The following is a 112,367-nucleotide window of genomic DNA, read 5'->3' on the forward strand; positions in this document are numbered from 1 at the left end:
CTTTGTTAGCGGCTAACAAGCTAAGCTAACTAGCATGCTAAGCTAATTGGCGCACTCAAACAACTATCAAGCTAAGCGGGCCTAATAATCTCCAAATTTGGCTGAGACGAGTGGAGTTTACCCTGACACGGAAGATGAATAAAGTGTAGTTAGTAGCGATGTGAGGAGATGTGCCGAGGCTTAGAAGCGTGTGTGGAGAAAAGGAGGACTTTGCCGCAAAGCGCATGTCTTCCAAGCATGCGTCCGTAGGGGCGGGGCCAAAGAGTCATAGTTGTGATGTTTTGGGCTAGGGAGTATAAGAACTACACTACCCAGCATGCAACAGTAGTGACGAGCATGCGCGGTAGCCCCGTGAAGTGGTGTCGTATGTCGTCATGCGGACAGCTAGAATGTGGTTATGAGCACGCTGTGTGAGTCAACGTTGAACACGCCTCGTCTGCATTTATTACAATTAGACAGACAATACAATAAATGCATTAAAAACAGTACTAGTTAATTATTCTCATACATACATGATTTAAAGTAAAATACGGTTTATATATTTGAAATATCATTTTTGATTGATTGATTGATTGATACTTGTATTAGTAGATTGCACAGTACAGTACATATTCCGTACAATTGACCACTAAATGGTAACACCCCAATAAGTTTTCAACTTGTTTAAGTCGGGGTCCATGTTAATCAATTCATGGTACAAATATATACTATCAGCATAATACAGTCATCACACAGGTTAATCATCATAGTATATACAATTAATTATTTACATTATTTACAATCTGGGGGTGGGATGAGTAGCTTTGGTTGATATCAGTACTTCAGTCATCAACAATTGCATCAACAGAGAAATGTGGACATTGAAACAGTGTAGGTCTTATTTAGTAGGATATGTACATCCAGCAGAGAACATAGTGAGTTCAGATAGCATAAGAACAAGTATGTACATTAGAACAGTGGTCCCCAACCACCGGGCCGCGGAATAATTTTTTATAAAAAAAAAATAATAATAATAATGTTTTTTTGTATTTTTTTTTTAAATCAACATAAAAACACAATATACACTTACAACTAGTGCACCAACCACAAAAAACTCCCTTTTTCATGACAAAAACGTCCCTTTTTCATGACAAAGAAGAAAAAAAAAAAAAAGAAAAAAAAAAGGTTTGTCCCGGTGGGATTTCTCCATCAGTTGCTTGTCACTCCTGACAACTCTTTCCGCAAGTCCATTCGACTTGGGAAACTCTGGGCTACTGGTGGTGTGGATGAAGTCCCGCTCCTCAGCATATTTCCTGAATTGCTCACACTTGTACTGTCTTACATTATCAGATAGCAGTGTGTGTGGTGTACCGTGCAATGAAAAATGTTATTTTCATTTTGGAAATTACAACTGTCGCTGTGATGTTTTGTAGGTCAATTTCAAACCATCCAGAATAGGAATCAACTATCACCTGGTAGTGTTGTCCACGCCATTCAAAAATGTTTGTAGCAACTGTGGACCACGGAAGGTCTGGAACTGGATGGAGATGAAGTGGTTCTTTCTGCTGATGTGGTTTTGTGCTGTTGCACACTGTGCAAAAAAGTAGTTCTTTAGTGATGTCTCGTGACATTGATGGCCAAAAGATGATACCTCTTGCTCTGCGTTTGGTTGCTTCAATGCCTGGGTGACCTTTGTGTACAATCTTAATGTACTCTTTTGTAGTGACGTTGGAATGACTGCTTTCTGCCCTTTCATGACAATTCCATCTTCCACAGTGAGTTCGTCTCTGTAGGGGAAGAAAACTTCAATGGCAGGCTGCAGCTGAGTCTTTCTGGCAAGCCATCCACGCTGGATAACTACACTGAGTCTGCATTACTTCAACCTCCTCCATGTGCTTCTTGAGCTCTTCCAGGCGGGCTGTAGAAATGTAGCTCACAGACATGACGTCGAAAGAACTACTATCAGATGGGCTCTCACTGTCTGTTGCATTAGGGGCTCTTGAAAGAGTGTCAGCCAAGTACATGTGCTTTCCTTTTTTGTAGATTAGGCTTATGTCATAGCTTTGCAAGCGTAGCAGCATCCGCTGAAGACGGGCCGGGGCATTGTGAATTGGTTTCTTCAAGATAGTCCCCAACGGTTGGTGGTCAGTTTCTACTGTGGTGGCCTTGCCATACACATAGTCTCTGAACTTGGTGCATGCAAACACAACAGCTAGAAGCTCCTTCTCAATTTGAGCGTACCGAGTTTCTGTTTCTGTAAGGGTGCGGGATGCAAAGGCTACTGGCCTTCCATTTTGCATGAGGCAGCTCCTAGTCCAAAGCATGACGCCTCACAGGTCAGCCTGACTGGCTCTTTGACATCTTAGTAGGCCAATACTGGTGGAAAGGAGAGACATGCTTTCAGGCGGTCGAAAGCATCTTGGTGTTGCTGGAACCAGCACCATGCGGTCTCTTTGTGAGTCAGCTTCCTCAGTGGCATTGCGATGTCACTGAGGTTTGGAATGTGCTTGCCAAAATAGTTAACCATTCCCAGGAAACGGTGAAGTGAAGTGACATCTGTGGGAAATGGCATGTCTGTGATAGCAGCAGTTTTGGAGGGGTCAACGTTCACACTTTTACTTTTGAAGATATGACAAACGTAGCATACTTGGTCAAGTCGAAATTTGCATTTCTGCGGGTTGAGTTTGAGGTTTATTTCCTTCACACGTTCTAGCACCTTTTTTAGGTTGGCGTCATGCTCCGCCACATCACGGCCTCCGATTTTGATGTCATCGACAATGACTGAGCATGGATATCCAGCAAAGAGCTGATCCATTGTGCGCTGGAATACTTGCTGAGTTAATGCAAAGGAATCTGTAACGTCCAAAAGGAGTACTGAATGTTGTCTTCATTGAGGACTTCTTGTCCAGGCGGATCTGCCAGAATGAATTTTTTGCATCTAGCACTGAAAACATTTGTGCTGCTACCTCCTCCACACTTCTCATGGGGTGGTGGGGCCGTTTTAGTGCTTCATTTAAAGGCCTACTGAAAGCCACTACTACCCACCATGCAGTCTGATAGTTTATATATCAATGAGGAAATATTAACATTGCAACACATGCCAAAATGGCCTTTTTAGTTTAATAAATTGCAATTTTAAATTTCCCGGGAGTTTCGTCTTCGAAACGTGTAATGATGACGTGTACGCAAGACGTCACAGGTTTTTAGGAAGTATGAGCGCTGCACACACACACAGCTAAAAGTCGTCTGCTTTAACAGCATAATTATACAGTTTTTTTGAAAATCTGCGTTGCTGAATTTTTTGCAATTTGTTCAATTAATATTGGAGAAGTCACAGTAGAAAGATGGAGTTGGGAAGCTTTAGCCTTTGGCCACACAAACACACAGTAATTCCTTGTTTAAAATTCCTGGAGGTGAAACTTTCCTATGGATCAGAGTGCGGTCAAGAGAACATGGATCCTGACCACACGTCAACCAGCAGGTTTCGGTGAGAAAATTGTGGTTAAAAAGTCAGTTCTTACCGGAGAAAAGCTGAGCTTGTGCCATCCATAGCTGCCGTCGACTCCCCTGAGACACTGCGCATCAAGACAGTCATGGAGACACCCTTCCGACTATCAGGTACTATTTAACTCACTAAAACACTAGCAACACAATAGAAAGATAAGGGATTTCCCAGAATTATCCTAGTAAATGTGTCTAAAAACATCGGAATCCGTCCCAATGCAATCACGTTTTTTTTTTTTTTTTACTTGTTTTTTTCTAGTCCGTCGCTATCAATATCATCAAACACAAATCTTTCATCCTCGCTCAAATTAATGGGGAAATTGTCGTTTTCTCGGTCCGAATAGCACTTTTTGTTGGAGGCTCCCATTAAAAACAATGTGAATATGTGAGGAGCCATCAAACATGTGACGTCATCGTCTGCGACTTCTGGCTTTTCTCTTAGCGCCGAAAGTTCCGAAATTTATCGTGGATGTTCTCTACTAAATCCTTTCAGCAAAAATATGGAAATATCGCGAAATGATCAAGTATGACATATTGATTGGACCTGCTATCCCCGTTTAAATAAGAAAATCTAATTTCACTAGGTCTTTAAATATTTGGGGTTGATGCACAATCTGATTTCTGATTTGACTTTTGTGTGCCCAGCGACCATGGATGACACCCAAGCTGTTGGTTCGGTGACTGAAGTAATAACGTCTATGCTTTCCATGGATTTAAGTTCAGCTTTCACACAGTCTTGCATCGCTACTGGGATGCGGTGGGCCGGCCTAACAACTGGCGGCACATTGGGGTCCACTGTCATTGTGTAAACAACTGGTAGTTCTCCGAGCTCTTCACTGAAAATATCTTGGTATTGTGTGAGGATCCGTGCGCTGAACTCTCCAGTGTTCTCTGTGGTGACATGGTGCACATCGGGACTCAACTCGACTAGCCCCGTACGCAGGCATGCACGGAAGCCCAACAGTGATGTCACATTCTATCCACTGTGAAAAATGGCAGTAAGTGGCGCTGTCCCTTTAAAAAGCATGTCAGCGTAGCTTCACCTTGTGTTTCCATTTTGGCTCCTTCGTAAGCCACCAAATTTGTGCTTCTGTGTTGTTTGGCGAGTTTCACGCCGCTGTTTACTCTATTGAAAGTCTTCAGTGACATTACATTGCATTTAGCACCTGTATCCACTTTCATTTTGGTTGGCATGTCGTTTATGCACACTGTGACAAATCCTTCATCTTGGTCTCTTTGTTGTGGATTTACAGAGTCAATGCAATTTTCTGTTTCCAAGCCATCCACGTAGAATGTGTCATTTTCACTTTGGCTGTGTTGATCCACTGTCACATCATGCACAGACTGTCCATAGCACTTGTTTGTGGTAAACTTGGACTGACTCTGTGGCTTTGACTTGCAGCATTTTTTGTAGACATTGTGTTTCTTGCAGCTGTTTTCATGTTGTAATTCTCGAACACACCACCAGGGTGTGCACATCGAGGAGTCAGTTACTACCACCCTCTCATGCAGTGCGTATGTACAATTACTGTCCTGCTGAAGTCTTAATTAAAGCCAACTTATTCATGCAGCTCGGCACAGTTCTTCCAACGGGTAACCACAAACAACAACAAAACAGTCATTTCACCAAATGATCTACATTTTCCATTTTAAATTTTCAAAACAAAGACATACAACTTATTTTCGTAAAAATATTCAAATATTTAACAATGTATTGAAACAACAGTAGCATAAGGAAAGAAAAAAAGAAACAAAATAAATATTACACTTATGATATTATTTTTGTTTTTGATGATCATTTGTTTTCATAATGTATTTTAGAATGTGGGAGGTTTTCATGTCCTCTTTAAATTTCAATTGGCATTACATGTATTATATCTATACATCTATATCTGGAAGCACGGTGGAAGAGGGGTTAGTGCGTCTGCCTCACAATACGAAAGTCCTGAGTAGTCAGGGTTCAATCCCGGGCTCGGGATTTTTCTGTGTGGAGTTTGCATGTCCTCCCCGTGAATGTGTGGGTTCCCTCCAGGTACTCCGGCTTCCTCCCACTTCAGAAGACATGCACCTGGGGATAGGCCCCTCCCACCTCCAAAGACATGCACCTGGCGACAGGTTGATTGGCAACACTAAATTGGCCCTAGTGTGTGTGTGAGTGTGAGTGTGAATGTTGTCTGTCTATCTGTGTTGGTCCTGCGATAAGGTGGGGACTTGTCCAGGGTGTACGCCGCCTTCCGCCCAATTGTAGCTGAGATAGGCACCAGCATCCCCCCTCCCAGCCCCACCCCCCGCAACCCCAAAAGGGAATAAGCGGTAGAAAATGGAAAGAGAGATAGATCTATCTATCTATCTATCGATCGATCGATAGATGGATATAATATATATAATGCCACCCTCGGGCAGACGGTATAGGGTGCTAAAAGCTAGTACAAATTCACTAAAAATCAGCTTTTACCCAAGAGCCATAGTAGCACAATATGTCCTTCATGTCCTCATGTGTCATGTTTTTAATTTCTTTCAATTTTTTCGGACTGTAATAAGCAATAATGTTATATGCATGTGTGTATATATATTCATATGCATGCATGTATGCATCTGTGTGGATATATATACATATATAGATACATCTCTTATTTCTATCTACCTTTTTTTTGTACTATTTATATTACCATATTGTACATGCACCTTAGGGGATCTGCTCCAATTTCGTTGTTCTTTGAACCTGTTCACTGCAATAATGACAATAAAACTCTATTCTATTCTATTCTATTCAAAGGAAATTTGAAAAGAACATGAAAACCTCCCACATTCTAAATCCATCCATCCATTTTCTACCGCTTATTCCCTTTCGGGGTCGCGGGGGGCGCTGGCGCCTATCTCAGCTACAATCGGGCGGAAGGCAGGGTACACCCTGGACAAGTCGCCACCTCATCGCAGGGCCAACACAGATAGACAGACAACATTCACACTCACATTCACACACTAGGGCCAATTTAGTGTTGCCAATCAACCTATCCCCAGGTGCATGTCTTTGGAAGTGGGAGGAAGCCGGAGTACCCGGAGGGAACCCATGCATTCACGGGGAGAACATGCAAACTCCACACAGAAAGATCCCGAGCCTGGATTTGAACCCAGGACTACATTCTAAATTACATTATAAAAATGATTAACATCAAAAACGAAAATAATATCATTAATGTAATATTAATTTTGTTTCTTTTTTGTCATTCCTTATGCTACTTTTGTTTGAATATATTTTTAAATATTGACATTTTTTTACGGAAATAAGTTTTATGTCTTTACTATGAAAATTTGAAATGGACAATTTTACTTTTATTTTCATAATAAGTAAATAGTATATAATAAAATATTTTTACCGGTGGCGGAAAGCTGGTTTTACTTATTTCTCTCGCGAGATTTGGAAAATAGCTGCTTACTTATTTCTCTCGCGAGATCTGACAACACTGCGCGCGAACCAAACACGGCGAGGATAAAGCAAGATGGCGTCTGACGGTGAAGACATTATTGCAGTCGTCACAGTTCAGTGTTCTTAATCTATGCCTCCATGTACACATATATGTCCTTTATTAGACTCTAGTAAATAGAGTAAACATCGTTAATAACTGTTTGCATCCGGTTATATTAGTCTGAGCGCACTTTGATGCTTCTCGAGCTAGCTTAGCCTGCTAGTTAGCTTAGCTTGTTAGCTGCTAACAAAGAGAGGCGGAAGTGATCAAAACACATCACTAAGTAAAGATCAAGTGTGAGTGTAAAGTGTTGTGATTGTGTGAAAATGTGCCAAAGAACCACAGCAGAGTACGAGGAGGAACTTTATCCAACAAAAGAGGAGAAGGAGCAACAACATGAAAAACATCAAGTTGTGTTACACAGAACAGGTTTGTTTACTTCTTACTCTCACATCTTTACTAACTTTATATTTCATTATTAACACTATTCCTAAATAGATTGTCTGTAGGAAGATTAATTGTTATGTGAGGATGATGCACTAATTGTTTTGTCCATCCATCCATTTTCTACCGCTTATTCCCTTTTGGGGTCGCGGGGGGCGCAGGCGCCTATCTCAGCTACAATCGGGCGGAAGGCGGGGTACACCCTGGACAAGTCGCCATCTCATCGCAGGGCCAACACAGATAGACAAACAACATTAACACTCACATTCACACACTAGGGACCATTTAGTGTTGCCAATCAACCTATCCCCAGGTGCATGTTTTTGGAAGTGGGAGGAAGCCGGAGTACCCGGAGGGAACCCACGCATTCACGGGGAGAACATGCAAACTCCACACAGAAAGATCCCAAGCCTGGATTTGAACCCAGGACTGCAGGAACTTGGTATTGTGAGGCAGACGCACTAACCCCTCTGCCACCGTGAATTGTTTTATGTTCTTCATAAAAACGAGACAGTGTCAGACACACAATATTTATGAGAGTTTGATGTTTGTAACAATGTGTATCAACAAGTTTACACAAAACTCACACAGTCACCAGGGGAATATTCCAGAGAGCTGGTTAAGCGCAAAGTCCTGAGTATGTAAAGCTCGAGAGTTTTACCTCCAAAAATAAGAGAGGTAAGACAAAGTCAGAGTCAGTTACCATTGTGACTGACGCTGTAAACCTAGCCTGCTAGCTGGCAGGTTTGACAAGTTATATATGTGTGTCAAAGCATACTGACCTGTTATTTCCTTCACAACCTCCCTGAGATCGGTAGGTTGTGAGTTCAAACCCCAACCCAGTCATACCAAATACTATAAAAATGGGACCCATTACTTCTCTGCCTTGCACTCAGCATCAAGGGTTGTAATTGGGGTTTAATCACCATAAAAGTTATTCCCGGGCATGGCCACCGCTGCTGCTCACTGCTCCCCTCACTGCTCCCCTCACCTCCCAGGGTGTGATCAAGGGTGATGGGCTAAATGCAGGGAATAATCTCCCCACACCTAGTGTGTGTGACAATCATTGGTACTTTGACTTTTTAACGTGGCTGTGATTGGCAAAAAAACAAAGCCTGATCTAAAGATGACATCTTGATCTCCTTCCATCTCAAACCAATTGACCGTTCATTATTAAGTGAAATGTTTTATAGTCGCTTAAATTTGTCTTTAACCAAGCAACACTGTTTTATTCAGTTACTCGACTAATCGGAAAATTTCCAGTAGAACACTTGATTAATAAAATTTTCAATAGCCACAGCCCTATATTTCATGTACAATTTAATATTCAGCATGTAGGAGTTAAAATGCGTTTTGTTTGTGTCTTGTAGACATCCATCAGCTGATTGGACACCAAGAAGAATGTCTCCCTCATCTGCAGGGGGACAGTTTCACTGTAAAGTATCCACAGCCCTCACATTTTAAAGGGGACAAGGAGGTTCCACAGCCCTCTTATTTCAAAGAGGAAGAGGGGGGAGAGTGTCCTGTAGGGCAGGAGGAGGCTGATGTCAGCAAGTTTCCCCTGACTGTTGTCTCTGTGAAGACTGAAGAGCATGAAGACAAACCACCTGAGTCCTCACAGCTTCATCACAGTCCAAGTAAGCACAACATCCACATATCATCTAATACAATGTTTGTGACACATGTTCATCCGGGGGACACATTTATCACTAAAGATGAAGATATGTTTGCTTTTTAACACCACCATTTAAATATGAATGCTCATCAATCATCAACAGTGTAATTGCTGGGGTGTAACCATGTGACCTAGAGGCCGTCCTCCTTACCTCACGTGGTCAAATGAAGGCAAACATTCAATATGGCTACTGTTTATTTACCTTTAGCAGCACATATGTCGGCATATTTCAAAGGTTTAGTGTGAAGATAAGAGATGTACACCAAGTACCATTTTTTTAGTACTGGTTCCTAATTATGTTGTCCATGAGGACCGTGAAGATTCTGGACTAACGGCACAACTATTTGTAGTTTTAATTCCAGCTGACTGACGTAACTATGATACATTTTCACACTGAGTTCAGCTGCCGCTGCTACACATTACAATCAGCTTTGAATGATGACAAATAAGGAAGCAACCAAAGTTTGATGTGTGTGTTATTGAGAAGAAGATGACATAACTGCATTTCACCTTGCACTGCACACATAGTTGACTTCTTTTAATTTTCCTGAAGGAACTCTCCTGAAGGAATCAATTAAGTACTATCTATCTATATATTTAAGACTTCAAATAAACAGCTGCTGATAAAAGACTTCCCTGCTTTAAAATGTTACAGAACATCATGTTGGAGGTGTTCAAACTCTTGTGCTAATAGAAATGCTATTTAAAATGCCTTTTTTCCAGGTTTTTATTTCCACAAATGACATGTAGTACCGACAAGAGTACTGATAAATACTGGTGTCGATAAGGAATATTTATTAGGGTATCATATCCATGAATCTATAAATTTACATCCCTACTGAAAATACAAGCCAGATATCTTAAAAAAATAAAATCATTTTTTATTTAGATTTAGTTACTACTCCGGTGTCCAGCAATGTCTCAACACCGTTGAGAGATGAATTAATGTAGTTTATTTTTACTAATTAGCTATGTTTTGTTGATGTTAAACATCAGAATCAGACACATTTTTATTAACCCCCGAGGGGAAATTAAAATGTTCAGCAGAATCCCATTCAAGGTCAGACAAACATTCTAGGGAGACAGAACAGGATCGCTGACGGGTCTGCCAACTTGCGGCGCCCCTTGCAAAAAAGGTGAGATACATACAGGTAAAAAAGTGGGGGCAATGAGAGAGAAAAAAAAAATCGGTCCAAGCCTGGGCCCCTGGAGAGGGGGTCCAGACTGAGGCCAAGGGAAGAAAACAACTCATTGCCATAGCACACATTCCTCTTTCATGTGTGTAAGAGGGAAACATCAAAGAGGACAAAGGACATTAAAAGAGCAGAGCTGATGCAACCAGCCACTTCTACATACATACATGAATAAAAAGTAAAAGAAACATATACACTGTGGTGGCTTTTGCGGTGTCCCACGCCATCGTCTGCTGGGGTGAAGGGAGCTTGGCCAGAGACGGGAGCAGACCCAACAAAGCAACCAAGAGAGCCGACTCCACTCTTGGCCGCCAAACCAAGTCTCGGCCAGTGTCCAGTCCGCATGGATGAGTGAGGATATGTCCAAAGAGACCGAGGTGTCCGATACCTGCTCATTCAGCCAAGACACTGTGAAGCTTTTCCGTCCCGGCGCTCAGTGCTAGCTCCGCAGTCCTGTCTCTTCATCTGCATCTCCTCCAGTCTCTCCAAACGGACTCTGGTGTGGCAGAAACCAAGCAGCTGGTCTCCATGGCCAAAAGGCTCTCGGGAGGCAGATCCAGAAGTTCACAAAAAAGCACCGCAGAAGTCACGAAAGTGCCACCCCTTGTCACACAGTCCCAAAAGGTCCGGACCAAAAGGCAAAAAAAATAAAAATAATAATACACATATATATATATATATATATATGTATATATATATATAAACATGAAAAGAAGAGGGAAACACAAAAGGATGACACAAGAGCACAGAGTTCCTGCCAACAGCAGCCACTACAGGGTCGCCATCTTGGGGGGAAAAAAAAAAATTGCAGCATACCAGCTACAACAACACACAAATCATAAAAGTTTCCTAAAGGAAAATGTTCATATTTAAATAAGTAGAGTAAATAAATCATAAACAGGATTTTACAGTTTAAATGCAAATGTTGATGCTCCTCTTAGACACTGTTCTTTGTTCTCTTTCGGGTGTACAAGCAGCTGTCTTGTTTGTATGTAAGTGTTTTACAGCTGTGTTTATTTTTTTCATGAGTTTTTGTATTGCTTCGCTGATGTACCGTATGGTTTTGACATCTTGAAAGTCAACGCCAAGAAAAAGAAGAGGGCCAAGAAAAAAGTGTCGGCCGACAAGTCCGCCGCCAAGGGCAAGAAGAGCGACGCCCAAGCAGGACGCTCCTCGTCCAGCCCCAAGAAGTCCAGAGCGGGGAGCAAGTCCAAGGCCATCGTCATGGACTCCAGCACAGACGACGAGAAGCATGGCGAGGAAGAGAAGGTGACGGCGAGGGACAAGTGGTCGGAAAAAGAGGAAGAGTCGTTGGAAAAAGAGTTGAAAACTTACCTGCAGGACTAAGTGTGCACTTGGATCTTCAATCCGCCAAACTCTTCCCACATGGGAGGAGTGTGGGAAAGACTAATTGGCATCATGCGCCGTATCCTGGATGCATTGCTCCTTAAGGAGGGAGGCTCTCACCTTTCTCATGAGGTGCTCACCACTCTCATGGCTGAGGTCATGGCAATTATAAACGCAAGACCTCTCATTCCAGTTTCAACTAAACCAGAGATGCCAGCAATACTAACACCTGCAACCTTGCTGACACTGAAGAGAGACGTCATATCTGCACCGCCAGGAGACTTCAACGTGAAAGACATCCACTCGCAACAATGGCGGAAAGTCCAATCTCTCTCTGATAGATTCTGGAAGCGATGGAAACAAGAATACCTGTCAACCATACAAACTAGGAGAAGAGACTCGGCTGAACGCCGCTGTGCTACCTCCAGCACGAGCCCCCCCTTCCACAAGCGGATGCCAGACGCTCTCTCTACGGTCTAAAACTACCTCTAGGGGTGAGTGGGGGTAGGAACTGAAAGAGGTAGACAGGGTGGGAGGAAAAGTCACAGGTGGAGGGGTTTCAGAGGGGACTCTGCCACCACCATTGCCCCAATAATCACACATATAATAAACTTCTCAATCAAACAAGGCCAGTTACCCAAGGATTTCAAGATAGCAAGAGTAACCCCCCTTTATAAAAAAAGGAAGCAAATTAGAACCTGGTAACTACCGACCTGTTTCTATGCTCAGTTCCATTTTGAAAGTAATGGAAAAAATAGTTTATGAACAGGTTGATGGATACCTTGCTACTAATAAACTAATGTACAAATTCCAATCCGGCTTCAGAACTAACCACTCCACTGACACATGCCTTCTCTATCAGAGCGACCACATCAAACATGAGGTGGAGGCGGGCAAATACTGCGGCATGGTCATGCTGGACATTCAGAAGGCCTTTGACACCGTTAACCACGCTATACTGTTGGATAAGCTCAGAGCAATCGGATTCGATGAAACCTCATCAAGCTGGATGCAATCTTACTTGGAGGGGAAGAAACAGGTGGTAGAGGTGCCCCTCCCCTCTCAGTAAGCTGTGGAGTCCCCCAAGGCAGTATACTAGGACCTTTACTGTTCCTAATATACGTAAATGACATGCCATCAGCATGCCACTGTGAATTCTTCCTGTTTGTGGATGACTCGGCCCTGCTGGTATCCGGCAAGGACAAGTCACAGGTGGAACAAATCCTCAGTGCTGAACTACTTAATATTTGCACCTGGCTCTCTGACAACAAGCTATCCATACACTTAGGTAAAACGGAATCTATCCTATATGGGTCCCATATCAACCTTAAAGGGGAACATTATCACCAGACCTATGTAAGCGTCAATATATACCTTGATGTTGCAGAAAAAAGACCATATATTTTTTTAACCGATTTCCGAACTCTAAATGGGTGAATTTTGGCGAATTAAACGCCTCTCTGTTTATCGCTCTCGGAGTGATGACGTCAGAACGTGACGTCACCTAGGTAGAGAACAGCATTTTTCTCCACCACATTACAAACACAAGTCAAATCAGCTCTGTTATTTTCCGTTTTTTCGACTGTTTTCCGGTACCTTGGAGACATCATGCCTCGTCGGTGTGTTGTCGGAGGGTGTAACAACACGATCAGGGAATGATTCTAGTTGATTTATGTAGAATGTGCATCGATTAGCACGGCATGCTAATCGATGCTAACATGCTATTTAGGCTAGCTGTGTATACATATTGCAGCATTACGCCTCATTTGTAGCTATATTTACATCCAGCCCTTCCCTCCACCCACATTTAATGTCAAAAAAACACATCCCAATCGACGGATTTAAGTTGCTCCAGTGTCAAGAAATGCGAAAGTCCCTCGTTTGGTTTTTACCGGCGATGCTACGACAGAGATGGCAAGAATGTGTGGATATCATGCGACACTCAAAGCAGATGCATTCCCAACGATAAAGTCAACAAAATCACAAAGGTGAGTTTTGTTGATGTTGTTGACTTATGTGCTAATCAAACATATGCTAACATGCTATTTAGGCTAGCTGTATGTACATTTGAAACCATATTTACATCCAGCGTTTCCTTCCACCCACATTTAATGCAAAACAAACACTTACCAATCGACGGATTTAAGTTGCTCCAGTGTCACAAGATGCGAAAGTCCTGATCGTTTGGTCCGCACATTTTACCGGCGATGCTAACGCAGACATGGCCGAATAGCGTCAATAGCTATTCGCTCAATAGCTGCAGTTTCTTCTTCAATTTCATTTACGCTATCTGCCTCCATACTCCTACCATCCATTTTAATACATGCATAATCTGTTTAATCGCTAAAGCCGCTGAAATCCGAGGCTGAATCCGGGCTAATGTCGCTATATCTTGCTATGGTAACCGCCATGTTGTTTGTATTGGCATCGCTATCTGACGTCACAGGAAAATGAACAGTGGCTTCGCACATAACGAAAATCAATCACGTTAAAGCTTTTTTTTAGGTATATTCCGGGACGGGTAAAATTCTGAAAAAAACTTCGAAAAATAAAATAAGCCACTGGGAACTGATTTTTAGTGGTTTTAACCCTTTTTAAATTGTGATAATGTTCCCCTTTAAGAAAGTCATTGACTTCACTATAAAAGTGGGTGACATTGTTATCACCAGGAAAGATGAGATCACCTACCTACGTTCCATTCTAGAAGCTAATCTTTCCTGCGATAAAATGGCAACCAAGGTAATCAAAAAGGTCAACCAAAGAACGAGATTCCTCTACAGAATCTCCTCTCTGGTCAACAAAAGCACCTTGAATATTCTAGCGGGAACTCTCATTTAACCTTTTTTCGATTACGCTTGCTCCTCCTGGTACTCCAGCACCTCCAAAACCCTTAAATCTAGACTCCAAACATCCCAGAATAAGCTAGTCCGGTTACTTTTAGACCTCCACGCCAGATCACACCTCAATCCAACACACTTCTCCAAAGTGGGCTGGCTCAGGGTGGAGGACAAAGTAAAACAACTTGCACTGAGCCTAGTCTATAAAATCCGCTACACCTCCCTGAAACCGAAGTACATGTCCAACTACTTCCTGACCGCCATAACCACAACACCAGGGGGAGCTCCACAAACCACGTTAAACCCAGATTCCGATCTAACAAAGGTCTTAACTCATTATCCTTCTATGCCACATCAATGTGGAATGCACTCCCAACAGGTGTAAAAGTAAATGCATCTCTATCCTCCTTCAAAACCGCTCTAAAACAACACCTCCAGGCAACTTCAACCCTTTACTAATACCCTCCTCCATTCACATCCCATCTCCCCGGATTATAAATAACCTAATGTAAATAATCAAATGTACTTCTAATGTATATACTTGTTCTTATGCTATGTGAACTCACTATGTTCTCTGCTGGCTGTACATATCCTACTAAATAAGACCTACACTGTTTCAATGTCCATTTCTCTGTTGATGCAATTGTTGATGACTGAAGTACTGATATCAACCAAAGCTCCTCATCCCACCCCCAGATTGTAAATAATGTAAATAATTCAATGTATATACTATGATGATTAACTTGTGTGATGACTGTATTATGCTGATAGTATATATTTGTACCATGAATTGATTAACGTGGACCCCGACTTAAACAAGTTGAAAAACTTATTGGGGTGTTACCATTTAGTGGTCAATTGTACGGAATATGTACTGAACTGTGCAATCTACTAATAAAAGTATCAATCAATCAAATTCAGAAAATAAAGACTTATACTGTGATTGAAAACAAATGTCTTTAAGGAGTGTAAGATTGTCATTTATGTCCCCTGTGGACGACTGAGGGAGTGCCTGCTCTAAAAACAATTCTTAATCCCCACTATGTTCTGGGGACGTAAGAGGGCTGACGTCACGGGTGCAGTACCCGTGACTACCAGACCAGCCGGGGGAGTCAATAGTAGAAAAACCAAAAGGATTACCAGGCGTGTATGGTGAGTCCTGGACAAGTTGAAAGTGGCTGTGTCCGTGAAGGGTTGATGGTGGAGTTAGCGTGTCTCTGTCGCTAGGCGATGCCCTTCGCCGCGGCTTCCGCCTCTGCCGATGCATGCGAGGGGGTGGGGTGAGACGGGGCGTTGCCGGACCTAGTGGAGTCAAGCGGGACTTGGAGACCTCCAAGCCCCAAGATCATCACATACGGCGCGCCGCGGAATGTCCCAGCCTGCATCGCTTGGGCTAACCTCCACGTTATCCTGTCGAATTCTTCGACCTCCGCTGCGAGAGAAGCTTCATTAGCTCGGACTTTACTGTGACATCTTGCTGGTATCGTGGTGAAAAGTTATTCTCTCGTGGGTGCAGTGGAGGATGGAACACAGCGTGAGGATAAGGATAATGATTTATTATACACTACAAAAACAATTTTTGAACAAAAAACACTTGCACAAGGCACTGAAAACAAAACAAACAGAACTAACGTGGAAGCTAAAAGGAACAAAAAGCGCTAGTATATAAACTACGGACAAGCAAACAATATAGCATGGAAGCTAATCGTATAACAAAAAGTAATTTACTACAATCGGGAAATGTGACGTCATCTGTTGCGTGTAGCAAACTAAACTCCGAGAACAAAAGGCAAACAAACACAGGCATATATGGGGCAGAAATAATCAGAGGCAGCTGCACGTGATCAAAAACAACAAACAGGTGACACTAAATGCGTAACTAGGCAACCGAAACAAACCAGGAAGTACCACCAGAAACTAAAGACGTCAAATACAAAACAGGCTGTGATAACAAAACAGAACAATGACATGGTCCAAGACGTGGACCATGACACCTAAATGGATTCATCTGCTTTGTAACTTTATTAGAACGTCCTGGATTGGTTGTTTGCTGTCTGCCAAGCTGTATAACCTCAACACATATAGTGAGGGCAGAACAACACTCAATAAACGTTTGGGAACTGAGGAAACTAATTGTTGAAGCTTTGAAAGTGGTATTTTTTACCATTATTGCTTGATGTACAGCTTCAGTTGTTCAACAGTCTTGTCGTATTTTACGCTTCATAATGCGCCACACATTTTTGATGGGAGACATGTCTGGACCGCGGGCGGGCCAGGAAAGTACCCGCACTCTTTTACTACGAAGCCACGCTGTTGTAACACATGGCTTGGCATTGTTTTGCTGAAATAAGCAGAGACGTCCATGTTAACGTTGCTTGGTTGACAACATATGTTGCTCCAAAACCTGAATGGACCTTTCAGCATTAATGGTGCCTTCACAGATGTGTAAGTTACCCATGCCTTGGGCACAAATACACCCCCATACCATCACACATGTGTAAGTTACCCATGCTTTGGACACTAATACACCCTCATACCATCACACATGCTGGCTTTTGAACTCTGCGCCTAGAACAATCCGGATGGTTATTTTCCTATTTGTTCCGGAGGACACCATATCCACAGTTTCCAAATATAATGTAAAATGTGGACTCGTCAGACCACCGAACACTTTTCCACTTTGCATCAGTCCAACTTAGATGAGCTCGGGCCCAGCCAAGCCGGCGGCGTTCCTGTGTGTTGATAAATGATTTTCGCTTTGCATAGTAGAGTTTTAACTTGCACATACCGATGTAGCGACCAACTGTAGTTACTTACAGTGGTTTTATGAAGCGTTCCTGAGCCCGTGTGGTGATATCCTTTACACACTGACGTCAGTTTTTGATGCAGTACCACCTGAGGGATCAAAGGTCTGTGATGTCATTGCTTACGTGCAGTGATTTCTCCAGATTCTCTGAACCTTTTGACGATTTTACGGACCGTAGATGGTAAAATCCCTAAATTCCTTTCAATAGCTCGTTGAGAAATGTTGTTCTGAAACTGTTCGACAATTTGTTTACAAATTGGTGACCCTCGCCCCATCCTTGTTTGTGAATTACTTAGCATTTCATGGAAGCTGCTTTTATACCCAATCATGGCACCCACCTGTTCCCAATTAGCCTGCACACCTGTGGGATGTTCCAAATAAGTGTTTGATGAGCAGTCCTCAACTTTATCAGTATCCATTACCACCTTTCCCAACTTCTTTGTTACGTGTTGCTTGCATCAAATTCTAAAGTTAATGATTATTTGCAAAAAAAAAAAAAAAATGTTTATCAGTTTGAACATGAAATATGTTGTCTTTGTAGCATATTCAACTGAATATGGGTTGAAAATAATTTGCAAATCATTGTATTCCGTTTATATTTACATCTAACACAATTTCCCAACTCATATGGAGACAGGGTTTGTAGAATTAGCTTTCATTATCTTAGAGGTGAGAAAACAGTTCAGTATGTCAATATAGCAGCATAAGCTAGTTACTTCTGTGATCAATGCGCCGCTAAAAGTAGGTCCTTAATATTAGCACTTATAATAACAATATCATTAATACTTGGTTAATATTCAGGTCACAAAATGTAAAATGAGTATTGTTGGCAGTTTTTGGATGTTTTTTTGGAGGACTTTGTGGGTCTAATAGAGGAGCTCCCATTGACTCCAATGTTAGCTGATTTTTTGCTCATGATTATTTAATAATTAAAATTCATAAAAGTTTGAAACAAATGTCTCACATAAGGATTGTGAATGATAGGTAACATTTTTTAAAAAGTGCAGTTTCCTTTGAATTTGTCAGATAAGTAAACAGTCCTTCAAATTAAAGATGTAAAACAATTGAGGTTGTTTATAGATATTATCCACTATGAAGTTACAGTCAAACTAAGCACACAAGGGAAAGTACATTCATATACACATGAAGTACACACATGTGTAAGAATCATGTTACCACCAAAATATTGACTCGTTCTCCTAAAGCCAATATCGAGTATCCTTTGGTGAGCTGACCGTATCGTCACACCCTTAGTTGAAAGCACACCATCCCCATGACATGACACTTCCACGAGATGTAGAACAATAGTCCCACATTTTAAACATACACACACATCTGAAGAATATTAAAATTAAATATATTTGGTGGGCCAAACAAAACGACTCGACGAACCAATGTTTGGTATGGGCGATATGACCTCAAATCTATATCCTAACAACAATATGTCACAATATATAATTCGTTATATGATTGAGAATAGAATAATTTCAAAATAGGTACAAAAAAATCCTAATTTGGCAGCTGACATATGCAGTAACATATTGTTCGTTTCTAATAGTATTATTTTGTCAAAACAGTTATTAATAATGTACTTGTTTATTTACTGTTAATATCTGGTTACTTTATTTGAGAAAATAATACTGGAAATGTAATATTTTACTGCATATTTCAGAAACTAAATTAGGAACCTGTGTAGCCAGTTTTAAAATGGTTCTATCAGTAATTCTAAATGAAATACTGTATCGCAAAATCAATTTTAAACCACATCGGTCATCCATAGTAAAAACTCCTGTCGTCCTGGTTTTTGTTTATTTTCCTGTGAATAATGTTGTAAAGAGCAGCGTGTTTGTGCGTCACTGAGATTTCAAGACAGTTCATACGATAACTTGTTTTTCCTAAGTGCATGTAAAAGTACTGAATGCATTGTGTGACTGAGCAGAGATGCTGTGTTTGTCTTGCAGATGTCTGTGAAGAACATCTTCACCCTCAGCAACAAAAGTGGAGCTTCAGGATGCGGACAGAGGAGCCACAGCCCTCCCACATTAAGAAGGAAGAGGAATACCCACTGATACACCATTTTAAAAAGGAAGAGGAGGACCCACTGACATCCCATTTTAAAAAGGAAGTGGTGGATCCACTGACCCCTCACTCTAAGGAGGAAGAGGAGGACCCAGTGACCCCTTACATTAAAGAGGAAGAGGAGGAAGAGGGCATCAGTCAGCCTAAATGGTTGGAGGAGTTCCCAGTGACTGGTGTCCCTGTGAAGAGTGAAGATGATGAGGTGAAAGGTGAAAGTGAGGAGAGGGGAGGGGGGGAGCCTCCAAGCAGCAGCTCAACACAACACATGACAACAGAAGCTGATGGAGACCACTGTGGAGGATCACAAGCAGACAAGCTCTTAGCTCCACTATCAGATAGTGAGGACACAACGTCACACTCTCCTGACACTGATGATGAAGACTCTAAAGATGATAAGACATGTCACACTGACAACACTCACTTCACATCTTCTCACTGTCACAAAACCTTTAAATACCGTCGTAATCTGAAAAGACACATGAGAACACACACTGGAGAAAAACCTTTTTCTTGCTCAGAATGTGGTAAAGGTTTTACACGAAGTCAACATTTGAAAGTACACATGAGAACACACACTGGAGAAAGACCTTTTTTATGTTCAATCTGTGGTAAAGATTTTACTCGAAGGTACTATTTAAAATCACACATGAGTACACACACTGGAGGAAAACATTGTTCCTGCTCAGAATGTGGTAAAAAATATACTCAAAGCCATAATTTGAAAACACACATGAGAACACACACTGGAGAAAAACCTTTTTCATGTTCAATCTGTGGCAAAAATTTTACTCGAAGGCAAAATTTTAAAACACACATGACAATACACACTGGAGAAAAACCTTTTTCATGTTCAATTTGTGTCAAAAATTTTACTCAAAGGCAATCTTTGAAAGTACATATGAGATTACCACTGGAGAAAATAAAATTTCCTGCTCAGAATGTGGTAAAAGTTTTGTAATAAATCAAGGTTTAAAAGTACATATGAGAACACACGCTGGAGAAAAACCTTTTTCATGTTCAATCTGCGGTAAAGATTTTACTCAAAAGAAGCATTTCAAAGCACACATGACACTACACACTGGAGAAAAACCTTTTTCATGTTCAATCTGCGGTAAAGATTTTACTCAAAAGAAGCATTTCAAAGCACACATGACACTACACACTGGAGAAAAACCTTTTTCATGTTCAATCTTTGGTAAAAAATCTATTCGAAGGCAACATTTAAAAACACACATGAGAATACACACTGGAGAAAAACCTTGTTCCTTCTCATAATGTGGTAAAAGTTTTGTCATAGGACAAAGTTTAAAAGTAAAAATGAGAACACACGCTGGTGAAAAACCTTTCATATGTTCAGTATGTTGTAAAAGTTATATAGAAAGACGACAATTAAAATTACACATGATATAGCACTCTGGTGAAAAACCATACTCCTGTTCAAGCTGCGATAAAAGCTTTGGTCACCTAAACACTCTTACAGTACACATGAGAAGACACCCAGGAGAGAAAGTGCTGAGTTGCAGTGTGTGTGGTGAAAGATTGTCTTCTAAGTACCAGTGTAAGAAACACAAGTGTGCTGGTGAGAACAGCAGCAGCAAATGAAACTGCAGGATTTGAAATAAACTGTCCAGACTTTCATTTTGACTTTCTAACAACATCAGCACATATAACATGTGTGACATTGTTGTTTGTCTAACAATCTGGTTAATATGATTCTAACATTTATAGATTAGACACTTCAGATTAGTGTGTTTATTACAGTCAAGTACATGAGTTAATACACACATTTGTGTACTTTAAAATGAACAGAACAATTTGACTGAAAGGGTGAGAATAAACAGTACATAAAATTATGTTACATGCAATAAACATTGTATGTGTAAATATCCATAATTTACCTCTATACTTATTCATAATAGTGTTTTATATGTTTTTTGAAGAATGGTTGATTGGCAACACTAAATGTTCCCTAGTGTGTGAATGTGAGTGTGAATGTTGTCTGTCTATCTGTGTTGGCCCTGTGATGAGGTGGCAACTTGTCCAGGGTGTACCCCGCCTTCCACCCGATTGTAGCTGAGATAGGCGCCAGCGCCCCCCGCGACACCGAAAGGGAATAAGCGGTAGAAAATGGATGGGATGGATGGACGTGTTACATATTTTATTTTCTAATTGTAGATAATTCCATAGATGAACTCCTTTATATGATGTACATATTTGTTTTACATGTGTTCATACCTTTGCTTTTGAGTACACATAAATCCCTCTTAGTTCATATTTACTGCTTCACATCTGAAACATCTTCTGGACCACTTCTGGAAGCATATTATTATTTAATTCATACATCATTTGAACAGTTGTATTTTATACAAGATCTTTTACTTTTATAATGTGTGATTTTTTGAATAATTTGTTGGGTCTCTAGAATCCTTTCTATTAGTTGTCTTTATTACTCTCTTGTGTAATATGATGATTGTTGTGTGATTGTTTTATATGTATGTCCCCAGACTTTTATGCAATAAACAATGTATGTTTCAACTGAAGTTGGGTTCAATAATTGTAGTTAATATTTGTAAGTATGTATTTTATTCTCTTTAGTATTGCACTCCATTGTTTTATTGTTTTCTTTATATGACTTACATGTAGTGTCCAGTTTACTTCATCATCTATATTAACTCAGAAAAATGCGATTACCTTAATTCCTTTAATTTCAATATTATCCATCATAATTTGTGTTTTACATTTTTACAATCTTCAAATATGATGTATTTAGTTTTATTGAAGTTTAGTGACAGTTTATTGATGTGCAGCCATCTTTTTATGGTTAAGTTCTCTATGGATAAAATAAAATGAGAGTTAAATCAAGCGGTAATGAAGATTATTATATACATAATTACACTCAGTAGTGACAATTAAAGACACTTCCATCCTGTTCATTTGAGCAAAGAAAAAGAGTAGACTGTAATATTCTAAACAATAGAAGAATATTAATATCAGCAGTCAATATTCCAACATTGTGAAGCTGAGCTATGGTAAAAAACATATTCAGCATTGAAGGCTTTATGAGAGTGATGTAATGATCAGAATCAGAAATACTTTATTAATCCCCACAGGGAATTTAAATTGTCAGCACTGTTATGACCATGTGAATATTAAATGTAATATTATATGAATACCATAATAAATTGTTACGTTTGGGGGATGTGTAATATTTTTTGTATGAACATCCTGAATGTTTTCATGCTAGAATAGTTTTAATTAGTAGAGAGTGAAACAAATGAGGCAGTAATGATAATAATGTTTTGTTTTAAGCCTGTTTATGAATAATTAAAGATAATTAAAATGCCAAAATGTAGCTTACATCCTCAGTGAGCTGAACTCCAGCAGTAAAGATGAGATAAATAATGTGGAAAGGTCAGAAGTCAAAATGTTTCTTCAGGTGATACATGGAGCCTCTGCTGCCACCCAGCGGCCGTTGGAAAGAATGCATACATTTTGTTTTGACCTCCTTAAAGCTGCTTTTTACTTTCTCTCCTGTTTGTGTCCAAGTCTGTAGTGTGGGCCATAGGACAGAAGGAGGAGGACATTTTGTTAATAGACTGTGGAGGGCAGCAATACACCTAAGATGTTCTACTAGTCTGCTGGAAATAGAAAGGAGGAGAAAGCAAGATGGCGTTTGATGGAGAAAGTCTAAACGTGGGCATTATTGTTCTGTATTTTTAATCAGTGCATACATGTGCACATATATGTCCTTTAATAGAGTAAACATCAAAAATAATTGTTTGTATCTGAATGCACTTTGTATTTAACACCACCATTCTTAAATATGTTGTTTGTAAGAATGTGGGTGTTGTTGAGAAGATGATGCAGGTGTTCTGTCCAATTTAGCTTCCTGTAAAAATGTGTTATTTATTCTAGTTTATTTGTAACAATTAATTGTTTTCCTATATTATAGTCTCCTCACTTTATCCAGACAGTCATTAGGACAAAAGACCCTGGGAGGAATTTGCCCTTTTAAAAAGGGAAACCTATTCACTGTGGCAGGACAATATCTAGATGAATTGATCACATTTGTATAATCGGCTATGAGGCATTTTATTCTCATTGTACAGCACTTATCTTTGGGCTGATACTGATACTGATACTGTGTTGACCAGTTTGATGATTGAATGTCCAGTACTGTAGAAATGTGTTTGGATATGACAATCCCTTTATTCCAAGCTATCAAAATGAAATGAAAAGTAGGTTCTAGAACATTATGTATGCTGACCTTGAATGGCACATTGTCACAGCAGTGAGACCTGACCACACACCACACCACACGCTCCAAAACTGTTTGTCCTCCATGTAATCACCCCCGAGTGTTTCCAGCTGAACACAATTAAAGGAGGCTACCATGATGGCAACCGCACCATAGCAACAGTCCCATCCCTGTCAACACTTCCTGGTTCTCAACAGGAAGTGGGCGGAGCAATCTGCAGAAAGGGAAACTCAGCATGAACTGAAGCCAGCTATCAATCAGAGAAAACAAAATAAAAACAATATAAGCAAATAAGGAAATTTGGCTCCAACAGTCAGTTTTCGTCTTTTGGTGCAGTTGACCTTGTTCTTACATTTCTCCTTCCTCCTAGAGTTCCTGTGTTGCCCTTGTGGGCGGAGTTGTGGGACGTGCACAGCTGCTTCCAATTGACCCTGGTGCTACTTAAGCAGCACCTTGACAGCTGGATGGCACTCGGCGATTCTACTCCACGCCAGTTGATTCCATGCTTTGAGTATTTTGCTACCTTGGCCATTCCCAGTGCCATCCATCTTGGTGTTGTTTTGTAGTGTGCACGTCTTGTAACTCCAAACCAAGTTGACTTTATTTGTGTATAGAAGTAGCTTTTGTTATTTTTTCCAAAATGCACATTTAGTCTTCTCTTTTTCACACCATCGTTTTTTGTTTCCTACTGTTTGGATTGTTTTTGTGAGTAGATTTCCGCAGTAAAAGAAGTGTGAACAGCACTCTGACAGAAGGAGTTCCTCCAAAACGCAACACCCTTTGGCGGACAAGTATGTGATTAAATGCTATACATATAAAATGAAAGAGACAAGTGGTAGAACAAATGGATGGATGTACAGTAAAGCTCTGTGGGATGATGTACATAATTAACTTTTCCCAAACATTCCAAACGTTCCCATGTTTTCTGAAATTGATAATGTTTGAGGAATTCTAAAAAAGGGGGATAAATCATGAACAACTTTAAAAAACACTTGTCATGTGTAGTACTTGACTGAAAAAAGGCAATAATCTAAAATACCTCATCTATAAATCTTAGAAACTATGTGCTGATGTTTTTAGAAGGTCAAAGTTAAAGTCTTGACAGTTTATTTCAAATCCTGCAGTTTCATTTGCTGCTGCTGTTCTCACCAGCACACTTGTGTTTCTTACACTGGTACTTAGAAGACAATCTTTCACCACACACACTGCAACTCAACACTTTCTCTCCTGGGTGTCTTCTCATGTGTCTTTTCAAATGCTGACTTTGTAAAAAACTTTTACAACATACTGAACATGTAAAAGGTTTTTCTCCACTGTGTGTTCTCACGTGTTCTTTCAAATAGTGTCGTTGCGCAAAATATTTACTGCAGATTGAACAGGAAAAAGGTTTTTCTCCAGTGTGTATTCTCATGTGCTTTTTGAAATTTTCCCTTCGAGTAAAATCTTTACCGCAGATTGAACATGAAAAAGGTTTTTCTCCAGTGTGTGTTCTCATGTGCACTTTCAAATGTGGCCTCTGAGTAAAATCTTTACCACAGATAGAACATGAAAAAGGTTTTTTTCCAGTGTGTGTTCTCATGTGTACTTTCAAATGTGGCCTCTGAGTAAAATCTTTACCACAGATAGAACATGAAAAAGGTTTTTCTCCACTGTGTGTTCTCATGTGTACTTTTAAATCTGGCCTCTGAGTAAAATGTTTACCGCAGTTTGAACATGAAAAAGGTTTTTCTCCAGTGTGTGTTCTCATGTGTCTTTTCAATTTACGAGGATATTTAAAAGTTTTGTGACAGTGAGAAGATGTGAAGTGAGTGTTGTCAGTGTGACATGTCTTATCATCTTTAGAGTCTTCATCATCAGTGTCAGGAGAGTGTGACGTTGTGTCCTCACTATCTGATAGTGGAGCTAAGAGCTTGTCTGCTTGTGATCCTCCACAGTGGTCTCCATCAGCTTCTGTTGTCATGTGTTGTGTTGAGCTGCTGCTTGGAGGCTCCCCCCCTCCCCTCTCCTCACTTTCACCTTTCACTTCATCTCCTTCACTCTTCACAGGGACACCAGTCACTGGGAACTCCTCCAACCATTTAGGCTGACTGATGCCCTCTTCCTCCTCTTCCTCTTTAATGTGAGGGCTCAGTGGATCCACCGCTTCCTTTTTAAAATGGGGTGTCAGTGGGTCCCCCTCTTCCTCTTTAAAATGGGTTATTAGTGGCTTCTCCTCTTTCTTTTTAAAATTGGGGGTCAATGAGTCCTCCTCTTCCTCTTTGATGTGAGTGGTCAGTGGGTCATCCTCTTCCGCTTTAAAATGGGGGATCAGTGGGTGTTTCTTTTCCTTTTTAATGTGGGAGGGCTGTGGCTCCATCCTGAAGCTCCACTTCTGTTGCTCAGGGAGAAGATGTTCTTCACAGACGTCTGCAGGCCACAAGAAGACAAACACGTTTTAGAAACATCCATCTGTGCTCAGTCACACAATGCATTCAGTACTTTTACATGCACTTAGGAAAAACAAGTTATCGTATGAACTGTCTTGAAATCTCAGTGACGCACAAACAGGCTGCTCTTTACAACATTATTCACAGGAAAGGAAAAACAAACCAGCACAACAGGACTTTCTACAATGGATTGACGGTTGATGGTTTAAAATTGATTCTGTCATATATTATTTCTTATAGAATTATTAATAGAACCGTTTTAAAACAGGCTACACAGGCTCCTAATTTAGTTGATGAAATATGCAGTAAAATATTTCATCATTTCCAGTATTATTTTCTCAAATAAAGCAACCAGATATTAACAATAAATAAACAAGTACATTAATAATAATTGTTTCGCCAAATTAATACAATTAGAAAAGACACAATATGTTACTGCATATGTCAGCTGCCAAATTAAGAGCTTTTGTAACCCATTTTGAAATTCTTCTATTAGCAATCATATACCAAATGATATATCGTGACATATATTGTTAATAAGATATAGATTTTAAGTCATATGGCCCATACCAAACATTGTTTCGCCGAGTCATTTTGTTTGGCCCACCAAATATATTTATTTTTATATTCTTTAGATGTGTGTGTATGTTTAAAATGTGGTACTACTGTTCTACATCACGTGGAAGTGTACATTTAAACCAATGTGGGTGGCACTGGGAGCAGGTGGGTAAAGTGTCTTGCCCAAGGACACAATGGCTCAGATGGCAGAAGCTGGGATTGAACCTGGAACCCTCAAGTTGCTGGCATGGCCGCTCTACCAACCGAGCTATACTGCCAGGCCACCTTAACAACATCAACACATTACCCACCGCCTAAACTAAAGTCTTAAAAAAAAAAAAACATTTTTTGTTTTTTTGTCCTGTCCGGCTTCTCAGGCAAATCATATAGTCGATGTAGATGCCCATATCGCATGTTCACATTTACTTTACAAAAGAGAAGTGTAGGATACTTCTCTTGTTGCCTTATTTGTATTTGACTTCATTAAACGTATTGATATTATCATTTTGTGCTACACTAAAGTCTTAACAAGCTGGTACGCTTCGTACTGCCTCTGTCTCTGTCACTATGTCTCTGCAGCCCCCAGCATTGTCCCACCCACACAACCATCTGATTGGTTACAGGCAAAGCGGTAAGAGCCAATCAGCAGTGCGTATTCAGAGTGCATGGAATCAGGGCTCACGGCAGAGGCAGGCAGAGAGGAGAGACGGTGCATGTTAGCAGAAAGGTGTTCAGCAGGTGAGCATAATGCAGCGGACGATCCCCATATCATAATAAACACCTCCCAGTCAACTACTTGTAACATCACTATGAGCCCGTTGACGATCTGGAGGTATAGGCGGTAGCTCAGCTCGCTCACAGTCCTCGAGGTGAAGGCTGATTAGCTTTTAGCGTAACGTTAGCTCATTTTGCGATGTGTGCGTGCGTGCGTGCGTGTGTGTGTTACGGACAGTAAAGCCCTGTCTGTCTGAGAGAAAGACAAGCATTATTGACCGATAGTTAACATCTAAGTTATTTCACTTAACCTTTTTCTGTGTTGACGCAGCAAAGAGTCAGTGAGTCCTACTCTTCCTCTTTATTGTGAGTGGAGCTGTGACTCCTCTTTCTCTGTAAGGTAAGGGAGGGCTGTGATTCATTTTTCTACTTAATGTGAGAGCTATCTGGCTCCTCCTTCCCTTTAATGTGGGGTTGCTTTGAATCCTCTTCCTCTTTAATCTTGGGGTACTGCAGAACCTCCATTTCCTTTTTAATATAAGGGGTTGTGACTGATTCTGCTCCATCCTTGAGGTCCACTCTTGCTGCTCAGGGAAATGTTCTTCAATACACAAGTTAGACGAACAAATGCTTAAGAAAAGTCCAGATTTACCCAGTCACATGACACTTTGTCCTGCATATATTCTGATAATGTCTCTGAGGATTTTATCAGTCCCCACGTTGACTTTCAAGATGTCAAAACCATACGGTACATCAGCGAAGCAATACAAAAACTCATGAAAAAAATAAACACAGCAGTAAAACACTTACATACAAACAAGACAGCTGCTTGTACACCCGAAAGAGAACAAAGAACAGTGTCTAAGAGGAGCATCAACATTTGCATTTAAACTGTAAAATCCTGTTTATGATTTATTTACTCTACTTATTTAAATATGAACATTTTCCTTTAGGAAACTTTTACGATTTCTGTGTTGTTGTAGCTTGTATGCTGCAATTCCCCCCCAAGATGGCGACCCTGTAGTGGCTGCTGTTGGCAGGAGCTCTGTGCTCTTGTGTCATCCTTTTGTGTTTCCCTCTTCTTTTCATGTGTTTATATACATATGCATATACATATATATATATATATATATATATACATATATATATATATATATATATTCATGCCTTTTGGTCCGGACCCTTTGGGACTGTGTGACAAGGGGTGGCACTTTCGTGACTTCTGCGGTGCTTTTTTGTGAACTTCTGGATCCGCCTCCCGGGAGCCTTGTGGCCATGGAGACCAGCTGCTGGGTTTCTGCCACACCAGAGTCCGTTTGGAGAGACTGGAGGAGATGCAGATGAAGAGACAGGACTGCGGAGCTAGCACTGAGCGCCGGGACGGAAAAGCTTCACAGTGTCTTGGCTGAATGAGCAGGTATCGGACACCTCGGTCTCCTTGGACGTATCCTCGCTCATCCATGCGGACTGGACACTGGCCGAGACTTGGTCGGCGGCCGAGGGTGGAGTCGGCTCTCTTGGTTGCTTTGTTGGGTCTGCTCCCGTCTCTGGCCATCCTCCCTCCACCCCAGCAGACGATGGCGTGGGACACCGCAAAAGCCACCACAGTGTATATGTTTCTTTTACTTTTTATTCATGTATGTATGTAGAAGTGTCTGGTTGCATCAGCTCTGCTCTTTTAATGTCCTTTGTCTTCTTTGATGTTTCCCTCTTACACATGAAAGAGGGATGTATGCTAGGGCTATAAGTTGTTTTATTCCCTTGGCCTCAGTCTGGACCCCCTCTCCAGGGGCCCAGGCTGAGACCGATTTTTAATTTTTTCTCACATTGCCCCCACTTGTTTACCTGTATGTATCTCACCTTTTTTGCAAGGGGCGCCGCAAGTTGGCAGACCCGTCAGCGATCCTGTTCTGTCTCCCTGGAATGTTTGTCTGACCTTGAATGGGATTGTGCTGAAAATGTTTATTTCCCCTCAGGGATTAATAAAGTATGTCTGATTCTGATGTTTGATATCAACAAAACATAGCTAATTAGTAGAAATGAACTAGATTAAATCATCTCTCAAAGGTGTTGAGACATTGATGGACAGCGGAGAAGTAACTAAATCCAAATAAAAAAATGATTTTATTTTTTATAAGATATTTAGACTTAGACTTCCTTTTTATTGTCATTCAAAGTTGAACTTTACAGTACAAATAAGAACGCAATTTCGTTGCATTATCTCTTGGTAGTGCAGGATAAAAAAAACAATAAGGTGCAGATATACAGTTGTGATCCAAATTATTAAACCGCCACACAATTTTGGTGTTTTAGCAAGTTGGACATTTATTCCGTATTTTGTTTGAAGTCATATCAAATAAAGATGTTTCAAATAGACAAATGCAACTCAAATCGTAACACTGTATTTTACAAAATACCAAAAAAGGACATTTTTCTTAATATCTCATTGACAAAATTATTCAACCCCTTGCAGATCATAACTCTTAAGAACAGAATTTGAATAAGGTCTTTTCAATCAGGTGTTGAACACACCTGTAGATGTGATTAGAACCATAACGAGCAACAATTAAAGTGATTGAAAAAGACTGACGCTCAGCTTCTTGTAGATGGTCAATGGTGTATTTGCAACATGGTGAAGTCCAGGGAGTGGTCAAAGAAGTCAAGAGAGGAGGTCATTTCTCTTCATAAGAAAGGATATGGATATAAGAAAATAGCAAAGACATTACACATTCCAAGAGACACAGTTGGGAGCAGAATTCGCAAGTTTAAAGCTAAAGGCACAGTGGAAACACTACCTGGGCGTGGTAGAAAGAGGATGCTGTGTGCGTACAGTGGTGAAAAACCCCCGGGTAACAACTGAGGAACTACAACAGGACATTGCAGAGGGGGGAACGCAGGTTTCGTCCCAGACAATAAGGCGCGCACTACGAGATGAAGGCCTCCGTGCCAAAACTCCCAGGCGCACCCCACTTCTGACTACCAGGCACAAGAAAAATAGACTCCAGTATGCCAAAAAATCATCTGGACAAACCCCAAATGTTTTAGGAAACTGTTCTATGGAGTGATGAGACAAAACTGGAACTCTTTGGGCCTATGAATCAACGTTATGTCTGGAGGAGAAAAAAATCAAGCTTACAAAGAGAAGAACACCATTCCTACTGTTAAGCATGGTGGGGGGTCAATCATGCTCTGGGACTGTTGCTCTGCCTCAGGTACCTGATAATCTTTTTCGTCGTCCTCACCACTCTCTGGAGAGACTTCCAGTCTGAGCCATTGCAGGCTCCAGTCCAGACAGAGATGCTGTTGGTCAGCAGGCTCTCTATAGTTCCTCTGTAGAATGTGCTGAGAATGGGGGGAGGGAGCTGTGCTCTTTACATCCGACGCAAAAAGTGCATGCGCTGCTGAGCTCTTTTTACAAGACCTCCGGTGTGTAGGGACAAGGTTATATTGTCAGTAATCTGCACCCCCAGGAACTTGGTGCTGCTTACCATCTCCACCGCTGTGCCGTTGATGATGAGTGAAGTGTGGCTGGACTGGTGCTTCCTGAAGTCAACGATGATCTCCTTGGTCTTGTCGACGTTCAGGACCAGGTTGTTGGTTCTGCACCAGTCCACCAGATGTTTCACCACCTCCCTGCGAGATGTTGAAGATGTCTGTGAGAACCCCCGCCAACTGGTCTGCACATCCCTGAAGCACCTGGCCCGGAATGTCATCAGGTCCGGGGGTTCACTTTCCTCAGGGTTTTCAGGACATCCGCTGTGTCCAAGTTGAGCGGCTGCTCATCAGAGCGAGGGGTGTTTTTTCTCGCCGGAGTGATGGATTTTCTCGCCGGAGGGGTGTTAAGTGCCTCAAACCTTTCAAAGTAGTTGTTTAGGTCATTTAGGAAGCTGATACTGTTGTCACAGGGATGGGGGGCAGCTTTATAGTCCGTGATGACCTGTATGCCCTGCCACATTTGTCGAGTGTTCGTGGGGTTCTGGAAGAAGTCCTGCACTTTCTGACTGTGAGCACCTTTGCAACCTTAATGGCACGGTTCAGGTTAGCTCTGGCTGTTTTTACTGCTACCATGTCGCTAGACTTAAACGCCTTGTTCCGAGCCTTCAGCATTGCACGCAGTACCTCACTGTTCATCCATCCAGAGTTTCTCTACGGCCCGTGTGGGGATGTTCTTGATAATAATAATAATAATAATAATAATGGATTCAATTTATATCGCGCTTTTCTATTGTTAGATACTCAAAGCGCTCACAGAGAAGTGGGAAGCCATCATTCATTCACACCTGGTGGTGGTAAGCTACATCTGTAGCTGCCCTGGGGTAGACCAACGGAAGCGTGGCTGCCAATTTGCGCCTATGGCCCCTCCTACCACCACCAATCATTCATTCATCATTCATTCACCAGTGTGAGCGGCACCACGGGCAAGGGTGAAGTGTCCTGCCCAAGGACACAACGGCAGCGATTTGGATGTTAATAGGTGGGAAGCAAACCTGCAACCCCCAGGTTTCTGGCACGGCCGCTCTACCCACTACGCCATGCCGCCCCTAATCTGATCACACTGACATCCTCCATGCACTTCTGAATGTATGCGGACACAGACTTTGCATACTCCTCCACACATGTGTTATGATTATCGGTGACGGCTGCCTTGAACATGTCCCAGTCTGTGGTTCCGAAGCAGTCTTGTAATGCTTCCATTGCTCCCTCTGGCCAGGTCCTCACCTGCTTCACTGTAGCTTGCTTTCTGCTTGTATGCAGGAATTAGCATCACATATAGATGGTCTGAGGAGCCCAGGTGGGGGCGTGGTGCAGCTTTATACGCCTGTTTAATATTACTATAAACCAAGTCCAGCTTGCTTCCATCCCTGGTTGCAAAATTCACATATTGATGGAAATGAGGGAAAACTGTTTTCATGTAAACTTGATTAAAATCCCCTGCAACGATGAAAACTTCCTCTGGATGTGTAGTTTGCAGTTCATTGATGGAGCAGCACAAAGCGTTCAAAGCTTCTTTGTGTGAGCACTGGGGGGAATGTACACTGTTGTGAAGATCATAGCACTGAATTCCCGAGGTAAATAAAATGGCCTGCATTTTATAGTTAATATTTCTACATCGGGAGAGCAGTGACATGAGACGTTCTTCCCGTTGTTGCACCAGTTGTTATTGATGTATATACAAACACCACCGCCTCGGGATTTACCAGTGAGAGTGCTGCTCCTATCCGACCGAAACATAGTTAGCTCCTCGATGCTAACTGCCTCGCCCGGGACGAATGGTTTCAGCCACGTTTCTGTGAGAAATATGGCGCAGCAGTCTCTCATCTAGATAGATAAATAGATAGATAGATAGTACTTTATTGATTCCTTCAGGAGAGTTCCTTCAGGAAAATTAAAATTCCAGCAGCAGTGTATTGCATATGAATCCAGCGTCAGGTAGTCCAGTTTGTTCTCCAGTGAGCGGACATTTGAGAGCAGGATGGAAGGAAGCGGCGTTCTGTGAGGATTAGCCTTTAGCTTTGTTGTTAGCCCCGCTCGGCATCTCCGTTTCTGTTTCTGATCCCACCGCTTATGTCTCCTCTGTCTGCGGTCCCCTCTGGTACTAGGCTCCGCTGCCTCACAGGCCGCTGGATGTAGCCGGCGTAGTATTCCCAGGATAGCGAGGAGGTCCAACGTATACGCATCTTTCGGTCTAATACTGCCCGATCCATCCACATCCAAAATTGTCTGGCGGTCCTACGTTACTACGGAGTGTCCACGCTGGAAGCCAGCCATGAAATTCACAGAAATTACTGGTAGATTTGCCAAAATGTTCTATTACTACCAAGAGCCTCTGCAGCCGCAGCCGAGCAGGGCGCCGCCATCTTGAGACCAATATCTGGCTTGTATCTTCAGTAGGGATGTACATTTATAGATTTATGGATATGATACCCTAATCAATATTCCTTATCGATACCAGTATTTATCGGTACTCTTTTCGGTACTACATGTAATTTGTGGAAATAAAAAAGTGGAAAAGAGGCATTTTAAATAGCATTCCTATTTGCAGAAGAGGTTGAAGTCTTAAAGAAGTCAACTATGTGTGCAGTGCAAGGTGAAATGCAGTTATGTCATCTTCTTCTCAATAACACACACATCAAACTTTGGTTGCTTCCTTATTTGTCATTATTTAAAGCTGATTGTAATGTGTAGCAGCGGCAGCTGAACTCAATGTGACAACGTGTCATAGTTACCTCAGTCAGCTGGAATTAAAAATACAAATAGTTGTGTCGTTAGTCCAGAATCTTCACGGTCTTCATGGACCACATATTTAAAGGCCTACTGAAATGAGATTTTCTTATTTAAACGGCGATAGCAGGTCCATTCTATGTGTCATACTTGATCATTTCGCGATATTGCCATATTTTTGCTGAAAGGATTTAGTAGAGAACATCCACGATAAAGTTTGCAACTTTCGGTGCTAAGAGAAAAGCCCTGCCTCTACCGGAAGTCGCAGACGATGACGTCACAAGTGTGGGGGCTCCTCACATATTCACATTGATTTTAATGGGAGCCTCCAACAAAAAGTGCTATTCGGACAGGAGAAAACGACAATTTCCCCATTAATTTGAGCGCGGATGAAAGATTTGTGGTTGAAGATATTGAAAGCGACGGACTAGAAAAAAAAAAACGCGATTGCATTGGGACGGATTCTGATGTTTTTAGACACATTTACTAGGATAATTCTGGGAAATCCCTTATCTTTCTATTGTGTTGCTATTGTTTTAGTGAGTTAAATAGTACCTGATAGTCGGGGGTGTGTCTCCACGGGTGTCTTGACGCCAGTGTCTCAGAGGAGTTGACGGCAGCTTTATGGATGGCACAAGCTCAGCTTTTCTCCGGTAAGAAGCAACGTTTTAACCACAATTATCTCACCGAAACCTGGTGGTTGACATTCTGTTGTGATTCATGTTCTCTTGACCGCGCTCTGATCCATAGGAAAGTTTCACCTCCGGGAATTTTAAACAAGGAATCACCGTGTGTTTGTGTGGCTAAAGGCTAAAGCTTCCCAACTCCATCTTTCTACTTTGACTTCTCCAATATTAATTGAACAAATTACAAAAGATTCAGCAACACAGATCTCCAAAATACTGTGTAATTATGCCGTTAAAGCAGACGACTTTTAGCTGTGTGTGTGTGCAGCGCTCATACTTCCTATAAACCTGTGACGTCTTGCGTACACGTCATCATTACACAACGTTTTCAAGACGAAACTCCCTGGAAATTTAAAATTTCAATTTAGTAAACTAAAGCGGCCGTATTGGCATGTGTTGCAATGTTAATATTTCATCATTGATATATAAACTATCAGACTGCGTGGTCGCTAGTAGTGGCTTTCAGTAGGCCTTTAGGAACCAGTACTAAAAAAAAAAAAATGGTACTTGGTATACAGCTCTTATCTTCATCACTAAACCTTTGAAATATGCTGACATATGTGCTGCCAAAGGTAAATAAACAGTAGCCATATTGAATGTTTGCCTTCATTTGACCACGTGAGGTAAGGAGGACGGCCTCTAGGTCACATGGTTACACCCCAGCAATTACACTGTTGATGATTGATGAGCATTCATTTTTAAATGGTGGTGTTAAAAAGCAAACATATCTCCATCTTTAGTGATAAATGTGTCCCCCGGATGAACATGTGTCACAAACATTGTATTAGATGATATGTGGATGTTGTGCTTACTTGGACTGTGATGAAGCTGTGAGGACTCAGGTGGTTTGTCTTCATGCTCTTCAGTCTTCACAGAGACAACAGTCAGTGGAAACTTGCTGACATCAGCCTCCTCCTGCCCTACAGGACACTCTCCCTCCTGACTCATCCACACTTCCTCCTCTTCCTCTTTAATGTGGGGGGGCTGTGGATCCTCCTGCTGCTGAAGGGGACGTTCTTCTTGACGAGCGTTCATCTGTTGGACGTCCGCAAGACAACACAAACAAACTTCAGCTCAGATGTGTCAAATATTTTTTAGTCTATCAAAGATAATATTTTCCAAGTGGACTGACACCACTTTGTGGTGATGTTCTTCTACACATGGAATAATCATCAGTTATTGATTATTATGAATTGTGTCATTGATCCTATTTTCTGCATTTACATTAATTACTGATTAAAAAGTAACAACTTAAAGAAAACCTCCTGCTGGGATTTTAATACCGTCATGACTGCATGGAGTCAGTCTGCACGTACAAAAGTTTCATTGTGCTGCAGCATCAAGTGACGCCAACTGGCTCCTCCCACTACCAACCTACCAGCCAACCTTGACGTGCACCTCCAAAATAGTCCCACCTCACGTCAACGGTGACCAGGTCTACAGAGCTGTGGTCGGTTGGCTTTACTTTTACACGCAATATCCTCTCCTTGTTCTCCATTACCTCCCTGCTTGGCACTCAGCATCAAGGGTTGGAATTGGGGGTTAAATCACCAAAAATGATTCCCGGGCGCAGCACTGCTGCTGCTCACTGCTCCCCTCACCTCCCGGGGGGTGATCAAGGGGATGGGTCAAATGCAGAGGACACATTTCACCACACCTAGTGTGTGTGTGAAAATCATTGCTACTTTAACTTTCTTCTGCGAAAGCAACATTTTTAACCCAACAGAAAACAAACAGAAGTGCAGCGAAGCACGTGGAACAAGTGGCAGCGAGTATATATATATATATATACATTTATAAATATAAACAAATATTTAGAATATTTGGGTACCTCATGTTCCGATTACAAACAAAATATTGATGCAAATTCATTTTGTGTGCAGTATATTAAAGCTATTTTTTAATATTTAACATGTATTTAATAAATATTTGTTTTAGTCTGACTGAATAAGCATTAATCACTTACAATTGTGCAAATAGTGTATTCGTAATAACAAACATCAGTTGATTTAATTTCCATGATATGTCCACCAAATGCAGCTGAGATAGGCTCCAACACCCCCCCGCAACACCAAATAGGGACAAGCGGTAGAAAAATGGATGGATGGATGTTATCAAGGTAATAGAAGTGCGTGCAAACATCATTTGTATTTATTGCTAATAAAGTTGACACCAACATAAAGCAGACCACTGCAATAATACATTATATTACGCTGTCATTACAATAACAATAATATTTTTTTTCATCCTGTAAAGCATCTTTGAGTACACTGAAAAGCGCTATACCAAAAAAATGTATTATTATTATTATTATACCATGTGACTTATTCCAGACTTAAATTTCGAGACGTTCGTTTCTTTCTAGTAACAAATATTCAATGATGTTAAGCGTGACTGTAATATACAACAAAAATACTGTTAAAAGTATTAAATAAGTCAATATAATTCTTACATAGAACATATAAAATACACTCCTCAAAAAAAAAACGCTCGCATTTGCTACAAAGGCCTGCTAGCGGGCTAAAGCTAGCACGTTAGCTTCGAACAACATATGAGGTAAATAAGATAAATAATAAGAAAATATATCATGTATATTACCTCATAAGCCGCGTGTACAAGAGAGGAGTGGAATATATTCTTCCTATTGTTACACCAGCAACTCTTTTTTGTCTTCTGTGGCCGGGCGAAGGAAGTGTGCACCACTCACTATTGTCCCAGTGAAACACGTGTTTGAAGGAAGTGTGCACCACTCACTATTGTCCCAGTGAAACACGTGTTTGAAGGAAGTGTGCACCACTCACTATTGTCCCAGTGAAACACGTGTTTGAAGGAAGTGTGCACCACTCACTATTGTCCCAGTGAAACACGTGTTTGAAGGAAGTGTGCACCACTCACTATTGTCCCAGTGAAACACGTGTTTGAAGGAAGTGTGCACCACTCACTATTGTCCCAGTGAAACACGTGTTTGGCCAACAATCGTTCCGCCGTTGACAACCCCTTGATGACGTCACACAGGAGGAAGAACAAAACAAGATGGCGTCTGGCGGAGAATACGTTGTTTTGGTTATTATGGTTTCTAGGTCTTAATTACAACGTACATGTGCACATGTGTGTCGTTTAACAGAGTAAACGTCCTTATTAATTATTTGTATGCGGATACATTAGTCTGAGTGCACTTTGACGTGCTAGCCTAGCCTGCTGGTTAGCTTAGCTTGTTAGCTGCTAACAAAGAGAGGCGGAAGTGATCGAAACATCAAAGCAGAGATCCAATGTAAGTGTAAAGTGTTTTTATTGTGTGAACATGTCTACATTACAAATGATGTGAGTGTTGCTGAATCAGCGACTAATGCTGCTGTTGAAGAAATGTTTGTGATGTTAGAAAAAAAACAAAAAAACGATAGCAGAGTACAAGGAGGAATTTTGTCCAACAAAAGAGGAGAAGGAGCGACAACATCAACTACTGGACGCTGTTTTCAAGAAACATCAAGTTGTGTTACACATCCAGCCTTCCATCCATCTTCTTCTGCTTATCTGAGGTCGGGTCGCGGGGGCAGCAGCCTAAGCAGGGAACCCCAGACTTTCCTCTCCCCAGCCACTTCATCCAGCTCTTCCCGGGGGATCCCAAGGCGTTCCCAGGCCAGCCAGGAGACATAGTCTATTCAACGTGTCCTGGGTCTTCCCCGTTGCCTCCTACCGGTCGGACGTGCCCTAAACACCTCCCTAGGGAGGCGTTCGGGTGGCATCCTGACCAGATGCCTGAACCACCTTATCTGGCTGTTCTCGATGTGGAGGAGCAGCGGCTTTACTTTGAGTTCCTCCCAGATGACAGAGCTTCTCACCCTATCTCTAAGGGAGAGACCCGCCACACGGCAGAGGAAACTCATTTAAAATAGAATAGACTTGATTGTCATTATATTTGCGTATAACAAGATCAAAGACTCCAACTAAAGGTGCGGTAGTGGGAACAAATATAGGGTCAAATAAATAACACAAGAGCTAATAAGGGAAAACTAACACTTGAAATAAACAGACCGCTTCGGACACTTGTACTAGTGATCTTATCCTTTCGGTCATGACCCAAAGCTCATGACCATAGGTGAGGATGGGAACGTAGATCGACCGGTAAATTGAGAGCTTTGCCTTCCGGCTCAGCTCCTTCTTCACCACAACGGATCGATACAGCGTCCACATTACTGAAGACGCCGCACCGATCCGCCTGTCGATCTCACGATCCACTCTTCCCTCGCTTGTGAACAAGACTCCAAGGTACTTGAACTCCTCCACTTGGGGCAGGGTCTCCTCCCCAACCCGGAGATGACACCCCACCCTTTTCTGTACGAGAACCTTGAACTCGGATTTGGAGGTGCTGATTCTCATCCCAGTCGCTTCACACTCTGTTGCAAACCAATCCAGTTAGAGCTAAAGTTCCTGGCCAGATGAAGAGACCTAATCGTGCAGCCACCAAACCGGATCCCCTCAACGCCTTGACTGCGCCTAGAAATTCTGTCCATAAAAGTTATGAACAGAATCGGCGCTTTGGCGGAGTCCAACCCTCACTGGAAAAGTGTCCGACTTACTGCCGGCAATGCGGACCAAGTTCTGACACTGATTGTACAGGGAGCGGACCGCCACAATCAGACAGTCCGATACCCCATACTCCCTGAGCACTCCCCACAGGACTTGCCGAGGGACACGGTTGAATGCCTTCTCCAAGCCCACAAAACACATGTAGACTGGTTGGGCAAACTCCCATGCACCCTCAAGAACCCTGCCCAGAGTATAGACCTGGTCCACAGTTCCACGGCCAGGATGAAAACCACACTGTTCCTCCTAAATCTGAGGTTCGACTGTCTGACTTAGGCTCCTCTCCAGTACTTCTGAATGGACCTTCCCGGGAAGGCTGAGGATGCTTCTACATATTGACACAAATATATAAAAAACACTAACCTTGTGACGGATGCTTTTGCAATTGTTCTATTTGATCTTTCCCAACACCTGGTGGCCACAATAATTCATGAAGTCAAGCTCATGGCACAGAATGTTGGCTAACGCAGACTTGTTTGTTACTGGATACTTTCTATCAGACTTCTGTTTTGGAGACTTTGTGTACGTATTAAGCAACTATAATTATTTGATATGCTTAAAAGTGCTGTTTTAGCTTAGCTGTTGTGTAGCTGCTCGCTCCTTGTAGCTTACAGCAGGTGTGTCCAAAGTGCAGCCCATAACTATGTTTTTAATTGACAACGGGGAGTTTTGAAAATGTGGTATTTGCGTGTCGGTCCAATCAGCGGCAGTTACGCCCTATTTCATCATTGGACCTAAGTCTTTGGCTTGGTAGGCGGGTACGAGGCTACCAAGCCAGGTGGTACGAGCACGAGCACGGAGGTGCCTTTGTAGTGGTGTCGCAGCTCGGTGGTCGTGCCGTCAGGTAACACCAGGAAGGTTCCTTCTGTGCGATATTGACTGGTGCTTTTTTTCTCCCTGGACTCTGACTTCATATCTGGTGTTGTCCTTCAGACCTCGGCCAAGAAGCCACGTAAACAGTGTGAAGAATGTGGGCGATAAGAGTGTGTGTGCGTGGGCATGAACTTGCACCCACTTTCAACTGGAACTCAGGACATATGATTAGTTGCACGGCCTATTCTAATCTATATTAAACAGCGTCCGGGGCTTGCGTCCACTGCGGGGGTGCGTCATCGCTCTCTCGGTGTGGGTCGTTGTGCTCTTTGTCTGCTGGCCGTTGTTTCCTCCTTCGTGCTGCTCCCCCGCTCGTTCCTCCCTCGCCCTTTTTGTACTCTAGCAGCAGATAGACAGATTGTAAGCAGGTGTGTAATATACGCACCTGGCTCAGATTGCCGCTGCAGTGTCGCTTCGCGTGTGTCATGCCTCTCCTCGCCGCCGCATGCCCCGCCTCCTGGCCTCCAGGTGGGCCCGCGCTGCTGCTTTCCGCCCATTGTCGGCCCGTCGGCTGTGTCCCTCCACACATACAATGTCTGCTTTCACTGGGATGCCGACTGATGGGATGTTCATATCTTCCCGTTTAGATGAAGAATTAATCATCGCAAACGGTTAAAAAGGGTGGGTGCAAAAGAGCATATTACTTAATCTTTCTAGCCATCTCCAGGTCTAAGTTGGATGTCAGTGTTGACCAAGTTCTCGGTTTATGTCCACAACCTTCTACTACATAAGTGAGAAGCATGATTTATATTCTAGAATTAGCTTTCACCATCTTAGAGGTGAGGAAGCAGCTCAGTATGTCAATATAGCAGCATAAGCTAGTTACTTCTGTGATCAATGCGCCGCTAAAAGTAGGTCCTTAGTGTTAGCGCTTATAATAACAATATCACTAATACTTGGTTAATATTCAGGTCACAAAATGTAAATGGTGTATTGTTGGCAATTTTTTTGGAGGACTTTGTGGGTCAAATAGAGGAGCTCCCATTGACTCCAATGTTAGCTGATTTTTGCTCACGTTTATTTAATAATTAAATTTATAAAAGTTTAAAACATATGTCTTACATAAGGATTGTGAATGATAGGCAACATTTAAAAAAGTGCAGTTTCCTTTGAATTTGTCAGATAAGTAAACAGTCGTTCAAATTAAATATGTAAAACAATTGAGGTTGTTTATAGATATTATCCACTATGAAGTTACAGTCAAACTAAGCACACAAGGGAAAGTACATTCATATACACATGAAGTACACACATGTGTAAGAATCATGTTAACCACCAAAATATTGTCTTGTTCTCCTAAAGCCAATATCGAGTATCCTTTGGTGAGCTGACCGTATCGTCACACCCTTAGTTGAAAACACACCATCCCCATGACATGACACTTCCATGTGATGTAGAACAATAGTCCCACATTTTAAACATACACACACATCTGAAGAATATTAAAAAATATATTTGGTGGGCCAAACAAAATGATTCGACGAACTAATGTTTGGTATGGGCGATATGACCTCAAATCTATATCCTAATAACAATATATGTCACGATATATAATTTGGTGTATAATTGATACTAGAAGAATTTTAAAGCGGGTTACAAAAGCTCCTAATTTGGCAGCTGACATATGCAGTAACATATTGTATCATTTATAATTGTATTATTTTGTTGAAAAAAATATTTTTAATGTACTTGTTTATTTACTGTTAATATCTGGTTACTTTATTTGAGAAAATAATACTGGAAATGATGTAATATTTTACTGCATATTTCAACAACTAAATTAGGAGCCTGTGTAGCCTGTTTTAAAATGGTTCTGTTAGTAATTCAATATGAAATAATATATCGTAAAATCAATTTTAAACCAAATCGTTTATCCATAGTAAAAAGTCCTGTTGTTCTAGTTGGTTTTTATTTTCCTGTGAAAAATGTTGTAAAGAGTAACGTGTTTGTGCATCACTGAGATTTCAAGACAGTTGATACAATAACTTGTTTTTCCTAAGTGCATGTCAAAGTACTTAATGCATTATGTGACTGAGCAGATATGGATGTTTCTCAAACTTGTGTTTGTCTTGCAGACGTCTGTGAAGAACATCTTCACCCTGAGCAACAGAAGTGGAGCTTCAGGATGCAGACGGAGGAGCCACAGCACAACCTCATTAAGCAGGAAAAGGAATACCCACTGATCCCCCATTTTAAAAATGAAGAGGAACACCCACTAATCCCCCATTTTAAAGAGGAAGAGGAGGACCCACTGACACCCCATTTTAAAAAGGAAGCAGTGGATCCACAGACCCCTCACATTAAGGCGGAAGAGGAATACCTACTGATCCCCCATTTCAAAAATGAAGAGGAACACCAATGGCTACCCTTTTTTAAAGAGGAGATGGAGGAACCACTGACACCACATTTTAAAAAGGAAGCGGTGGATCCACTGAGCCCTCACATTAAGGCGGAAGAGGAGGACCCACTGACCCCTCACATTAAAGAGGAAGAGGAGGAACACAGCATCAGTCAGCAGGGAGAGCATCTTGAAGGACTGGAGGAGGTTGATGTCACCAAGATGCCAGTGACTGGTGTCCCTGTGAAGAGTGAAGATGATGAGGTGAAAGGTGAAAGTGAGGAGAGGGGAGGGGGGGAGCCTCCAAGCAGCAGCTCAACACAACACATGACAACAGAAGCTGATGGAGACCACTGTGGAGGATCACAAGCAGACAAGCTCTTAGCTCCACTATCAGATAGTGAGGACACAACGTCACACTCTCCTGACACTGATGATGAAGACTCTAAAGATGATAAGACATGTCACACTGACAACACTCACTTCACATCTTCTCACTCTCACAAAACTTTTAAATACCAAAGTCGTCTGAAAGAACACATGAGAAGACACACTGGAGAAAGACATTTTTTGTGTTCAATCTGCGGTAAAGATTTTACTCAAAGATACATTTTGAAAATACACATGAGAATACACACTGGAGAAAAACCTTTTTCCTGCTCAGAATGTGGTAAAAGTTTTGGAAAAAATCAAAGTTTAAAAGTACACATGAGAACACACACAGGAGAAAAACCGTTTTCCTGCTCAGAATGTGGTAAAAGTTTTGTAAGAAATGAACGTTTAAATGTACACATGAGATCACACACTGGAGAAAAACCTTTTTCATGTTCAATCTGCGGTAAAGATTTTACTCGAAGGGACCATTTCAAAAAACACATGAGAATACACACTGGAGAACAACCTTTTTCATGTTCAATCTGCGGTAAATATTTTGCTCGAAAGAACTACTTGAAAATACACATGAGTACACACACTGGTGAAAAACCTTATACTTGTTCAGTATGTTGTAGAAGTTTTATACAAAGTATGCATTTGAAAAGACACATGAGAATACACACTGGAGAAAAACCTTTTTCATGTTCAATCTGCAGTAAAGATTTTACTCAAATGCACCATTTCAAAGCACACATGACAAGACACACTGCAGACAAACCTTAAACATGTTCAGTGTGTTGTAAAAGTTGTATACAAAGTCCGTATTTTGAATAGACTCATGAGAAGACACCCAGGAGAGAAAGTGTTGAGTTGCAGTGTGTGTGGTGAAAGATTGTCTTCTAAGTAGCAGTGTAAGAAACACAAGTGTGCTGGTGAGAACAGCAGCAGCAAATGAAACTGCAGGATTTGAAATAAACTGTCAAATCTTAACTTCGACTTTGTAACAACATCAGCACATAGATTCTAACATTTATAGATTAGATATTTCAGATTATTGCTTTTTTCAGTCAAGTACATGTTTTAATATACAACATTGTGTACTTTTATTTAAAAATGAACACAACACTTTGACTGTAATGGTGAGAATAAACAGGACAAAACATGTTACGAATACTTTTTATGTGTATAGAGATATTCAGAAATCATGTTTGATTTTTAATGATGTTGTAGAGTAACTCCTTTAAATGATGTACATATTTGTTTTACATGTGTTCATACCTTTGCTTTTGAATACACATAAATCCCTCTTAATTCAAATTTAGTGGTTCACACTTGAAACATCTTCTGGACCACTTCTGGAAGCATATTATTATTTACTTTATACATCATTTAAACAGTTGTCTTTTATACAAGATCATTTACTTTTAAAATCTGTGACTTCATGAATCATTTGTTGGCTCTCAATAATCCATTCTTTTAATTATCTTTATTACTCTCCTTTGTAATATGAATATTGTTTTATATGTATGTCCCCTTTATGCAATATGTAGATTACAGAAAATGGCAACATTATATGTGGAAGGTTATGAAGGATAGTTTTGTTTTTAATAATCTACATTTCTTATTTTTTTTAAAAACTACACGACAATTTAAAAAAAAAAGTTGTTTATGATTTTGTTCCCCCTTTTTTAGAATCCCTCAAACATTATCAATTTCAGAAAACATGGGGAAGTTTGGATTGTTAGGGAAAAGTCAATAAAAGTCAATCCATCCATTGTTTCTACCGCTTGTCCCTTTCATTTTTTATGTATAGCATTTAATCACAAACTTGTCCGCCAAAGGGTGTTGTGTTTTGGAGAAACTCCTTCTGTCAGAGTGCTGTTCAACACTGCAAAGAGGAACCCAAGGATGTGCAGGACGCTGAGTAAAACACATTTTTTACTGCGGAAATCTACTCACAAAAACAATCCAAACAGTAGGAAACAAAAAGCGACGGTGCGAAAGAGAGAAGACAAAATGTGTATTGTGGAAAAAATAACAAAAGCTACTTCTATACACAAATAAAGTCAACTTGGTTTGAAGTTACAAGACGTGCACACTACAAAACAACACCAAGATGGATGGCACTGGGAATGGCCAAGGTAGCAAAATACTCAAAGCATAGAATCAACTGGCATGATGTGGAATCGCTGAGTGCCATCCAGCTGTCAAGGTGCTGCTTAAGTAGCACCAGGGTCAATTGGAAGCAGCTGTGCACGTCCCACAACTCCGCCCACAAAGGCAACACAGGAACTCTAGGAGGAAGGAGAAATGTAAGAACAAGATCAACTGCACTAAAAGAGGAAAACTGACAATACAAACCACTAGGTGGCAGCAGGTGGTGACAACTTCCCTCAAATTAAATTTGGGAAAAAATGGACTGAGCATAAGAGATAAATCATCACAAATGAAGTTAAATCATTCAAAAGTTTACCTTTGTAATTCATTTCTATCCAAATAAATCCAGGATGGTTCTCCAGAATGTTCCATTCGAGAATGCTGTCAAACTGTTATGTCTACTAGGAAAATTAGATTCCAATACATTGTTAAATATTTGAATATTTTTACGAAAATAAGTTGTATGTCTTTGTTTAGAAATTTTGAAATTGACAGGTTTACTTTTATTTTCACAATAAGTAAATAGTATATAACAAAATAGTTTTACCGTTGTGGGAAACTGGTTGTACTTATTTCTCTCGCGAGATTTGGAAAAGAGCTGGTTACTTGTTTCTCTCGCGAGATCTGACAACACTGCGCGCGAACCAAACACGGCGAGGATAAAGCAAGATGGCGTCTGAGGGTGAAGACGTTATTGCAGTCGTCACAGTTCAATGTTCTTAATCTGTTCCTCCATGTACACATATATGTCCTTTATTACACTCTAGTAAATAGAGTAAACATCGTTAATAACTGTTTGCATCCGGTTATATTAGTGTGAGCGCACTTTGATGCTTCTCGAGCTAGCTTAGCCTGCTAGTTAGTTTAGCTTGTTAGCTGCTAACAAAGAGAGGCGGAAGTGATCAAAACACATCACTAAGTAGAGATCAAGTGTGAGTGTAAAGTGTTGTGATTGTGTGAAAATGTGCCAAAGAACCACAGCAGAGTACGAGGAGGAACTTTGTCCAACAAAAGAGGAGAAGGAGCGACAACATGAAAAACATCAAGTTGTGTTACACAGAACAGGTTTGTTTACTTCTTACTCTCACATCTTTACTAACTTTATATTTCATTATTAACACTATTCTTAAATAGATTGTCTATAGGAAGATGAATTGTCATGTGAGGATGATGCACTGATTGTTTTACATTGTTCATAAAAACGAGACAGTGCCAGACACACAATATTTATGAGAGGTTGATGTTTGTAACAATGTGTATCAACATGTTTACACAAAACTCACACAGTCACCGGGGGAATATTCCAGAGAGCAGGTTAAGTGCAAAGTCCTGAGTATGTAAAGCTCGAGAGTTTTACCTCCAAAAATAAGAGAGGTAAGACAAAGTCAGAGTCAGTTACCATGGTTACTGATGCTGTAAACCTAGCCTGCTAGCTGGCAGGTTTGACAAGTTATATATGTGCGTCAAAGCATACTGACCTATTATTTCCTTCATGTCGGTGCACCCTCCCTGAGATTGGTAGGTTGTGAGTTCAAACCCCAACCCAGTCATACCAAATACTATACAAATGGGACCCATTACTTCTCTGCCTTGCACTCAGCATCAAGGGTTGTAATCGGGGTTTAACCACCATAAAAGTTATTCCCAGGCATGGCCACCGCTGCTGCTCACTGCTCCCCTCACCTCCCAGGGTGTGATCAAGGGTGATGGGCCAAATGCAGGAAATAATCTCCCCACACCTAGTGTGTGTATGACAATCATTGGTACTTTAACTTTTTAACGTGGCTGTGATTGTAAAAAAAACAAAGCCTGATCTAAAGATGACATCTTGATCTCATACCATCTCAAACCAATTGGCCGTTCATTATTAAGTGAAATGTTTTATAGTCGCTTAAATTTGTCTTTAACCAAGCAACACTGTTTTATTCAGTTACTCAACTAATCGGAAACATTTCCAGTAGAACACTTGATTAATAACATTTTCAATAGCCACAGCCCTATATTTCATGTACAATTTAATATTTAGCATGTAGGAGTTAAAATGTGTTTTGTTTGTGTCCTGTAGACATCCATCAGCTGATTGGACACCAAGAAGAATGTCTCCCTCATCTGCAGGGGGACAGTTTCACTTTAGAGTATCCACAGCCCTCACATTTTAAAGGGGACAAAGATGAGCCACAGCCCTCTTATTTTAAAGAAGAAGAGGAGGGAGAGTGTCCTGTAGGGCAGGAGGAGGCTGATGTCAGCAAGTTTCCACTGACTGTTGTCTCTGTGAAGACTGAAGAGCATGAAGACAAACCACCTGAGTCCTCACAGCTTCATCACAGTCCAAGTAAGCACAACATCCACATATCATCTAATACAATGTTTGTGACACATGTTCATCCGGGGGACACATTTATCACTAAAGATGAAGATATGTTTGCTTTTTAACACCACCATTTAAATATGAATGCTCATCAATCATCAACAGTGTAATTGCTGGGGTGTAACCATGTGACCTAGAGGCCGTCCTCCTTACCTCACGTGGTCAAATGAAGGCAAACATTCAATATGGCTACTGTTTATTTACCTTTAACAGCACATATGTCAGCATATTTCAAAGGTTTAGTGGTAAAGATTATGGATGTACACCAAGTACCATTTTTTTAATTAATACTGGTTCCTAATTATGTCGTCCATGAGGACCGTGAAAATTTTGGATTAAAGACACAACTATTTGTATTTTTAATTCCAGCTGACTGAGTCACATTGAGTTCAGCTGCCGCTGCTACACATTACAATCAGCTTTGAATGATGACAAATAAGGAAGCAACCAAAGTTTGATGTGTGTGTTATTGAGAAGAAGATGACATAACTGCATTTCACCTTGCACTGCACACATAGTTGACTTCTTTAAGACTTCAAATAAACAGCTGCTGATAAAAGACTTCCCTGCTCTGAGATGTTACAGAACATCATGTTGGAGGTGTTCAACCTCTTGTGCTAGTAGGAATGCTATTTAAAATGCCTTTTTCCACTTTTTTATTTCCACAAATGACATTTAGTACCAAAAAAAGTACCGACAAATACTGGTATCGATTAGGGTATCATATCGATACATTTCTAACGATTTATATCCCTACTTAAAATACAAGCCAGATATCTTAAAAAAATAATTTCAACGTTTGTTTGGATTTAGTTACTTCTCTGCTGTCCAGCAATGTCTCAATCAATCTAGTTTATTAGTACTAATTAGCAAAGTTGTCTTGTCTTTCTAAAGTCTTTCTTCCAATAGCCTCCTAGCGGTAAAGTTGTCCGATTGCAAACTGAGGCAGTATTTGTGACTGATAAAACTTTCGGCGAATCAAAATTTAAGAAATTGTACCGGCAAGTTAATTATATTTGAAAATGGCTGATAGAAACACAATCAGAATCAGAAACACTTTAATAATTTCAGAGGAGAATTTAAGATTTTCAGCACAATCCCATTCAAGAGCAGACAAACATTACAGGGAGACAGAACAGGTCTGCCAACTTCCGCCGCCCCTTAAAAAAAAGGTGAGAAACTGGTAAAAAGGAGGAGAGGTGAGAAAAAAAAAATCAGTCTAAGCCTGGGACCCTGGAGAGGGGATCCAGACTGAGGCCAAAGAGAAAACAAAAATCTAATATCCAGCGCCGGGGACCGGGCTCGGCGTGTAGTTGTTGACAACCTGCTGCTCCACTTTGACATGTTAGGCTTACAAGAGACATTCCTCCCAAAGCTAGACCTGGGGCTGTTGAATTATTTTAATGATGGGAATTGTATGAGGGAGGATAGCGGGAGGTGTTGCTGTGCTCTGGCACAAAAAGCACGATGCAGTTATTAGTGTTATTAGGCTCGAAGTGTATTGCTGTTCAGTATAAGTCCGACAATAGGGAGTTTATTGTTCTCAATGTGTACACTCCGTATGAATGTAAAGACAATGAGGATGAATCCATGTTTAAACTTGCTTTTATTAATTCTTTTATACAGGATAATCACTGTACGTGTATTTATGTGGTCGGTGACTGGAATGCTGATATTTCTGATGGCAGCTCTGATAATGCAAGACACCTAATACAGTTTTGTGATGATAATGCACTCACCTTATCTAGTCAAGGGTTGTTGCCAGCTGATAGCTACTCTTATATTAGTGAAGCCTGGCACACAACATCATGGCTTCAGGTGGGGGGACGGGTCCTGACTGTTGTTTGTGCTTAGCCACCAAACAGCAGCTCAGAGTACCCACTCTTTTTGGATTCCCTTGAGGGAATACTGGAGAGTGCTCCCTCGCTGATTCCCTTGTTCTGCTGGGGAACTTCAATGCTCATGTTGGCAACGACAGTGAAACCTGGAGAGGCGTGCTTGGGAAAAATGGCCGCCCGGCTCTGAACCCAAGTGGTGCTTTGTTATCGGATTGTCACGGATTGTCCATGACAAACACCATTTTCAAACATAAGGGTGTCCATATGTGCACTTGGCACCAGGACACCATAGGCCGCAGTTCCATGATTGACTTTGTAGTTGTGTCATCGGATTTGCGGCCTCATGTTTTGGACACTCTGGTGAAGAAAGGGGCAGAGCTTTCTACCAATCACCACCTTGTGGTGAGCTTGTGAGGGTCTGCTGGGAACGCCTAGAAGAGTTTCCTGTCAGAGAGAGTTTCAATTCCCACCTCTGGAAGAACTTTGAACATGTCACGAGGGAGGCAGTGGATATTGAGTCCGAGTGGACCATATTCCGTGCCTCTATTGTCGAGGCGGCTGATTGGAGCTGTGGCCGCAAGGTGGTTGGTTCCTGTCGTGGCGGTAATCCTAGGACCCGCTGGTGTACACCAGCAGTGAGGGATTCCATCAAGCTGAATAAAGAGTCCTATCGGGTCCTTTTGGTTCATGGGACTCCAGAAGCAGTGGACAGGTACCGACTGGCCAAGCGAAGTGCGGCTTCAGCGGTCGCGGAGGCAAAAACTCGGACATGGGAGGAGTTTGGGGAAGCCATGGAAAACGAGTTCCGGGCGGCTTCGAAGCAATTCTGGTCCACCATCCGCCGCTTCAGGGTGGGAAGCAGTACACTGTCACTGTATGGTGAGGATGGTTTGCTGCTGACCTCTACTGCGGCTGTTGTTAATCAGTGGAGGGAATACTTAGAAGACCTCTTCAATCCCACCAACACATCTTCGTATGAGGAAGCAGTTCCTGGAAAATCTGTGGTGGGCTCTCCTATTTCTTGGGCCGAGGTCGCCGAGGTAGTTAAAAGCTCCTCGGTGGCCGCCCTCAGGAAACATTTGGTGATTTAACCCCCAACCCTTGATGCTGAGTGCCAAGCAAGGAGGCAATGAGTCCCATTTTTATAGTCTTTGGTATGACTCGGCCAGGGTTTCAACTCATGACTTTCCAGTCTCAGGGCAGACACTCTAACCAAAAGGCCACTGAGCAGGTCGATGGTTAATGCATCCTGAATAGAAAATAAACCTTGAGCAATTGAGTCATTGGTAGCCGCTCTATTCTGCTTTCAAAGTGCTCTAAATAACATCTTAAAGGCCTACTGAAATGAAATGTTCTTATTTAAACGGGGATAGCAGGTCCATTCTATGTTTCATACTTGATCATTTCGCAATATTGCCATATTTTTGCTGAAAGGATTTAGTAGAGAACATCCACGATAAAGTTTGCAACTTTTGGTGCTGACAAAAAAGCCTTGCCTTTACCGGAAGTCGCAGACGATGATGTCACAAGTGTGAGGGCTCCTCGCGTCCTCACATTGTTTTTAATGGGAGCCTCCAGCAGCAAGAGCAGTTCGGACCGAGAAAACGACTATTTCCCCGTTAATTTGAGCGAGGATGAAAGATTCGTGAATGATGATATTGATAGCGAAGGACTAGAAAAAAAAAAATAATAATAATTTAAAATAAAAGGCGATTGCATTGGGATCGATTCAGATGTTTTTAGACACATTTACTAGGATAATTCTGGGAAATCCCTTATCTTTCTATTATGTTGCTAGTGTTTTAGTGAGTTTAATAGTACCTGATAGTCGGAGGGGTGTGTCCACGGGTGTCTTGACGTCAGTCTCTGAGGGAAGTTGACGGCAGCTGCATGGACGGCGCAAGCTCGGCTGATCTACAGTAAGAGGAGAGTTTTTACCACAATTTTCTCAGCGAAACCTGCCGGTTGACAAGTGGTCGGGAACCATGTTCGCTTGACCGTTCTGATCCATAGTAAAGCCGTGTGTTTGTGTGGCTAAAGGCTAAAGCTTCCCACCTCCATCTTTCTACTGTGACTTCTCCATTATTAATTGAACAAATTGCAAAAGATTCAGCAACACAGATGTCCACAATACTGTTTAATTGCGTGATGAAAAGAGACAACTTTCAGCCCGCAAATGGTGCTGCGCTAATATGTCCCCTCCAACCCGGGGCGTCACGCGCACGCGTCATCATTCCACGACGTTTTCAACAAGAAACTCCGCGGAAAATTTAAAATTGTAATTTAGTAAACTAAAGCGGCCGTATTGTCATGTGTTGCAATGTTAATATTTCATCATTGATATATAAACTATCAGACTGTGTGGTCGCTAGTAGTGGCTTTCAGTAGGCCTTTAAATCCACTTTTAACATTTTAAAGGGGAACATTATCAGCAGACCTATGTAAGCGTCAATATATACCTTGATGTTTCAGAAAAAAGACCATATGTTTTTTTAACCGATTTCCGAACTCTAAAAGGGTGGATTTGGCGATTTAAACGCTGTCGGAGCAATGACCTTTCACCTGTGACGTCACAATGGGAAGCAATCAGCCATTTTCTCAAACACATTACACACACCAAGTCAAATCAGTTCTGTTATTTTCCGTTTTTGCGACTGTTTTCCGTACCTTGGAGACATTATGCCTCGTCGGTGTGTTGTCGGAGGGTGTAACAACACCAGCTGACTTACGTGGAGTGTGCTAATCAGACCTATTACTGGAAGCTAATCGATGCTAACATGCTCTTTAGGCTAGCTGTATGTACATATTGCATCATTATGCCTTATTTGTAGCTTTATTTGCATCCAGCCTTTCCCTCCACCCACATTTAATGCCAAACAAACACATACCAATGGACGGATTCAAGTTGTACCAGTGGTCAAAAGATGCGAAAGTCCCTCGTTTGTTCTGCACACCTTACCGACGATAGCGATGCTACGACAGAGATGGCACAGAGATGTGTGGATATCCTGCGACACTCAAAGCAGATGCATTTACAATGATAAAGTCAACGAAATCACAAAGCTGAGTTTTGTTGATGTTATTGACTTATGTGCTAATCAGAAATATTTGCTCACAGTATGACTGGAAGTTAATCGATGCTAACATGCTATTTAGGCTAGCTGTATGTACATATTGCATCATTATGCCTCATTTGTAGCTATATTTGTATCTAGCCTTTCGCTCCACCCACATTTAATGCCAAACAAATACATACCAATTGACGGATTCAAGTTTCTCAGTGTTCAAAAGATGCAATCGTTGGTTAGAAGGCAATCGCCGAATTCGTCCTCGTTGCCGATGTCTGTCGTGATATGGCCCAATAGCTTCAGTTTCTTCTTCTATTTCGTTTTCGCTATCTGCCTCCACACTCCAACCATCCGTTTCAATACATGCGTAATCTGTTGAATCGCTTAAACCGCTGAAATCTGAGTCTGAATCCGAGCTAATGTCGCTTTCTGTTCTATCCGCCATGTTTGTTTGTATTGGCTTCACGCAGTGACGTCACAGGAAAATGGACAGGCGGATATAACGACGGTTAAAATCAGGCACTTTAAAGCCGTTTTTTGGGATATTGCGTGATAGGTAAAATTTTGAAAAAACTTCCAAAAATAAAATAAGCCACTGGGAACTGATTTTTATTGGTTTTAACCCTTCTGAAATTGTGATAATGTTCCCCTTTAAATACACACTGTAGGTATATATGTAATGTAGTCACATTCTTAATAACATGTCATATTTACATATCTTTCTCATTTTAAGCATACAATGTCTGCTCTCAGTGGGATGCCGACTGATGGTATGTTCATATCTTCCTGTTTAGATGAAGAATTAATCCTCACAAATGGTTAAAAAAGGGTGGGTGCAAAATAGCGTATTTTTGAATCTTTCTTGCCATCTCCAGGTCTAAGTTGGATGTCAGAGTTGACCAAGTTCTCGGTTTATGTCCACAACCTTCTACTTCATAAGTGAGAAGCATGCTTTATAATCTAGAATTAGCTTTCACCCTCTTAGAGGCGAGAAAGCAGCTCAATATGTCAATATAGCAGCATAAGCTAGTTACTTCTGTGATCTATGCGCCGCTAAAAGTAGGTCCTCAAAGGCCTACTGAAATTAGATTTTGTTATTTAAACGGGGATAGTAGGTCCATTCTATGTGTCATACTTGATCATTTCGCAATATTGCCATATTTTCGCTGAAAGGATTTAGTAGAGAACATCCACGATAAAGTTCGCAACTTTTGGTGCTGATAAAAAAGCCTTGTCTTTACCGGAAGTCGCAGACGATGACGTCACAAGGGTGAGGGCTCCTCACGTCCTCACATTGTTTATAATGGGAACCTCCAGCGGCAAGAGCTATTCGGACCTAGAAAACGACAATTTCCCCATTAATTTGAGCGAGGATGAAAGATTTGTGGATGATGATATTGATAGCGAAAGACTATAATTTTTTTTTTTAAATAAAATAAAATAAAAAGCGACGGCTCCGGCATTGTGAGCGTTTCAGATGTAATTACACACATTTACTAGGATAATTCTGGAAGATCCCTTATCTGCTTATTTTTTAATAGTGTTTTAGTGAGATTGTAAAGACATACCTTGAGGTCGGATGGCTGCGGTGAACACCCAGTGTCTTAAAGAAAAGCCGAGGAGCCAAGCTCACAGCTGCCTTTTAAACAGCTACTGCAGGAGGACGAATAATGATGTCTCCGGTAAGATATATATCACAATTTTCCCATCCAAAAACATGCTGGTTGACGTAGAGAAACATGTTCGCTTGACCGCTCTGTGTTAAAAACAAAGGTGCAATACACTGTTTTCCACCAACAGCACTGTTCTTTATAGTCTCCATTATTAATTGAACAAATTGCAAAAGATTCAGCAGAACAGATGTCCAAATTACTGTGTAAGTATGCGATGAAAAGAGACGACTTTTAGCTGTGTGTTATGCTAAGCTAATATTTCCTGACAGTCCGTGACGTCACGCGCACGCGTCATCATTCCGCGACGTTTTCAACAGGAAACTCCGCGGGAAATTTAAAATTGCAATTTAGTAAACTAAAGCGGCCGTATTGGCATGTGTTGCAATGTTAATATTTCATCATTGATATATAAACTATCAGACTGTGTGGTCGCTAGTAGTGGCTTTCAGTAGGTCTTTAGGGTTAGCGCTTATAATAAAAATATCACTAATACTTGGTTAATATTCAGGTCACAAAATGTAAAATGAGTATAGTTGGCAGTTTTTGGATGTTTTTTGGAGGACTTTGTGGGTCTAATAGAGGAGCTCCCATTGACTCCAATATTAGCTGATTTCTGCTCATGTTTATTTACTAATTAGAATTCATAAATATTTAAAAAATATGTCTCACATAAGGATTATGAATGACAGGCGACATTTTAAAAAAGTGCAGTTTCCTTTGAATTTGTCAGATAAGTAAACAGTCCTTCAAATTAAAGATGTAAAACAATTGAGGTTGTTTATAGATATTATCCACTATGAAGTTACAGTCAAACTAAGCACACAAGGGAAAGTACATTCATATACACATAATGTACACATATGTGTAAGAATCATGTTCATCGTCACACCCTTAGTTAAAAGCACACCATCCCCATGACATGACACTTCCACGTGATGTAGAACAGGAGTACAACATTTTAAACATACACACACATCTGAAGAATATAAAAAATACATATATTTGGTGGGCCAAACAAAATGACTCGGGGAGCCAATGTTTGGTATGGGCGATATGACCTCAAATCTATATCCTAATTACAATATATGTCACAATATATAATTTTTTTATATGATCGATAATAGAATAATTTCAAAGCGGGTTAAAAAATGCTCCTAATTTGGCAGCTGACATATGCAGTAACATATTGTGTAATTTCTAATTGTATTATTTTATCGAACCCATCCATCCATCCATCCATCTATCCATCATCTTCCGCTTATCCGAGGTCGGGTCGCGGGGGCAGCAGCCTAAGCAGGGAAGCCCAGACTTCCCTATCTCCAGCCACTTCGTCTAGCTCTTCCCGGGGGATCCCGAGGCGTTCCCAGGCCAGCCGGGAGACATATCTGGTTACTTTATTCGAGGAAAAAAAATACTGGAAATTATGTATTATTTCACTGCATATTTCAGCAACTAAATTAGGAGCCTGTGTAACCTGTTTTAAGATCGTTCTATTAGTAATTCTATATGAAATAATTTAATCGCAAAATCTAATTTAAACCATATCGTCTATCCACAGTAAAAAGTCCTGTTGTCCTGGTTTGTTTTTCTTTTCCTGTGAATAATGTTGTTAAGAGCAGCGTGTTTGTGCGTCACTGAGATTTCAAGACAGTTCTTACAATAACTTGTTTTTCCTAAGTGCATGTAAAAGTACTGAATGCGTTGTGTGACTGAGCAGAGATGCTGTGTTTGTCTTGCAGACGTCTGTGAAGAACATCTTCACCCTGAGCAACAGAAGTGGAGCTTCAGGATGCGAACGGAGGAGCCACAGCCCTTCCACATTAAGAAGGAAGAGGAATACCTACTGACCCCCATTTTTAAAGAGGAAGAGGAGGACCCACAGACACCCCATTTTAAAAAGGAAGTGGTGGATCCACTGAGCCCTCACATTAAAGAGGAAGAGGAAGAACACAGCATCAATCAGCAGGGAGAGCATCTTGAAGGACTGGAGGAGGTTGATGTCACCAAGATGCCAGTGACTGGTGTCCCTGTGAAGAGTGAAGGTGATGAGGTGAAAGGTGAAAGTGAGGAGAGGGGAGGGGGGGAGCCTCCAAGCAGCAGCTCAACACAACACATGACAACAGAAGCTGATGGAGACCACTGTGGAGGATCACAAGCAGACAAGCTCTTAGCTCCACTATCAGATAGTGAGGACACAACGTCACACTCTCCTGACACTGATGATGAAGACTCTAAAGATGATAAGACATGTCACACTGACAACACTCACTTCACATCTTCTCACTGTCACAAAACTTTTAAATACCATTGTAGTCTGAAAAGACACATGAGAATACACACTGGAGAAAAACCTTTTTCTTGTTCACTCTGTGGTAAAGGTTTTACACAAAGTCAACATTTGAAAGTACACATGAGAACACACACTGGAGAAAAACCTTTTTCTTGTTCAATCTGTGGTAAAGGTTTTACACAAAGTCAACATTTGAAAAGACACACTAGAACACACACTGGAGAAAAATCACATTCCTGTTCAATCTGCAACAGAAGCTTTTGTGAAAAATCAAGCCTTGTAGCACACATGAGAAGACACCAAGGAGAGAACGTGTTGAGTTGCAGTGTGTGTGGTGAAAGATTGTCTTCTAAGTACCAGTGTAAGAAACACAAGTGTGCTGGTGAGAACAGCAGCAGCAAATGAAACTGCAGGATTTGAAATAAACTGTCCAGACTTTCATTTTGACTTTCTAACAACATCAGCACATATAACATGTGTGACATTGTTGTTTGTCTAACAATCTGGTTAATATGCTTCTGCATTTATAGATTAAGATAGTTTGAAATATGAAAGTATTACATATTTGTATTTGTAATTGTTGATAACCCCATAGATTATCACCTTTATATGATATACATATGTACTGGTTCACATCTGGAACATCTTCTGGACCACTTCAGGAAGCATATTATTATTTACTTTATACATCATTTAAACAGTTGTCTTTTATACAATTTTAAAATGTCTGACCTTATGAATCATTTGTTGGGTCTCTTTAATTATCGTTATTACTCTGTATTATGATGATTGTGTTGTGATTATTTTATATGTATGTCCCCAGACCTTTACGTAATCTAAACGTGAGAGAAAATGGCAGATTATTTTTGTGAAGGGATGGTTTTGTTTTTACAAACTTACATTTGTCGATATATTAAATAAATCCAGTATTGTGTTTGAAACATTTTTTTAATGTTTTTTTTTCTTTTTTAACATGCCCACAACAACATCAATATCAGTCAAAGTTTGGAGTGTCAGACAAAAGCCAATATTGTACATCATCCCACAGAGATTTACTTTGCATACATTCTTAAAATAAACTGTTTATTGTGTTTTCCTATCACAGATCGAACAAGTGTTGTCTTCAATTGCAAAACAACATCCAAAATATTACTTTAAGTGGTCAATTCCGACTTTTTTTCTTTCATTAACTCTTTTGCCTTAGAAAGAATGGAAACTTTTAAGTTATGAGTATTTTTCTTGTTCCAGGTTGTACTTCATGAAATCTTCAAATAATAAACTATTTTTATCAGTCAATAAGTGCATCAGTGACCAAATGCCTTTTTCAAACCATTGCTGTTCAAAGATGGATTTGTTTCTCATTTTAATATAAGAACAATTCCATAGTGGAGTATTGTGTGTGATGAAGTTGTGTTTGTAAATTAGTTTCCAGTACAACAACACTTGCTGGTAGGGATGGGTACTGTTCACATTTCAACTGATTCGGAACACATTCCACTACCTCCAAATCAATACCAGTCCTCAACAGTACGACTTTTTGGTACTTTTGTGTGTGTTAATAATATTGATTGTTTGTGATAAATTTGTATTGCAAAATTTAAAAATAAGATTATTATTGATAACTGCAGTCCTTTCGTTACCCTTTGTTTTTTGTTTTTTTGTTTTCATATCATCAGTTACATGTAGCTTTGTTTACATTTGCAAGTCCAGTACGCTAGATGGCTGTAGTGTAAATTCATAAGGTTTTTTGTTGCGCCCAAAAAAGTGTTAATACTGAATATATTGGATTTATTATGCACCAGCTGTCTGATTCTAACATTCATCTTAGTTATAGTTTTAATTAACTCATTTGGTGGGTGTTAACGTCATGAGAAATTGCTAATGCTAATCAGTAGCATGTCAATAGCAAAGCCAATGTATATTAGCATCAAGCTACCATGACTTCTATAGCGTTTTTTGAGTCCATTTCTTTGTTGGCATTGACAATTGCAACCTTTATCTCAAGGTAGTTTGACTCAGACTGCTCTCAGTGCTGCTGGAGTGATGGCCAAATGCCAACCAGAGGTCAAATGAGTTCCAAGTTGGATATTCAACAGACATTCAACATCCAGCCAGGCTGACTGTTTGAAAACTCATGCCACGTCTGTCAGTCCCTGCTGACAAGTGCTTTAGTTTAAGGGACCGTCAATAAAGTACTTGTCATTGGCTCACTAAGAACATTTCAATTGTCAGTAGCTTTAGTCATGTGACCTAGAACCTCAAACCTACTTTCATATTGTTTGTTCATCACTGCTGTAGTCGGCGCATGCCTTGAATTGTCCGGTTTTAAGGGATAAACAGTAGAAAATGGATGGATGGATGTTTAGTGACAGAGTGGAAACTGTCAAACCTCAAGCCCACCAAATGCTTGAACCCAAAGCAGTTTTGGGAGAAAAGTTTACAGGTCAGATGAGACTTTGCCTCACCTCCAATCAAGAGTGAAAAGGCTGATCTTTGTACACAAGCAGCTTTTCCAACAAGACAACAATATTAAACACACATAAAAACTGTTTTCAAAGGGTTTCAGGCAGGTTTCTGGAATGTCCGTTCCAGAGACTGGACCTTAACCCTGCTAAACATTTGAGAACATTGCTTTGAACTGGCTCTGTGTCAAGAAAGCAACACATGTCAATCAAATCTACCAGTATTTCCAAGAACGGGGTCAAATATGCAAGTAAAATGTTGCCAGAAGCATCTTGCTTCATTTTTATTTATTGTTACGTGTTGTGAAGAAACCCTGAAGTGCTCTGTTATAAGAACATCAGACTTTCATTCTGACTTCCAGGATTCAAGTCCATAACTTTTATGGACAGAATTTCGAGGCGCAGTCAAGGCGTTAAGGGGATCGGGTTTGGTGACTGCAGGATTAGGTTCCTGCTTTTTGCAGATGATGTGGTCCTGATGGCTTCATCTGGCCAGGATCTTCAGTTCTCACTGGATCGGTTCGCAGCCGAATGTGAAGCGACTGGGATGAGAATCAGCACCTCCAAGTGTGAGTCCATGGTTCTTGCCCGGAAAAGGGTGGAGTGCCATCTGCGCGTTGGGGAGGAGACCCTGCCCCAAGTGGAGGAGTTCAAGTACCTCGGAGTCTTGTTCACGAGTGAGGGAAGAGTGGATGGTGAGATCGACAGGCGGATCGTAATGTGGACGCTGTATCGATCCGTTGTGGTGAAGAAGGAGCTGAGCCGAGAGGCAAAGCTCTCAATTTACCGGTCGATCTACGTTCCCATCCTCACCTATGGTCATGAGCTTTGGGTTATGACCGAAAGGACAAGATCACGAGTACAAGCGGCACAAAAGAGTTTCCTCCGCCTGGGTGGTGGGTCTCTCCCTTAGAGATAGGGTGAGAAGCTCTGTCATCCGAGGGGACCTCAAAGTAAAGCCGCTGCTACTCCACATGGAGAGGAGCCAGATGAGGTGGTTCGGGCATCTGGTCAGGATTTAGGGCACACCTAACCGATAGGAGGCCACGGGGAAGACCCAGGACACGTTGGGAAGACTATGTTTCCCGGCTGGCCTGGGAACGCCTTGGGTTCCCCCGGGAAGAGCTGGACAAAGTGACTGGGGAGAGGGAAGTCTGGGTTTCCCTGCTTAGGCTGCTGCCCCCGTGACCTGACCTCGGTTAAGTGGAAGAAGATGGGTGGATTGATGGATTAAGTAATGAAGTTAAACATTGTACTGATATGATCCAGTTTAAGATGTTGTTCAGATTAATAGTGCTTATAAAGTACAAAGAAGAGGAAAAACTTCAACCTTATTGAAAATAAGATATTCTTCATCTCAGTATGCTAATAATGACTGAATTAATGAATTACATATTACAAAACTGTTGTATTACTCATTCACGGATGTCATTTCACTATTTTACTACAAAAAAGGTCAGTAAATGAATGTATATATTTGTAAACGGTCTGAAGTGGGAAAGGTGTAGGATTAAATAAGCTTTGCTTCTTCCTACTCCTTTTCGGACATGATGTAATGTGAAATGGTATTAAAGTGTCTGATGTATTATGTTGTAAGTATGTTCATGTTCGGAATAAACACAAGAAAGAAATAAAAGAAAGAAAGTTTTGATCGATTGACTGAGTTTATAATGCAATTTTACCAAGTGATAAAGTAACAGCACAAAGCACACATCAGTCATATTAAATGATGCATCAAGGACAATACTGTAATGACATCAAATAGATATTTTTTATTTGACCAGGGTACCTGGTTGGTTTCACATCTTGTTCAACCACTTACCAGAGGGAAAAAGATACCTCTTTTTTCAAAAATCATCAAAAAAGTACAGGAAGGGTATGGTGCCATGAGCCGGAGTCAAACCAGGGTTGCTGCAGCCACAACACAGAGTACTAACCACTATACCATCACAGCTGTAATAAACCATCCTGAATGATAATGTGTTTGCTTCCCTGTTCATGTTCATAGACAGAATAGTCACATCTAGTTTGAATGCTAGTGACCAAGCCCCAACATGTTTTACTCTAACAAGAGGAAGGCGTGCTCAGGTAAGATTTGTTTTGTTTCACCTTTTTCCTCACCCACTTTATTCTAAATGAATGTCCCGAGTATAACAACAGATACAACTTCCAGTTATCTATTCACAATGATAACAAGACAAAAAAAATGCATGTTCCAGTTAGTAGATATTTATTTTAAATGCAAAAAAACACTCTCAAAGAAACAGCACTGAATTTTGTTTCAGTTCAATTAACAAAAAACAACGAGCTAGTCAGGAGTTGAACCTAGAATCTTCTGATCCGTAGTCAGACATGTTATCCATTGCACCACTAGCTCCGTGCCCTGTAATTTTTTACAAGTTGTATATTGTAAACATCTTAGGCCAAAGGAACACACAGTTTACATGAGGCTTACTACCAAAACAGGGCTTTACTGACTGCTTATGTTGGACTTTAAAATCTAGTGACCTTCTATTTGTTGCAGCCTGGGCCTTCACCAGCTCTACCTGTTGCAGCTAACCTCCACTAAAAATTAAAACAAAATGCTTCTGGCAATATTTTGGGGAGCATCCAAGTTAAATGCAGCTCAGAGTTTGCAACTTCGGGAGAGGAGCTTCTTTTTTGGTCAAAACCTTCTTTGTTGATGACGATGTAAAACTGGCCTATCTGTCAAAAATGAGCTTTGGGTTCAAGCACTTGGGGAGCTTGAACTTTGACAGTTCCCAGCTTGTCACTGAACATCCTTACTAATTCACTTTCACCTGAGATTGCCAATATGGATGTTATCTCAGATGTTGGACATATCAGCACATCAAAGGTCCTGGGTAGCTCAGTCGGCAGAGCATCAGACTTTTAATCTGAGGGTTCAAGTGGCTGATGCTGACCTCCATACATTTCTCAAAAAATGTCCCTTTGCCCCCCTGCAGCAGTCTTTCGAATCTATTTTTGATTTAAATAGTTTTCAAAAATGATTGTTTTTTCTCTATTTCATTTGAAAAACTGAAATTCAAAAACATCCCTCACATCCACTTTAGTTCAGGTGGGAGAGCGTTAATGTGATTATCTGAAGGATTAAACGCAATACTTTAAAGTCAAATTGTTAGACAGTGTAACTGTATGGAAAAAGTTGTGGTTAATATTTTGCTGTAGGTGTGTTAGATGCACCTTCACCTCACACTGAGCTCAGCTTTATTACTCTCAGTTTCAAGTTATACAGTCCAAGACAAACCCTCAAGACAACAAATTTGTGTTTGAAACAGCCCGATGTAAGGCTCAGTTAAAGACCAAACATTGGCTTAAGGAACGATACACTGTTAAACCACGTAACAGTTGTCCAAATTAAAAAGAGAGGAAAGGTGTGTAACAACTGATACTAGGATTCCACCAGCAAGGCTGGCAGGCCAGGGAGACCATTTCAGTATTGTAAGAGCCACAGAAGGCTTATTAGTAAAATGAATTGATTTGGAAACTCAGCGAGTTGTGCTGAAACCCAGGATTGAACCAGGGACCTTCAGAACTTCAGTCTGACGCTCTCCCAACTGAGCTATTTCAGCTACGAAACATTTTCTTGGGTTTACATGTTCAAATGTAACCAAGGTCTGCCCTATTGGTGACTTTTGAGGGGTGGAAGGAGGTCTTTCCAAGGGGTCTCAAAGTCTAGTATTGGTCAGCAGAACAGGTACTTGAATCCCGGAAGCTCAAAAAGAATGTCTTACGCTCCATGACTGAGCATGTCAGGCTCTCTAAAAAATGTACCAAAATGCTTCTGAAGAATGTTTTATTACCGAGAATGTTATGATTATTGCAAACATTTGGCAGATTTTTCAGAAATGTTCAAAAGTTCTTAGCAGGCTAATAATTAATTCTTCAAGTGTAGATGAACCTTGCTTAGAAGAAAGATAGTTTAAATGGTATAAGAACAGATACAACTACCAGTTATACATTCGCAATAATAAAGAGAAAATAAACACATGTTTCAGTTAGTAGATTTAAAAAAAAAAAAAAAAAAAAGCAAAATAAACTCCCCCTAAAATTGTACAGAATACTGTTTCAGTTGAGTTAACAAACAACAGCACGCTGGCCAGGAGTTGAACCTAGAATCTTCTAGTCCGTAGTGAGACACATAATCCATTGCATCACTATCCCTACAGAAAGAAACATCTTACTGTAGGACAGGTTGTGTTTCGTAAATATCTTACGCCAAAACAACACACAGTTTACATCCTCAGGATGTAAGACATTATTTGGATTCTTATTTGAACCTCATCACACAGAAATGTAATGTATGAATGAGTGAGAATGAGGGAGGGATGTTTTGGGTTGGTGCACTAATTGTAAGTGTATCTTGTGTTGTTTATCTTGATTTAATCATTTTAAAAAAAAGAGTAATCCTTCGAGCCGGATTTGAACCAGCGACCTAAGGATTCCAGCATGAGCAACTACAGTCCTCCACTCTACCAACTGAGCTATCGAAGGTTAGTATCACCACATACTTACTCTGATGTTTGAGTCACTTTAGTATCAAAGTTGACTTAGTTGACCTAAGTTGACTTAGTTGACCTAAATCACAAGTGTCTCAAAGGGCTGCACAAGCCCCAACAACGTCTTTGGCTCAGATCCCAAATCAGGGCAAGAAAAAACTCAACCCAATGGGATGACAATGAGAAACCTTGGAGGGGACCGCAGATGTAATTAAAAATATACCAAAATGAGGCCACGTCATTGAAGAATGTTTTACTACCATGAATGTTAGGAATATTGCATACAATTAAACTTCATTTAACCTGCCTGAAACCCTTTGAAACCATCCTGTTTAAATACCCTGTTGTGTACCTTGTTCATTTCGCTGTCAATTGGACTTCAACAAAAGTAGCTGACTATTTGTATGGCGTCACATTAGTGCCAAAAATCCAAGCGCATAAAAACTGTTATCGCGTGCTGATTCTCCACTTCGTGCGCGCGGTGCATTTTCGTTTTGGCACTTTGGGCGCGGGTATGCTTAGACGGCCCCTCCTTTCTGATTGGTCAGGCCAAAAAAGCTGAGCGTCAATCTGAAGTATAGCAGGGCGGGTCATGGTCAATATGTATCAAGATAATACAGCTCCTGTCGACAAACACATTCTAAATCATCCAAATTTAGTGGAGTTGTGGAAAATGTCAATTGAATTTGATCTAAAAGTCTTTGACGAAGGTAATGTCTCATCTGTTGAGAGAACATCACATAGTTAATGTGATTAATTTATTAATTTTCTTTCCTCTATCTACTTGAAGTTTACACCAGAGTCTACCCGAACCCACTTATCTATGCCTACTTCATATCAGGACCACATGATTAGCATTCTGTGGGTTCTTCCGAGGATGTCGTAGTCGTAGTGGTTTGTACAGTCCTTTGAGACATTTGTGATTTAGGGCTATATAAATAAACATTGATTGATATGGGCCTAATTATTCATGTTATGATTGCAATGACTATTTTAGTAGAATAATGAATGACAGGCTATCACTACAATTAATGAATATGGTTTTAATATTACTATAAAAAGTATTTACGTTTCTGCAAACAACTCAAATTATGGAACATGAGATATCAGCCCAGATCAGTACAGATGGCAGAGTTTAAAATATGTATTTAAAAAACAACCAAAAAAGCTAGCTCCCTACATTAGGCAAATTAATGAATGATATGATATGAATAAACACTCCATGTTTCTTCATTTTACCTCGGACAGCTGGTCCCCATCATTTTATTGGTGTCAATGGTACATGTACTATTTAAATATACAATACTCTGACATTTATAACAAATCGAACTGTTTGGAAATGAGTTGAAGTGGAGAATCAGCGCGGGACAACAGTTTTTATGTGCTTGGATTTTTGGCACTAATGTGACGCCATACATGTACTATTTAAATAACCATAACTTTCTCAATTTTCAACTAATTTCCAAACGGTTCGATTTGTTATAAATGTCTGAGTATTGTATGTATATGTATATTGAAATAGTACATGTATCTTTGACATCAATAAAATGATGGGGGCCAGCAGTCCGAGGTAAGATGGAGAAACATGGAGTGTTTATTCATATCTATGATGAAAGGTCCATGGCAGTTCCCTGGGATTAAAAAGAAAGGAAATCAGGTTTTCATGGCTGAACAAGTAAGTCTTTAATACTATTATCTCTCAGATTGAATTTGCCTAATGTATGGAGCTAGCTTTTTTTGTTGTTTTTTTAAATACATATTTTTAACTCTGCCATCTATACTGATCTAAGCTGATATCTCATTTTCCATAGTTTGAGTTGTTTGCAGAAACGTAAATACTTTTTATAGTAATATTAAAACCATATTACTTGGTTGTAGTGATAACCTGTCATTCATTATTCTACTAAAATAGTCATTGCAATCATAACATCAATAATTAGGCCCATATGCTAATCATGTGGTCCTGATATGAAGTACGCATAGATAAGTGGCTTCAGGTAGACTCTGGTGTAAACTTAAAGTAGATAGAGGAAAGAAAATTAATAGTCCCCCATTGTGGCATACATTCAATATTTACATATACAAATATTAAATGAATAACAATATTTTTTTAAACAGACAAGTGAGGAAAGAAAACACATTTGAAAATATAATTTCCATCATTGACTGACATGTGTGGACTGATTGTATGAAAAGAGAGATATTGATCTTGACTCTTCATTAACTATGTGATGTTCTCTCAACAGATGAGACATTACCTTCTTTAAAGACTTTTGGATCAAATTCAATTGGCATTTTCCACAACTCCACTAATTTGGACTTTTCTAATGTGTTTGTCAACAGGAGCTGTATCATCTTGATACATATTGACCATGACCCGCCCTGCTATACGTCTGATTGGCCTGCAGCTATTTTCGCCTGACCAATCAGAAAGGAGGGGCGGTCTAAACATAATCGCCCCCAAAGTGCCAAAACCAAGACGGCGCACAAAGACACCGGGCGCAAGCAAAAAGGACGCCACGCGCGCGCACAAAGGCACCAGACGCGCGCAAATGGGTGTCGCGCGCGTGTACGAAGTGGAGAATCAGCGCGCGATAACAGTTTTTATGCGCTTGGATTTTTGGCACTAATGTGACGCCATAGATTTGTCTCAACTGACCATTAAACTTGTGTCCCCAAGGCATTTGGCTCCAACTTCGGGAGAGTAGCTTCTTTTTTGGTCAAAACCTTCTTACTTGATGAGGATGTAAAAGTGTCTTAATTGTCATTAATGAGGTTTGTGTTCAAGCAATTGGTGAGTTGAGCTTTGACAGTTCCCAGCTTGTCACTGAACATCCTAACTAATTCATGTCCACCTGAGGTTGCCAATATGGCTGTTCTCTTAGATGTTGGGCAAATCAGGTTTGAAGAGGGACTGGGTAGCTCAGACAGCAGAGCATCACACTTTTAATCTGAGGGTCCAGGGTTCAAGTCCTTGTTCCAGCAACTGATGCTAGCCTCTTTACATTTCTGCAAAAACTTCACTTAGCAGTCCTGTAACCTGTATTTAGTTTGAGTAGTTTTCAAAAGCAGCCAACAAGAGGCCTTACAACCACTTTAGCTCAGGTGGCAGAGCATTAAACTGATCATCTGAAGGTTAAGACGCAAAGTGTTAAAGTGAAGTTGTTAGACTGTATGAAAGTTGTGCTTCATCTCTTGCTGTAAGTGTGTTGGATGCACCCTCACGTCACACTGAGCCCCGCTTTACTACTCTCACTTTCAACTCATACATGTTTGTTTACTTTGGACTGTAAGTGTGTTGGATGCACCCTCACGTCACACTGAGCCCCGCTTTACTACTCTCACTTTCAACTCATACATGTTTGTTTACTTTGGACTGTAAGTGTGTTGGATGCACCCTCACGTCACACTGAGCCCCGCTTTACTACTCTCACTTTCAACTCATACATGTTTGTTTACTTTGGACTGTAAGTGTGTTGGATGCACCCTCACGTCACACTGAGCCCCGCTTTACTACTCTCACTTTCAACTCATACATGTTTGTTTACTTTGGACTGTAAGTGTGTTGGATGCACCCTCACGTCACACTGAGCCCCGCTTTACTACTCTCACTTTCAACTCATACATGTTTGTTTACTTTGGACTGTAAGTGTGTTGGATACACCCTCACGTCACACTGAGCCCCGCTTTACTACTCTCACTTTCAACTCATACATGTTTGTTTACTTTGGACTGTAAGTGTGTTGGATGCACCCTCACGTCACACTGAGCCCCGCTTTACTACTCTCACTTTCAACTCATACATGTTTGTTTACTTTGGACTGTAAGTGTGTTGGATACACCCTCACGTCACACTGAGCCCCGCTTTACTACTCTCACTTTCAACTCATACATGTTTGTTTACTTTGGACTGTAAGTGTGTTGGATGCACCCTCACGTCACACTGAGCCCCGCTTTACTACTCTCACTTTCAACTCATACATGTTTGTTTACTTTGGACTGTAAGTGTGTTGGATGCACCCTCACGTCACACTGAGCCCCGCTTTACTACTCTCACTTTCAACTCATACATGTTTGTTTACTTTGGACTGTAAGTGTGTTGGATGCACCCTCACGTCACACTGAGCCCCGCTTTATTACTCTCACTTTCAACTCATACATGTTTGTTTACTTTGGACTGTAAGTGTGTTGGATGCACCCTCACGTCACACTGAGCCCCGCTTTACTACTCTCCCTTTCAACTCATACATGTTTGTTTACTTTGGACTGTAAGTGTGTTGGATGCACCCTCACGTCACACTGAGCCCCGCTTTATTACTCTCACTTTCAACTCATACATGTTTGTTTACTTTGGACTGTAAGTGTGTTGGATGCACCCTCACGTCACACTGAGCCCCGCTTTACTACTCTCACTTTCAACTCATACATGTTTGTTTACTTTGGACTGTAAGTGTGTTGGATGCACCCTCACGTCACACTGAGCCCCGCTTTACTACTCTCACTTTCAACTCATACATGTTTGTTTACTTTGGACTGTAAGTGTGTTGGATGCACCCTCACGTCACACTGAGCCCCGCTTTACTACTCTCACTTTCAACTCATACATGTTTGTTTACTTTGGACTGTAAGTGTGTTGGATGCACCCTCACGTCACACTGAGCCCCGCTTTACTACTCTCACTTTCAACTCATACATGTTTGTTTACTTTGGACTGTAAGTGTGTTGGATGCACCCTCACGTCACACTGAGCCCCGCTTTACTACTCTCACTTTCAACTCATACATGTTTGTTTACTTTGGACTGTAAGTGTGTTGGATGCACCCTCACGTCACACTGAGCCCCGCTTTACTACTCTCACTTTCAACTCATACATGTTTGTTTACTTTGGACTGTAAGTGTGTTGGATGCACCCTCACGTCACACTGAGCCCAGCTTTACTACTCTCACTTTCAACTCATACATGTTTGTTTACTTTGGACTGTAAGTGTGTTGGATGCACCCTCACGTCACACTGAGCCCCGCTTTACTACTCTCACTTTCAACTCATACATGTTTGTTTACTTTGGACTGTAAGTGTGTTGGATACACCCTCACGTCACACTGAGCCCCGCTTTACTACTCTCACTTTCAACTCATACATGTTTGTTTACTTTGGACTGTAAGTGTGTTGGATGCACCCTCACGTCACACTGAGCCCCGCTTTATTACTCTCACTTTCAACTCATACATGTTTGTTTACTTTGGACTGTAAGTGTGTTGGATGCACCCTCACGTCACACTGAGCCCCGCTTTACTACTCTCCCTTTCAACTCATACATGTTTGTTTACTTTGGACTGTAAGTGTGTTGGATGCACCCTCACGTCACACTGAGCCCCGCTTTATTACTCTCACTTTCAACTCATACATGTTTGTTTACTTTGGACTGTAAGTGTGTTTGATGCACCCTCACGTCACACTGAGCCCCGCTTTACTACTCTCACTTTCAACTCATACATGTTTGTTTACTTTGGACTGTAAGTGTGTTGGATGCACCCTCACGTCACACTGAGCCCCGCTTTACTACTCTCACTTTCAACTCATACATGTTTGTTTACTTTGGACTGTAAGTGTGTTGGATGCACCCTCACGTCACACTGAGCCCCGCTTTACTACTCTCACTTTCAACTCATACATGTTTGTTTACTTTGGACTGTAAGTGTGTTGGATGCACCCTCACGTCACACTGAGCCCCGCTTTACTACTCTCACTTTCAACTCATACATGTTTGTTTACTTTGGACTGTAAGTGTGTTGGATGCACCCTCACGTCACACTGAGCCCCGCTTTACTACTCTCACTTTCAACTCATACATGTTTGTTTACTTTGGACTGTAAGTGTGTTGGATGCACCCTCACGTCACACTGAGCCCCGCTTTACTACTCTCACTTTCAACTCATACATGTTTGTTTACTTTGGACTGTAAGTGTGTTGGATGCACCCTCACGTCACACTGAGCCCCGCTTTACTACTCTCACTTTCAACTCATACATGTTTGTTTACTTTGGACTGTAAGTGTGTTGGATGCACCCTCACGTCACACTGAGCCCCGCTTTACTACTCTCACTTTCAACTCATACATGTTTGTTTACTTTGGACTGTAAGTGTGTTGGATGCACCCTCACGTCACACTGAGCCCCGCTTTACTACTCTCACTTTCAACTCATACATGTTTGTTTACTTTGGACTGTAAGTGTGTTGGATGCACCCTCACGTCACACTGAGCCCCGCTTTATTACTCTCACTTTCAACTCATACATGTTTGTTTACTTTGGACTGTAAGTGTGTTGGATGCACCCTCACGTCACACTGAGCCCCGCTTTACTACTCTCCCTTTCAACTCATACATGTTTGTTTACTTTGGACTGTAAGTGTGTTGGATGCACCCTCACGTCACACTGAGCCCCGCTTTATTACTCTCACTTTCAACTCATACATGTTTGTTTACTTTGGACTGTAAGTGTGTTGGATGCACCCTCACGTCACACTGAGCCCCGCTTTACTACTCTCACTTTCAACTCATACATGTTTGTTTACTTTGGACTGTAAGTGTGTTGGATGCACCCTCACGTCACACTGAGCCCCGCTTTACTACTCTCACTTTCAACTCATACATGTTTGTTTACTTTGGACTGTAAGTGTGTTGGATGCACCCTCACGTCACACTGAGCCCCGCTTTACTACTCTCACTTTCAACTCATACATGTTTGTTTACTTTGGACTGTAAGTGTGTTGGATGCACCCTCACGTCACACTGAGCCCCGCTTTACTACTCTCACTTTCAACTCATACATGTTTGTTTACTTTGGACTGTAAGTGTGTTGGATGCACCCTCACGTCACACTGAGCCCCGCTTTACTACTCTCACTTCCAACTCATACATGTTTGTTTACTTTGGACTGTAAGTGTGTTGGATGCACCCTCACGTCACACTGAGCCCCGCTTTATTACTCTCACTTTCAACTCATACATGTTTGTTTACTTTGGACTGTAAGTGTGTTGGATGCACCCTCACGTCACACTGAGCCCCGCTTTACTACTCTCACTTTCAACTCATACATGTTTGTTTACTTTGGACTGTAAGTGTGTTGGATGCACCCTCACGTCACACTGAGCCCCGCTTTACTACTCTCCCTTTCAACTCATACATGTTTGTTTACTTTGGACTGTAAGTGTGTTGGATGCACCCTCACGTCACACTGAGCCCCGCTTTATTACTCTCACTTTCAACTCATACATGTTTGTTTACTTTGGACTGTAAGTGTGTTGGATGCACCCTCACGTCACACTGAGCCCCGCTTTACTACTCTCACTTTCAACTCATACATGTTTGTTTACTTTGGACTGTAAGTGTGTTGGATGCACCCTCACGTCACACTGAGCCCCGCTTTACTACTCTCACTTTCAACTCATACATGTTTGTTTACTTTTGACCGGCTTTGAGATTGATTGCAAGGTTTGCAGTATCACCAACAGTGACCCACGTGCCCTCAAGGCACTTCAGTGCTAGCAGTGGCGTAAACGTCCAAAGAGTTGGAGAGGCTGAGAAAAAGAGCAGTGATTATTGTATCACACGCACCTTGCTCATTGCAGAAAGGTCCTGTCAAGCAGCTTGTCACATTTAACAATCTGATGTTGAGGTTATTTGCTCAGTTTACGGCCAGACTACACTGAGCATGCCGGATCTGGTCAGCTCTGAGAATGTAAGCCCGGTCAGGCCTGCTTAGTATTTGGATGGGAGAGTGAGCGGGAATACCATGTGCTTTACGCCTTTGGCAATGCACCCTTTTGCTTTTCTTACAACGCTTACAGGAACTTGCCATACTTGTCAATACAGCTACATATTGCTCGTCCAAACAAAACCTTGCTCTTCTGACAGAAAAACATGATACAACCTGCCTATCATGTGATTCTACCATGTTGGCAAAATACAAACACACAATATATTGACATATATAACACATAAAACATGGAATTAGAAGTGAACAGTACCCATCCCTACCAGCAAGTGTTGTTGTACTGGAAACTAATTTACAAACACAACTTCATCACACACAATACTCCACTATGGAATTGTTCTTATATTAAAATGAGAAACAAATCCATCTTTGTACAGCAATGGTTTGAAAAAGGCATTTGGTCGCTGATGCACTTATTGAATGATAAAACTATTTTATTACTTGAATGTTTCATTAAGTACGACCTGCAAACAGACACAATATTTTAAACAATTATAAAGGCTTTTGTTCAAAATATTGTGATTCCTGTAAATCTTTTTTTTTTTACTTCTTTACTATTTCTTCTTTACTGTATTTTCTCTGGAACAAAAAAAATAGAAAATACCCATAATTTGAAAGTTTCCATTCTTCCAAACGCCAAAGGGTTAATTTAAGAAAAAAAGCCCCGGATTGATAACTTTAAATAATTTTTAAGATGTTGTTTTGCAATTGAAGACAACACTTGTTCGTTCTGTGATAGGGAAACAAAATAAACACTATATTTTATGAATGAAATGAATGAATAAAATCCCTGTGAGACGATGTACAATATCGGCTTTTCCCTGACATTCCAAACTTTGATTGATATTAATATTGTTTTGGGGATGTTGAAAAAGAAAAAAAAAAAATGTCTAAAACACAATAAGGGATCTTTCTGTGTGGAGTTTGCATGTTCTCCCCGTGACTGCGTGGGTTCCCTCCGGGTACTCCAGCTTCCTCCCACCTCCAAAGACATGCACCTGGGGATAGGCCCCTCCCACCTCCAAAGACATGCACCTGGGGATAGGCCCCTCCCACCCCCAAAGACATGCACCTGGGGATAGGCCCCTCCCACCTCCAAAGACATGCACCTGGGGATAGGCCCCTCCCACCTCCAAAGACATGCACCTGGGGATAGGCCCCTCCCACTTCCAAAGACATACACCTGGGGATAGGTTGATTGGCAACACTAAATGGTCCCTAGTGTGTGAATGTGAGTGTGAATGTTGTTTGTCTATCTGTGTTGGCCCTGTGATGAGGTGGCGACTTATCCAGGTTGTACACTGCCTTCCGCCTGATTGTAGCTGAGATAGGCACCAGCGCCCCCCGTGACCCCAAAGGGAAAAGTGGTAGAAAATGGATGGATGGATGTTTTTAATTCACAAATGTATGTTTGAAAAACAAAACCATCCTTCCACAAACAATTCAGACATTTTCTCTCACTTTTTATTGCATAAAGGTCTGGGGACATACATTTAAAATAATCACAACACAATTATCAGAATACAAAAGAGAGTAATAAAGATAATAATAAAATGGATTACAGAGTCCCAACAAATGATTCATAAAATCACACATTTTAAAATTGTATAAAAGACAACTGTTTAAATGATGTATAAAGTAAATAATAATATGCTTCCTGAAGTGGTCCAGAAGATGTTTCAGATGTGAACCAGTACATATGTATATCATATAAAGGTGATAATCTATGGGATTATTAACAATTACAAGTACAAATAAGTAATAATTTTATATTTCAAACTATGTAATCTATAAATGTAAAGATCATATTAAACAGATTGTTAGACAAACAACAATGTCACACATGTTATATGTGCTGATGTTGTTAGAAAGTCAAAATGAAAGTCTGGACGGTTTATTTCAAATCCTGCAGTTTCATTTGCTGCTGCTGTTCTCACCAGCACACTTGTGTTTCTTACACTGGTACTTAGAAGACAATCTTTCACCACACACACTGCAACTCAACACTTTCTCTCCTGGGTGTCTTCTCATGTGTGCTACAAGGGTTGGTCGTCGACAAAAGATTCTGTTGCAGATTGAACAGGAATGCGATTTTTTACCAGTGTGTGTTCTAGTGTGTCTTTTCACATCTGTACTTCTTGTAAAACCTTTACCACAGATTGAACAGGAAAAAGCTTTTTCACCAGTGTGTGTTCTCATGTGTCTTTTCACATCCTGACTTTGTGCAAAACCTTTACCACAGGTTGAACAGAAAAAAGGCTTTTCACCAGTGTGTGTTCTCATGTGTACTTTCAATTTCTGACTTTCTGTAAAACCTTTACCACAGGTTGAACATGAAAAAGGTTTTTCACCAGTGTGTGTTCTCATGTGTACTTTCAAATGTTGACTTTCTGTAAAACCTTTACCACAGATTGAACATAAAAAAGGTCTTTCTCCAGTGTGTGTTCTCATGTGTACTTTCAAATGTTGACTTCGTGTAAAACCTTTACCACATTCTGAGCAAGAAAAAGGTTTTTCTCCAGTGTGTGTTCTCATGTGTCTTTTCAGATTACGACGGTATTTAAAGGTTTTGTGACAGTGAGAAGATGTGAAGTGAGTGTTGTCAGTGTGACATGTCTTATCATCTTTAGAGTCTTCATCATCAGTGTCAGGAGAGTGTGACGTTGTGTCCTCACTATCTGATAGTGGAGCTAAGAGCTTGTCTGCTTGTGATCCTCCACAGTGGTCTCCATCAGCTTCTGTTGTCATGTGTTGTGTTGAGCTGCTGCTTGGAGGCTCCCCCCCTCCCCTCTCCTCACTTTCACCTTTCACCTCATCATCTTCACTCTTCACAGGGACACCAGTCACTGGGAACTCCTCCAACCATTTAGGCTGACTGATGCCCTCTTCCTCCTCTTCCTCTTTAATGTAAGGGGTCACTGGGTCCTCCTCTTCCTCCTTAGAGTGAGGGGTCAGTGGATCCACCACTTCCTTTTTAAAATGGGGTGTCAGTGGGTCCTCCTCTTCCTTTTTAAAATGGGGTATCAGTGGGTATTCCTCTTCCTTCTTAATGTGGGAGGGCTGTGGCTCCTCTGTCCGCATCCTGAAGCTCCACTTCTGTTGCTCAGGGTGAAGATGTTCTTCACAGACATCTGCAAGACGAACACAGCATCTCTGCTCAGTCACACAATGCATTCAGTACTTTTACATGCACTTAGGAAAAACAAGTTATCGTATGAACTGTCTTGAAATCTCAGTGACGCACAAACACGCTGCTCTTTACAACATTATTCACAGGAAAAGAAACAAAAACCAGGACGACAGGACTTTTTACTATGGATGACCGATATGGTTTAAAATTGATTTTGCGATACAGTATTTCATTTAGAATTACTGATAGAACCATTTTAAAACAGGCTACACAGGTTCCTAATTTAGTTGCTGAAATATGCAGTAAAATATTACATTTCCAGTATTATTTTCTCAAATAAAGTAACCAGATATTAACAGTAAATAAACAAGTACATTATTAATAACTGTTTTGACAAAATAATACTATTAGAAACGAACAATATGTTACTGCATATGTCAGCTGCCAAATTAGGAGCTTGTGTACCTATTTTGAAATTATTCTATTCTCAATCATATATCAAATTATATATTGTGACATGTTGTTGTTAGGATATAGATTTGAGGTCATATCGCCCATACCAAACATTGGTTCGTCGAGTCATTTTGTTTGGCCCACCAAATATATTTAATTTTAATATTCTTCAGATGTGTGTGTATGTTTAAAATGTGGGACTACTGTTCTACATCACGTGGAAGTGTCATGTCATGGGGATGGTGTGTTTTCAACTAAGGGTGTGACGATACGGTCAGCTCACCAAAGGATACTCGATATTGGATTTAGGAGAACGAGACAATATTTTGGTGGTTAACATGATTCTTACACATGTGTGTACTTCATGTGTATATGAATGTACTTTTAGGGACGGCGTGGCGCAGTGGGAGAGTGGCCGTGCGCAACCCGAGGGTCACTGGTTCAAATCCCACCTAGAACCAACCTCGTCACGTCCGTTGTGTCCTGAGCAAGACACTTCATCCTTGCTCCTGATGGTTGCTGGTTGGCGCCTTGCATGGCAGCTCCCTCCATCAGTGTGTGAATGTGTGTGTGAATGGGTAAATGTGGAAGTAGAGTCAAAGCGCTTTGAGTACCTTGAAGGTAGAAAAGCGCTATACAAGTACAACCCATTTATTCATTTATTTATTTACTTTCCCTTGTGTGCTTAGTTTGACTGTAACTTCATAGTGGATAATATCTATAAACAACCTCAATTGTTTTACATATTTAATTTGAAGGGCTGTTTACTTATCTGACAAATTCAAAGGAAACTGCACTTTTTAGAAATGTCACCTATCATTCACAATCCTAATGTAAGACATTTGTTTCAAACTTTTATGAATTTTAATTATTAAATAATCATGAGCAAAAAATCAGCTAACATTGGAGTCAATGGGAGCTCCTCTATTAGACCCACAAAGTCCTCCAAATAACCATCCAAAAAAACTGCCAACAATACTCCGTTTACATTTTGTGACCTGAATATTAACCAAGTATTAATGATACTGTTATTATAAGCGCTAATATTAAGGACCTACTTTTAGCGGCGCATTGATCACAGAAGTAACTAGCTTATGCTGCTATATTGACATACTGAACTGTTTTCTCACCTCTAAGATAATGAAAGCTAATTCTACAAACCCGGTTTCCATATGAGTTGGGAAATTGTGTTAGATGTAAATATAAACGGAATACAATGATTTGCAAATTATTTTCAAGCCATATTCAGTTGAATATGCTACAAAGACAACATATTTGATGTTCAAACTGATAAACATGTTTTTTTTTTGCAAATAATCATTACCTTTAGAATTTGATGCAAGCAACACGTAACAAAGTAGTTGGGAAAGGTGGTAATAAATACTGATAAAGTTGAGGAATGCTCATCAAACACTTATTTGGAACATCCCACGGGTGTGCAGGCTAATTGGGAACAGGTGGGTGCCATGATTGGGTATAAAAACAGCTTCCATGAAATGCTAAGTAATTCACTAACAAGGATGGGGCGAGGGTCGCCAATTTGTAAGCAAATTGTCGAACAACATTTCTTAACGAGCTATTGAAAGGAATTCAGGGATTTTACCATCTACGGTCCGTAAAATCGTCAAAAGGTTCAGAGAATCTGGAGAAATCACTGCACGTAAGCAATGACATCACAGACCTTTGATCCCTCAGGTGGTACTGCATCAAAAACCGACATCAGTGTGTGAAGGATATAACCAGATGGGCTCAGGAACGCTTCATAAAACCACTGTCAGTAACTACAGTTGGTCGCTACATCTGTAAGTGCAAGTTAAAACTCTACTATGCAGAGCGAAAGCCATTTATCAACACACAGGAACGCCGCCGGCTTCTCTGGGCCCGAGCTCATCTAAGATGGATTGATGCAAAGTGGAAAAGTGTTCTGTGGTCTGACGAGTCCACATTTCAAATTATATTTGGAAACAGAGGACGTGGTGTCCTCCAGAACAAAGAGGAAAATAACCATCCGAATTGTTATTGGCGCAAAGTTCAAAAGCCAGCATGTGTGATGGTATGAGGGTGTATTAGTGTCCAAGGCATGGGTAACTTACACATCTGTGATGGTATGAGGGTGTATTTGTGCCCAAGGCATGGGTAACTTACACATCTGTGAAGGCACCATTAATGCTGAATGGTCCATTCAGGTTTTGGAGCAACATATGTTGTCAACCAAGCAACGTTAACATGGACGTCTCTGCTTATTTCAGCAAAACAATGCCAAGCCATGTGTTACAACAGCGTGGCTTCGTAGTAAAAGAGTGCGGGTACTTTCCTGGCCCGCCTGCAGTCCAGACATGTCTCCCATCAAAAATGTGTGGCGCATTATGAAGCGTAAAATACGACAAGACTGTTGAACAACTGAAGCTGTACATCAAGCAATAATGGTAAATTAAAGCTGCAAGCAGCGTTGGTCGGGTCCGCCGTTGGCCGCCGCCGCCGCCGCCGTGTCCCGAGTCCCGATCTTAGTCAGACCTACATAGAAGTTTTAGTTTCATCACTCTACGACATTCCTAACAGAAGTTACAAGCAGTTTTGTCTGGAAAAAGGTGACGGCTTTTTACAAAACTTTTATTTTGAAGGGGTAATTGGCAACTTCCTGTTGATTTTAACTGAAAGATGCCAATTATCAAAATGTAGGTCTAAGTCAGACCTACACAGAGGTTTTTGTTTCATGTCTCTACGACATTCCTAACGGAAGTTACAAGCAGTCTGTTTTTTGTATCTTCCTAGGGGGCGCTAGCGCGCAATTTTCATTTTTGGGGTTTGGTTACCTAATATGTTGGTCTGCCGCTCCATACCGATGTGTGTGTCAATTTTGGTGAGTTTTGAAGCATGTTAAGGGGGTCAAATTAGGGTATTGTCTGTGTTGTATTCATAGGGGGCGCTAGAGCACAATTTTGAGTTTTGGGGTTTGGTTTTTTCATTAGCTCGCAATTGTTGCCAGTCCCGATGTGTGTGCCAAGTTTGGTGAGTTTTGAAGCATTTTAAGGGGGTCAAATTACAGCTCAAAGAGGTAAAAATGATATTTTTTTGGAAAATTTGCGCAGGGGTTCTTTGAAGGCGCGTAAAATCAAAACCTGAAAACTTATCACAACTTTGATCTATACTTTTAATCAGAAGGGTCCAAACTCTCTCCTGAGCGAGTTTGAAGCCGAAACGACAAACGCGCTCAGAGGAGATAACTTTTGAAGAAAGGTGACGGGTTTTCACAAAACTTTTATTTTGAAGGGGTAATTGCCAACTTCCTGTTGATTTTTTCTGCTAGCTGTCGATTATTAAAATGTAGGTCTAAGTGAGACCTACATAGAAGTTTTTGTTTCATGTCTTTCCGGCATTCCTACCCGAAGTTACAAGCAGTTTTGTCTGTGTTTTCTTCCTGGAAGCAGTTTTTTCTGTGTTTTATTGAAAAATTGCGCTAAAGCGCAATTTTGAGTTTTTTTTTTTTTTTTTTTCATTAGATTGCAATTTCTGCCAGTCCTGATGTGTCTTCCAAGTTTGGTGAGTTTTGAAGCATGTTAAGGGGGTCAAATTACAGCTCAAAGGGGCAAAAATAGCATTTTTTTGCGAAAATTTTGCTTTGAATGGGTTTTTGCCAAATTTCTGTTGATTTTAGGTATAGGCATTTCTAATGGGGAATCTAGGTCTAAGTCAGACCTACATAGAGGTTTTTGTTCCATGTCTTTACGACATTCCTAACGGAAGTTACAAGCAGTCTGTTTTTTTTTTTTCGTAGGGGGCGCTAGCGCGCATTTTTCATTTTTGGGGTTTGGTTGCTTAATATGTGTTTTTGCCAAGCCTTACCGATGTGTGTGCCAAATTTGGTGAGTTTTGGAGCATGGTCAGTGGGTCAAATTAGGGTTCGAAGCTGCGGAATAATAATAATAATAATAATTAAAGCTGCAAGCAGCGTTGGTCGGGTCCGCCGTTGGCCGCCGCCGCCGCCGCCGTGTCCCGAGTCTCGATCTTAGTCAGACCTACATAGAAGTTTTTGTTTCATCACTCTACGACATTCCTAACAGAATTTACAAGCAGTTTTATCAGTTTATTTTCCTAGGGGGCGCTAGAGCACAATTGTCATATTTGTGGTTTGGTTTTTTTATTGGATGGCAATTTTCACCATTCCTGATGTGTGTGTAAAATTTGGTGAGTTTTGAAGCATGTTAAGGGGGTCAAATTACAGATTTGCGTTTCTGGATGTTGTTGATAAATGGCTTTCGCCTGGCATTGTATAGCTTTAACTTGCACTTTGAAGCATTTTAAGGGGGTCAAATTGCAGCTCAAAGAGGCAAAAATAGCATTTTTTGGCGAAAATTTTGCTTTGAATGAGTTTTTGCAAAATTTCTGTTGATTTTGGGAATAGACGTTTTTTATTGGAAATGTAGGTCTAAGTCAGACCTACACAGAGGTTTTTGTTTCATGTCTCTACGACATTCCTAACGGAAGTTACAAGCAGTTTTGTCTGGGTTTTTTCCTAGGGGGCGCTAAGCGCAATTTAGATTTTTGGGGTTTGGTTTTTTATTAGATGGCAGTTTTTGCCAGTCCTGATATGTGTGTAAAATTTGGTGAGTTTTGAAGCATGTTAAGGGGGTGAAATTACAGATTGGCGATTCTGGATGTTGTTGATAAATGGCTTTCGGTCTGCATAACAGAGCTTTAACTAGCACTTTGAAGCATTTTAAGTGGGTGAAATTACAGCTCAAAGAGTCAAAAACGTCATTTTTTAGGAAAAGTTGCGCAGGGGTTTTTTGAAGGCGCGTAAAATCCAAACCGGAGCAGTAATCAAAACTTTGATCTATACTTTTAATCAGAAGTGTCCAAACTCTCTCCTGTGCGAGTTTGAAGCCGAAACGACAAACGCACTGGGAGAAGTGTCGATTTGAAAAAGGTGACGGGTTTTCACAAAACTTTTATTTTGAAGGGGCAATTTTTAACTTCCTGTTGATTTTTGCCGAAGGATGTAAATTATCGAAATGTAGGTCTAAGTCAGACCTACCTAGAAGTTTTTGTTTCATGTCTGTCCGACATTCCTACTGGAAGTTACAAGCAGTTTTGTCTGTTTTCTCTTCCTAGGAGCAGTTTTTTCTGTGTTTTATTCAAAAATTGCGCTAGAGCGCAATTTTGAGTTTTATTATTTTTTATTTTCATTAGATCGCAATTTCTGCCAGTCCTGAGGTGTGTGCCAAGTTTGGTGAGTTTTGAAGCATTTTAAGGGGGTCAAATTACAGCTCAAAGAGGCAAAAATAGCATTTTTTGCGAAAATTTTGCTTTGAAGGCGTTTTTGCCAACTTCCTGTTGATTTTAGGTATAGAACATTTTTATTGGAAATGTTCATCAAAGTCAGACCTTCATATAGGTTTTTGTTTCAAGTCTCTACGACATTCCTAATGGAAGTTACAAGCAGTCCGTTTTTTGTTTCTTCCTAGGGGGCGCTAGCGCGCAATTTTGATTTTTAGTGCTCGGTTTTTTTATTAGATGGCAATTTTCGCAGATCCTGATGTGTGTGTCAAATATGGTGAGTTTTGAAGCATGTTAAGTGGGTCAAATTTCAGCTGGAAACGGCGGCGGAATAATAAAGAATAATAATAAAACGCAGCAGATTCAATAGGGTCCTTGCATGGCAAAGGACATGGATGTCCTTTGCCATTGCAGGGCGGACCCTAATTAAAGCTGCAAGCAGCGTTGGTCGGGTCCGCCGCCGCCGTGTCCCGAGTCCCGATCTTAATCAGACCTCCATAGAAGTTTTTGTTTCATCACTCTATGACATTCTTAACAGAATTTACAAGCAGTTTTGTCAGTTTTTTTTCCTAGGGGGAGCTAGAGCACAATTTTCATTTTTGGGGTTTGTTTTTTTATTGGATGGCAATTTTCACCAGTCCTGATGTGTGTGTAAAATTTGGTGAGTTTTGAAGCATGTTAAGGGGGTCAAATTACAGATTGGTGTTTCTGGATGTTGTTGATAAATGGCTTTCGCTTGGCATAGTATAGCTTTAACTGGCACTTTGAAGCATTTTAAGGGGGTCAAATATCAGTTCAAAGAGGCAAAAAAGGCATTTTTTGCAAATATTTTGTTTTGAAGGGGTTTTTGTCAACTTCCTGTTGATTTTAGGTATAGAAGTGTTTAATGGAAATGTAGGTCTAAGTCAGACCTACATAGAGGTTTTTGTTTCATGTCCCTACGACATTCCTAACGGAAGTTACAAGCAGTTTTGTCTGGAAAAAGGTGACGGCTTTTTACAAAACTTTTATTTTGAAGGGGTAATTGCCAACTTCCTGTTGATTTTAACTGAAAGATGCCAATTATCAAAATGTAGGTCCAAGTGAGACCTACATTGAGGTTTTTGTTTCATGTCTGTCCGACATTCCTACCAGAAGTTACAAGCAGTTTAATCTGTTTCCTCTTCCTAGGAGCAGTTTTTTCTGTGTTTTATTCAAAAATTGCAATAGAGCGCAATTTTGAGTTTAAAGGTTTGTTTTTTTCACTAGATCGCAATGTTTGCCAGTCCTGATGTGTGTGCCAAGTTTGGGGAGTTTTGAAGCATTTTAAGGGGGTCAAATTTCAGTTCAAAGAGGCAGAAATTGACTTTTTTGCGAAAATTTTGTTTTGAAGGGGTTTTTGCCAACTTCCTGTTGATTTTTGCTATAGAAGTGCTTCATTGGAAATGTAGGTCTAAGTCTGATCTACATAGAGGTTTTTGTTCCATGTCTCTACGACATTCCCAACGGAAGTTACAAGCAGTCTGTTTTTTGTCTCTTCCTAGGGGGCGCTAGCGCGCAATTTTAATTTTTGGGGTTTGGTTACCTAATAAGTTGGTCTGCCGCTCCATACCGATGTGTGTGTCAAATTTGGTGAGTTTTGAAGCATGTTAAGGGGGTCAAATTAGGGTATTGTTTGTGTTGTATTCCTAGGGGGCGCTAGAGCACAATTTTGAGTTTTGGAGTTTGGTTTTTTCATCAGCTCGCAATTGTTGCCAGTCTTGATGTGTGTGCCAAGTTTGGTGAGTTTTGAAGCATTTTAAGGGGGTCAAATTACAGCTCAAAGAGGTAAAAACGATATATTTTTGGAAAATTTGCGCAGGGGTTCTTTGAAGGCGCGTAAAATCAAAACCTGAAAACTTATCACAACTTTGATCTATACTTTTAATCAGAAGGGTCCAAACTCTCTTCTGAGCGAGTTTGAAGCCGAAACGACAAACGCGCTCAGAGGAGATAACTTTTGAAGAAAGGTGACGGGTTTTCACAAAACTTTTATTTTGAAGGGGTAATTGCCAACTTCCTGTTGATTTTTTCTGCTAGCTGTCAATTATTAAAATGTAGGTCTAAGTGAGACCTACATAGAAGTTTTTGTTTCATGTCTTTCCGGCATTCCTACCCGAAGTTACAAGCAGTTTTGTCTGTGTTTTCTTCGTGGAAGCAGTTTTTTCTGTGTTTTATTGAAAAATTGCGCTAAAGCGCAATTTTGAGTTTTTTTTTTTTTTTTTTTCATTAGATTGCAATTTCTGCCAGTCCTGATGTGTCTGCCAAGTTTGGTGAGTTTTGAAGCATGTTAAGGGGGTCAAATTACAGCTCAAAGGGGCAAAAATAGCATTTTTTAGCGAAAATTTTGCTTTGAATGGGTTTTTGCCAAATTTCTGTTGATTTTAGGTATAGGCATTTCTAATGGGGAATCTAGGTCTAAGTCAGACCTACATAGAGGTTGTTGTTCCATGTCTTTACGACATTCCTAACGGAAGTTACAAGCAGTCTGTTTTTTTTTTTTCGTAGGGGGCGCTAGCGCGCATTTTTCATTTTTGGGGTTTGGTTGCTTAATATGTGTTTTTGCCAAGCCTTACCGATGTGTGTGCCAAATTTGGTGAGTTTTGGAGCATGGTCAGTGGGTCAAATTAGGGTTCGAAGCTGCGGAATAATAATAATAATAATAAAACAAAGCAGATTCAATAGGGTCCTTGCCATGGCAAAGGACAGAGTCCTTTGCTGGCAGTGCGGACCCTAAAAATACCACTTTCAAAGCTTCAACAATTAGTTTCCTCAGTTCCCAAACGTTTATTGAGTGTTGTTCTGCCCTCACTATATGTGTTGAGGTTATACAGCTTGGCAGACAGCAAACAACCAATCCAGGACGTTCTAATAAAGTTACAAAGCAGATGAATCCATTTAGGTGTCATGGTCCACGTCTTGGACCATGTCATTGTTCTGTTTTGTTATCACAGCCTGTTTTGTATTTGACGTCTTCAGTTTCTGGTGGTACTTCCTGGTTTGTTTCGGTTGCCTAGTTACGCATTTAGTGTCACCTGTTTGTTGTTTTTGATCACGTGCAGCTGCCTCTGATTATTTCTGCCCCTATATATGCCTGTCTTTGTTTGCCTTTTGTTCTCGGACTTTAGTTTGCTACACGCAACAGATGACGTCACATTTCCCGATTGTGGTAAAAGACTTTTTGTTATACGATTAGCTTCCATGCTATATTGTTTGCTTGTCCGTAGTTTATATACTAGCGCTTTTTGTTCCTTTTAGCTTCCACGTTAGTTCTGTTTGTTTTGTTTTCAGTGCCTAGTGCAAGTGTTTTTTGTTCAAAAATTGTTTTTGTAGTGTATAATAAATCATTATCCTTACCCTCACGCTGTGTTCCATCCTCCACTGCACCCACGAGAGAACAACTTTTCACCACGATGCCAGCAAGATGTCACAGTAAAGTCCGAGTTAATGAAGCTTCTCTCGCAGCGGAAGTCGAAGAATTCGACAGGATAACGTGGACGTTAGCCTAAGCAATGCAGGCTGGGACATTCCGCGGCGCACCGAATGTCGAGATGATCTTGGGGCTTGGAGGTCTCCAAGTCCCGCTTGACTCCACTAGGTCCAGCAACACCCCGTCTCACCCCACCCCCTCACACGCGTCGGCAGAGGCGGAAGCCGCGGCGAAGGGCGTCGCCTAGCTAACTCCACCATCACCCCTTCACAGACACAGCCACTTTCAACTCGTCCAGGACTCACCATACACGCCTGGTAATCCTTTTTGTTTTTCTTCTATTGACTCCCCCGGAGTCAATAGAAGAAATCTGATCTGGTGACGTCAGCCCTCTTACGTCCCCAGAACATAGTGGGGATTAAGAATTTTTTTTAGAGCAGGCACTCCCTCAGTCGTCCACAGGGGACATAAATGACAATCTTACACTCCTTAAAGACATTTGTTTTCAATCACAGTATAAGTCTTTATTTTCTGAATTTGATTGATTGATACTTTTATTAGTAGATTGCACAGTTCAGTACATATTCCGTACAATTGACCACTAAATGGTAACACCCCAATAAGTTTTTCAACTTGTTTAAGTCGGGGTCCACGTTAATCAATTCATGGTACAAATATATACTATCAGCATAATACAGTCATCACACAGGTTAATCATCATAGTATATACATTGAATTATTTACATTATTTACAATCTGGGGGTGGGATGAGGAGCTTTGGTTGATATCAGTACTTCAGTCATCAACAATTGCATCAACAGAGAAATGTGGACATTGAAACAGTGTAGGTCTTACAGTAGGATATGTACAGCCAGCAGAGAACATAGTGAGTTCAGATAGCATAAGAACAAGTATATACATTAGAAGTACATTTGATTATTTACATTAGGTTATTTATAATCCGGGGAGATGGGATGTAAATGGAGGAGGGTATTAGTAAAGGGTTGAAGTTGCCTGGAGGTGTTGTTTTAGAGCGGTTTTGAAGGAGGATAGAGATGCATTTACTTTTATACCTGTTGGGAGTGCATTCCACATTTATGTGGCATAGAAGGATAATGAGTTAAGACCTTTGTTAGATCGGAATCTGGGTTTAACGTGGTTTGTGGAGCTCCCCCTGGTGTTGTGGTTATGGCGGTCAGGAAGTAGTTGGACATGTACTTCGGTATCAGGGAGGTGTAGCGGATTGTATAGACTAGGCTCAGTGCAAGTTGTTTTACTCTGTCCTCCACCCTGAGCCAGCCCACTTTGGAGAAGTGGGTTGGAGTGAGGTGTGATCTGGCGTGGAGGTCTAAAAGTAACCGGACTAGCTTATTCTGGGATGTTTGGAGTCTAGATTTAAGGGTTTTGGAGGTGCTAAGGTACCAGGAGGAGCAAGCGTAATCGAAAAAAGGTTAAATGAGAGTTCCCGCTAGAATCTTCAAGGTGCTTTTGTTGACCAGAGAGGAGATTCTGTAGAGGAATCTCGTTCTTTGGTTGACCTTTTTGATGACCTTGGTTGCCATTTTATCACAGGAATGATTAGCCTCTAGAATGGAACCTAGGTAGGTGATCTCATCTTTCCTGGTGATAACAATGTCACCCACTTTTATAGTGAAATCAATGACTTTCTTAAAGGGGAACATTATCACAATTTAAAAAGGGTTAAAACCACTAAAAATCAGTTCCCAGTGGCTTATTTTATTTTTTGAAGTTTTTTTCAGAATTTTACCCGTCCCGGAATATACCTAAAAAAAAGCTTTAACGTGATTGATTTTCGTTATGTGCAAAGCCACTGTTCATTTTCCCGTGACGTCAGATAGCGATGCCAATACAAACATGGCGGTTACCATAGCAAGATATAGCGACATTAGCCCGGATTCAGCCTCGGATTTCAGCGGCTTTAGCGATTAAACAGATTATGCATGTATTGAAATGGATGGTAGGAGTATGGAGGCAGATAGCGTAAATGAAATTGAAGAAGAAACTGCAGCTATTGAGCGAATAGCTATTGACGCTATTCGGCCATGTCTGCGTTAGCATCGCCGGTAAAATGTGCGGACCAAACGATCAGGACTTTCGCATCTTGTGACACTGGAGCAACTTAAATCCGTCGATTGGTAAGTGTTTGTTTTGCATTAAATGTGGGTGGAAGGAAACGCTGGATGTAAATGTGGTTTCAAATGTACATACAGCTAGCCTAAATAGCATGTTAGCATATGTTTGATTAGCACATAAGTCAACAACATCAACAAAACTCACCTTTGTGATTTCGTTGACTTTATCGTTGGGAATGCATCTGCTTTGAGTGTCGCATGATATCCACACATTCTTGCCATCTCTGTCGTAGCATCGCCGGTAAAAACCAAATGAGGGACTTTCGCATTTCTTGACACTGGAGCAACTTAAATCCGTCGATTGGGATGTGTTTTTTTGACATTAAATGTGGGTGGAGGGAAAGGCTGGATGTAAATATAGCTACAAATGAGGCGTAATGCTGCAATATGTATACACAGCTAGCCTAAATAGCATGTTAGCATCGATTAGCATGCCGTGCTAATCGATGCACATTCTACATAAATCAACTAGAATCATTCCCTGATCGTGTTGTTACACCCTCCGACAACACACCGACGAGGCATGATGTCTCCAAGGTACCGGAAAACAGTTGAAAAAACAGAAAATAACAGAGCTGATTTGACTTGTGTTTGTAATGTGGTGGAGAAAAATGCTGTTCTCTACCTAGGTGACGTCACGTTCTGACGTCATCGCTCCGAGAGCGATAAACAGAGAGGCGTTTAATTCGCCAAAATTCACCCATTTAGAGTTCGGAAATCGGTTAAAAAAATATATGGTCTTTTTTCTGCAACATCAAGGTATATATTGACGCTTACATAGGTCTGGTGATAATGTTCCCCTTTAAGGTTGATATGGGACCCATATAGGATGGATTCCGTTTTTCCTAAGTGTATGGATAGCTTGTTGTCAGAGAGCCAGGTGCAAATATTAAGTAGTTCAGCACTGAGGATTTGTTCCACCTGTGACTTGTCCTTGCCGGATACCAGCAGGGCCGAGTCATCCACAAACAGGAAGAATTCACAGTGGCATGCTGATGGCATGTCATTTACGTATATTAGGAACAGTAAAGGTCCTAGTATACTGCCTTGGGGGACTCCACAGCTTACTGAGAGGGGAGGGGCACCTCTACCACCTGTTTCTTCCCCTCCAAGTAAGATTGCATCCAGCTTGATGAGGTTTCATCGAATCCGATTGCTCTGAGCTTATCCAACAGTATAGCGTGGTTAACGGTGTCAAAGGCCTTCTGAATGTCCAGCATGACCATGCCGCAGTATTTGCCCGCGTCCACCTCATGTTTGATGTGGTCGCTCAGATAGAGAAGGCATGTGTCAGTGGAGTGCTTAGTTCTGAAGCCGGATTGGAATTTGTACATTAGTTTATTAGTAGCAAGGTATCCATCAACGTGTTCATAAACTATTTTTTCCATTACTTTCAAAACGGAACTGAGCATAGAAACAGGTCGGTAGTTACCAGGTTCTAATTTGCTTCCTTTTTTTATAAAGGGGGGTTACTCTTGCTATCTTGAAATCCTTGGGTAACTGGCCTTGTTTGATTGAGAAGTTTATTATATGTGTGATTATTGGGGCAATGGTGGTGGCAGAGTCCCCTCTGAAACCCCTCCACCTGTGACTTTTCCTCCCACCCTGTCTACCTCTTTCAGTTCCTACCCCCACTCACCCCTAGAGGAAGTTTTAGACCGTAGAGAGAGCGTCTGGCATCCGCTTGTGGAAGGGGGGGCTCGTGCTGGAGGTAGCACAGCGGCGTTCAGCCGAGTCTCTTCTCCTAGTTTGTATGGTTGACAGGTATTCTTGTTTCAATCGCTTCCAGAATCTATCAGAGAGAGATTGGACTTTCCGCCATTGTTGTGAGTGGATGTCTTTCACGTTGAAGTCTCCTGGCGGTGCAGATATGACGTCTCTCTTCAGTGTCAGCAAGGTTGCAGGTGTTAGTATTGCTGGCATCTCTGGGTCAGTTGAAACTGGAATGAGAGGTCTTGCGTTTATAATTGCCATGACCTCAGCCATGAGAGTGGTGAGCACCTCATGAGAAAGGTGAGAGCCTCCCTCCTTAAGGAGCAATGCATCCAGGATACGGCGCGTGATGCCAATTAGTCTTTCCCACACTCCTCCCATGTGGGAAGAGTTTGGCGGATTGAAGATCCAAGTGCACACTTAGTCCTGCAGGTAAGTTTTCAACTCTTTTTCCAACGACTCTTCCTCTTTTTCCGACCACTTGTCCCTCGCCGTCACCTTCTCTTCCTCGTCATGCTTCTCGTCGTCTGTGCTGGAGTCCATGACGATGGCCTTGGACTTGCTCCCCGCTCTGGACTTCTTGGGGCTGGACGAGGAGCGTCCTGCTTGGGCGTCGCTCTTCTTGCCCTTGGCGGCGGACTTGTCGGCCGACACTTTTTTCTTGGCCCTCTTCTTTTTCTTGGCGGGAAGCTGTTTGCCGCTGTTCTGTCTCTGAGGATCTCATCAGTCCCCACGTTGACTTTCAAGATGTCAAAACCATACGGTACATCAGCGAAGCAATACAAAAACTCATGAAAAAAATAAACACAGCTGTAAAACACTTACATACAAACAAGACAGCTGCTTGTACACCCGAAAGAGAACAAAGAACAGTGTCTAAGAGGAGCATCAACATTTGCATTTAAACTGTAAAATCCTGTTTATGATTTATTTACTCTACTTATTTAAATATGAACATTTTCCTTTAGGAAACGTTTACGATTTCTGTGTTGTTGTAGCTGGTATGCTGCAATTCCCCCCCCCCAAGATGGCGACCCTGTAGTGGCTGCTGTTGGCAGGAACTCTGTGCTCTTGTGTCATCCTTTTGTGTTTCCATCTTCTTTTCATGTTTATATATATACATATATATATATATATATGTGTATTATTATTATTATTTTTTTTGCCTTTTGGTCCGGACCTTTTGGGACTGTGTGACAAGGGGTGGCACTTTCGTGACTTCTGCGGTGCTTTTTTGTGAACTTCTGGATCTGCCTCCCGAGAGCCTTTTGGCCATGGAGACCAGCTGCTGGGTTTCTGCCACACCAGAGTCCGTTTGGAGAGACTGGAGGAGATGCAGATGAAGAGACAGGACTGCGGAGCTAGCACTGAGCGCCGGGACGGAAAAGCTTCACAGTGTCTTGGCTGAATGAGCAGGTATCGGACACCTCGGTCTCTTTGGACGTATCCTCACTCATCCATGCGGACTGGACACTGGCCGAGACTTGGTTTGGCGGCCAAGAGTGGAGTCGGCTCTCTTGGTTGCTTTGTTGGGTCTGCTCCCGTCTCTGGCCAAGCTCCCTTCACCCCAGCAGACGATGGCGTGGGACACCGCAAAAGCCACCACAGTGTATATGTTTCTTTTACTTTTTATTCATGTATGTATGTAGAAGTGTCTGGTTGCATCAGCTCTGCTCTTTTAATGTCCTTTGTCCTCTTTGATGTTTCCCTCTTACACACATGAAAGAGGAATGTGTGCTATGGCAATGAGTTGTTTTCTTCCCTTGGCCTCAGTCTGGACCCCCTCTCCAGGGGCCCAGGCTTGGACCGATTTTTTTTTTTCTCTCTCATTGCCCCCACTTTTTTACCTGTATGTATCTCACCTTTTTTGCAAGGGGCGCCGCAAGTTGGCAGACCCGTCAGCGATCCTGTTCTGTCTCCCTAGAATGTTTGTCTGACCTTGAATGGGATTCTGCTGAACATTTTAATTTCCCCTCGGGGGTTAATAAAAATGTGTCTGATTCTGATGTTTAACATCAACAAAACATAGCTAATTAGTAAAAATAAACTACATTCATTCATCTCTCAACGGTGTTGAGACATTGCTGGACAGCGGAGTAGTAACTAAATCCAAATAAAAAATGATTTTATTTTTTTAAGATATCTGGCTTGTATTTTCAGTAGGGATGTAAATTTATAGATTTATTGATATGATACCCTAATAAATATTCCTTATCGATACCAGTATTTATCAGTACTCTTGTCGGTACTACATGTCATTTGTGGAAATAAAAACCTGGAAAAAAGGCATTTTAAATAGCATTTCTATTAGCACAAGAGTTTGAACACCTCCAACATGATGTTCTGTAACATTTTAAAGCAGGGAAGTCTTTTATCAGCAGCTGTTTATTTGAAGTCTTAAATAGATAGATAGATAGTACTTCATTGATTCCTTCAGGAGAGTTCCTTCAGGAAAATTAAAAGAAGTCAACTATGTGTGCAGTGCAAGGTGAAATGCTGTTATGACATCTTCTTCTCAATAACACACACATCAAACTTTGGTTGCTTCCTTATTTGTCATCATTCAAAGCTGATTGTAATGTGTAGCAGCGGCAGCTGAACTCAATGTGACAACGTGTCATAGTTACGTCAGTCAGCTGGAATTAAAAATACAAATAGTTGTGCCGTTAGTCCAGAATCTTCACGGTCCTCATGGACAACATAATTAGGAACCAGTACTAAAAAAATGGTACTTGGTGTACATCTCTTATCTTCACCACTAAACCTTTGAAATATGCTGACATATGTGCTGCTAAAGGTAAATAAACAGAAGCCATATTGAATGTTTGCCTTCATTTGACCACGTGAGGTAAGGAGGACGGCCTCTAGGTCACATGGTTACACCCCAGCAATTACACTGTTGATGATTGATGAGCAATCATTTTTAAATGGTGGTGTTAAAAAGCAAGTATATCTTCATCTTTAGTGATAAATGTGTCCCCCGGATGAACATGTGTCACAAACATTGTATTAGATGATATGTGGATGTTGTGCTTACTTGGACTGTGATGAAGCTGTGAGGACTCAGGTGGTTTGTCTTCATGCTCTTCAGTCTTCACAGAGACAACAGTCAGTGGAAACTTGCTGACATCAGCCTCCTCCTGCCCTACAGGACACTCTCCCTCCTCTTCCTCTTTAAAATAAGAGGGCTGTGGCTCATCTTTGTCCCCTTTAAAATGTGAGGGCTGTGGATACTTTACAGTGAAACTGTCCCCCTGCAGATGAGGGAGACATTCTTCTTGGTGTCCAATCAGCTGATGGATGTCTACAGGACACAAACAAAACACATTTTAACTCCTACATGCTAAATATTAAATTGTACATGAAATATAGGGCTGTGGCTATTGAAAATTTTATTATTCAAGTGTTCTACTGGAAATTTTCCGATTAGTTGAGTAACTGAATAAAACAGTGTTGCTTGGTTAAAGACAAATTTAAGCGACTATAAAACATTTCACTTAATAATGAACGGCCAATTGGTTTGAGATGGTATGAGATCAAAATGTTATCTTTAGATCAGGCTTTGTTTTTTTGACAATCACAGACACGTTAAAAAGTTAAAGTACCAATGATTGTCATACACACACTAGGTGTGGGGAGATTATTCCCTGCATTTAGCCCATCACCCTTGATCACACCCTGGGAGGTGAGGGGAGCAGTGAGCAGCAGCGGTGGCCACGCCCGGGAATAACTTTTATGGTGATTAAACCCCAATTACAACCCTTGATGCTGAGTGCAAGGCAGAGAAGTAATGGGTCCCATTTTTATAGTATTTGGTATGACTGGGTTGGGGTTTGAACTCACAACCTACCGATCTCAGGGAGGGTGCACCGACATGAAGGAAATAACAGGTCAGTATGCTTTGACACACATATATAACTTGTCAAACCTGCCAGCTAGCAGGCTAGGTTTACAGCATCAGTAACCATGGTAACTGACTCTGACTTTGTCTTACCTCTCTTATTTTTGGAGGTAAAACTCTTAAGCTTTACATACTCAGGACTTTGCACTTAACCTGCTCTCTGGAATATTCCCCCGGTGACTGTGTGAGTATTGTGTAAACATGTTGATACACATTGTTACAAACATCAACCTCTCATAAATATTGTGTGTCTGACAATGTCTCCTTCTTATCAACAATGTAAAACAATTAGTGCATCATCCTCACATGACAATTAATCTTCCTGTAGACAATCTATTTAAGAATAGTGTTAATAATGAAATATAAAGTTAGTAAAGATGTGAGAGTAAGAAGTAAACAAACCTGTTCTGTGTAACACAACTTGATGTTTTTCATGTTGTCGCTCCTTCTCCTCTTTTGTTGGACAAAGTTCCTCCTCGTACTCTGCTATGGTTCTTTGGCACATTTTCACACAATCACAACACTTTACACTCACACTTGATCTCTACTTAGCGATGTGTTTTGATCACTTCCGCCTCTCTTTGTTAGCAGCTAACAAGCTAAGCTAACTAGCAGGCTAAGCTAGCTCGAGAAGCATCAAAGTGCGCTCAGACTAACACAACCGGATGCAAACAGTTATTAACGATGTTTACTCTATTTACTATGAGAATCAGCACCTCCAAGTCCGAGTCCATGGTTCTCGCCCGGAAAAGGGTGGAGTGCCATCTCCGGGTTGGGGAGGAGACCCTGCCCCAAGTGGAGGAGTTCAAGTACCTAGGAGTCTTGTTCACGAGTGAGGGAAGAGTGGATCGTGAGATCGACAGGCGGATCGGTGCGGCGTCTTCAGTAATGCGGACGTTGTACCGGTCCGTTGTGGTGAAGAAGGAGCTGAGCCGGAAGGCAAAGCTCTCAATTTACCGGTCGATCTACGTTCCCATCCTCACCTATGGTCATGAGCTTTGGGTCATGACCGAAAGGATAAGATCACGGGTACAAGCGGCCCAAATGAGTTTCCTCCGCCGTGTGGTGGGTCTCTCCCTTAGAGATAGGGTGAGAAGCTCTGCCATCCGGGAGGAACTCAAAGTAAAGCCGCTGCTCCTTCACATCGAGAGGAGCCAGATGAGGTGGTTCGGGCATCTGGTCAGGATGCCACCCGAACGCCTCCCTAGGGAGGTGTTTAGGGCACGTCCAACCGGTAGGAGGCCACGGGGAAGACCCAGGACACGTTGGGAAGACTATGTCTCCCGGCTGGCCTGGGAACGCCTCGGGATCCCCCGGGAAGAGCTAGACGAAGTGGCTGGGGAGAGGGAAGTCTGGGCTTCCCTGCTTAGGCTGTTGCCCCCGCGACCCGACCTCGGATAAGCGGAAGATGATGGATGGATGGATGGATGGACTCTATTTACTAGAGTGTAATAAAGGACATATATGTGTACATGGAGGCACAGATTAAGAACACTGAACTGTGACGACTGCAATAACGTCTTCACCGTCAGACGCCATCTTGCTTTATCCTCGCCGTGTTTGGTTCGCGCGCAGTGTTGTCAGATCTCGCGAGAGAAATAAGTAAGCAGCTATTTTCCAAATCTCGCGAGAGAAATAAGTAAAACTAGCTTTCCACCACCGGTAAAAATATTGTATTATATACTATTTACTTATTATGAAAATAAAAGTAAAATTGTCCATTTCAAATCTTCATAACAAAGACATAAAACTTATTTCCGTAAAAATATTTAAATATTTAAAAATGTATTCAAACAACAGTAGCATAAGGAAGGACAAAAAAGAAACAAAATAAATATTACACTCATGATATTATTTTAGTTTTTGATGTTAATCGTTTTTATAATGTAATTTAGAATGTGGGAGGTTTTCATGTTCTTTTTAAATTTCCTTTGAATATAATAGAATAGAATAGAGTTTTATTGTCATTTTTGCAGTGAACAGGTTCAAAGAACAACGAAATTGGAGCAGATCCCCTAAGGTGCATGTACAATATGGTAATATAAATAGTACAAAAAAAAGGTAGATAGAAATAAGAGATGTATCTATATATGTATATATATCCACACAGATGCATACATGCATGCATATGAATATATATACACACATGCATATAACATTATTGCTTATTATAGTCCGGAAAAATAGAAACAAATTAAAAACAAGACACATGAGGACATGAAGGACATATTGTGCTACTATGGCTCTTGGGTAAAAGTTGTTTTTTAGTGAATTTGTGCCAGCTTTTAGCACCCTATAGCGTCTGCCCGAGGGTGGCATTATATATATTATATCCATCTATCTATCTATCTATCTATCTATCTATCTATCTATCTATCTATCTATCTATCTATCTATCTATCCATCTATCTATCCATCTATCTATCTATCCATCTATCTATCTATCTATCTATCCGTTTTCTACCGCTTATTCCCTTTTGGGGTCGTGGGGGGTGGGAGGGTAGTAGGGCGGGTGCTGGTGCCTATCTCAGCTACAATCGGGCGGAAGGCGGAGTACACCCTGGACTAGTCGCCCCCTCATCGCAGGACCAACACAGATAGACAGACAACATTCACACTCACACTCACATTCACACACTAGGGCCAATTTAGTGTTGCCAATCAACCTATCCCCAGGTGCATGTCTTTGGAGGTGGGAGGGGCCTATCCCCAGGTGCATGTCTTCTGAAGTGGGAGGAAGCCGGAGTACCTGGAGGGAACCCACGCATTCACGGGGAGGACATGCAAACTCCACACAGAAAAATCCCGAGCTTGGGATTGAACCCTGACTACTCAGGACTTTCGTAATGTGACGCAGACGCACTAACCCCTTTTCCACCGTGCTGCCAGATATAGATGTATAGATATAATATATGTAATGCCAATTGAAATTTAAAAAGAACATGGAAACCTCCCACATTCTAAAATACATTATGAAAACAAATGATCATCAAAGACAAAAATAATATCATGAGTGTAATATTTATTTTGTTTCTTTTTTTCTTTCCTTATGCTACTGTTGTTTCAATACATTGTTAAATATTTGAATATTTTTACGAAAATAAGTTGTATGTCTTTGTTTTGAAAATGTAAAATGGACAATGTAGATAATTTGGTAAAATAACTGTTTTGTTGTTGTTTGTGGTTACCCGTAGGAAGAACTGTGCCGAGCTGCATGAATAAATTGGCTTTAATTAAGACTTCAGCAGGACAGTAATTGTACATACGCACTGCATGAGAGGGTGGTAGTAACTGACTCCTCGATGTGCACACCCTGGTGGTGTGTTCGAGAATTACAACAAGAAAACAGCTGCAAAAAACAAAATCACTACAAAAAATGCTGCAAGTCAAAGCCACAGAGTCAGTCCAAGTTTACCACAAACAAGTGCTATGGACAGTCTGTGCATGATGTGACAGTGGATCAACACAGCCAAAGTGAAAATGACACATTCTACGTGGATGGCTTGGAAATAGAAAATTGCATTGACTCTGTAAATCCACAACAAAGAGACCAAGATGAAGGATTTGTCACAGTGTGCATAAACGACATGCCAACCGAAATGAAAGTGGATACAGGTGCTAAATGCAATGTAATGTCACTGAAGACTTTCAATAGAGTAAACAGCGGCGTGAAACTCACCAAACAACACAGAAGTACAAATTTGGTGGCTTACGGAGGAGCCAAAATCGAGACACAAGGTGAAGCTACGCTGACATGCTTTTTAAAGGGACAGCGCCACTTACTGCCATTTTTCACAGTGGATAGAATGTGACATCACTGTTGGGCTTCCGTGCATGCCTGCGTACGGGGCTAGTCGAGTTGAGTCCCGATGTGCACCATGTCACCACAGAGAACACTGGAGAGTTCAGCGCACGGATCCTCACACAATACCAAGATATTTTCAGTGAAGAGCTCGGAGAACTACCAGTTGTTTACACAATGACAGTGGACCCCAATGTGCCGCCAGTTGTTAGGCCGGCCCACCGCATCCCAGTAGCGATGCAAGACTGTGTGAAAGCTGAACTTAAACGCATGGAAAGCATAGACGTTATTACTTCAGTCACCGAACCAACAGCTTGGGTGTCATCCATGTTCGCTGGGCACACAAAAGGCAAATCAGAAATCAGATTGTGCATCAACCCCAAAGATTTAAAGGCCTACTGAAATGAGATTTTCTTATTTAAACGGGGATAGCAGGTCCATTCTTTGTGTCATACTTGATCATTTCGCGATATTGCCATATATTTGCTGAAAGGGTTTAGTAGTGATCATCCGTGATAAATTTCGCAACTTTCGGTGCTAAGAGAAATGCTGGAAGTCGCAGACGATGACGTCACATGTTTGATGGCTCCTCACATATTCACATTGTTTTTAATGGGAGCCTCCAACAAAAAGTGCTATTCGGACCGAGAAAACGACAATTTTCCCATTAATTTGAGCGAGGATGAAAGATTCGTGTTTGGGGATATTGATAGCGACGGACTAGAAAAAATAATTTAAAAAAAGTTAAAAAAAAAAAACGTGATTGCATTGGGACGGATTCCGAAGTTTTTTGACATATTTACTAGGCTAATTCTAGGAAATCCCTTATCTTTCTATTGTGTTGCTAGTGTTTTAGTGAGTTAAATAGTACCTGATAGTCCGAAGGGTGTCTCCACGAGTGTCTTGACGCGCAGTGTCTCAGGGGAGTCGACGGCAGCTATGGATGGCACAAGTTCAGCTTTTCTCCGGTAAGAACTGACTTTTTAACCACAATTTTCTCACCGAAACCTGCTGGTTGACGTGTGGTCGGGATCCATGTTCTCTTGACCGCACTCTGATCCATAGGAAAGTTTCAGCTCCAGGATTTTTAAACAAGGAATCACTGTGTGTTTGTGTGGCTAAAAGCTAAAGCTTCCCAACTCCATCTTTCTACTGTGACTTCTCCAATATTAATTGAACAAATTGCAAAAGATTCAGCAACACAGATGTCCAAAAAAACTGTATAATTATGCCGTTAAAGTAGACGACTTTTAGCTGTGTGTGTGTGTGCAGCGCTCATACTTCCTAAAAACCTGTGACGTCTTGCGTACACGTCATCATTACACAACGTTTCGAAGACGAAACTCCCGGGAAATTTAAAATTGCAATTTATTAAACTAAAAAGGCCGTATTGGCATGTGTTGCAATGTTAATATTTCATCATTGATATATAAACTATCAGACTGCGTGGTGGCTAGTAGTGGCTTTCAGTAGGCCTTTAAATGAAGCACTAAAACGGCCCCACCACCCCATGAGAAGTGTGGAGGAGGTAGCAGCACAAATGTTTTCAGTGCTAGATGCAAAAAATTCATTCTGGCAGATCCGCCTGGACAAGAAGTCCTCAATGAAGACAACATTCAGTACTCCTTTTGGACGTTACAGATTCCTTCGCATTAACTCAGCAAGCGGAGTATTCCAGCGCACAATGGATCAGCTCTTTGCTGGATATCCATGCTCAGTCATTGTCGATGACATCATCATCGGAGGCCGTGATGTGGCGGAGCATGACGCCAACCTAAAAAAGGTGTTTGAACGTGTGAAGGAAATAAACCTCAAACTCAACCCGCAGAAATGCAAATTTCGACTTGACCAAGTATGCTATGTTGGTCATATCTTCACAAGTAAAGGTTTGAAAGTTGACCCCTCCAAAACTGCTGCTATCAGAGACATGCCAGTCCCCACAGATGTCACTTCACGTTTCCTGGGAATGGTTAACTATCTTGGCAAGCACATTCCAAACCTCAGTGACATCGCAACGCCACTGAGGAAGCTGACTCACAAAGAGACCGCATGGTGCTGGTTTCAGCAACACCAAGATGCTTTCGACCGCCTGAAAGCATGTCTCTCCTTTCCACCAGTATTGGCCTACTAAGATGTCAAAGAGCCAGTCACGCTGACCTGTGACGCGTCATGATTTGGACTAGGAGCTGCCTCATGCAAAATGGAAGCCCAGTAGCCTTTGCATCCCGCACCCTTACAGAAACAGAAACTCAATACGCTCAAATTGAGAAGGAGCTACTAGCTGTTGTCTTTGCATGCACCAAGTTCAGAGACTATGTGTATGGCAAGGCCACCACAGTAGAAACTGACCACCAACCATTGGGGACTATCTTGAAGAAACCAATTCACAATGCCCCGGCCCGTCTTCAGCGGATGCTGCTACGCTTGCAAAGCTATGACATAAGCCTAATCTACAAAAAAGGAAAGCACATGTACTAGGCTGACACTCTTTCAAGAGCCCCTAATGCAACAGACAGTGAGAGCCCATCTGATAGTGGTTCTTTCGACGTCATGTCGGTGAGCTACATTTCTACAGCCCGCCTGGAAGAGCTCAAGAAGCACATGGAGGAGGTTGAAGTAATGCAGACTCAGTACAGTTATCCAGCGTAGATGGCCTGCCAGAAAGACTCAGCTGCAGCCTGCCATTGAAGTGTTCTTCCCCTACAGAGATGAACTCACTGTGGAAGATGGAATTGTCATGAAAAGGCAGAAAGCAGTCATTCCAACGTCACTACAAAAAGAGTACATTAAGATTGTACACAAATATCACCCAGGCTTTGAAGCGACCAAACGCAGAGCAAGAGGTATCATCTTTTGGCCATCAATGTCACGAGACATCACTAAAGAACTACTTTTTTGCACAGTGTGCAGCAGCACAAAACCACATCAGCAAAAAGAACCACTTCATCTCCATCCAGTTCCAGACCTTCCGTGGTCCACAGTTGCTACAAACATTTTTGAATGGCGTGGACAACACTACCAGGTGATAGTGGATTCCTATTCTGGATGGTTTGAAATTGACCTTCTACAAAACATCACAGCGACAGTTGTAATTTCCAAAATGAAAAGACATTTTTCAGTGCACGGTACACCACACACACTGCTATCTGATATTGCAAGACAGTACAAGTGTGAGCAATTCAGAAAATTTGCTGAAGAGCAGGACTTCATCCACAACACCAGCAGCCTAGAGTTTTCCCGGTCGAATGGATTTGCGGAAAGAACTGTCAGGAGTGCCAAGCAACTGATGGAGAAATCCCACCGGGACAAAACTGATGTCTTCCTAAACCTCCTTAACCTCAGAAACATTCCCCGAGATGCAGACCTTGGTTCCCCTGCCGAACGTTTAATGTCAAGACAAACGTGTGCAGCTATCCCAGTGTGTACCAGACTACTATAGCCAACAGCAAAAGACTCAACACAAGTACACGCTCGACTAGTCGACAAGAGAACTACGGTGAAACGTCACTGCGACGAATCAAGTGGCCCACTGACTCCCTTGGCAGAAGGGCAAGTGATCCGTATGCAGACTCCTGCTGGACATGACTGACTTGGAATAGTGGAAAAGTCGTGCAAAGAGCCACGTTCCTACATCATCCAGTCCGATGGGAGAAGATACAGGAGGAATCGTCGCCACATCGTCCCGGTTCATGAACAACCACCAACACCGTTCCAGAACGGCGAAGCAGACTCTCAGGATGGTAGACATACCATGGTGGACTTGGTCCCTCCCACACCACTGAGAGAAAAGACAGTGATTAGGCAAACGGAAAGTACATCACCAATTCGACCCAGATTCACGACACGGACTGACACAGCTTACAAAACACGTGCAGGTCGAGTTTGCAGACCCAATCCAAAGTATGTGCAGTAAGAAAAGAAAAATGCACGTGTGATTTATTTTGAGATAGTATTTTTCTAGCTGTTCTATAATTTGTTTAGATATTCCATAGAGATGGTGAATTGTTTGTACTCACCCTACACAGTTAAGAGATTTGATCTCAGTTACATATCAATCAATCAATCAATGTTTACTTATATAGCCCTAAATCACTAGTGTCTCAAAGGGCTGCACAAACCACTATGACATTCTCGGTAGGCCCACATAAGGGCAAGGAAAACTCACACCCAGTGGGACATCGGTGACAATAATGACCCAGTGGGACGTCGGTGACAATGATGACTATGAGAACCTTGGAGAGGACGAAAGCAATGGATGTCGAGCGGGTCTAACATGATACTGTGAAAGTTCAATCCATAATGGATCCAACACAGCCGCGAGCGTCCTGTCCAGAGCGGATCCAACACAGCAGCAAGAGTCCCGTTCACAGCAGGAAACCATCCCAAGCGGAGGCGGATCTGCAGCGCAGGGATGTCCCAAGCCGATACACAGGCGGGCGGTCCATCCTGGGTCCCGACTCTGGATGAGCGGTTCATCCTGGGTCTGGAGAGCAAGTACGTCATCCATGGCCACCGGATCGGACCAGACCCCCTCCACAAGGGAGAGTAGGACATAGGAGAAAAAGAAAATAAACGGCAGATCAACTGGTCTAAAAAGGGAGTCTTTAAAGGCTAGAGTATACAAATGAGTTTTAAGGTGAGACTTAAATGCTTCTACTGAGGTGGCATCTCAAACTGTTACCGGGAGGGCATTCCAGAGTACTGGAGCCCGAAATGAAAACGCTCTATAGCCCGCAGACTTTTGTTGGGCTTTGGGAATCACTAATAAGCCGGAGTTTTTATAACGCAGATTTCTTGCCGGGACATATGGTACAATACAATCGGCAAGATAGGATGGAGCTAGACCGTGTAGTATTTTATACGTAAGTAGTAAAACCTTAAAGTCACATCTTAAGTGCACAGGAAGCCAGTGCAGGTGAGCCAGTATAGGTATATATGTATGTATATATGTATATAAAGGTATATACAGTATAGGTATATATGTATGTATATATGTATATAAAGGTATATACAGTACAGGCGTAATGTGATCAAACTTTCTTGTTCTTGTCAAAAGTCTAGCAGCCGCATTTTGTACCAACTGTAATCTTGTAATGCTAGACATGGGGGGACCCGAAAATAATACGTTACAGTAGTCGAGGCGAGACGTAACAAACGCATGGATAATGATCTCAGCGTCTTTAGTGGACAGAATGGAGTGAATTTTAGCGATGTTACGGACATGAAAGAAGGCCGTTTTAGTAACGCTTTTAATGTGTGGCTCAAAGGAGAGAGTTGGGTCGAAGATAATACCCAGATTCTTTACAGAGTCGCCTTGTTTAATTGTTTGGTTGTCAAATGTTAAAGTTGTATTATTAAAAAGAGGTCGGTGTCTAGCAGGACCGATAATCAGCATTTCCGTTTTTTTGGCGTTGAGTTGCAAAAAGTTAGCGGACATCCATTGTTTAATTTCATTAAGACACGCCTCCAGCTGACTACAATCCGGCGTGTTGGTCAGTTTTAGGGGCATGTGGATATTCATTTCACTTATCTTCTTTTGTTTTTTTTAAGGACGCTGAACTAAAAGGGAAGGATGTAGATGATTTGGTAAAATGACTGTTTTTTTGTTGTAATTCTAGAACACACCACCAGGGTGTGCACATCGAGGAGTCAGATACTACCACCCTCTCATGCAGTGCGTACTAGAGATGCGCGGATAGGCAATTATATCACCCGCAACCACATCACTAAAGTCGTCATCCACCCGCAATCCACCCGAACCAACATTTCATCAAAGCCACACCCACCCGCCCGTTGTTATATATCTAATATAGACGATGCAAGGCATTAGTGAGGTTAGAAAGTGTAACTCCCTCCAAATAGCACAGACACAATGGCTTTCTTGAACTGATTTATTAAAAGGCTTACTTTCCCTTCAAATTCACCGTGAAAACTGTAATAAATAAAGCAGGTTACAAACGTAAAAATAATAACATGCACAGCATGTGGATGAAACATTTTACTAAGTAAAAAACCAACAAATGACAAATACCTCATTGGCCACACCCGGAAGTAGCTTCCTTACATCCGTCGACAGACCAAACGAGACACTTCAAAATAAAAGTATGCCCACATACTGTTTCAAAGAGTGCTGCTCGTTTTTCGTATGTGGGTAACAACATTTAACTATTTATAGATGGTTGATTTCTATAGGCTAGTAAGGTAAAGTGTTGTACCTGACAAGTTTGGGCTACGTTGCTTCTGCAGCCTTCATCAGAGGTGTCACGTGATGTTAGCGTGACGTTGTCTGTGACGTGATGTATGGATTGTACCATCAAGAGTTGTCAGGTACAACACTTTACCTACTAGCCTATATAAACCAACCATTTATAAATACACGTCAGTAGGCTAAATGAACCTCTTCAACATAACATTTAACTATGTATAATGTAGCGGCTGGCTACGAGGTGTTAAACAATGACTTTGGCTGGGGGGCGGGACTTCCGGGAGAGATAGAGAAGTGACGTTTTCGACAGGAAGTGAGAGTTCGCGTTGTCCAGGGAAAAGCGTTAGAGACATGAGAGCTGTTGTGTGGTTGTATTACATCTTGTGCAATAAAGACAAGACAAACGAAGAAGTTTTTTTGAGCCTACATTCCTGGGATTATTCCAATATATATTTCCGAATTGGTTCAACCGCCACCCGCCCGAATCTATTTAAAATCTATCTTTTCGTCATGTCACCCGCCCGACCCGCGGTTTATCCGCGGACTCCGCGGTTGTGACCGCAAACCGCGCATCTCTAGTGCGTACGTACAATTGCTGTCCTGCTGAAGACTTAATTAAAGCCAACTTATTCATGCAGCTCGACATAGTTCTTCCTACGGGTAACCACAAACAACAACACATGGCAACAAAAGTGGGTGACATCGTTATCACCAGGAAAGATGAGATCACCTACCTAGGTTCCATTCTAGAGGCTAATCATTCCTGTGATAAAATGGCAACCAAGGTAATCAAAAAGGTCAACCAAAGAACGAGATTCCTCTACAGAATGTCCTCTCTGGTCAACAAAAGCACCTTGAAGATTCTAGCGGGAACTCTCATTCAACCCTTTTTTGATTACGCTTGCACCTTCTGGTACTCCAGCACCTCCAAAACTCTCAAATCTAGACTCCGGACATCCCAGAACAAGCTAGTCCGGTCACTTTTAGACCTCCACCCCAGATCACACCTCACTCCAACCCACTTCTCCAAAGTGGGCTGGCTCAGGGTGGAGGACAGAGTAAAACAACTTGCACTGAGCCTAGTCTATAAAATCCGCGACACCTCCCTGATACCGAAGTACATGTCCAACTACTTCCTGACCGCCATAACCACAACACCAGGGGGAGCTCCACAAACCACGTTAAACCCAGATTCCGATCTAACAAAGGTCTTAACTCATTCTCTTTCTATGCCACATCAATGTGGAATGCACTCCCAACAGGTGTAAAAGTAAGTGCATCTCTATCCTCCTTCAAAACCGCTCTAAAACAACACCTCCAGGCAACTTCAACCCTTTCCTAATACCCTCCTCCATTCACATCCCATCTCCCCGGATTATAAATAACCTAATGTAAATAATCAAATGTTCTTCTAATGTATATACTTGTTCTTATGCTATCTGAACTCACTATGTTCTCTGCTGGCTGTACATATCCTACTGTAAGACCTTCACTGTTTCAATGTCCATTTCTCTGTTGATGCAATTGTTGATGACTGAAGTACTGATATCAACCAAAAATCCGCATCCCACCCCCAGATTGTAAATAATGTAATTAATTCAATGTATATACTATGATGATTAACATGTGTGATGACTGTATTATGCTGATAGTATATATTTGTACCATGAATTGATTAACATGGACCCTGACTTAAACAAGTTGAAAACTTATTGGGGTGTTACCATTTAGTGGTCAATTGTACGGAATATGTACTGTACTGTGCAATCTACTAATACAAGTATCAATCAACCAATCAATCAAAAATGATATTTCAAATATATAAACCGTATTTTACTTTAAATCATGTATGTATGAGAATAATTAACTAGTACGGTTTTTAATGCACTTATTGTGTTGTCTGTCTAATTGTAATAAATGCAGACGAGGCGTGTTCAACGTTGACTCACACAGAGTGCTCATAACCACATTCTAGCTGTCTGCATGGCGACATACGACACCACTTCACGGGGCTACCGCGCATGCTCCTCACTACTGTTGCATGCTGGGTAGTGTAGTTCTTAAACTCCCTAGCTCAAAACATCACAACTATGACTCTTTGGCCCCGCCCCTACGGACGCATGCTTGGAAGACATGCGCTTTGCCTCAAAGTCCTCCTTTTCTCCACACACGCTTCTAAGCCTCGGCACATCTCCTCACATCGCTACTAACTACACTTTATTCATCTTCCGTGTCAGGGTAAACTCCACTCGTCTCAGCCAAATTTGGAGATTATTAGGCCTGCTTAGCTTAATAGTTGTTTGAGCGCGCCAATTAGCTTAGCATGCTAGTTAGCTTAGCTTGTTAGCCGCTAACAAAGAGACGCGGATTTGATCAACAATCGCTTAGTTAAGCTCAAGTGTGAGTGTAAAGTGTTGTGATTGTGTGAAAATGTGCGAAAGAACGATAGCAAAGTATGAGGAAGAACTTTGTTGTGTGAAAATGTGTGAAAGAACGATAGCAGAGTACAAAGAGGAACTTTCTCGGACAAAAGAAGAGAACGAGAGACTACGTCAACTATTGGAGGCTGTTTTCAAGAAACCTCAAGTTGTGTTACACAGAACAGGTTTGTTTACTTCTTACTCTCACATGTTTACTAACTTTATATTTCATCATGAACATGACGTGTTTGCAGCAGTCATTTCCATTAGATCAGGGGTGTCCAAACTTTTTCCACAGAGGGCCGAACACGGAAAAATGTAAGCATGCGGGGACCATTTTGATATTTTTCATTTTCAAACCATAACAAAATATATATTTTTTTTTAATACTTTGGGCTCCTGGGGAGCATAGGGGGTCTAGGTCACAAAAATGTTAAAAAAAGGTCAAATTATTATTATTTCTTTTATTTAAGGCTCACAGTAAATCTCTATATCAACTTGAGGTTGATATAAAGTAAAACAAATAAGGTTTTGTGCCTCTTCAGTCAAAGACAACTTTGTTTTTTATAGTAAAACTGAAATATGCAGTATTTAGATAGATAGATAGTACTTTATTGTTTCCTTCAGGAGAGTTCCTTTATTTAACAATTCAAGCCCTCAAAGATCAATAATGCAGGATATCATTGATTTGAATTATTTAATATTTTTGAGTAATCACAGTGAAAAGTTAAATAAAATCCTACTAAATATGTTTGAGATCCATAAGGTTCACCACTCATAAAGTGATGCATTTTTATTAGATTTTTTTTTTAACTTTTAACACATAAATTTCAGGATAAACTTCCGATATATCTGTTGATTTTAAGTTTGAACTATTATTTTTTTTATTTTATGCTCTTTTGTCCACATTTTGATGTTTTTATATAGCAACCACAAAACATATGCAATATTTTTTCTACATAAAACATTTTAAAATAACTTATAAGTAACAATTCATTATAACATAGATTTTTTTTGTCCTTTTTTTTCGAGCAATGGAAAAAAAACAAAATAAAAACACAAGGGAAAAAAACTGCCTGCATGTCAGCTTTGTGTCAACATTGCCACGTTTTCTCATTATATTTCACCTCATTCCACTTTTTTAAAATGTTTTTTTGAATTTTTGCAACACTATCAATTTTATTGTCCCCCCTACTGCTCTGGTCTTTGTCTTGTGGCCTGTGAGGGTTTTCACACCTTCCTAGACCTCCCTCATGTTGACCTGCTCCAGCTTCTTTCTGTAGCTTAGTTTAGTCTTTATTTGAAGGGACAATGCACAGAAATTGGGGTGGGCAATAACGCAAATTTGGGTATCGATACCGAGCCGATACCGGCCAGTATCGCCGATACCAATACCGGAAGTGTCGTCATCTGATGGGAGGGTGGGACTTCGGGGTATCGATACTTTTGAAAAACAAATTTGTACTTTTGCTTTTATTAATTGATTATGATAATAATACAACACAGGACAACGATTTAGGTAAAAAAATAACATATTTATTACAAAAGTAATATCAATAGCAATAAAGTAATGCAAATAAGGTGCAAACAACTACTGAACCTGGCTTGTCGCCTCAAAACACACAAACACTTAAGGTAAATAATAAAACTCTAGTTATTGAACAAAGTTGTAAACATGAACACAAAACAAAAGAACTGAGAAATTCAAATATCAAATAAAAAAGTAATAATATCAATTACAATAAAGTAAGTAGTGCAAATAAGGTGAAAACAAATACTGAACTTGGCTAGTCGCGTCACAACATACAAGAACTTAAGTAAAAAAGAAAACTCTAGTTATTAAACAGTTGTAAAAATGAACACAAAACAAAATAAATGAGAATTGTAAAATAAAAAAGTAATGAAATAATATCAATAAAGTAAATAGTGCAAATAAAGTACACCCACTCGCTCACTCATGGCTTGTCGCCACAAACACTACATGTTTTTGTTCAGAAACAATAGCATGTTCACATTTTTGCCCTTTAATGTGCGTCTCCTATGTGAAACCAACTGTCCTGCCTGGGAGAACATTCTTTCTGCAGGCACTGAGGTTGCAATTATCCCCAGGTATCTTTTTGCAGCCTTTCTATTGCATAATGGAGCTACGAAATTTAAAAACACTTTAAAAATTCATCTTCAACCCAAAATAAAATACAATTAACATGACGCTTGGTGCGTTCGCGCACACACATCAGTATTATTCGCTCAGAGGTTCACTCGGACAAACACACACACCCACACACACACACCCACACACACATACACACATACACACGCGTGCGCTTCCAGTGCGACTTAATGTCTTGGTTGTAAACTGTAAAGTATTTTATTGCACTAAAATAACGATGAGAATGAACAGAACATTCAAAAATTGTCATACAAATAAGATGAGAAAAATAGTCGTTATATTAACATAAATGCAAAAATAAATCTTAAATAAATCCTAAAGAAATGCAAAAACAAAAATAAATACACTATGCCAATAATACTTAAATATACTAACCAAAATACCTTAAAAATAAATGAAATTAAGAGCCCGAAACCCAAAATAAAAAAGTGCACTGTTATCAAAACAGTCAAATGGAAATATATAATTAAATGTGTAAGTCAAAAAAGAAAATAACTTAAATAAAAATACAAAAAATATATAAAAAGAAAAAAACAAACACACACATACACACACACACACACACACGTCATTATAACGTGTCTAACATCATATTCATGAATTAAACACCAATACAACTTTATTTTCAATAGATAATGCAGGCTCAGGTCCCTCCCCGTTCACAGAGGACTGGGCTGTCCGTTCACTTGTAATGATCTGTTGATTGTGTTCATATTTATGTTATTTGCTCTTGTTCACAAACACTAAGACATCAGTGAGTCTTGTAATCCCTCCAAATGACACAGTCGCGGCTGAACTCAAATGCACTGAGAAAAGAACGAATCATTTCATTAAGTTTTTCAGTTCGTTCACTCAAATGATTTGTTCGAACGAACAAATCGTTCAGGAACGACCCATCACTAGGGAGGAGGGTGAAGTGGTGAGGAGCGCTGCGCTCACATTTTTTTTTTAATCGGAGTGATTCGCTTAATTTGGTGAAGTATCGATACCATCACGCCAGTATCGATACGATACAGATACCAAGTATTGATGGTATCGATACTTGGTATCACTACGCCCAGCCCTACACAGAAATATTAAGCTCAAAGACAGATATGGTCTGTTCCAGATTATAGCTATATAGCTCATTTCCATCTGCAGTCCCTGGCTATCTGTCCTTAGTCTTCCTCACATGTCCTTTCTTCTCCCGCTGTGCTGCTCTCATTGCCTCCCTGTCTCCACTCCTGAAGGCAGCTTTCTTCTTGTTGAGCACAGCTTGAACCTCCTGTGTTACCCAGGGTGTGTTATTAGGGTAGCACCGAACAGTCTTGGCAGGGCAGGTCACGTCTAGGCAGAAGTTGAGGTAATCCGTAGAACAGTGAGTCTGACCATCAATGTCTTCACCATGTGGAAACTGTGTTCCATTTGTCGGTCACAGAATGACATCACACTAAGACGTTCAGTGACAGTTTTCCAGTGTTTATCAGTGATTTTTCTTCAGTTATTTACAATTTTTGTACAGTATCAATTAATGTTTATTTATATAGCCCTAACTCACAGGTGTCTTAAGGGGCTAAAAAAAAGGCAGTAAAAACCTTTAAAACAAAGTGTTTGCTAGTGAAATTTTCTGAAATATGTAGGTATATTCTTGCTATCGTTTACATTTTCAGAATGTATAATATTGTGTTTTAGAGTAATGCTTTGACATTTTTGTCAGGTTCAAACACAGATGGCATCTCTTAGAAAAGACAAGAAGCAAATAAATCAAACACAGACAGGATTCAATTTAGCTCATGAGGAGAAACGTCTGGGCTGCAACTTTGTACAGTTTCCCACCACGCTCTGACAAGGGAGTTCCACGCGTCCTCTTTTATTTGGGCCTTTTCTGATTACATAGCTGCAGCTGTTTCTAAAGGGAGGGGGGTCGTAAACCGCTGTCGTACTCAGTCACTCGGTCATAAACAGTTCAAAGAAAAGTGCCTGGAGTTGCATCGGGTCTGCTCCCTCTCTGCTTCGTAGATCTCGGGTCAGGACAAGGTCTTCTTGTGGCTGTCAATAGATCAAAGAAACCGACACCTCCATGTCGCTTCCCATCGCAGACAGTGGAGTTTTACAAGCCTTGTGTTTGATAAGATGAAATACAGTTTTTGTCTTCTAGCAGGGGACCTGAACTCAATGGAACACAAAGTTGTGTTATAACTAATGTACAATTATTCTGACAATTTTGTTATTATTGTTAATATTATCTGGAATCAATTTTTGGCAGCAGCAAAGTGGCAATCTGGGTAGTTTTTAGCTCTAAAAAGGGTATTTAAACAAGTAAACAGTACAGGACGGCGTGGCGCAGTGGGGGAGTGGCCGTGCGCAACCCGAGAGTCCCTGGTTCAAATCCCACCTAGTACCAACCTCGTCATGTCCGTTGTGCAAGACACTTCACCCTTGCTCCTGATGGGTGCTGGTTGGCGCCTTGCATGGCAGCTCCCTCCATCAGTGTGTGAATGTGTGTGTGAATGGGTAAATGTGGAAGTAGTGTCAAAGCGCTTTGAGTACCTTGAAGGTAGAAAAGCGCTATACAAGTACAACCCATTTATCATTTACAGTAGGGTACTTTATATATATATATATATATATATATATATATATATATATATATATATATATATATATATATATATATATATATATATATATATATATATATATATATATGTATCAGAGAATTTCTCCAGGCGATTCAGCAATGATCTATCTTCTTCTGCATTGGTGTTACACACGACAGCTTTGCGGAGTTCAGGATCATCTTCCTTGATTTCTCCCACCGTGCACTCTCTTTTGGGTAGTTGTGTTTGCCAGAGAAACTTTGGTCCCGTGAGGATGACATAAGGCTTCAGACTTGGTGTCACTTGTCTCACTACAATGCGATGGCTGACTCTGATGGCATCGTTGTAGTCTACGTAGGGATTCTGGTTACCAATAATACTCCATCCAAGGTCTGTACGCTGGGCGTAGGGCTGGTTTTCTTTGCCAGATGCAACTTCCCTGGGAAGTAAGGCTTGTGAGCAATTGTACCCGATGAGCAAACCTACTCCGCAGTCTTGCAGAGGTGGTATCTCATCTTGGAGATGCTCTAGATGGGACCATGCTTTTGCGGTTTCACCTGTAGGTATATGAGTTCTGTTCGCCGGAATGAACTCACGTGTGTAGACTGGTGGTAAGGCAATCTTCTCACCTGAATAAAAGCCTCTTACTTGCAGGTTGGTTACTTTTTGGGAGCTCACTACTGTAATTCTTGCAGTCATTGTAGAAAGCTTAAGCTTGACTTGCTCTTTGTCCACTTCCAACGCATCTGCTACTTCACTCAGAATGAAAGTTGTATCGCTTTGAGAATCCAACAGAGCATACACAAGGACCTCTTGGGTTGTTTGAGTTGTGGATGAAAGCCAGACTGGGATTATTGCAGCCGTTTGTATGTTAGCTTTTTGAAGTATTACTGTACATGAAGTAGCGTCTTTGGTTCTTTCTTTGTTTTGGGGTGCTTGAGGTAATATTTCATTAGGATGTTCTTGAATTGTACTTGGCTTGGCTTGCGGTGGCTTTTGTTCATCTTTGGTTCGCTCCTCATGCAGACAAGTTGGATGTTTCTTTTCGCATGTGTCGCAAACACTCCTATTGCTGCAGTTGTTTGAGCGGTGTCCAAACTGAAGACAACCAAAGCATAAACATTCAGCTTGGATGAACTTGACTCTGTCCGCCACAGCTTTCTCTATGAACTTCCTGCATTTATGTAATGTATGATTGTTCCTTTCACAGAAAATGCATGTCATGACATTCTTTTCCTTGGAGGTTGTAGTCTTTTCATTGAAACTTGTCAGTGTCTTTTCATTAGAACTTGTGTTCAACGTCTTTGCTCCAAAGCTTTGTAGTCTTTGGGACCTTGACTTGTCGGTATCACTTGATTTTAGTGACTGCACTGAAGTGATAGGGTTGCAGGCGACTTTAGCTTCCCATGTTAGAAATCTGACAAAATGACTGAAAGAGGGGAATTGTTTTTTCCTTTGTTCCATTTCCATAACCTTTCAATTCCAAGGTGCGATCAGCCAATCTGGTATCTTAGAAAGGATCTTCCTGTTTTCATTACAGTCATTCAGGATCTCCAATGCCTTGATGTTAACCATGGCAGCCTCACAACTGCGAAGAAAATCTGTGAACTCTCGGAGCTCAAGACTATTCTTAGAACCAATCTTAGGCCACGCTTGGAGCTTGTCTCTGTATGCTTTTGCAATTGTAAATGGGTTTCCGTATCGCTCCTCCAGAATCTCCCATGCAGCAGTATAGGCAGATTCAGTTCCGAGCAGGAAGTAACCATCAGGGGCTTTCTTGGCTTGACCACCTATGTATCTTCGTAGGTAGTATATCTTCTCATTCTCTTGTATGTTCTTCTGGTCTATCAAAACTTGAAAAGATAGTTTCCAGTCACTATACTTCAATGGATCCACACTGAATGTTGGAGGTTTGGGATTTGGGATTCTGTTGACACTTAAAGCACCTGCTAGCATCTTAACGAGCTCTGCCGTACTGTCATTGGAGGTTTTCTTAACTTTTGATATGGAAGACCTATGTGTAGACAGATGACTTGAGGATGCAGATACTTGGTCATCTTCTTCAAAATCATCTCCTAACTTGTCACTCCGCTCTTCTTTGACACTCCCTTGGTCATATATCAGCATTCTCGCATTTGCTGCATTAAGACTTTTCACTGTCTCCAATTTCTTTATCTTTCTCTGTTTTTCCTCTAGAGTTCTTTGTAGAGCTATATGTTCTTCTTCTAATTGAGCTTTTATTTCAGCTTCCTCTTCTTCTCTCTGTATTCTTCGCCTCACTTCATCTTCTTCTTGCTGTAAGCGACACTTTCGGGCTGCTGCTTCTTGTTCAGCTATCTTCTTTCTAGCTTCTTCTTCAAGAATATTTAATTCCAATTGTTTTCTTTCTTGCTCTTGTAGCACTTTTAGAACAGCTTGGCTTGCAGCAGCTTCTTGGCGACCCACAGAAGATTTGGTGCTTTCTTGCACTGTGTAGCCTTTCAAAATAGACATGACAGAGCTTTTACAAGTTGAGTTAAATATAGAACCAGCTTCTGGCCATTCTGGCTCCTCTTCTGGAATATTTCTATCCAGACGGCTTGTAGCTATACAGAGAGAATGAAAGCAGATGTCTGTGTACATGTGTCAACTTTTCGTCGCGTTTCCTGTTCTTGAGTTGAAACTTGGCGTAGCTCTTCATAAGCACTAGTGACATCTGCAGAAAGACGTTGGATTTCACCAATATTGGAATTAACCAATGACTCATCCAAAAGTTATTTTGATGATAATGGCGTCTTAACAGCTTTAGCTTGAGCTCTCCATCTTCCATAACTGGCGTTGAACTTGAACTGAAGTGTGTTGATTTTCATCATTAGCATTCCTTTACCCTTTTCTGTTAGAGTTCTTAGTCTTGTACCTCTCCTCAGCTCTTGATTTTCCTCTTGCTGCTTTTCCTCTTCAGCACCACTCTCATAAGCCTGTACAGGTGTCAGGAGGACATCTTCCCTGTCCCTGTCACTGTCCCTTACCTGTTCTGTAGGCTCACCTGACTTTGACATTTTTTAATCAAAAAAATTAAACACACTTTTAAAGGTTTTTAAATTGTCCAATATGTATCAACAGAAAATATTAGCAATAGATTTTTTTTTAAATCACCCTTGGATGAATTCGTCCTATTCACATATCAATAATTGTAGATACCTTAAATGTGAATTCCTTAGAGCTTAAACAAATAGAAATGTTTAAATTAAATCTTTGAATATCACTTTGCAAAATACTCAAAATATATGCAGTTTATATCACTTCAAAACTTAAATATATGCATGTAAAGGCAATTGGAAAATATTAAAGAACATGGAAAAGCTTCAATATTATGTTAAATGGCCAACAGCCTACTTTCACTTATTTAGCAAAACGCCCTTTTAAATGTCTCTTGCATGACAAGGTTCTTTTAACTTAAATTAAATGATCAGATAAGTCCAGACGTTTACCACACACTCCACATTATCTTCATACATTTCAGTCTCTTCTTAATCACTCTTTTAGTGTCCAGTGTTCCTTATTGGCTTCTTAACAGCCTACTGAAAACGCTGTGATTGCCTGTCTTCCTTTTGTGTGTGTGTGTGTGTGTGTGTGTCTCCTCTGCTCCGTGCTGATGACGTCACAAGGTTCTTTAATGTTGCCGACAGTCTCAGCGTTGTCCACTGCGTCTTGAACAGTGCGAGTTTTCACTGTAACTCCCTCCACATAGCACTGACACAATGGCTTTCTTTGACTGATTTATTGAAGGCTTCCTTTCCCTTCAATTCACCGTGAAAACTGTTAATAAAATAAAGCACGTTACAAATGTAAAAATAACATGCACAGCATGTGGCTCAAACATTTTACCGAAGTAAAATACAAACACAAATGACAAATACCTCGTTGGCCTGCATGCTTCTTTTAGGAGGAAATGGTGATCTTCTGGCTCTTGTGGCCCAAACGCTGAAAGTCCTCGTGACACTTTTTAGTCCTTGTAACCATCAGTCGCTCTCTTTCTTCCTTCTCATGGCATCAAACAGATGTTCCTCATACCCGGAAGTAGCTTCCTTATATCCCTTCACAGACCAATCGAGACACTTCAAAACAAACACATGCCCACAAACCCAACAAAAAGGCATGCAATGACATTTTTAACCATAGTAACTTAAATAAAGCCTTCTTATGAACTTTTATACATTTTTATTTAAATCCCCTTTTATGAACTTAACTTATTCTGTTTTTAGAGAAATAAAACAAATTAGGATAATTACTAGTAGCAACAGTTACAGAGTGTAAGAAAGACAATTAATAAAATTGACTATAGAGACCCAACAAATAATTCATAAAGTTACACATTTTAAAATTGTATTAAAAAAACAACTGTTCAAATGATGTATAAAGTAAATAATAATATGCTTCCTGAAGTGGTCCAGAAGATGTTTCAGATGTGAACCAGTACATATGTATATCATATAAAGGTGATAATCTATGGGATTATTAACAATTACAAATAAAAAATATGTCACACTTCAATAATTCAAACACCTTTAAAAACACTATTATGCATAAGTCTAATACTGTATGATGAATATATATATA

The 112,367-nt window shown here is 40.9% G+C and overlaps 6 protein-coding genes and 2 non-coding genes across 10 annotated transcripts in view; 3 read left to right on the top strand and 5 right to left on the bottom strand.

The window, feature by feature from the left end:
• The window catches only part of LOC133546862 (gastrula zinc finger protein XlCGF57.1-like), a 67,839-nt gene extending 67,588 nt beyond the window's left edge, over positions 1 to 251 (bottom strand). For both annotated transcript variants that reach the window (XM_061892699.1, XM_061892698.1), the window contains exon 1: positions 1 to 251. This exon is cut by the window's left edge and continues 247 nt beyond it. The gene's annotated coding sequence lies outside the window, so the exon portion shown is untranslated.
• LOC133546870 (oocyte zinc finger protein XlCOF8.4-like) overlaps positions 1 to 21,871 on the top strand; it is an 80,899-nt gene extending 59,028 nt beyond the window's left edge. The window contains exons 1-4 of one of the 2 annotated variants that reach the window (XM_061892718.1): positions 6,967 to 7,379; positions 8,765 to 9,031; positions 19,214 to 21,021; positions 21,074 to 21,871. In XM_061892718.1, coding sequence (XP_061748702.1) covers positions 7,277 to 7,379; positions 8,765 to 9,031; positions 19,214 to 20,289 — 1,446 coding nt within the window. In that variant the 5' untranslated portion in view covers positions 6,967 to 7,276 and the 3' untranslated portion in view covers positions 20,290 to 21,021; positions 21,074 to 21,871. Of the gene's footprint in view, positions 1 to 6,966; positions 7,380 to 8,764; positions 9,032 to 19,213; positions 21,022 to 21,073 lie in introns of those variants that run through there. The other variant, XM_061892719.1, reaches the window with a different exon arrangement.
• Positions 21,872 to 23,510: 1,639 nt separating this feature from the next.
• LOC133546877 (gastrula zinc finger protein XlCGF57.1-like) lies at positions 23,511 to 26,047 on the bottom strand. The gene has a single exon (XM_061892729.1). The coding sequence runs from the start codon at positions 25,943 to 25,945 to the stop codon at positions 24,716 to 24,718; it is 1,230 nt and encodes a 409-aa protein (XP_061748713.1). The 5' UTR covers positions 25,946 to 26,047; the 3' UTR covers positions 23,511 to 24,715.
• An 11,174-nt stretch (positions 26,048 to 37,221) lies between these two features.
• LOC133546875 (gastrula zinc finger protein XlCGF57.1-like) lies at positions 37,222 to 44,144 on the top strand. Its single transcript, XM_061892726.1, has 2 exons — positions 37,222 to 37,466; positions 41,728 to 44,144. Exon 2 carries the CDS (start codon positions 41,778 to 41,780, stop codon positions 43,146 to 43,148), a length of 1,371 nt encoding a protein of 456 aa, XP_061748710.1. The 5' UTR covers positions 37,222 to 37,466; positions 41,728 to 41,777; the 3' UTR covers positions 43,149 to 44,144.
• A 1,060-nt stretch (positions 44,145 to 45,204) lies between these two features.
• LOC133546876 (zinc finger protein 180-like) lies at positions 45,205 to 56,861 on the top strand. Its single transcript, XM_061892728.1, has 3 exons — positions 45,205 to 45,587; positions 46,588 to 46,854; positions 55,209 to 56,861. The coding sequence occupies exons 1-3, from the start codon at positions 45,485 to 45,487 to the stop codon at positions 56,162 to 56,164; spliced, it is 1,326 nt and encodes a 441-aa protein (XP_061748712.1). The 5' UTR covers positions 45,205 to 45,484; the 3' UTR covers positions 56,165 to 56,861.
• A 4,880-nt stretch (positions 56,862 to 61,741) lies between these two features.
• On the bottom strand, positions 61,742 to 61,814 carry trnaf-gaa (transfer RNA phenylalanine (anticodon GAA)). The gene has a single exon. It is a non-coding gene; the product is annotated as a tRNA-Phe (tRNA).
• Positions 61,815 to 62,649: 835 nt separating this feature from the next.
• On the bottom strand, positions 62,650 to 62,736 carry trnay-gua (transfer RNA tyrosine (anticodon GUA)). The gene is given in 2 exon segments: positions 62,650 to 62,685; positions 62,700 to 62,736. It is a non-coding gene; the product is annotated as a tRNA-Tyr (tRNA).
• Positions 62,737 to 71,959: 9,223 nt separating this feature from the next.
• On the bottom strand, positions 71,960 to 91,242 carry LOC133546868 (oocyte zinc finger protein XlCOF22-like). The gene is made up of 3 exons (XM_061892712.1): positions 90,995 to 91,242; positions 89,729 to 89,995; positions 71,960 to 73,648 (listed from the first exon to the last, which is right to left on the bottom strand). Exons 1-3 carry the CDS (start codon positions 91,095 to 91,097, stop codon positions 72,432 to 72,434), a joined length of 1,587 nt encoding a protein of 528 aa, XP_061748696.1. The 5' UTR covers positions 91,098 to 91,242; the 3' UTR covers positions 71,960 to 72,431.
• Between the last annotated feature and the right edge of the window lie 21,125 nt (positions 91,243 to 112,367).

The sequence above is a fragment of the Nerophis ophidion genome, unplaced genomic scaffold, assembly GCF_033978795.1.
Source record: "Nerophis ophidion isolate RoL-2023_Sa unplaced genomic scaffold, RoL_Noph_v1.0 HiC_scaffold_46, whole genome shotgun sequence".
Lineage (NCBI taxonomy): Eukaryota > Metazoa > Chordata > Actinopteri > Syngnathiformes > Syngnathidae > Nerophis > Nerophis ophidion.

Excerpts from the sequence above, each read along its gene's own strand:
- LOC133546877 (XM_061892729.1), bottom strand. The coding sequence starts at position 25,945 with ATGGAGCCACAGCCCTCCCACATTAAAAAGGAAAAGAAACACCCACTG.
- LOC133546875 (XM_061892726.1), top strand. The coding sequence starts at position 41,778 with ATGCAGACGGAGGAGCCACAGCACAACCTCATTAAGCAGGAAAAGGAA.
- LOC133546876 (XM_061892728.1), top strand. The coding sequence starts at position 45,485 with ATGTGCCAAAGAACCACAGCAGAGTACGAGGAGGAACTTTGTCCAACA. Across the intron at positions 45,588-46,587 it reads AGTTGTGTTACACAGAACAG|ACATCCATCAGCTGATTGGA; the intron begins GTTTGTTTACTT and ends TGTGTCCTGTAG. Across the intron at positions 46,855-55,208 it reads ACAGCTTCATCACAGTCCAA|ACGTCTGTGAAGAACATCTT; the intron begins GTAAGCACAACA and ends TTTGTCTTGCAG.
- LOC133546868 (XM_061892712.1), bottom strand. The coding sequence starts at position 91,097 with ATGTGCCAAAGAACCATAGCAGAGTACGAGGAGGAACTTTGTCCAACA. Across the intron at positions 89,996-90,994 it reads AGTTGTGTTACACAGAACAG|ACATCCATCAGCTGATTGGA; the intron begins GTTTGTTTACTT and ends TGTGTCCTGTAG. Across the intron at positions 73,649-89,728 it reads ACAGCTTCATCACAGTCCAA|ATGTCTGTGAAGAACATCTT; the intron begins GTAAGCACAACA and ends TTCGTCTTGCAG.